Raw genomic sequence first — 144,179 nt, forward strand, 5'->3', positions numbered from 1 at the left:
TTTCTCTTTTGAGTTCCCAACTAGCCAATGTAACTTCCTGCAACTTTTCACTATCTAGCTCTCTTTTAGCCTCTAAAGCTTCAAGCCTCCTTTTCATGTCCATAAGCTCATTTACGTACATCTCTGATGGCCAAAGAAAAGGGGAGGAAGAGGGGTTGTACAACTCTTGTAGGAACCCCCCTCACTTTTCTCTTTGTCCACCACTTTCTCTGTCATGTCAATTTCGGTTTCTTCTTGATCTAACTAGTCATTTGTTGCCTCTATTGTAAGATTCCTTAAGGCACCTAAAGACAAATTTTTACCTGCCCTAGGAAGAACCATGATAAGTTTTTTCCTCTGCAATTGTTTCTTCTTTGAGGCTTGTCTTCATTCTAGGATCACCAAAAATTGCTTGTTGGCCACAACAATAAACTTAGTGTTTATGTTACATGTTTTCCATTGTTGAGATTCTTGTAGGATGGATTGCCATTCTGCACTAAACCAAAGTTGTGTTTCTGCCTGATGAAGGTTACACAATGACCTCTATGTCATCCCTAGGCTGTTCATGTGAGGGTTTTGAACCAAACTACAGTCATTACTATACCCTTGAGCCCTTGCTATGCAATGGCTTAGCCCCAACTTTAGAATGTTCTACATGGTTTCTAGATGAGTTAGATACCCAAGAAGCTCAAACCCTACACTTCAACTTGTGTCCCAGAATAACCCCAATCTAGCTATTTGAAATGTCTTGATAAAATCCCCAGTTTGCAATTTCCTATTTGGGTTTGAGATATACAGTTATTGATTTAAAGAAATTTAACAATTTTCAAAGATTACAAGAGACAAAGGAAGGGAATAAGATGGTAGTGAACTGTTCTAAGACCCTATTATAGCTCATTCTTTGAAATCCCTATTCCCTACGACAATGCTCAAATAAAAAAATTCCTTAGAATGTGTACAAAAAGACCACTACAACATCTATTAAATCACACACCTAAAAAAACCCTCAAAATGTGTTCAAAAAGACTACTACAACATCTATTAAAATCACACGCCTAAAAACCCTCAGAATGTGTTCAAAAAGACCACTACAACATCTATTGAAATCACACACCTAAAAAAGCTAACAAAATGTACAAGCTTCCAAAAAGCTTTCTCCCATCAAAAGCCTATGAATTAATTTTTTAAAAAGTATATCTCTCATATGTATATAGATACACCCTCCTTAATTATTATAATAATTATTAATATTATTATCTTATGAGCTAGCCCTGATATTTATGTAAGTATACATATATACAAAAAAAAAATAGAATTTATATGAAAGAGATTTACACTACTTATTAGTTCTTGCCTGTGGTAGGAATACTTACACAACCATTCAGTGCAATTAAAAACCAATAGCTTTTTTGAGTAGCCAATTCAATTAACATATTTTTGTCATGTTTCAAATATTTTATAAAGTTCTAACTTTTTTTTATATTATTCAAAATATAAAATTACTATTTATCTAGGAGTTCATTAGTTAATGTGGAAAATAGTAGGGAGAAAAATAATTATTCCCAAACAAAAATTATAGAAATTTTCAAACCACGCCATGACTAACATTATAATAATAATAATAATAATAATTAGGGAGCCTATAAAATGTTTTACACTAAAAATATTGAAGAAGGAAGAGCAGATGAAGCAGAGATGAACCTAACCTTAGCTCTTCTTAAACAATGTGTAGCATTTGTTAGTGGCCAATGCTGCTAGAGGTCCCTGTTGCCAATTGATTATTCTGTAGCCATGGTCTTCTTGTCGACATAGTGCTAGTAAATTGAAGTCTTTTTTCCTCAATAGGTAGCATCAAGTGCAAGTGAAATGAAGCCCTCTATTGCATAGCACGTACATTAACCATTGAATCGACAAAAACTTATGTATATCTTGGTTTTGTGCAGTTAATTTAAAATTTGAAAATACAAATAGGACTCAAAACCCACTCAGTTGTGGATGAACAACTACTTCCATCAGTATTCTCAACTTAAGGTGGAGATACTTTGTTAGGCAACTACTTTCAGTGGTTGTGGATGTAAACATGGGTTCTATGACTATGCAGAAAATTTACAGGCCAAATTGGAAACAACCCTTCAAATGAGCGGTCTGCATAAAGCACCCAATTTAGAACAAGCATAGGCTAAAAAATAGTCATTAATCCTTGCCAACACCAAAAAGCTCTCTCATATTTGGTATGTATTTAATAGTTCAAACATTAAACTAGACCAAGATTTCTCTGCTGGCTCAATGCACCATTTAAAAGCTTATAAAACCATCTGGACTTGAAAGAAAGTCTGTGCAAAAATAGTGTGTACCCCTTGAAACCACAAAAATTCTATCCAAAAACACCATCAATTACACCCTACTTGAACATTGTAACCCTTATTGCATTTGAGTAGCACAATTTGTGGCACCAATTTGTTTGGTAGGACTTCCTATTAGCACTAAGTTGTAGCACAAAAGTAACCCCATAGCCCATCTGTGTTGCACACCCATTCCATGGCATTCATATATTTATTTAGTATATCATCTGACCCTAATCCACATGCCATGTAAACATGTATATACTAATGTATAAATACCAAATAGCCCTCTGCCCATATCTTCACTCCCTTCATGTAGTGCCTGCCCCTAGTTCACATTCTATTATCATTGTCAAATTCTTTTAAGCTAATTTTATGCATTGATTAGTTTTAGAGATACTAGATTTACATTATTATGATATTATTTCATGACTTTGATTACAAATGCATCGGTTATTATTGCTTAGTTGATTTCATTCATGTGTTGTTAATGGTATTTGATGATCCTAGTTAGTAAATGTGGTTTCTTTCATAAAAATGTTAACATGATGTCTTTAATGATGATTATGTTGTATTGATAGAGATGCATTATTATATGTACATATTTGATCTTAGATTTGTGATTATTATACTTACCCCATACTTGCATGTGTATGGTGTGTGTGTTTATTTTATCTTTCTGTCTAACGTGTTTGATGTGGTTAAGGGAGGGAGTCGTAGTCACCTGCTAGTCGGGATCTACACGATGAACCACTCTCCGCCATTGTCTATTTAGTTTAGATATATTATATACATGTACATGCTCGTCTTTTATGCAGGATGTAGGTACCGGGCATCGACTTCCCTGAATTGCCAGGATGAGCGCGCCCTATTACAAATACTCAAATGGTGAGAATGGGAAGATAATGATCAGGTCCAATCCTAGCCTTAATCCTATAATACTTGTCCTGCAAGGAGGACTCGTAACAGACTGTCTACCCTTTTTAAAACCCGTGAGTATTTTTGTGTGTATGTTGTTTTGTGAGTGTTTGATGTATTTTCTATTAATTAAGTCTAATTAATAGATTAAATTAATAATTTAATTTAATGAAAAATTATTATGATATTATGAATATTTAATTATATTTAATTAATTGAGAAATTAATTAAATATAAAGAATTGAATTGGAAGATAAAAGTTTTAAGATTAAATTTAGAACGTAATAATATTTATTAATTTAATAATAATATATTTAGAGTTCATTTTTAAATAAATGCTAAATATTATTGTTATTTAAGTTAATAAATATTTATCAAATTAAAACGTTCAAAAATATATTAAAAAGAAAAAAAGATATTAATTTATGGAAAAGATTTAAGTTCGCATGAATGAGTTTTAAATATAAGAGATTAATTTAAAAGATAAAAACATGTGAACTTGAATAAAAGTATTTTAATAAAGTACGCATGAGATTAAAATTATAAATTAACTTTAAAAGCAAAGTCAAAGTGGAAAGTTAAATAAAGTAATTTAACAATTCACTTAAAGTGCATGAAGGATTAATAAAAGAATATCTTAATTAAAAAGGGAAATTAATTGTGCATGAATGAATTAATTAAATAAAGTAATTATTATTTTAGAGTTGTGGGGACAGAAGCCCTAAAAGGTAATTAGATTCTATATTAGAGGGTTTTTGGGTCATTATTGCACACACAGGTTTTTAGGGAACACACTTTTGGAAAGGGGAGCAAAGAAATCTTTGGAAGCTTGGAAGGGTTCGGATTAGCAAGGGTTTCACCAGATTGTTAGCATCAGATCAAGGTAGGGTTTGTGAACCATTCTAGAAACACTTTCGGATCTTTGTCTTCTTCGTGCTTGTTGGAAATTGCTTTCTCAAATTTTATTGAATGAATCTTGCTACCTTTCTTCTGAATCTTTTGCGATTTGATTTCTTCTAGGAATCGGGATTGAAAAACTATTTAGAAAACCTTGTTTTACTTCTGAAAGAAATTTAGTATTAAATTGAAATTTGGGTTTTGAATTAAAATGGAATTAAGAAATTTAAATTTGGAAGGGGTTTGTTTTTGGAAATGAAAATCTTAGGATTGAAGATTCGAAGGGTTCAATTTATTTTTTTCCTATCAGTTTAATATCGTAAATGTTATTAAAATATGTATATATTAAAATAATATTGTTATGAAGTTCGTTGAGAAAAATATTATAAAATAAAGAATATAGAATTATAATACAATTCTTAAAATTTTCATATATAATAATTTATCTAAATTTATTAGAAGGGTTGTTCTTCTAATAAACAAAATTATTGAAATTTGACTTAGTTAAAAAATATATATATATATATATATATATATATATAATAATAATAATAATAATAATAATAATAATTTTAAAAAAAAATTAAAAAATAAAAATAAAATAATAATAATAATAATAATAATAATAATAAAATAAAAAAAAAATTTAAAAAAAAAAAAAAAAATTAATTTAAAAAAAAATTTAATTAAAAAAAAAAAAAAAAAAAAAATTAATTTAAAAAAAAACAAAAATTGAAACCTTACATTAATTCAACAATATATTATCAATCAAATCCAATTGTGAGACTATGATGTTTTCTATGTACTGTCTATATTTCTTTTTGGATTTTGGTGTTGTTTAGATGTTGACTAGTCTAGGATGTACACCCGAGGTTTTGTAAGATTTCTTGGATACTATTATGTGGCTAGATGTTATGATGATTCTTGTGATTCAAATTGGAGTTTATACTTATGAGATTTGTTTTGTGAGCATTTATGTATATTTGGATTTAGTTTGATCCATCTTGGAACCAAGTTTGATCTTTATGGGTGTTGTGGTATGGGACACAACTGTGTTTTTATGTGCTTAGGAGAGGTTGTCTAGGTATGTGACTTGGGAGTGGCTTGCAATAGGGGTCCGGGACCCAAAGTGGTCAGTACCAGGGTAACCTAATGCAAGTTATGTAATAAGTGATAATCTGGTAAGTAAAATTTATGGGGGGGGAAAACACACTAAAAAGATAAGTTAGAGATATTTGATCTACCCATGCCTTGAGTGCTTGTATAGACTAAGGATGGGAATGAGATGAGTGCCTCGTCTTCTTGAGAGGGCTTTCTAGTTTCCATATGTGTGATGTTGAGGGTCTGGGGTTCATAGTAACCAGTCCAGGGTAACTCAACGCTTGAGGGTCCGGGGTCTATTAAGAGATCAGTCCAGGGTAACTCAAGCAGCCATGTGATGACACTCCCTAGTATGTAGCCTGAGTCTCCTCTGTAGATTTGTGTACCTCTGGTGGTGTACTATTGTTGGATATGTTTATTGTGGTTACTTACTTTCATTGATGATGATTGGTGATTCATGATGATGTACTTTTGACATGTGGCTTTTGACTTGAGATGATTATCTTTCGTTGACTTTATCTTATGACCTTGGTATTTGGTTTATACTTGGTTCATATATGATGTTTGGTTATGTGGTGTCGATATTGGATTGAGTGTTCTTACTTTTGGATTATTTTATCTTCTTGAGTAGTATGTGTTTCCTATGAGGTAGTTTTGGCTATTAGGGGTACCTTTCCTAGGAATGTTTTAGGTTTGATAGCCGTATGTGGATCGTTCATTATCTTCCCTGCACGGTGGGAGTGGAAGCCTGACTAGGTAACCACGCGGTCGGGAGGTAGTGCCTTCTTACCATTTGGGTTCCCCTTCACATTGCCAGCTGTTGGATGTTCGGTGTAGAAGATGTACCTTTATCATTCTTATTTCTTATCTCAGAGACTTCTTTTTCGATGATGTATATATGTTATCATATATCCTGGTGTATTGTATCTATTTTCACATACCCTGCGACATGTGCAGTGGATGTTATTGATTGGATGTACCTTCATTGTATTGTTTATACTTATGCATTTGCTTGTGCGACTATGTATCTGTTATTCCTTTATGATCTTGAGACATTGTACTTGAAACTTAAACTAATTAATTTAAGATTATTAAATGTGACTCAACGTAAAGGAACCTTTGAGGAATTGAAACTATAACTGTAATTGCAAATGTGTATTTGTTGTGTATGTTCATATTGCTTCTGCATTAATGTTATCTTGATGTTGTTTAAACTTCAAAAAAAAAAAATAGTTCAGTAAACATTGTAACATTTTAGGTTTATTTCTCTTGGGTTCCCGAGCGGGGCGTTACACTTCAATTCCAACTATTGTTTGTGATCCAGTCTCTCAGCATCTTATACAACATTTCATGAAACAAGTAGAATATTCTCATTTTGATGGACAAGTCAATGGATTTGGCTGCATAGGATTATAATTGTCTCCTAAAATCATTGTTCATCCACTTTCACAAGCAAGTATTCCCACCTCCATAGTGTCCAAATCCAAAATTTATGTCTGAATCTCAATACTATACTCATGCAACACGCCAAGGATTTGAGAACTATTTCTACATAAATTCACCCACTAAAAAATAAAAAATCCATATCCTCTTCTGTAAAATAGTTTTCTTGGGTCAATAGCCTCGTGCACTCCTTCATTATATTCATTATTTTGATCTTCAAATGCCTCCCCTAGATTTTTTTCAATCACTATTTCCAGCACCACATTTCATCTGTAGGTGTCAATCAGTATGTCCATCGTAACAAATCCATATACACTTGTATGAAATCAGACATTCCAAATTTAAAAAATCATGCATTGGTAAAATCTTCTTTAATAGAGCATATGGACACTTCATTACCAAATGAATATTGTTAAAAAAAATCAATTTTTTAAAATTTTCATACTATACATGGTTTAATATTTTAAATTTTCTATAATATATAAAATAATATTATTGTTTAACTTTTATTTAAAGACTATATTGAAGATAAATAATAGTAACATGTAAACAAAAGCGTGTTTAAAAAATATATTTATTAAACTATAATTAAATATTTTTTAGTATTTATTAATCTAATGTATTTTTAGAAAAGATTAGAAAAGAAGAATGAAATGTTTATCATATATTATAATTTTATAGAAAATTACAATTACATTTATAAAAAGAAATAGAAAGTCACTATTTGAAATATTTTAAGTATAACATTAAATTATTTAGAATTTTTAAACTCATATGAAATGTATTAATGAGAAATAGGTATTACTTTTTATAATGCATTTATATTTTATTTAAAAAAATTAAGAATCTATGGAGCTTTTTAATAAACATTTTGTGAGGCATTGTGAGAGTTTTTTTTTGCTACAATCTTCATTTATTTCTAAACAAAAAATTTAAAAGATTTTTCTTATCTTTTATTACATCTATTGCATCTTTGAATTTTTACATTTTTTTATGCTGTACAATAACATATATATTAAAAATGGTTGAAAAGTAGAGTTCTTGCATAATGACATATATATTAAAAATTAATTGAATAGATATTGTAAAAAAAATTAATAAAAAATATCATTTATTTGTCTTCTTAAAATAGTATGAGAAAACAATCATTGTTTCATTCATAGACCCAACAAACATCAACAATGCCTACTCTAAACTATCATTTTCAAGATATACTAACAATAATAAAGATAAAATCAATTTCATACATCAAACTATCCATGCAACATTGTTCTATATTTATTGCACTTGCCATCGGCAAATACTATTGCATTCACTTCACAAATTAGTCAATTAGTTCTCACCAATTAGATGACATTATTTTTGTTGGCTTTTGTAGAAAATAATAGTTTTTGTAATGTTCAAATTTTTATGTTTTATCTGTTTTAATAAAAACACTATTTATTTAAAATCTCATTGATCTAAAATATTTTGTGTTATAGGACTCCTTTTTTCGGGCTTCCTCCATATTCCATTTTCTTTGCCTATTGTTATGGATATGCAAATATTGACATCTTTCAAAATTTTAGTTTCAACTATGAAAAACAATATAAAATTGATTTTGTAAAAATCATATGTTTTAATCACAAAATAATTTAATTGAGAAGGCTAGTGTAATATAGTGCTGCTCTTAACTAATCATAAATAAATAAAACTAAAACACAATAAGAATGACCTTTTATCATTTATCATATTTTTATATCTAAATGAAGTATATTTGAAATATGTTGATTATTAATTTGTGTAGTATATAATACAATGTTATGAACTATATTATTTTAACAAGTTATTAAATATTAGTAAACTAATGTAGGTTTATTCCTTGCCAATATTAAAAACTTCTTTCAACATTTTAAAGGTGTAATTTCTTATGACTATACTACGATTTTAAGCCAAGTAAGAAAAGTTTTACATTTATCTTTCAATAGTAACTACTACGAATATGAACTTACAATTACTTTTATTCATGATTCTATATGGATGCATAGGGTAATCTTTGTTAGTCATTGCCTTATATAAGGTAGGGAACTAATGCTTTCATCAGCCCCCTCTATTAATTTGCAAAGTAAAAATAATATGATGATACTAAAGTTTGGAAAACTTTATTTTTAAATTTAATTTCTGTACAATAATTTATTTTTTAAATTCTAGAACTTTCTATTTTCTATTTCTATCTCCTTTAGAAGAATGAAAGTCCATAACTTTCCTACTATTTCATTGATTATGCTCCTATGCAGACTATTGTTCCTAGAAGAAATCCTAATCCTACTGTCTTAGGAAATCATCCATGCTTATCCCATGTAATCTATGCAAGGAAATATGTGCTTAGTTCCTGGAACTCACTCTATAGAAAAACACCATATAGCTCTCACATTATAGAAAATAGTGGCAGAGAATGAAACTGTAGTAATAATAGAACAGTTGTGAACATCATTATTAACTGTATTGGAGGCACTAGGCTAAACCAAAGCACCATAGATTTGTATCTAAAATTGGTTTTTTGCCAGCGGTAGCAGTTGTCCCGCCCACAAGACACGTGTAGTTTGATCTTCTTTGCGAGTACAAGTATAGGGCAGTTATTTGTCTCTTGTCGGGCTATCGACACTGCTTTTATGTAGGATGTGTAGATGCGTGGCTCAAGATGAATCCATCTTGTCCCATCTATAGAGCCTCTTCTCTATTACCATCTTCTTCAATTAGTTCTCTCCTCGTGCCACTCTCTAATCTTATTCATCTTGCAAGATATTCTAACAATGGACATTGACGGAGGTGAGTGTGATTCTTGCTTTTCATTTTCTGTTTTGTTGGCCCAGACTATTACAGTCCTCCTGTGACTGCTATTATGTAGAAGTTTGCTGAAGCAGCAATGAATAATAATATCACCCTCTTTTCATCCCTCTCCTACGTGTTTCAATAGTCTGTCTAAAATAATTTGGGCATGTCAGTATTGAAATAAATGGCCAACTAAATTTCTTAAATCTTTATGCAGCAGCAAGCATTTAATCACTCTAATATACAATTCAAATCTAATTGCTCAAAATGTCCAATATCCCAATTGTTTTGCAAATACAAGCATCAAAACTGACCTCTCTAGGCATATAGCTCTCTGACTTCTCCAGTCTAACATTTGCTACAATCATTCTCCATTTTCAAAGCTCTAATATACTACTACTCAAACTATGTAATTTCCTCAAATTTTGGTATATAGAAGAAAGATGAAGTATATAGGGATAGGGATAGGCATTTAAAAGCATTTCTATTACTGATTGCAGCTATATTCTTTCTTTATTATCTATCAAAAAATTATCATCACTAGGACAGATCGAATTCAGAAGGATTGGAGACAGGGTTCCATTTAATAGCAGGGATATGAATAAATAGAGATTAGAGTAAATGTTTTAGAATTTGATATGACGTGAGTTAAAACATTCTTCTAGTGCATTCTAATCAACATAAGTCCTTATCTCCATCTGTCGAGGAAACTTTTTTTTAAGAAAATAAAGTTTGCCACATTGATGTCAATGAAGGAGTTCATACAAACTAAATAAAAGATTTGGCAATTTGATAATGAATTAGGATATTAAACATTTACCTAGTTGGATGGTTACATAGAAGATTTAGTCGTTCCAAACTTCTGATAATAGTTGGCAAACACATGCCATTCAAATTAAGACTTCAAATCAAACTAAGCAGGAATAATATGTTTTGATGAGTCAGCCATTATATTAATTAATAAATAGCAGCATTGTTCAAGATCACAAATTTATATGAATAATTAGTTAAAATATTAGTTATATGAGTAATGAAAACATTTTTAAGTTGTACTACTTCATGTTCCTGTTATTTTAAAAAAATTAATTCAAATTTTATAAAGTAACTCATATTGATTTCTTCAATTATTAAATTAGAGACGTAATATGTATTTTTTATTTTTTAAATTATTTTATGTTATAAATGTTTATGACATTTTGTACGAAAACATTTCTATTTTTATTATTTTTCATATTAACTTTGTATAGTTCATATAAACTATTTTTTCAATTACATTAGTATAATTTTTCTTCATGACTGTGATCTATATGTAAATTTTGAAAAATTGTAAATAATGGAATCAAAAAGTAATTATCTATAGATCTATGTATACACGCGCACACACACACACACACACACACACACAAATTATATATAAATGTTCTTATATTTTCTTTTATATTCTAAATTGTTTCCATGTATCCAAGCTATTTTTAAAAATATTTTTATATTTATTATTTTAAAAGTAATCGTATATATAAACTTTTAATTTCCATATTTATATGTTTATCTAAATTTATTTTTTATAATAAATCTCATATCTAAAAAACAATTATCTTCTATGCAATCTTTAGATATTTTTTAAAGTCACATTGTTATCATTGCAATATTTATCTTTCATTTGACTAACATTGATTTGGAACGAGCTTATTGATGGGCACATGGGCACATAAGTTGCTAAGTATCTTATCTTTTGATGCATTTTACGTGCAAGGCTTATGATACGAAGAGCTTCTTTCTAGGCTTTCATTCACAATCATATAAACAAATGATGATTGGTAAATGCCTCATATTCATCTTTTAAACATTCCTCCATACACATGCATAGTGTGTTCAAATATGCAAGAATACATTTGTTTTTTTAAGAATATGTATAGACTCAATATAAAAAATAAATATTTGGCAATTATTGATATAGATTTCAAAAACCTGTATTTGAATTTTATTTTTTGAGTTGTTGATTCAAGTTTTTATCAATCCTTGTTTATAAATGTTTTGGTGAAAACTTTAGTAACCTTTCTTATCTTTTCTATGTAGTCCCTCTACTTTAATCATAGGTTATTCCTATTCTCAATTTTTAACAAAAGGTAGGGACTCTAGCTCCACCAGAGCTCTTGTTAAATTATGTTTTTGTCATAATAATAAAATGAGATTTTTCTCTCAAAGATAAAACATTCTTTATTGAATTATTTTTTAATTGTCTAATTATTTATTATTTATTATTGAATTATCTTGTATTTTTTGGACAACTATTGTTTAAATTATATTTATTACAATACACTATAAAGGAAAGTACATGCCACTAGGTGGCAATTGTTAGTCCCTGCCATAAGGCAGGATACTAAAGTTTTCACCTCCACTTTTTACATTAGTTCGTTTTTCAAAAATCTAATATGTTTTGCAAAACCTATAGTTTGGAGCAATTTCTCTATTAAAATGAAATTTTAGTTTTTAATTTATTTTTTTACTATTGGTTCTTTCTAATTTTCCTAGTAGTCTTTTAAATTTATAATGTGAAATATTGTGAAAAAATTATAGCTACCATCCGGCCTCTTGCATGCTTGTCCATGTGTCTTTACATATTCATTCATGGAGCAAATGTGGACACTAAGCATAAAACATGTAGTCCGTGTTGATATGAAGAAGGCAATTGACATGAAGCAAGAAGCATGTAGCTACTATTGACATTAAGAGTGTGCTTGTAGACTTGGTTACACATTTTTTTCTTTTTGAACGCTTGGAGATCCTCCATATCTTTTCAAATGCTCGAATGTCAATACACTTGCATCTCCCATTCTAAGAAGAAAAAAAAAGGAGACTATTTATTTGTATTCAACATTACATTGTGAAGGGTATTGAGTGAATTCAAGTTTTCAATTGAGTTTAAGGACAAAGATTCATAACAAAGAGTCACATTTTACTTTCATTTTCATTATATTATTTTAGTTAATTGTTTAAAATTTTGGTTAAGTTAGGGTTTTGAATTATTGCTCAAGTTATATAGTTAATGTTGTTAGGGTTTTAATTTTATTCTAAGCATGATAGATTTCATTCATTGTTTTAGGAATGAGGTTTAGAGTTATATATTTTACTATCTAATTTTCAATGTAAGGTTTCATGACATTTCTGTACAATTTAACAAAATCTCTATACATATTATAGCAATCATTCATAGCATATAGTAGTATTACAAATATCATTTGAATGGAAAGTATTTTGAAATTCTTGATATGTAGTTATCCACTTTCTTACTCCTTTTTCTACTCTACTGTACTTTTACTAGTCATAATTTCGACTAACAAGACACTAGATTATTACTGGATTATTAAACATCCATTTTACCTGTAGCTTTCTAGGTTCTACATCTAGAAATGCCAAAACCAACAACAATTTTGGTAGCAATTTATGTGGGGACGGATAAAAGTTGAAGGTCAAATTGATTTTTTTAAAAGTAACTATAGGATATTAGTGAAAATGAGTTGAAAGGAACATGAACTAGAACATAGGTTTCAAAATATTGTGTTTCTATTTCTTCCAAATAAAATGTGAGCATAATTAAAGTGATAAACTATGAACATATTATTGATCAGTGCCAACATTTGAGTTAATTCACTCCATGCTAAGTTGTATCAGAAGGTGTTATGAGATGTATGAGCCAGTGGAATTGTTCGAAGGCATTTCAACTAATCACCATTTAGCCTTTATGGGCATCTAAAGCCTCTTTCAGGTTTCCTAGGGGTACTAGGTAACTAGCACAATGACATATAGAATTCAAACCCTACTATAATTCTGTTGGTGGAATATCGGTGGGTATTTGTCACATATGAAATTGGAGGTGTTGAGTTAACATTGAGATATTCTTTAACTGATGGTTATTTTTCACATATAAATGTGGCTATCTGAATGAAAATTGTATCGTTCTCTGAATCAGAGTAGGCTGCTATGATGCCTACCATGATAGTGCAGAGGACCCATTCATTGGTACTCTCATAAAGGAGGCAAGATTGCAATGTTTAGTAACAATGATGGGAGAACAATGAATGCGCTATAGGTGGAGGGAATGACCTACCCATGTATTACAAGACATGAGTTCATGTACACGCATTTGGCCCTCTTAGATCGCATTTTGGGAATGCATGAATAGACTAAATCATTGTATTTTGTGCAATAATATCTACCATATTCCTCCATGTCTTAGAGTTTTTGTTTTAGCTTTAAATTTTAAATTTTTTTATGGTGGAATTATTAGATAACATATGTAAATAAGATTTTTTCATGAGATTTAATTTTCCAAATCGAAGTATATTAAACAATATTTAATTTTAATTGCTTTGTAATTTTCTTAAACTTTCATTAAACTTAAATGAGATTTTTTGATATTATATAATTTTTATTTTAAGTATTTTAAATAATATTTAATTTTTATTAGTTAGTTTTATATTTTAAGTTTTTAATTTTTTTTTTGTTAGATTTGAGTTTTTTTGTGTGTGTTTTTCAATCTTAAAAATTTATTAAAAAAAGTTAAGTTCAAATTTATAGTAATATTTATTTTATAAAATATGTAAATTAAAATATATATTTTTTGTGAATAATTTTATTAAAATGTTTGTACACGGGTGAAATTTGACTATTTTCATAATTTTGTTAAAGTTTTTAAATACAAATTTAATTTATTAATTTATCTGATTTTTGAAATCTTTGACAAATCAACATTTTATATTATTTTTATTTGTTTTTCACAATTATTATCAGGAATATCAAGTGAAAATTCTAGTATATATATTGAATTATAATTGATTCTAAATAATTTTTACTTATTATTGCAAGTAAATTAATTTCATTTCAAACTCATCTTGAAGTTTCTAATTTAGTATTGCTTCCACTTACACTCTTCCATTGTTCTAGCCAATACCTCCCTCAACACATATCTTAAACTTGTCTAAATTTGTATATATTTTTTTGAATTTTGATGAAGGAATATGAACAAAATTATAAAGTTATTATAATTAATTATAATTTATTGCATGAAAAGGAAGTATAAGAATTTTGAGGATATAAAATACACCAGTCCATTGTTCTAGCCCATATCTCCATCCACACCTATCTGTAAGGCCCACACTACTATCCTATTATAAACTGTAAGGAATGAATATGATTAGGAGTTAATTAGGTCATGATCGACATTTTTGTTATTAACACTGATTTATGAGATTCTATTAGAGACTAATGTAGATTTTGATTATTATAAGGTTGATACCCTATCTAATAACATTAGGTCGATAAGATAAGATCACATGAAAATGAGACTCAATATGTTCAAGCTAAGAACCTGGTCATGAGATTCAAGGTATGATCTACAAGGCAATTAGGAAAGATAAATTAACATTCACTCTGGTGAGAACAACAATGAATGTAGGTTATAATGACAACACGACATATGGTTACATTCGAAAATTGGTTTTAAATTATTATGACATAATTATGGAAACATTCTAACAGTCTGAGGAATTAACCCTAGAAACTCACACACAAACCCCTCGTAATGTGATAAAGGGATATTGCTAGGAATGTCACTATGTTTAACTTGATTGTAAGGATACTAGTTAACAAGTCTGCATTTTAGTGATTTTCACTTAGGACATATATACAGAGATCCATTTTATATGTTTTAATGATTTAGTAGATACGACTTCAGTGTTTCATGATTATAAGTATGGTCAGTGTTTAGAACGGTAATTTTGTTATGATAAGAAAGATACATGTTGATATTGCATTGTTTTGAATATTTTGTGGAAATGATTAGAAAGGGGAATCAATTGTGTGTGTTAATGTGATAATGGATTATTCTGCACGTATTTCTATATTATTCCATCGGACTACTGACATTTAAGTTGAGTGTGCAGGAAACTTGAACCATGGAAATTATTTGGGGAAACAAGGTTCAAACCTATGTGAACACAGTAAAACCAAGGTGAATCTCTGGAAGATTCAAAACCTCATTATATTGTGTTTATTTCGTAATGTGATTGCACATGGGTGTTATAAGTTTAAAGATCATGATTAATTAGTGACATGTCATCGTGATGTGTAAAGTTTTTTTTTTGTGTGTGTGTGTGTCATTTGACACTTGTGTTGTCTATGTGTAAATGACATGTCGTATAGGATTTTTGGGCATGAAGTCACTTAACCTAAACTTAATCCCATTATGAAATTAAGTTAACCCACCTTGGAGAGTGTTAGGATGAGTCACCTTCATGATGGAATTCAAATTTAATTTGATAGGAACAGGAACTTTAGAGAGCCTAAAAGAGGTTCCCAAGTGTTATTTTGGTGAAAATAAGTCACTCGCATGGTAGTAGTATAGGTTGGGGGTCTAAATATAACCATAAGTTGGCCTAGGGGACTTAGGAGACCCTCTAAACTAGTCATTTTCAAGCCAATTTGAAAATCAGTGTCACATGACTTCTGTCCTCATCCCTCCACTTGGGTAAGTTCCTATTGGTAGAAAGGTACAAGGGTGTAAGAGGGGTAGGTGAGGATGGAAGTGGAGGTCTTTTTAGGGAGCTTGTGCCAAACTTAGTGGTTGTTCACCCACTCTCTAATTGTAGAGACAGATAGGGTTTTGGAAGAAGAAGTTTGGAAGCCAAGGAAGGAATGATCTTCATCACCATTTCATAACCATAGCTTGGAATGAGGTTAGTGCTTCATGCCATGTTTTCTCTCATAACATGAAAGGTTGAAAGATGGAAATTGTAAGTGTTCTTGTAAGATTTACGTATTGTATATGGCGTAGGTTGTAAATGTTTGGGTATGTGAGTGTGCATGTTGAATCCATTTGCATTTGGTTTGTTTTCTTGAATTTTTGATTTGGATTGAATGTTGTAATGGGTGTGAAGACTTCACTAACCCTTGGGAGGGAAGAGAAACCTTGGGGTGAAGGGGTTAGTTGGGCTTTACATTGAAGTTGAGAAATCCTTCTCTTGGTAAGAGGATAGTTTCATGGAGTATGGGCTCCATTGAAAGCCATATGTTTTTCTATTGTTATATGGGAGGTATGAGTGAGGATATTATGGATAGCCTTGTTGAGGTATCTAATTATTGATAGTCTTGAATGACATGTGTTTCTTGGAAGCCTTGTTGGGTATATTGCAATTGTAAGATTGTTAAGGCATAAGGATATGGCATTCTCCTCTATGGAGAGCCCACCTTCACCCAATGTTTTTGATTCCACTTGTGAATCATTGTGTAAACCTTGGTTGGGGCTGTAAATGTGTTGTAAAAATGTTGTATTCATGTTTGTTCTTGTCTTGTGATGTTGTTTGGATGTATCCTATTTGAGCCTTGTTTCCCCTAGCTCGGTGGGTGGCTTCATAGAAGCCTAGGATGGGAGGTGAGCCTCCATGGTTCCTAGTTGTGTGTCATGTGCAGGTTTTGTGGAGAGGCATACCATGAAGGCATTAGGGTTTTACCCTTGATAAAGTGGAAAAGATTTAAGAGTGTAAAAAGGGATTAATGTATTTGTCATCTTAAATGTGTGGTGATTCTAAAGTCTCCATTGTTATTTTAATATGATGTAGAATGAAAATTTCAAGTTATATTATATATTGATGATAGAGTAAGGATATTATTGAGAAGTTGTATATATATATTTTTTGCGAGATATTATTCACTGTAAAATTTGATGTATTAGAAAGGAATCATGTATTAGAACTTTCTCCTCATGACATTTGTAACTTATTTGGTAGATAGATTTCATAAATGATAACTGTAAAAAAAAAACATTATGAGTAGAGTCGGACAATTCTGAATATATATGTTTCATTGCAAATTTATATGCCATGCATTTCATAACTTGGAAGAAGATCACCATGTTTGATAGTTAGTTGTATATACATAATTATTTACTCATTGGTTCTAAAAGTTCATACAAACTTTCTAGGAAGACAATACATCCTATCAACAAATATATTCACTTAAATTTTAGGATAGGATAAACAAACACAAAAAAAGAATTAGTTTGAGAAAAGTATACACTTAGACCAAATTTTGATAGTCTTGTTGTAAGTGTGCATTTCACCTCTCTAGAAATTGTACGGGGAAGGAAATTAATTCCTTCCCCAAGATTACAAACCATTAAAATAATAAGAGGAATATTCTTAGAACCTTGTGACACTATCCTAGAAAACATACTATATATATAGACTCACTAACTAGGACTATATTTTTCAAGGACTCCAGCCATCTATCTTGTTATACTAGAAGTACTCTATGAATACCCCCACAAAGTAATAATAGGATCCCAATTTTTTTTTAAAATAATAATATTAAAATCAAATTTGAATTGACTTCTCATAATTCGCATGATACTTACCTTGTATCACATGTGTACTTAACTAACAAAAAATAATAATAAAAGACTAGGGAGACTTCCCAAGGCCGACCACCTTGGGAGCCTCCCCATCACACCCTCCATCCAATCATGTGGGAAACTAGGCATCAAGGGCTGCCTTGTGGTTTGTTTTAGACAAGAGGTGCTTGCTTTTAAAAAGAACCAAGTTTTACCCTTTAACCCAATCATTATTCAACCCCAAGTACAAACAAATTTGCAACAAGGTGTCATTTAAGCCCATGTCACGTGGACCTAGGAAGGAGGTGGGATGTTAGTGGGGAGCTTGAAAAATGAGATTTAGGCACTAGATCTAGGGAGGGGAGAGAAAGAAATAGTATGGTGTTAGGTAGATTTAAGGGAAAAATATTTGTTTTAAGAAAATTAATTAGGGATGTCAACTTTGTCTTAGATTTAGAGCTTTTAGATTAGTTGGTGCATGAGTTAGAAATATATTAATGTAAGTTAGTCTAATTACAAGTTAGCTTGTGAATAAGTTAGAGACAAACTTCAAGGTTAGTAAGTGGTAAGTTTATAAATGTAGTATGCATTTATGTTCTTCTTAGAAATAATAATGAACTAAAGAATAAATATATTGGTTTAGAGAAAAAAAAGGGTTAAGATAGTATGAAGCCATTGTCAAGTAAGGTGGAAATATATTTTACTAATTAGGATTACTAAGATTTATTTAATAAATTATAAAGTAATACAATTATAGTGTTTAGACAATTGATTTATAAGATAAAATTTAGTGATTTGACCTAACTTATATATAGACACTAGTAAAGGGACATGTACATGTAAACTTAATAATAAAAAAAAACAAAACAAAACAAAATAACAAATCTAATGGATAATTAATATTTGGAGCCCAGTTGAAGTGTCTATTTAGTAAATTTCTAAAATGGTCAAGCGGAAAAAGAAAAAAAGATAATACATAAGAAGTTCATTAAGAGGATACCAATATACAATTTAACGAATATGAAAGATAAATTGAAGGGGGCGAAATGTATGTAGAAGAGCAATATGTTTGAATGCATCATCTCCACACTCGTAGACCCTAGAACCTTTGCTACTACATTAATACAAAAAATAAAATAAAAATTGATCATGTTTTTATCTTGTAAATTTAGGGCATGACAAAAATGGGTTTTTTAATAAGTTGGAGTAAAAGAAGTATGTCAGGGTATAGAAGTTTAAGTAATGAGATATGATGGGATTAGAGGGTTCATTGAATAGTCAGGAGGTTGGAATAGTAGATGGTTATGATGATACTTATATATGTAAATTTCGCATTGTAATCAGATTGTACATAGATATATTCGAGTAGAGTCCTAGTTCCTATATGTTGGACATTATATGTATACTCATAATTTGAGTAAGCTAGGTATATCTTCTTCTTAAGTCATCGAGTTTAAGTCATTTACTTTGTTCCACAATTTAGGACTATAATGTATGATCATAATAGGATAAGGATACAAACTTCATCTGATGAACAATGTAAAACAAAGGAACAACCAACCTATTACCAAGTTATAGATATGGTGAAATTAGTAAGTAGTGACATTATTGACAAATGAATGAACTTATCCTCATTAGGACAAATTCAAAAAGTACCATACGAGAATTACCCTGCCATCATAGTCATATCTAAGGAAAGCATTCGATTCTCCGGTGATGTAATTGGTAGGGATCCTTACCACCCAGTTTGATATAAGGAATAATTGTGGTTCTTAGAAGATGGTTGATCAATGACCGACGAGTCTTCAAAAAAACTTGATACTTGCACACTTAGTCGTAACAATCATACCTTTAAGATAACCTTAACCTAATGCCAGTAAGAACTTCTTAGCTGATTATCATTGTCATTGAAAATCTCTGATGTATAATTTAATTGTTCTCAACTTTTTTTTTTTTTTTGTAGTTGTGTTTATGTCGTGTAAGTTTGGGCATGACACTATCTTAACCTTGTCTCAATTTGTTTATATTTCTATGAATTTTGATGAAGGAATATGTACAAAATTATAAGGTTATTCTAATTAATTAGAAGTGCTTGCACCAAAAGGAAGTGCAAGAATTATGAGAATAGTAAAATATAATTTGAATAACATGAAATTCTAAATATAAATGAAAGTAAATTATTCAAAATCATATAAAATATATAAATAAATTTTACAATACATTTTTTTGTAGGACATAAGCTTCATACTTTTGGCACCAAGAAACACATAGCATTCACGTTAAACCACACATTTTAGAATTTTGTATTGAGTATTACGCCCTTTCTTCTCTAAATTTTGATTAAGCAACTCTTAATTTTGTTATGTTTGAATAATATAAAATATTGGCTTTTTAAAGAGATTTTTGTTGGACGTGCCTCTAACAAAATTGTTAACATGTTTCATAAGTTGTTTAAATTTTGACTTAACATTTTCTTTTTTGTAATTTGTAGGTCTAAATAGTTGTTTTGAAAAAGTGGCAAAATCAAATCCCACATGTACTTATTATTATTATTGTTATTTTTATTATTATTAAATATCGAGAGTTCAAAAGATCTTATACAAAGTCTATAGGGGGAGCATAGTCCTTATTTCAAATTTAAAGTTCATCTTTAATAGTTTTTTTCATGTTCTAATATTATATTTTATTAGTTTTTTTCCCTATAAAATTTAAATTTAAATTTTGAAATGTTGTCTCAATCACGCACTGTAAATGAGCTCAAAATGTTTGCCCTTCATTTTTCTACTCTAAATTTGTTTTAAGAAAAATATATTTAAACTTCCTCAAGTCTCAAAATGCAAATATATATTTTAACTTTAACAATAATATTATTTCTTAATTATTTTAACCTTTTTAAAAAGATACTAAAAAATCATCTCTAATCTAATCAAGATCTATTTAAATAGCTTTAAAAAACTAAAAGCAATTCAAAATTTGAAAACCAAATGCACTATCTTCTAGTGACAATAATTCTCCTTCTTTTCTCTTTTTAAAGAACATTCTAATCATTTTTCTCCCTATCCTTTTCATAATAGGCAGGGACTTGCGTTTGAATAAAGCAAGTTTAAAATCAAAAGCACTGTTCCATATGATATTATGCTAAGTGAAATGGGGGCTGCTCCTATTGAGGCACTTGCTATGGTTCGCCTTTTAAGCTATCTAAAACGAATCGAAAAAATGGAAGAGGCTAGATGGCCAAAAGTTGTCTTTAGTGATACACTATGTAAGTGAAAAAGGACATGGATGCAACAAAACATCAAATGGATTAGTAAATGGAATATTCAATTCAATATGTGCCTCACAAATAATAAAGAAATAAAGGTCTTTGTTATGGAAAAATTCTACAAGAGAAATTAGGGAAGTGAGATCGGGAGGAAGAAAATATATTATATAAATGAGTTCAACCCCACTTGTGATCAACTCTAAAAAGCATACATAGGAGCCAACATTTCTTGGAGGGCTAAAATTCTTATCACTCAGCTGAGAACCAACTCTCACCGACTTCATTGTGAGACCGGGTGTTGGAAGAGGCCAAAGGAGGCTTGGGAAAAGAGAATTTGCAGATTCTACAATTCTGAGAAAGTGGAAACTGAACAACACTTTATTTTAGAATGTGAGGCCTACAAGGACAATAGAGATAAATTTGCAGATACTATATGTGACATGTGACAGTTCTTAGCATAACCTATTCAATGAAGAGTACATTGAGCAATTGGGTGGGCTCATAATCATCCTACACAAGAAAGGAACGGAGCTACTTAAGTTTGCTTAAGTTGTTTTGCTGTCCCATAGACTATTTTTAGCCTCGTGGACGTTAAAATTTTATCTATCTATCTATCTTTTAAATGTTTTAAACTTTACATGTACAATTTGACTCATCTATTGTGATAACTTATAATTAAGATATTCAAAAGACCACGGATATTTATGTTAGTGGGATCTGTATGTATCAGACACAAGAAATCCACAGGCGCGTATTGGGTTGGCAATGACAGCTGAGATGTAGTGCACACATGTCGTTAAGGTAGTCTGCAATCTGGATTTAGAATAAATACTGTGCAAAGTGGGACCTGGAAGATTTAGTATGAGTTTGTCGGTGCAAGGAGGTGTGGGAATGTTTCAGCGAACATTTTACAGTTTCTAGAATGGAGGGACAGCAAGGGAAAATAGGCAATTCAATTCCGAAGAAAATAGAGAATTCAATTCCAAAGAAAATAGAGTACCCTAATCCACCCGACCCATATATTCCGGATGCTGCGACTCTGAGAGAGCAGTGGAAGTTTGCGGTGAGGCAGTACAGCAAGTGGTATTCTCATGCGTGGGGCACTGCCATTTTCGCTGGCGGTTCCTTGTTCGCACTCGGCTGGTACATCAAGGGTGGCAATCCCCTTGATAGGTCCACTACCGACGACAAATCCCCCGACAAACAACCTCGCTCTTCCACCTCCTGAGCTCTTCTCACTTCACGGTCAGTTGTTTTTAATCCTTTTCGTTTTAAACACTTTGTGGGCGCCTTCAATTATGATCCCCCTTGTACAATCTTGAAATTGGGATTTCTGTGATCGTTTTTTCTGTTCCTTGTATTGGTTACGGGCGTCATTTGTGTTGCGAGCAAAGATTAGATGACAAACAAGTGCCAAAGAAAAACATATCAAGATTCATCCTTGACCATTTTAACCTTACAGAACTAAAACATGATAGAAAGAGGATTCATAATTGAGCACCCTAGTTTTGTTCTTACTCCACAAAAGTTTTAAATCATTCTCAATATTTATAGTCTTCTACTTATAACTCTTAAGGTTTCAGGTTATATCATCAAATATGATGCGAGGTGTTTAAAACGGCCAAAGAAATGAGCACACTGTCATAATGTTTTTTAGTGTACTGACATGTCTTCACATAATTCGTTGTTTTTTAATTAATGAATAAATTACATTCAGTTAGGGTAGTCATTATCAGCAATTACGGGTAACAGCTTTACAGTAACAGCTATTTGTACATTATTGTCAAAATGTTGGGCATTAAATCAACAAGGGTGGGATATTAAATTAACAAGCTTGGACATTTAAAAAACTACTGGAAATGGATGCTTTCGCCCAATGAATAGCAATTGAGAGTACAAAGATGTTTTAGACATTTGTGATAGCATGGAAAACGGACTTAAAGAACTGCCATAACAAACATACAACCAAGTTGGGGAGAGAATTAAAATTACAAAAGTATTTTGAACTCCTCATTATATACATTATATATGGTGGACAATCACCAGAAAAGCCTACCAAAAGTAAAACAAATATTAATATATTTTCATAAAACATGTAAGCTAGCATTCTAGCAACAGTCGCCGGCATTGACAAGGGTTTCACCTGATACAGTGCCTTTTATGAATGCCATGGTCACAAGCAGTGCAATGAACTTTCAAAGCTCTGGCAATCTCTATTTTTAAATTTGTCCTATGCTATCTTTCATTATTGTGCCCCACCAGCTATCATAGAGAGGTGGGTGGTCCTATTTTCTATAGGGGGACATGTTATGAATATAATCTGGCCTCTACAATCTATAGGGGATTGACACTAGAGCTATCATAGACGGGTGGGGTTTGAGGTACCTACCCTCCTTGCAATGGTGGGGCATTGTGCCACAGGTGACCGCCATCTCTTCTTTCGAGTGGGATATGCTGAATGGTTGGTATCCACTGTTTTGTATAATTTTATGTTTGCATGGGAGGATCAATCAAAATCAAAATTTGTGCAGAGAACCCCAACAGATAGGAGGGGGTCCCTCTGGAGAGAAGGAGAGTCACACTCAGGGATGGATCGTTTCCAACATTCCTGTTTTCTTCCCCATGGAGTGGCAAGTGGTCCATTCATTTTTGGATGTTATCACTATCAAAGATGAATCGGGCTTGTTTAGAACTGCTTCATCTGATAGCATTTATCCCAGTTTTGTCTCTTCATTCTCTTTTAAGATGCCATTCAAAAATATTGATTGTGTAGGATACCAATAGACCATTTCTCTAGCAATCAAACCTGATACAATGTCTTAAATGTACAAGAGGTGAAAGGAGCTACTGCTAAATGTAGATCAATAATCTTTAATTTCTAAACAAGTCACTAGCATAATTGAAATAATATGATCTGAGGGTGAAATGACGTGTGATGGATCAATGCCAAAATCTTTGTCAGATTTTTAGTGAATAATAACTGGACAACTTTGCTAATTCATAGTAGTGCAGCTAATGGGTGAAGACGATTTGTGGGCCTTCCTATATCTCAAGATGCAATACATGGATGAATGGGGATGATATTGACATTGTGATCCAACTTGCATATTTTTGGAAAGTTTGATATGACATTTGTTGTTGGTGAGGCCTCAGCTGGCCAAAATGCACAAATAACAAATTTTTGAGCGAAGTTTATCTACTAAAAAGAATGTCTACATTGGAAGTTGAAAGAGACTTAGAGAAGCTGTGATTGGAATATAATTGCAACAATGGAATGAGGAGAAGAGATTGCCACAAATGTACATGTTATGCACTTGCTTGTATTTGCATACAAACTATGTTGAGGAAACTTCTAAGGGATGTTAGTTTCTTAGAGGAAAGATGTGTATGATATTTAATAATATACAAGGGCCCAGTGACCGTTTAAAATTTATCTGAAAACTGGGCATTTTTGTTTTTTTCATTCTGTCCTGAGGGAAATGAGTGTGAGTTTCTGCTGTTGATGTATGAAGTGCTACTGAGATGCTGACTGGAACACCCACTTAGCTTGAGTAGACATGAACCCTTGATGGAGTGACACTTATTAGTTCTCATGCAGACATAAAGAAGAGAACCTTAGGCCAAAGGAAGCTGAAAATCTGAAATGTTGTCTTTAGAATGAGAGACAATAATCACGTTCTTGAAATGCACTGGCTTATAAAGTTTAAGTGACTTAGATCATATCATATATACCAAGCCAAGAAGGAAAATGCGACCTGAAATTTTATAAGGTTGATGCCAAATGTGCTGGGGCTTATTGTTCCTGATGTGAATTATATCTTTGTTTAATCCCAGAAGAGCCAAAATCAGTCACTAATCTTGAAATGTGGAGGAACTGTGTTCATCATATTGTTCGAGTCTTTAACAGTGCATCATGATCTTGGGCACAGAACGTATCCAAATGTAGCAAATGAAGAAATTTGATATTTCTCATTTTGTTGATGAGACCAAGGAGCAGCAGAGGGAGGTTTACCTGGATTTTGTAAGAAGCAAGATATTAATACTTATGCCAGACCTCAAATAGAAAGATGGATAGCTCTACACAAAGTATTCTGCTACAAATGTAGAGAAGTAGTTCACTTATTCTATTTTTAATAGATATGGAAACAATGAACCGAGTACTGGTCTACTACTTGAGCAACAACTCAAAAGCTTCTGCGATGCTTTCCAAAATTGCTGAAGAATAAAATGAGTCACAGAAAAGAACAAAAGTGAGTAGTAAGCCAAAACCAATTTGTACTTATGTAGAGCAATTGAGCAATTCATGAATCTGGCTATTTTGTAAAGAACACAAAGAAAAAACAAATATGTGGCAGCACTCTGCATTCTAGTTGGCGTTCTCCTAATAAGTTCCACGGATAGGTTTCAAGTCAGGGAGAAAACAGAAAGTGGCAAGTACAAACCAAGAACAAGAACTTTCAAGTTTTTCCTTTAGAAGGGCAATGATATTGTAAATGCTGCAAGATTGTAACATAACCTTCTAATAATAAAATTTAATACTAATCTATAATAAAATTGAAATTAAAAATAAATTAGTGATTAATATTATTAGCAAAATAACAAGAATAGTAAATATTTGAATAAAATATCTGTCATGAGCTATATTTGACAATATCTATATAAATTACTCCAATCCAATCAATCCATCATACTACTATCAATAAATATATAATTAACTAATTAATTCTAATTATTGACCAATACATATATTACTAGTACTAAATGATATTAATTGTAATCCATCTTAAAAATACGAATACATATTTTATTTGTCGAAATAATATAACTAGCAATATCTATTATCTATTATCTATTATCGGAACAATATAATCTATATTCAACATACTTTAAATGGTAAAGGTAATATTTGATTAACACTCTGATAGTAATCGCCCAAAACTATAGGGTTGTGTCCCATAACCATGACCCCTGATACATCATATATAAATATCCGTACTTGCAATATTGGATAGGGACACGGAAGGTAGGAAGACTCCAAAAAATGGAGTTGTAAAAATATATGTTACCATCGGACGAAGAAAACACAAACCATGAGATTGTCCATGTAGGCAATGGAAAACATAAGCCAGTCAGATGACATATCAGAAATATGGTTTTATGTTGTAGGAGATTGGTCAAAACACCACATGTCATCACTCAGGAAACACATATACATGACCCATCGAGTGCATATATAAATGTTATGGAGGAAACCTACAAATCAGGACATGACATATAACACTTGGAATATATTTTATAGGATTATTGACATTGCTATCTGATGTCATCAAGGGAGAATAAGGAAAGAGATCAATTAATAACAAGGGTGGCATGGAATATTTTGAGAGATATAAAGGAGTTTAAAAATGACAAAGTCATCCTTTCCATTGGCTCGAACCATTATTGGAAGGGGAGGTACAATCGATGAGGACTATCTATAAAGCACAGTTAAGAATGCGTACTCATGCTGCTACGTCAATCATAGACTAGTCATCCACTGAAGGAAGTCAGACGATGGAGGACAATGTAGACCACATAAACAAGTGGTAAGGAAAAGTGAAGGCCAATTCGCAAGTCACGTGAAAGGTCACCCTTGGCGCGATGATCATAGTGGAAGGATGACAAAGGGGGTAGGTTCCACAATCTAGGTATGAAATGTTGTTCAATATTTTTATGTAGTTATTAGTATAAGGTTGTAGTGAACAATTATATTTGGTTATTATTATCATTTGAACATATATTATGTTTATGTACTTATTATTATTAGTATAAGGTTATTATAAATAATAAATTTAAAATGATATTTTATTATTGAATAAAGATAGAAATGATTCTTATTTGAATAATATGAATATATTTTTCTTAATAATCTTGATACTTTGGATATTTGTGTTAGCCTATGGGGTTAACACCATGAAGATTGATGAGACTCCAAGCATGGAGGCATGTGAGATATTAAGATCTCCATTGTCCGCCATGGCCGAGAATCAATGTGCCAGAATATTCTGATGATGTCAACATATGCATATGTGATTGGCCTTGGATAGAGGATGTCTTGTCCAAGAAGAATCTTAAGGGGTGCGCTCCCGGGAAGACAGCGAGGTAGCTATGAGCTAGGAAGCCCAATTTGGAGACTTCCTTAAGATTGGGGTTAGGATAGATGGTAGAATAATATGTATTTAATCTTGTTATTGTTTACTTTTAACAATTATTTTGCAGGTATTACTTGTCCCTAACTAACCCTAGTAGTGGGGACTTTACAAAGATCTTGAATCTGCTGAAGTGACCACCGTATGATGTGCGGCTCCTGTTACTGTTAAGCGTCCGGTGATTGGGCCTCATCCTCTCTCCAGCCTTTAATATACTTGTAGTATATCAAGTACATTTTTGCATTTATTTCTTGATTTCCATGTCTTATTGCCATTGTTGTCACTGCAGAATGTTATTTTTCTGCTGTATATATTTTGCTTTAGAGAGTGATTCTGCTGCTGATGTTACTGTTTGGTAACTTTGTCTTCTAAATTTGAGTGTGCCTTCTAGCAGCTTTGATATTTTGTTAGCGGATGGATACATAAGCAGATTTTTGTTCTTCCATTGATATTTTCTACTATGTCTCAGAGGTCTGCTCCAATTTCTGCAGTTAAATTTTTGTTACCAGTTTTCCACTTTTCAAATTTCTGCTGTCATTGTGGGTTTAATATCTATTGTTAAAGCTCTATTGGCAATTTCCTAAACTCTGCTGTGAAATTGCTGATTCCATTCTAAATTTCAATTTTTTTCTTTCCTTCCTTTCATTTATCTAATGAATTGTAGCCCAAGGTCCACAATTGTGAAACAGTTTCTCATCGAAGAGCTTCACTACCAATGAGAAAAACAAATTATTTGTCAATTCCAATGAATGAAAGAGATGTTTCTGCCAATTAATGGCACAATGATGTACTCATAGTTACCAAGTTTGAAAAATTCAATTTGTTCGGAAGGTAAAATTATTAGAAAACAGGAGTTTTTGATATCAATTTAGTAGAATCTAAATAGGGACTAAATAGTCCAGATTGAATCAGAAAATACTGGTTGGCTATCTCACCCGTAGTTTTTATTAGCTAGGAAGGGGAATAGGAAGATGTAAACTGTTTTGATGTTGTATTCACTTATAGTTTTACAAAGACAAATTGCTATTTTAATTTTGCCTCGGACTACCAAACTACCATCCATCAACATTCCACATGGGTATGCCATTTTGTACCCAATTTGCATTTAAATATACCTAAACTCAGCTTGTTTATTTTGTTTACTCCTTTACTAACTCATTAGATGCATCTCCTCATGAATTTTGCAAAAAAGACAAAATGCATTTCTAATTAAATTGAAGCAATATTTTAAGTTGCCAAGTTTTTGTCGGGTTTTTTTATTGCCTTGGTGAGTTTTTGCTTTTGGTGAGTTTTTCAACTATTATAATCAACTGGGAAAACTATGTACTTGGATTCATGATTTTGTACTCAAGAGATGGTCTAATTTCACTGAGTCACAAATGATCATAATTATTATGGTCGATATGAACAGTAGAGCCATCACCTGGTTGCAATATCACATTTAGCTTTCAGAAGCTAAAGATAAAAAGTCTAATCTGACTGAGTCAAAATGATTATAATCAGCACGGTCCATATGAGCAGAAAAACCATCACGTGGCGGTGATCTTGCATTCAGTTTTCAGAAGCTAAAGATAAAGCAGAAATTAAGACATAGCAAGAGTTTAAAGCATTTCTAGGTACTATTTTATCCTCTTAGATACAAAGAGCAACTACTGGCAGTTTAAAGGCACTTTCACAAAAACCTAGGTTGTTTTGTCCACCACAATATTGAGAAATTCAATCAGCTCTCTATTAAGTTGGAAGCACCCAGACCCAATTCACTACTCTCATCAAATGTGGTTTAGATCTTTTCCTAAGTTGCTGATTCGGATGCAGATGCAGATGCGAGAATCGGGTGCACGGATGCAGGAATTTTTGTTTTTAGGAGTGTGTGCGCACTTCTTTGCACACACACACACACATATATATATGTATGTATGTATGTATATGCAAAGAAGTGCAAGAAATATACAAAATTAAATCATTTGATAGAATGATACTTCACCATTGATCAAGATATTTGATAGTTCACAAATATTCAAATTGAAATAACTAATAAGCCGTATTATATACGTCTATGTTCACAGTTCCAATGCAAATCATAAAATCATTACAATTACAAAATCAAAATTTAGTTCATCATTCGATGTTCATCAATCAAATTCAAAATTCAGTAATCAAATTTAGAATCATTATAATCTCCGTGTCTTCAAAATGCCAAAATGGAGACCAAATGAGAAGAGAGGCTAGCTGCAAACAAAATGAGATGAAAAATGGTTGAATGGCCTCTTTTAGGGCTGTTTTAGGGTTTAGAAGCTAAAAAAGCATAAAATAATATGTGCTTTACATGTTTATATGTTTATATCCTTGGCACGTGGATTCTCCCAGATGCATCGAGGTGCCTGCCTGAAGCTCACCTTGGGTACCCAGATGCGTGTGGATGTGTCTGTCGGTGCCTGCCCATATCAACATCTGCAGGCACCCGCACCCACATTCGTTGCTCCAGGAGAAGCATCGGTAACTAAGGCCTTTTCCATTGGTTCTGAGAAAACGATACAACACTTTAGCATCAATTCCATAGAGCGGCAAAAGAAGACTACTTATTAGGCCACATCTTAGAAGTATAGTATTTCCACCCTAGCAAGCATCTCAAACATTACCAACTCATGAGAAATGAAACTCTTCCTATGATGACTCCACCAAGTGTTCCACCAATGAGAATTCAATTTCTGTTTATTAAAATCATGGTGGACATTGTAGAGTGTCATGTTTTGAAATTAAAGAAGGTCAATGTCCATCTAGATAAAGTAGAAATCACTACCTGAAAATTCAAAGTATTTAATATTCAATAGTTGTGATTTTTAGTTTTTTTTTTATCAATAAACAGCCAAGACCTAGATTAATTATTATTATGTGTTGAAATTAATTATTATTAAGTGTTAAGCTTGGGTAGACTTGAACCCAAGACCTCCCACATGAGAGGCTCACAAATTACCGTTGTGTTGTAGGTTCTTGCCTAGTTGTAATTTTAGTTAATTCTAATGGGAAATAATCATTTTTCCAACAATCACAAATTAGTGTAGTTGATCTTTGATAATGGCTATTAAAGAACTTGATTTTACATATGTTAGTGGATGAACTTTTTCCCTAGTTTCAACTTTCAACATGTCCATGTCCATAATAGTTCAAATGGGACAAGACAAAGGGGTGAACATATGTCTAATTTCAACGTGTTCATGTCCATTCTAGTGTCAGGACAAAGGGGCAACTAACATTTGCCACATTGAAATACACGTACACGATAATTGTAAGGTTCCAAATTTCATGGGTTAGATAGAGATATCAGTTTGCAATATGCTCACAAAAAGTGGCAAGGGTTATGGAGGTTTGGCAGTTTTAATAAGGGAATCTTGGGAAAGAAACATACAACTAGAAAAGGAAGATCCAAACAACCAATATAGTGGGTCAAAAGTTTATTAGAGAATTCACAATCAATCTAGTAGGTACTTTGCTCCCCATGGCTCAAAATCTTATAAGAAGAGGAAACTAAACAAAGTGAACCCATATTCAACTTTGATAAAGAACATATTGACATATAGCACCACGGGGAAAATTATTTTAATAAGATACTTTAATGCAAGAATAGAAACGCAACATCCCCTTTATTTGGATATCAGAAATTAATTAAAATCTTAAATTTAAGTTGTCAAAATATAATAAATTTAATGACAACTCAATTTAATTATTTAACAAAGTATTAAAATGACTTTAGTGGTGAAGTTAGAAAATTAATTAAGTCATTTTATTATTATTTCCTAAAGTTCAAAGCAAGTCAAAAGGGAATATAGTGTTAAAGATTGTAGCTGCAATAGAGATCTTTATCTTTGAAAATATAGACGTTATTACCCTTATTGTCACCTTCAGCTGAAAAAGGACACTTATGTTTAAATTGTAATATTAAATGTAATGACATGTGTCATTTGACATGCATTAAGGCATGAAAATGCAAAGAGTTACTATTGTAATTGTAAGAGAGTCTCATTTTGGGAATTTGGAGAGACCTTCGATTGGAATGTGAAGTCTCTCTCCTTAAGTTATTTATATTGCATCAAGCGATAGGCATTATACACTTAAATCCTATTATCAATAAAATGATATTTTTTGTTGTGTGGTTGGGTTTTTCCCTTCATTCTAAAAGGGTTTTCCTAGGATATTTCTGGTGTTCTTTGTTTCAGTTTTGTCTCTTTCTTATTGCTGGTTATCTTCATTGATTTGTGGGCTCTAGTTTTAACATGGTATCAGAGCCAGGTTAAATAACGACATTTATAGGAGCTCCTCTTGTTCATGCTTTTGGTTGGCTCTGGTTGTTTATGATCCTTGAATCTTGTTGGGTTTTCAGTTGATATTAGATTTATTTTTGTTATGTTTTAGATTAAGGTAAAAGCAGGTTTTGAAGGGACCCGAAACCCTTAATAACAGAAAAAAGATATTCAACTAAGCCCACCAGGAGAACACACTCCTGAAAATAAAAAAAACAAACACAAAATCAGGTTTTACAGGGACTTGAAGCCACTGAATGTAGCCAGAAAATACGACCAGGTTTTACAAGGACCTGGAACCTACAAGTTACATAGTTTGAAAAGAAAGCAAAAAACAAGGAGACAAAGAAACTACTGCAATTCCTTAATAATCTTTGCAACCTCCTTACCCACATCAACTGTACTATGAATAGTATTAGCAGGGGTAAGACCAGTTCCAACAGAATCCTCAACAACTTTTTCCTCCGCAGCCTTCTTCCTCGAGTGTAATCTGGTCCTTTTGTTGGGACCTCCTGGAGACACGATGTCAATTATCTTCTTCCCCAAACTTGCCGCAGCCGCACACAGACTTGAAGTCACTTGCTCCATTTTGTTTCCGCTTTCTTTTATCAGGTGCCGGATGTCTTGTTCGTATTCCCTCAGTTTTCCAGGTATATTTCCCACCTGGGCTTCCAGTAGCACAAGTTTGTCTCGGTCATTCTCATGATCCTTCTGCACTTTACCCAGATTTTTCTTTAGTTTCATAATCTCATTGTAAATTTAGGAATCGCCACCAAGAGAGGAATCAACTTTCATTTTAGCAGTATCAAGGAAAGTGAGCATAGCCCCCATAGTCGGGTCATGCATCTTCTTGTCCATAGGGTACTCCATACCCTTAGCTTCTTCTTCTCCCAGTTCTTTCTCTTTACCCGCCTCCTTCACATTTTCCTCTCCATCTACACCCTGAATAGTAACCTCATTACTAATATTGCCCGACCCTTCATTTTTATCGAGACTTTCCTCCTCATCATTCTTCTCAGTCTCATTTTTATTGGCAGGATAACCCCCCAAATTGGAACTAATATCCCCCGTCTCCGTGTCTTCTTCAGTCTCCACATTTTTATCCTCATTATTATTAGAGGAATCAATAGTTTCCTCTTCATTTTTTTGGGGTGTATCCTTGATCATTAATTCCTTTTTCACACTCTGTCCTACATCCCTTTTACCCTTTTTAGACTAAGAATCAGTCATTGTCCCCCTTTTCCTCTTCGAAATTGGAGAAGCAATCGATCTATTCTTGCAGTAATTCTCAATTAAGAGAATAAGGCCTTCATGAAGGAGGGGACGGGTTTCTTTCTTCTTATGGGCATATAGGCTTTGTAATAACGAAAACTTCAAATAGAAAGGAAAGGAAATGCTATCTTTATGACAGAAGTGATTTTTGTTATGTTTAAATCATTGTGTTTTCTCAAATGTGTGTTTTGTATATCATGTCCTCATATCTCTTGATATTTTAATATATTTTTTGGATTCCTTCTGCATAAAGTTCTCAGCTTGTGCATTGTATTTTGCGACATCTTTTGTTTTCTAGTTGTCTACAATTTGATTGTAGGCTATGAGTTTGTGTATACCTCTTAATCTTTTTTCCTCTTTGAAAATTTCCTTATCATTGCCAAAGTCTGGAGTTGGTGGGCTGATGGCTTCGATCTCTCATGATATGCGCAAATTGGATCGCATCATTTTCTTCTCATATTTTTTGAAGCACAATCTTTCAAATCTCGTTGCTTTATTGTTCGGTAGCTGATATGTCGTTATGAGTGGAAGTATATTTTCTTTTGGCAGTGATCCTTTATTTTTTATGGTACATCTTTGTGTTTTTCATTTGCAAGGTTATAAGATGTCAAAGCGGAACTCATCGGATTGCAATGATTTTTTTATTAGATAAGTATTAGTCATTTTGTAAATTGATCGTTTTTTTTTGGTTCTTCCGTATTTAGGCATATCTCTTGCTTTTCAACGAAGGATGTTTCTTGATTTGTTTTTGTATTTCCTTTCTGAGTATCAGAAAACGTGTTTAGTAATTGTGATTATTTTTATTAGACAAGTCTATTAGTGTGATCAAGCGAGCAATGAACATGCATCGACATCCAAAAGGAAAAATAGTCAACTTTGTGTCATTATTCATAATGATTGCTTCATGGAACGACGACCACAATATTTGATGCATGCAGAGTCATGGGTGGGAGGTGGCTAAGTCAAGTAGGAGATATGGAAGGCCAAGGCGAAAGAATGACATTTGAAAAAGCGCATTATCATGACTCAATGGGAAGTGCATGTATTTGTAAAGCATGTAGATTATTCTTCAAATAGCCTGGAATCAAAGTATGTTGGGTCTCAATCTGGTGTATACTAATTTTGACTTCTAAAAGGGCTTTGGTTTATGCGCTAAGAAGAGAATTGATGAAAGCACAGTAGAAATGTTGGATCCGATGGGGCTTCGTGACTTGGTGCATGCTTGGATGGAATTCTTGATCGAATGTTGAGGCAACTTCAATGTCAATGCCAAGTCAATGGGCTTGATGTTGGTCAAAGTCAGAATCTACAACAGTTTGATTGGATGATAATTGCTAAGTTTAGAAGAATGAGAAATTCTTCAAATAAAGCGATTAAAGATTTCTTGCAAGACTAAACGGATTAAAGATTTCTTTCCAGACTAAACAGATTAAAGATTTTTTTCTTATTGATGATCGTGGCAATGCATATATGCTAGCATTGTGCGTCGGTTTGTATCCGCGTGTATCTCATTACTTTTGTTGACGGTAATTTTTTTTTGACATGTGGTATTTGTATTAATTTCCCATTATGAATGATGGTTGAAAATAATCTTGGCTATCGTTTGTTTTCTTTCTTGTCATGCTTATCCTTGGGTGTTGAGTATGTTTGATGCCATGATTGTGTAGGTCAGGATTTTGATAGAGGATCTTTGGAGATTTCTTGTGTCAGTGGTCATTAAGAGGACTATAGACTTGACTTATTCATGATGACTTTGTGAGTTTAATTAAAAGAAGATAATTTTTAAGAAGTTGTAGAGGATGGAATGACACCAAAATATAAAGCTGGAAATAGTGTTTTCCTTTCACTATTCATCTCCTTATTTAATAGATTGGTTTACTAATTTTTTTGTTGTAGGATGCAACAAGAAAAACAAATATTAAGAGGGAGATGTTTTTAGCTTCAGAGGGATTGCTTATGAAATCTCCATCATTCCCATATATGCTTGTAATACTTGTGGTATTTGTAAAATTGAAACTTAAATGGAACTAAGTCTTATTTTGTTACACCTATTTCTATTCTTGTGTGAATAATTGAGATTGTAAGATCAGCTATGATAACTCTTTCACTATGCGACAGTAAACATTATGTTGAGAGAGTTCGTGATTAAAAGATTAGCTATGAGTCTTACAAATCTGTCATGTTGAGTGATTCCATGATTATTAACAATGAGTAATTGTTACAGTTTTTCGTGTTGAGTGATTCCATGATTATGAGTAATTATTACAGGTTTTCATGTTGAATGATTCCATGGATTTTATAGGACCTATGTAATGAGATTTTATTATTGAGATTTTGGTTGCAGTCTTTTGTGATTGTTCAGCTAAAGATCTCTCTTTGGCTAAGAGGGAGTGTTAAAGATTGTAGCTTCGACAGAGATCTTTATCTTTGAAAATATAGACGTTATTACCCTTATTGTATTTGACATGCATTAAGGCATGGAAATTCAAAGAGTTGTTATTGTAATTGTAATAAAGAGTCTGATTTTGGGAATTTGGAGAGACCTTCAGTTGGAATGTGAAGAGTCTCTCCTTAAGTTATTCATATTGCATCAAGCGATAGACATTGTACACTTGAATCCTATTATCAATAAAATGATACTTTTTGTTGTGGCTGGGTTTTTCCCTTCATTCTAAAAGGGTTTTCCTAGGATATTTCTGGTGTTCTTTGTTTCAGTTTTGTCTCTTTCTTATTGTTGGTTATCTTCATTGATTTATGGGCTCCAGTTTTAACATATAGAAAGACCCAAAGAAAGAGAAATGAAGAGACAGAAAGAGGGAACAAAGAGTCACTATAAGGGGCTTTAAAAGAAGGAAGGAAGGATCACTTTGGATATGGTGGGTTTATGTTTGGTTATTGTTTTCTTGGAGAATTTGGAAGCCTTAGACTTTCATTTCAGAATTGCTGCCACAGAAATCCTCAGCAATTTAATCTATTGGATGGAAATCCAATTCAACTTTTGAGGTGGGTTCATGATGGAGTTCATTGCTGTGCAAAATTGTGAATAATGGTATGTAACATCCGGCTCTTCCGGGTCTAAATTAACATCTAACATAAGCATAGAATACAGTTATAAGTTCGATTTCATAAGAAGGCAGTTACATCATTCATGTTCATGTGAAGAAGATTACCATTAAAAATCAGTTAAACAAAATTTCTTAACTAAATACTTGAAAAACCTTTTAATGAAATTACTTCAAAAATTGAAATCACTTACCTCGGAAAACTGAGACTGAAAAATCATCTAAGTATGCTTCTGCAACCATTCAGGTTAGTCCACAAATAAACTTCAAAAATTTCTCAAATCAACTGCTATCTCAAAATTCATTTGATGATTACAACTATAATTTAAATTAGGCCATCACATATCATCTTACCAATTAGGGCATCAATTACCATTGGTTTATTTAGGGCTTCTGATACCGCTTTACCACTTAGGGCTTCTGCGACCACGGAATTCAATTAGGGCATTTGCGATGACAGATTTCTATCTAGGGTTTCCGCGATGACGGATTCAATTTAGGGCTTCCGCGACCACAGATTCAACTAGGGCTTTCGATACCACGGATTCAGTTAGGGCATCCAATACCACTGTATCAATTAAGATTCCAGCTGTCACACAATCAATTAGGGCCTTGGATTTCTTTTCCTTCGATTGCTTATCTGTGACAGTTTCTCAAGATTAGATAAATACTTATATTCAATATTCATTTATATGAAAGTAAAATGATGATAACAATGAAATACTTCAATTAAATCTTACCTTCTCATAAACAAAAATGATAATACCTGTTTCTGATAAACAATTGAATGCACGGCTTATCTCTCTCTGACGCATATCCGACATCTTGAGAGAGGTGAAACATTGTCAGGGGCTTTAACCACCTAACCTTAGACCACAACAAATCCCCCCACAATCTCCAATGAGAAAGACCCTCCCTACCCGAAATTGACAAGAAACATCTTACCATCCACCGGGCTTTTTGGTAAATAACTCATCGTACAACTTGATAGTAGAAGATCACAATAATAGGAATATGCATGAGCTATTAATTGATTCATATTAACTGATAAATTTTGAAATGTCATAGCTATTACGGATTCAATTATCATAGATTCCTCTTTTCCACCTTAGCACCCTTTTAGTTGGCTACACAGCCAAGTGAGTTAGGAATTCTCAGATTAACCAGTTCTGTCAATTATACGTTTATCCAAACATCTTACAAATTGTGTTCATACAAAATGAAATAACATATATGAAATCGAGCACATTTCTAGGATATGCCAATACCATCAAATGGTTTTGATAAAAAATTCCAAGGCATTTAAATTTATGTTTCCAAATCGGAAATAATGAAAACAGGCACTCATATAATAATATTTACATAACCTAGTTCCACAAAAAAAAGTCTAAATAGATCCAAGAAGTTAGAAGACAATTAGCACAAACTTTGTTGATTGACAGGTATGGCCCTGATTAATAAAAGCATTAAGTGTTGAATTTATATTGCTACCTGTCTACTCACTTCACACGGACACTATAATTTATATCATAAAAGATAGGAATTACTGACTAAAAGATAAGGATGTGCCTCTGTAATTTGTAGATATTCATTAAGTAACAAGCTTATCAAATGAAGATAGAATGTTTGCCAGTGATTCACTGGGTTTATAAGACATCAAAATATACCAGTCTTCTCCATAGGTTCGGCAGCAATACACCTAATCGAGTTTTTTCTATTGACGAAGCATGATGACTTCTCTACACGATAAGGGAACTGTGAAATTACCTTGCAAAACTTGTTGATGTTTGTATTAAATAAATGTAAAGGCAGAGAAAGAGAATAAAGATTCAAGGCAGCCATGACTGAGCTACAGTGTTCTTACAGGTTGCCAGATCGAATGCAAAACGTGACCTAAATTGAGAACGACATGCTCTAGTTTAAATCCGCCAACCCTGGTGACTCGGCCCAAATTCTTATTAGAAGATAACCTTGACATTTGTATGAATCCACCTATTGGCTCAGAGATCTGCAGCTTTGTAGATTCTAATCGATGGCATAATATGAATTCGGGTTCGCTTAGAAATTTATGAAAATACAAGGGTTTGATTGCCAAGAGAATTGAATTTTTTTGAAAGAGGAAGAAGAATGGATGCCGACAACCCAAGAAATCCATAATATAGAGTAAGCTTGTCTCTATGGCTACCTACAGTAATAAAGAAAACCATTCAACTACCCAAGATGACCATTCAGATACCAACTATTAATTTGACTATAAAGAAAGAAAAGAATAGAAGAAAAATAAATAAATAAAAAGTTGGAAAGAATTGGAAGATTATAACAATAATTCAATTATAATTTGAACATTATTATAATGTATAATTTAGCATCACTCATACAAATTATTAAATGATAATAGTGCCAAATCATTTTATATTTATATGTACGTTTATAAATATTTATTAAAATGATGTGAATGAAAGATAAATTAAAATCCTTGAAATACGTTTTATATTTTAACTCAAATATTTTAATTAAATTATTTATTTAAATAACTTATGCAGTTCCACAGATGTAATTTGTTTCAAATCACTAGGTCATTTACTCGTCTGCCCAGTGATGGTGACGCTCCGCCCAGTTCTTTTCTAACAATGCTTCCACCCCCTTCGGCATGCTCCCTGCAAGAATTTTCTCCGTAATTAAATTATAAATTATATAATCATAAATAACAATAATAGTTAGCTTTTCATCCTAATTTCATGAATTTGCGATTAACGATCAACTAACATGTCATTTGCATTTGAAATCATAACAACCAACTAACTTACCATTTCGCCAGATTATATCAAATTAAACTGCCAACTGACTTCATGCAAACTTCAACAGCTATATTTCAAACTAGGTCAAAAATTGGGATGTAACATGGTAACTCATATTTGTATGAGAAACAAAGTTGTAATGATTTATTTTCATATTGAATTTCAGATTTCTATCTCAGTCCTGTATTATATGATTTTTAGAATAATAGTTTGCATGAAGAATGTTTGTGTGACTGTGTGAAATATTTGGTAAACATTTAAATTTGGAGAAAAGACCTTGGGGGATATTGCAATTGTATCAGAGCTGGTTCTCTTGCTAGACTGTGAGGTTTCATAAGTTACAGAAGTGGTTGCCTAGATAGACTTATTTGAAGTTGATGGAGATTTATTATGAATTTTCTAATCTGTGAAGTTATATATGTTTCTTTGAAATATTGTGTTTAGAGGACTATATATATATATATATGTATATTATAGTTTGATTTATGTTGGTGTGTGGAACCGCTGGCCAACACCTCAAAAGAAAGATTGTGTTAATTGCCATGATTTTTTTGGGCAATATTTTGAATGACAGTTCCAAGAATGATAAATCTTATGTTGTGTTAAAATGAATTTCCAAGTCTTATCATTGGGCTTTTGTGTACATACGACAATGAATTAATGAGGCTGGTTAACTTTATAGTTCTTAAGTTAAGACAATTGATCATATCAAGAGATTACAAATGTAATGTTTTTGGAAGGAATCAAGTTATTTACAAGGCATATGATTTAGCCATAATATTACTTCAAGTGTTTTGAGCATATGCAAGCAATGGTCGTTTTCTTCTCTAATTTTTTCATTCCTATGAATTATCAGGAAAATATTTAATCACAGAAAACAAAAGGTATTAAAATATGATAGCGTCAGTTAGTATGAAAGGATAACTTTGGTAACTATGTATGCACACACACACACAATTATATATATGATCAAAGTAACTATCCTTTTCATTAGCGATCTGACTGTGCATATTTTGCCAAGTATGGAATTTGTGATTGTCTCTTGGAATTGTGCATTACCTTGCCAAATCGATCAAGCATTGATCGAGTATATAATCATTGCTTTATACAAATCGATTATGATTTGTTATCCAAACAACACTAATGAAACCAATGTTATGATTAGTTAGTTGCTAACACATGATTAGGATCAGGGCTTTTAGAAGCAATTCAAATTGAACTGTCGTGTCTATTTTTACCGATTAGACATGATTGCCCTTTAGATAAATAATACAAGCAAAATCCTTGCACTCGAGACACAGTTGAATCACATACGTATGAACAAAGGAGAATTTGTGAATGCCTTCTTCATGAGAATAATAGAGTTAAGGGATCAACTATCAAACTTTGGGTATGAGATAGAAAGCAAATAATTATCCCTTATAGCTCTAAGTAGACTATCTAACTCATGGGAATCATTTAAACAAGGCATAAGTGCAAGGTCAAAACTCCCAAAGTTAGACCGCCAAAGATTCGACTACCAACAAGAAGTTAGGTAGTTACCAAAAGGAATCAAACAATAATCCACAAATGAAGGCATTGATGTTTTGAATACCAACCATCATAAGAAAGGGAAGAAGAACTTCAAAAGGAAGAAAAATCATAATGGAAAAAGGCTTATTCAAACAAAGAAAATATGTCTCCCAAATGCAGTGTTTCGGATGTGATCAATATGGGCACTATGTTGGAAGTTGTTCCGACAGAACTAAGAAACAAGCATCCTATGCTAAAGTTGGAAAAACAAATAAAGAAGAGGATTCTGAGAAGTTTCTATTCTGTTCAGCATGATCAAATCACGTATCAAACAAATTCAACACTTGGGCGATTGATAGTGGGTTGTCAAGACATATAGCCAGATTTTGAGAACATTTAGATACTATGGTGGAAGAAATTGAGGAAGAAGTAACCATTGGAGATTACTCCACACATCCTGTAAAAGGAGTGGGGACCTGTAACATTTAATTAGATTTGGGCATTACTATTCAACTACAAGATGTACTATTTGTACTAGGAATTAAAAGAAATCTAGTATCTATATCTGCCCTAGAAGATAATCAATACAGAGTCACTTTCATGGACGAAAAAGTCTTGGCATGGTCAAAGAATGCTATTTTTAAGAAGGCTAAAACCATAGGTATAAGACATGGATACCTATACAAACTCTGCACTAAGTCAAAACAAGCACTCATTCATGAAACCTATGACTCCAATGAAATCTGGCATAGAAGATTAAGGCATATACACTTTTGATCCCTAACATCTATGGAAAAGCTAGTGACAAGACTTCCCAAACTAAATCCAATCCATAATGGGACATGTACGGGGTGTGCTTTAGGGAAGAACACTAAAGGACCCTTCTAAAATAGTTTAAGCAAAACTAAAAATGTATTGGAATTAGTTCACTCATATTTATGTGGACATAGGGAGGGTCTTTTATATTATGTAATTTTGGTGGATGATTTCTCCAGAAAGACTTGGATCTACTTCTTGAAATGTAAAGAGTCAGAAGAGATTCTTAAGAAAATTCAAAGAATTCAAGGCCCTAACAGAGAACTCATCTAGAAAGAAAGTTAAAATCTCGAGAACTGACAATGGGAAAGAAGTCGCTTTAGAAATCTTTAAAGAGTTTTATATTAATGCCGAGATTAAGAGGGAGTTCACTGTACCCTATCATCCTCAACAAAATGGGGTGGCTGAGAGGAAAAACAGAAACATTGTGGAGGCTGTGAAGTTAATGATGTATGAGCAAAATCTTGATATTTCATTTTGGACAAAAGCTTCAAGAACGTCTGTCTACATACAAAATAGATGTCCTCACTCATATCTTGATAATAAAACACAAGAAGAGGCCTTTACCGGGATAAAACTTGATATAAGCCATCTTAGGATATTTGGGTGTCCTATATACATACATGTACCTAAAGAGAAAAGGACAAAATTAGACCCTTTTGGGAGTAAGGAATTTTTGTAGGTTACAATGAAACTTCTAAAGGCTATAGGATATACCTACCTAAACTAGGCCAAGTAGAGCTAAGTAGAGATGTCACTTTCGAGGAAGACATTGCCTTCAAAAGGTCAAAGAGCTCAGATGTTTTAGAAATCTAGGACTCACCCGAGAACATGGAGGAAGAACCCACTTATGAGCCTTAGAGGGAGTAACCAGAAGGAATCTCTAATGAAAACCAAACCGATCCTGAAATTTAGAAAGAGCATCAAGAAGGAAATCAAAATATTAACAGAAGGAAGCAACCACTTTGGGCTAGAATAGTTGTTGAGGAAGCATACAACTTTGTTGCACCAAAAGGCACTTTAGAGAGAGTAAGAGGCTTAACATATTATCAAACTATGTGGCTCTAATGAACAAGATTATAAACTCAGAGCCTACTAGGGTAACTGAATCTCTTAAACACCAATTATTGAAAGATGACATGACACATTAGAGTATCAATCCATTCTAAAGAATGATGTGTGAGATATAGTACCTAGACCCAAAGGGAAATCCATCGTCTCCTCTAAATGGCTCTTCAAAATTAAAAATGTTGTAGATCATAGTATAGAGAGATATAAGGCATGTTTTGTTGCAAGAGGTTTCTCACAAAAGGAAGGAATTGATTACGAGGAGACATTTGCAGTTGTTGCGAAATATACATCCGTTAGAGTAGTTATAGCCATTGCTACAACTATGGGTTGGAAGATACACTAGATGTAACATACTAAAATATCAGAAATTAACTAATTCCTAAATAAAGATAACAAATCTAATTCTTAATTGAATGAAAAGAGATTAGTTAAATAAGTTATTCAACAACTTCACATGAAAATGATAAATACAACTAACTACTTTTATGATTTGCATATAAATAGGAAATAACAAACATTTATCTACTAGCTCATACGACATTTAGTTAACAACTACTTTTCCATCATAAAATATTCTAATGTAATCGGCATAATATAACAAGGAAGTGCAAATGAACTTAAAAGGATTACCAGAGTAAAAGCAATAGATGAACATAGTTGTGCAAGTCTTGACATTTGGAAGAGAGGAGAAGCACTGCCATGGGCTTAACCTCCCAATTGCGGACCCTTAGTATCCCCTCTCAATCTCCAACAAGAAAGACCCTCCCTACCTTGGGAGTTGGCTTGGGACACCCTTATCTAGCCACTAACGATCCTGGTGGTAGAGTGTTGACTAGGCAATTGTCGAGATTGTGGACACATTCCAATCAACCTATCTCACAATTACTAGCACTCTAACCTCTGGTCATCATGGTGGAAAATGCCAATAACTGGACAAGGATTTTTGGTTGGGCATCTTATGTGCCCGATCACCCAACACTCGACAACAAGAAAATACAAGAAGATTATTGTGAGCTATTTCTATATTTGTTTTTCCAAGTGTTTATACTGATTTTATTTCCTTCTTATATTGCAGGCTTTTCCCACTTCTTCCTCCCTTAGCTCTACCATGATGGTCCTTGAAACTTGTAGGAAATTTATTATCAATCACAAGATTTCATGATCTCTTATTCCTTTGCCATACATCATGCCTATATCGGCCTATGGCATCATAAGACAAGAAGTTTTAAGTTATGTTTTTCTCACATATGAGAGAGTCTTCCATCTCAAGGACATATTGACTATGCCCCTATATGGTCCTCTTTGATTCAGAACAAAATATATAAAAGGAATGCAATCCAATATCACACAAGCAAGTAAACTATATAATGAAATGGGATCACCATGGATCCGAATGTGTTCGACTCTGTACTTGCAGACAGGAAATAAACTAAATAGTAGAGTTAATACAATTGACACAAATAGAAAGATAAGACACTATAATTGCAAGGGATGGGCAAAGCATGACCTGGTTTTTGAAAATTATCTAGGAATATGGAAATCACAATGGAATCCTGACACCAAAAGCTCAAAATAAGCCATTGAATAACCTCTGCTCGACCCACGAGCTTCGGCTTCAGTAGTAAATATTGGGTAATCCCTCTTAAGTGAACTCACGCTGAACACTACACTATGGAGTAACAAAGTTATCAAACACTTAGAAGGTAATTGCAAAGAGGTAGGAGAGAGAGAGTCCGAGTGTGACATACACAACATGATTTAAAGCATAAAACAAACAAGTATCAGCCAAGATGGAATATGACCTCCTGCAACATGCTTCGGTTAACTAGGATTGAGGTGGCACGAACGTTGCAAGGATATTTAAAATTTCAAAAAGAAATATGAACATTGAAATATGAAAGCTCGACGTCACAAGGTGGTGGATGAAATAAGGTTGATCGGGCTAAATAATAGCTGACCATGCCCCAACAAGGGGTAAAAAGAAATATAATTATCACTTATCTTGGTATAAGAATATCACTTCCCATATATTCATGCTTTCTCGAGTCTCTCTCTCTCTCTCTCTATATATATATATATATATATATATATATATATATATATATATATATATATATATGCACTAGTAATAATTATGTGTGCACACACATGAAAATATATATATGTGTGTGTGTGTGTGTGTGTGTATACGTACATATTTCATACCCACACAAGTATGACAAGATGTTATTATTCCAAGGTAAGATGGTTTGCACAAAGCAAAGAAATCAATACATGATAAAGGTACTATTCCTACCTAAGATATTTTTTAATGCTTCTCTTTAATTGTTTATTTGAATAGCTTATGGCGGTCGATGTATTTTCTTGATTGCCTAGCTGTTCTAATCCTTGGTCTAGGTGGTTAAGTTCATACCTATTATCTTGACGGTGGATTTGGGTGTCCCCTTCCTAACTCTCATTTTGGTACTTCTTCCCCTTTGTCGTCATGCTCTTGCAAAATAGAAATGGTTCCCGGTAATAACATATTCAAAGAATTTTTAAAAATATAATACATCACATAATCATTCTAAATTTCTCTGATATTCATTCCTCCAGTTTCATCTTAATGGCTAACTAGCACCCACATGATACATTACTAATAACCGCTATTCCATTTCACATGAATCAGAATTTCTCAACAATTTTATCATTCCAACCAATTTCCCAAGAACTATTATTTCCAACGTAAGTACTGAACAACTGATTTCATATGAAAATTTTCAATGACTAGAATATTATTTAATGTAGCAAAAATTTGGGATATAACAATAGATGTATGTAAAGACGACATTCTTGAACGAGACTATTGAAGATAAAGTCTATCTAGAATGACCTAACAATTTTGTGATTCATGATGCAACATCCCATGTATGAAAATTAAAGAAAGCCCTGTATGGACTCAAATAGGCTAGCAAAGCTTGCTATGAGAGAATTCACAAATACCTTACAGGACTAGGTTTCTCTAAGAATGATGTAGATCCAGATCTCTACTTTAAAATTATTAACGTGACATGTTAATATTAATTCTATATGTTGATGATCTCCTAATTATAGGAGAAGATCGCCTCATTGCTTAGAGCAAGAAGGATTTGGCTCTAGAATTTGATGTGATGGATTTGGGTATTCTATACTACTTTCTAGGATTGGAAGTCTGGGAGAAACCTGATGCTATTCTTCTGAATTAAGGAAAATATACTGTTGATATTCTGAAAAGATTTGGAATGCTAAACTGTAGACCTATGTCCACACCCATGGAAACAAACTTATATAAGTTGAAAGAGGTAGTAGCTGAATCCAGATTTGCAGATCCTACCCTCTATAGACAAATTTTTGAATCTCTGATGTACTTGGTTAACACATGACCTAACATTTTCTATGCAATGAATGGCTTGAGTCAATTTATGTGTGAACCACGGGAGAGACACCTTGTTGTTGCTAAACGTATATTGAGGTACCTACAGGGGATATGGGCTCAAGTATAAGAATGCTGATTTAGATTTACATGGATACTCAAATTCAAATTAGGCCGGAAGTGTGATTGATCGAAAGAGCATCTTTGGGTGTTGTTTTAGTTTGGGATGAGTCATGATCTCTTGAATGAGCAAGAGACAGTCTTCCATAGCACAAAGTTTTAGTGAAGTAGAATATATTGTAGCCGCAATGAGAGCTAGAGAAGCAATATGGCTTCAGAAGTTGATTGTGGGATTATTTGGAGAACCATTGAAACCTACTACTATCCATTGTGACAATCAAAGTTGCATCAAGCTCTCAGTGAATACCATTTTCCATGATTGATCCAAGCATATAGAGACCCCTTATCATTGCATGAGGGATATGGTTGAAAGGAAAGCAATCTAGTTGGAATATATTGGTACAAATCATCAAACAATAGACATTTTTACCAAGCCTCTCTCCAGAGTTGAATTGGAGTATTTCAGAAAGAAACTTGGTATGGTTAAAATGTAATTTATGGAGACTAAATCTCAAAACTTGTTCTATTTGTACTAATATATATTTTAAAAGATATTTAAAGTGTAAACTCTGTCATATGTGTGACTCAATTACCTTATGGGCCCTTGTGTACATTACTGAAAGACGATCTTTTTGATGATATACACCTATATACCAAATTATAAGGTGACAACTTTACAATGTTCACTATCATGATGAATATCATGCTGACTTGATATTCATGGAAATGCTTTGATAGTTAATATCTCTTGGACTTATTGACAAATATCATGCTGAGTTGATATTAGTTGTGTATCAATATGCTCTTCATGAGATAATCATGGTGGATATTATATAACATAATATCCACAGACATACCATGATATGTTATGGTAGACATCATGTGATGTGATGTCAATGCACATACCATAACAAGGATATATGAATATCATGTAGACTTGATTTTCTATATACTCCTTGATATCATGAGTTGGTGATGTCTAAATCAGTTCATACTTAGTTATCTTCCCTAGCGAAGAGGGAGTGTTAAAATATGATAGTGTCAATAAATATGAAAGGATAAATTTGGTAACTATGTATGCATGCATGTATACCAGTCCACCATGCGAACTGATATACATGCACACACACAATTATATATATGATCAAAGTAACTATCCTTTTCATCAGCGATCTGACTCTGCATATTTTGCCAAGTATGAAATCTGCGATTATCTCTTGGAATCGTGCATTACCTTGCCAAATCGATCAAGCATTGATGGAATATATAATCATTGCTTTATATAGATCAATTATGATTTGTTATCCAAACAACACTAATGAGATCCATGTTATGATTAGTTAATTGCTAACACTCAATTAGAATCGGGGCTTTTGGAAGCAACTCAAACTGAACTGTCATGTCTCTTTATACCGATTAGACATGACCACCCTTTGGTAGGGCTATACATATGGATAGAATCGCAAAAGATAGGCACCATTGAATATCATAAATAATACTATCTCTACCTTCGAACTTCAGAAGAAAGCAAAATATAATCTTCAGAATTCATATTTCAAATCTGAACATCAATTTGGTGCATACAAAACTGTGATTGATGATACTTGCACAATAAGACAGTCAATATCAGTATTCGGGAAGTTGATTAAATTGCAGTCTCCTGCAAAGTTTACTAGTTCATTTACAAAAGGTGGAGACTGGTATATTAGAAGTTGAAATTGTTATGGTAAATCGATGTTGTTGTAGTTGTATTAAACAAAGGAGATGAAAGCTCCTAATATAGATTTACAGAATTGATGTTTCTAAAAAAAACAATTGTGAACTAAAGATGGAAATAGGAAGTACCTAATAAACTAAAGACTAACTAAGATGACCGATCATTAAAGAAACTTTATAATATTCTAATACCGTCCCCTTAATGGGCATTGTCTCATTGATGTCTTTTGGTCACAAATTCTTCAGATCTGCAAAATGTAAATGATCAAGAAGAAAAAATCTGCACAAAAACGAACATAAACGAACATATAAAGGTGTTCCCTTCTTCAGAATGCTTTGCAACGAAAGACGAGCCTGCTACCGACTCTGCCACTGAGATGAGTCTGCCACTAACCCTTCCAAACTCAAAAAAAACATCTGACCTCAAATCATCACAAAAACATCCAACTTGATGGTGGATAACAAAACTGTTCTTCTCTAGAGACACATACAAACACTGCGAACAACTGGCACGATTTTGATGAAAAATCGTCAAACCCTCCAAACTTTGTAGGTGAGCATGATGTTCCAAAATAGACTGCAAAAAGCCATGATTTTTTAGGAGAAAAATCAATGAAAACCCAATACAATTTTTGAGGTGAAAATTTAATTAGAACAATATGATTTTTGAGGTGAAAAATCAATCAAAACCAAATAGAATCCAAGACATGGATAATAGAATACAAAACTTTGTTTTTGAGGAAAAATGGTAAAATCAACAAATAATTTTTGAGTAAAAATTATAAACCCACTAGATAATTTTTGAGGAGAAAATTATAAACTCACAAAGGAATCCCATGCAACTTTGCACATTACAGGATCAGATATTTTTTTTTAGGGAAGAAATTATGAAAATCCATCAAAAAACCTTCATGTGGCTAAACATGGGACTTTGCATGGTAAAACAACACATGCAAGGGCATGCAAGAACATGCAAGTAACATGCAAGCTTCGAAAATCAAAGACTTTGGACCAACCAAGATATTGCACAATGAAAACTCTCAACCAAGCTTGCGATTTTCAGCAAAATCTTCGAAGACAAACCACAAAATTTTCATAAATTAATGATTTTTATTTCAAAAAATTGAAAAAACAATTTTTTGGAAAAAATTCCAGATCAAAAGAGGCTCGAATTTTTCTTAAAAAATTCTCCACATTTTATGAAATTGATGTTGTTGTAGTTGTATTAAACAAAGGAAATGACAGCTCCTTAGATAGATTTACAAAGAAAATGGTTCTAAAAGAAATGATCGTGAACTAAAGATGGAAATAGAAACTACCTAATAAACTAAAGACTAAGATGACCGTTAAAGAAACATTATAATATTCTAATAGAAACGGCTTCTTCTCTGCAAACAAGCTTTTGGTTGGCATTGGGAATATTTTAATAATCAATACAAACCCATGTATTTGGCATATTTTCTCCCTTGATAATTCATGTTTAAGGTGGAGCTGGCAAGTTTTGGACACACAGGATCATTTAATATTTGTAGCCAAGGACACAGTTGATTTATAAGAGTCACACATCTATTTTATGGGTCCCGAGTCTTCGAAAAAATATTTACAACATTGTATATTCCCTTGCAGTCATGAATTGATTTGTATGGATGGGGAAATCATTAAAAGTCAAACATTGCCATTAATATCTTCTCTGAAGTATATCATGCAGTGAACATATATCTATTTGTGGTTGCCGTGGACAAACATTGGAGGTGTGAAAAATTTGGATGGGTACTTTAATGTTGGTGATTGTATTAAGCAGGGGAACATATTATTTCATTATATCAGAAGGCATTTCAAATTGAATCATTTCCATTAGAAGATCACAGTGGAACAAGATTCCATTCAGGTATGAAGAGTTGCATCACCTTGAAGTTAGCGTGAGAGAATTTCCCCAGTTGAGAAGGCTTATATTTGTGCTGGGAGTCTTACTAAGGAACTATAGTTTGTTGTGATTCTCTGCTTAGGTATGGGTGTACAGTATGAATAGCATCATCTGGTTTTTCGTTGCGAAGGATTAATAATGAGAGTTGTTGTAAAGATACAATGACTCAGTAAACATCTCTGTGACTTGTAGGAGTGAAGTAAGGGAAAAATTGTTTGCAAATCTTTTGGCCCAACGTCTGCAGGTCCGAGCAATTACTGAGATTGGGAATAGATAACTAACTGATAATTTCATGCACATAAGTCATATCGGGTGCTGTTTGGTGTTTTGCACGAGAATAATAGAAGTGTTCATCGGTTTTCAGAAGATAAATATGAGGTACAAGCCAAGATTCAAGTTTGGAAAGAACACGGCAGACGGTCATTTCTAAGCCTTTATTGGTCATAAAGGAGCCTTTACTGCTGACAGGAATTCCAAAATTAATTTGACTGCAACTTTATCATTGCTATTGAGTGCCAATCAAGATGGTCAATGCTAAGGCTTAGAGACATTTGAGTTGAGGATTTGAAGGATTACGAGACTTGAACATCAAATCTTGATGATACATCACATGTTGTAAGAAACTCAGTATTGCAGGAGCAAAATATGTTTGTCTGTTGCTGAAGTAGATTCCAGATTGCTAAAAGTTTGGTAAAAGGATTGTTTGATATTATAACTTTCAAAGGAAAGCACTTTCCTTTATTTGATTTTACAAATCGAACAAAGAAAAATTAGAGAAGAACTTGGGAGTGCCTCTATAGTGGGGAGATTGCAGATCAGTAGTTCAAGGGCTCTTGGGTGGTTGTCTTTTTCAGACCCATTCTTCAATTCTTGCTGTGTAAAAGTTGGAGTATGTCTTGTTGGAGAACTAATATACTCTGCCTGGGTTGCATGGACTCTTGGGTTTCTTAGTGTAGGTTCTGGGAATTTTTGCAAATGGAAATGTGAGGTGGATGTTAAAAGGAAGTCATGTCCCTAAATCTGGTTTTAGCAGAGACACCATGTATTCTAGTTACTGAGGAAGTGCATTTTCATTACTGAATAACACATTATAGGATACTTCAGAACAGGGAGTTTCCTGTGTTACCAGACTGCCATAGCATGTTTAACAGGTCAGTTGTTTCTCTACTATTCAATACATGAGTTCTATCTTTACATGGAAAATACAAGTTGTTCTTATCTGCTACTTATTAATAAATTTTCACTAGCATAATCTTCTGATCATTGAAATGAGAATCAACATACTAAACTTTCATGCATGAAAGCCTTTAGAAGCTTTCACCATAGCAGCTTAAAACCTAAACTTAAAAACATATCAAGTATACATGGCTTGCAAATCATTTGGCAAAAAACTAGTGAAACATGGGGACGTGTCCCCCGCCAAAACCAGGCCGCACCCGAGATAGGGACGCACTCAAGACAGGGGGACGCCGTCTCGGCGTCTCGGGCAAAGCCACTTGGAGCGCCTGTTGGAAGCATGAATGCTGATGATATTCTTATGGAGGAGTATTGTAGATATGTTACATTCATGATTGAGTTTGTTATTAATGTCAACATAGCAGTCTTCTGTGGTATCTGACAGAAGAAAAGTAGAAAGATCAAGTTGGTACGGACGGCTAGTTCAGTATTCTCATTATTTGAGGTTATGGTAGATACTTTGAGTATCTAGTATATGCAGTTAACGTCGGAAGTAGAAATGGTAAGTCTGGAAGAAGTTATGTAAGTTTTGGTGATGTCTGTTTTGAGATAGAGTTTACAGAGGCATGTTTTGGTAAACTTGTTATATCTCTTAGCAGAGTTGTTATTTTGAGAATCGAGGTTGAGGATATGAAGAAGACATGTTGGTGATGATGTGGCTAAGTTCACTCGTCGTAATATAACGTGTACGGAAAGATATTCAAGTTGCAAGGTAAAAGATTAATGTTATCGTTAAGTATAACATGTTCTTAATGTGGTCCTATAATGATTAATTGAGAAGGTCTAATAGCTGACTCAGGGAATTGTTTTATGGACTCAGTATAAAGGAAGGACATTTTCCTTTATCATAAAGAAGACAGACATGACATGGAGAAGTGATTATAAGCAATAGTAAGAGCTGAATGTGAAGTTGAGTAGAGCAGAGTGCAAGTGAAGGAAACTTCATTGGCGAGGTTTTGTTGAGTGATCCGAGGTTTGATATTTGGATCTGAGGTTCGTGACTTGGTCTACAAGGTTTGACAGTGATTGGTTCGGTTGATAGAACAAAGGAAAGAAGAACATAACAGTAAATTGCATGTTTGAGCAGTGAACTCTTCTTGTAGTTGAAATTGCATGTTTGGGCAGTGGGCTCATCTTGCATACGTTGTACTACAACTCCTAATAGGGTTGGCACAACTCCTAACAAGGTTGGAATCTCCTAACAGGGACTCATATGTATTGAATGTAGTAATAGACTCCTAATGGGGTCCATCCTCTAACAAAGAATATTTATATTAGTACATCATCTTGTGGGCATCATTCCCACCTGGGTTTTCCCTCTGATCAAGGGTTTCCCTAGTTAACATATCTGGTTTAATTGTCTATGTGCATCTTATTATGGTTGTTGTTTTCTTTGGTTGAATGGTTAAGTTTTGTTTAAAGAAGAGAAATGTTTAAATTGTTGGATAACTGATTCAGCCCCCCAACCACCACCACCCCTCTCAATTATCTTGGTGGACTATTGTTTCTAACAATGCCACCTTCGTCAGAGATGACGAGACATCCTTGCATCCCCTGTGAGTGTGGGGGGACTTGACCATGTTCCTTTTGCGTGCGGGGGGACACTTGGACGTCTCCTGTGGCAACAAGATGTGGCAAATTAAAAAATATAAAAAAGGCATTATTTTAATATTTTTTTGTTTCTTTTTTTGTTATGATGGGATGTGGACCCCATTCCTTTCTCCTTTGTTCAAAAGCCTTCTGTTCTTCATATTTTTTTCACATTTACATTTCTCATTGTTTGCAACAATAAGAAGAAGAGTTTATACTCACATGATCATTGATTAGATAGTAGATACTCTTACTATTTGATCTGATATATATTATAAATTTAAAATTATATAATTCTACACTCTTTCATTTGCTGATGTTCAATGTTCAATGTTCATTGTTTGATCATGGATCATGATGTTCAATTCAAACTTCAATGCAATGTTTAATGTTTAAGCTTTTAACATCTTTATATCTTATATTGTTGTACATTTTTCATAACTAGCATTTTAAGTACCATATGTATAGTATATACACACCTACTCCCCGCACCACCCCCCGTCCCCCGCCACCGTCCCCTTGTTGTTCCCAAATCAAGGCCCCTTTGTCCCCCCGTCTCTAAAACTTGTTCCCCCGTCTTGCAGGGCAGTGTATCTATGCAAAAAAACCACATAATTGTACTGGTGGAAGTGGTCTGAAAATTTGGTGTGGTACTGGTGGAAGGTTGGGAAACATTAATTTGAGGCACTTCACACTAATAAACATGCCTTATCCCTGTCAAACCTACCCCAAATAATCAAATGGCAGCCTCCAAATAGCTGCCACTTCTTGTAGAAGAAAGGTGGCTTAAATGCCAAACACAGGCTTTACTAATGGCTGCAATCTTCAAACAATGCCATCTTCAACCCTTGCAATTATAACTGGTATCAATTGGGCTTGTTCACTGTTGAATCCAACGAACAATGAAACCCTTATTAGCGTTTGAATGAAGCCATAGTTCTAGCGTAATTCGTTGGTCACCAATTCACTATGTTGAAAAACTTGGAATATAATTCACATTTCTTCAAGCTCAAATCTGAAACTCTTGCTCCATATTCTCCTTTCACAAATTCAATAAAAAGCAAGTGCACAATGAGATGGTTCAATTTTCTTATTTGAAACAGCTATAATTCTTCATAGAAAATCAACCTGGAAGCTTCAAGCTTGCACTCCAAATAACTTAAAAGCAAGACCTTGCTTTTGAATACATTTTCTTTTGTTGTTTGAAATGTAACAATCAATTATATTTCCCTCCAAGAGTTGGGCACCATAATACACTTTATTAAATAAACATTCAATGAACTTGGCACTTTATAATAAGCTCATTTAATTATTAATTAAGTATAATTTAATTAATATATCATCAATAAACTAAATAAGATATTAATTCTTCAAGAAGAATAACTTGCAATCCAGATACACTTTGCCTGAGCCTAGCGCTTAAGTGCCTCGCCATAAATAGCAATTGACCATAATTGACTTACTATAAATAGTAAGTCTTAGAATGAAAACTCTGTTGATGTCACCAAAAACTCCATGCTGGTACCATCTTCTCAAGTGCTTTGCTAAGGATATTGACACAAACTTTCCTGACATAATCACTATAAATATAAAGTATGCCAATCTGACTCAAACGCAAAGCATCTTGAACATCCCTAACCTTTGGGATGGAGAATTAGCCTCTGGCTCAACCAACAAAGACCCTCTATCCAATTGATTAGCCTATGAGGATCACTGATAGGCTTATCCTCATTACAACCCAAGGTGAGCTAAAGTGGGGACATTACAGTCTGCCCTCCATGAAATTGCTTGTCTCTAAGCGATTTTGCATCCGATATCTCACCAAACTCCATCTAAAAGGAAGTTACACCTCCATTGTTATCCCATGGATAAGATTGTGTAATGGCCCTGTCATCACTAGCTAACTTTTGTAATGCTAACATCTACCAAACTGAACACAATGCCATAATTGGTGATGCTGAAGTTGGAACATTACATAAACACATGTCTATAGGAAGACAAGATTTGCCCCCTTTCCTACGCCAAATAAGCCATCATACCAATCATGAAGCGCATGGGTTGTCGTATTGTGCACTCAAAAGATATCTTGTACATGAGGATTAAAAGAAAAATGACGAGCACTCCTCACTGTGTAGTTATGGCAGAAAGTTCCAATCTTTGTCAATAACTCATCACTGACAACTTTGGAATCAGAAGATGGATCCGACCTCTGATCTCGAATAATTGATTGGACAAGGGCTCTGGTAATCCTCTCTACAGACCCAAACAACAATTCTATATGAGAAACCATTGTAGTTAGAGTATCTACAATCGCTTCCACCAAATGTTGAATGCTGCGAGAACCTTAGATGAGAGTATTCTCAATGACTCCAAACAGTCCAGAGTCTCAAATAGACACTCAATAAATGAATATGTGCAATAAAAACTATATTTGGAAGAATCAACCTGCTGTTCTGCAATCCTCAGTTGATCACTCTGACTTTGCAGCATAACAAGTTCTCTATCACCCTCAACTACATGATATGAAGCAATGGATTTTCTTCTAGGAGAGGGAAACAAATCAACATGAGAGCCATACTCCTAACAAGATGACACTTTGTGAAGATGGAGTAGTCTTGTGTACCACCACACAACTATCAATATAATCCACCATTGCCTCACAAGAGCTATCAACAATCTGACTTGCATCATTTGTCATAGAACTGACCTCAGGAGAACTTGATACAATTGGTGGCTTTCTAGAACTCTCATCCAATGTACTCATCCTGACTGAGACTACTGCACTAGAATCTATGATGGATGTAGCCAAGACTGTACTGTGTTGGTAGCTGGTGAAGACTATACCAACCTCAACTCCATAGTGAATTCCTCAATTCATGAATGAGATTCCCAAAGGGCCAACTCTTTGCTCTGCAAGGAGATCATAGTCACCTCAAGCTTAAGAGTGAGCACGTCTACCTCGTCTTCCTAACCCTTCAGCCCATCATAACAAGTACAATCCCACTTGAGAAGGAAGTTCCTATCAACAAATAGTTGCAAATAATTATGTTTAATTATCGAATGGCTTCTTGTAGTGCATGCAACTTTGTAAGGGAAAGGCCACTATCACCATGCTCATCTGACATAGGAGTACCCCAACCAAACATAGCCAACATTTGACAAGAAACATCAAAGTGTTCTATGACTATGGCAATCATGCTATCATTTAACCTTAAGTTGCCCAACCAAATGATGTCTGAAATTCTTGACTCCCATGTAAGCTTTATGAATCAATGTCTGTATTGTTATATGCAGTTGTATCTGCAATGCTCACCTCATGATCAACACCATCATGTGTGCTATCATCAGTGCACACATCATAAGCCAAGATATTGTGGCTATGTACCTCAAAAGATGGCTCAACTAGTAAAGTGGAAGCCGCTATTTTGATAGTCTCTTCGCACACTTCCGCCTCCAATGTAACTGCATGTCCCTTAAAATTACAATCGCGGGACCTATTGCCAATGACTGAATTTTCAAAATCTGATTTTCAAAATCAGACTCATCATGGCATGAATCTACATCACCGGTCTCATTTTCAAAAGCCAAATGCAAAGTACCTTCATGTGGCAACAAACTAGAAGCACGTTCCTTAATTGAAATGACTGCTACCTTAGGATAAAGCAAAGGACTCTGACTGCTGCTACAATTTAGAGCCTATAGCCCTTGCACATTCCTCATGTTTGACGTTTCCAACTTGTGTGCTTGCATTTATAGATTCTTCCACAACATTTTCTTTATTGTACTATTGTGTTAGATCTTTACCTGTAGGTGTGCAAGAGTGTTTGGATTTCCTCAAAAGATAATCTTCACAACGTTGCACATCATAGCCTAACCTTTGCAGAGCTTGAGCATGGTCCTTAACAAAATTTTCCAAGCTATGTCACTTTTCCATATCCAAATCAAACAAGAGTCTTGATCGCTCAATTTTCACACATGTGAACTCAATGCTTTCTAACCTAAGTTGCCGGTTCAGATTCTGGCTCGGATGCGGGGTCAACATTCGGGTTTGAAATTCGTTCAAATTTTTTTTGGGCTGGTTCGGGTTCGTTTTGTGTTTGTCTGTACAAGTTTGTATATATATATGCTGCAGAAGTTCATATACCACTATGGTAATATTAAACAATTTAGCAAAATATCATTTCGTAGCGATAATATCAAGCAAATCTGGTAATTCAGTAAGATAATGGCCAGAAATGCCAGTAAAAGCTAAATAGAGAATAAGGTATAGTATATTGGTTGGGTGAACGTAAAAATTGTAAATCAAATAGTGCCTTTTAATTTGGAATTTCTTACTGCTATACTCTGTTGTCAGATTTTGCTTTATGGATAAACTTGAAATGTCTCTGAAACTTTGTAATTGGCCCTAGAATGTTTAGGAGCCTTAGCTTTTCAAGCAGTGCTTTATGGAATTAAAACTTAGGTCATTCTAGGTTTAGGAAGAGACACATTGTAGGCTGCTGGAGATCATACCCATTTTAGGTTTACCTGATTTGCTTGATATTACCTGTTTTAGGTATTTTGCTGCATTAAAGACCAAAACGGGGTCATTTTAGGTTTGTCGCTGCTCAAAAAGTGCTTTACTCCAATGTTGTAGTCAACAAAATAATGTCGTTTGCCAACTTCACTGTTGGAATGAATTTTTTTTGCATAGTTTTATGTGTTTTTTTGGAGATTATTTCAGAATTTATGCTTTTTTCTTGGATTTTTGACAGTAAATGGAATAATGAAATAACAATGCTTGGAATTTCAAAAGCTAAGCAGCTAAGCACCAAACAACCTCTATCCTTAATTCATAAAATGAAATTATTAAAAATAACAAATATATTGCAAAAGAAATCTACATGAAATTATTGAAAGGAACCTATATGCTGATCACATGTATTAATAAACTCCTCAGATTTTGATACTGCTCTCTATAGATGATTTCAAATTGACACCGAGCTGGGAAACATTAATTTGAGGCACTTTATTCTCAAAATGTACCTTATCCCTGTCAAATGCTTCTCCTAATAATTAATAGCAGCCTCCAAATAGATGCTGCTGTTCGTAGAGGAAATGCAGCTTCTTAAACACCAAATCCAGGGTTTACTAATGGCTGCCATCTGCAAATGATGTTGTCTTCAACCTTTGCAATTATAACTGGTATCAATGGGGCCTGCTTATTGTTGACTCCAATAAACTATGAAACCCTTCTTGGCTTCTAGATGAAGTCAAAGCTCTGGCATAATTTGTTGGGTGTTTCACCAATTCAGTATGCTGAAAAAGTTGGAAGAATTCACAATTCTTCAAGCTCAAATCTAAAATCCTTAATTAATAATCATCTATAACTTAAATATCTTATTGATTCGTCTGGATGAATGACTCGTAATCTAGATACTGACTACCTGAGCCTGACGCCTAAGTGCCTTGCCATAAATAGCATTTGTTCACAATTGACTTAGTATAGATAGTTTCAGAATGAAAGCTCTAATGATGCCACCACAACTTCATGCTACTACCAACTAGTTATGTGCTCTAGTAAGGATAGTAACCTTGAATTTCCTGAAATAGCACTTACTATAAATAGTATGTGTGCCAATCTAACTCAAACGCAGAGCAATCTTGAACATCTTGACCTTTGGAGTGGAGATTTAGCCTCTGGCTTGACCAATAGAGACCCTCTGTCGAACTGATTAGCCTACAAGGATCATTGATAGGTTAAATCTCACTAGAACCCAAGGTGAGCTAAAATGGGGATATTACAGAACTCTAGGAACTTTATCTTGGGCTTGTCATTTATGCTCATTTATGGGCATGTTGATGAACCGTGTTTGCTTTCATTAAATCATGGATTATTTCAAACATCACTTTTTCTCCCATTGATCATGTAGCTTTATGAACTGGAGGCATTCAACTCTCATAACCTTGTCATTGTTCACAATATGTACTCCAAATTCTTCCTAGCTTAGATTTGATTTCCATATACATAAAAATGATAATTCGATCTCCTATATTGAATCTATTAAACAGTTGCCTTTCTTGTGTTTGAAAATATCTCTAGATTTCATATTAGGATAATAGAATGTATAGGAAGCTTTGGATAAAAGGATGTATGCACTTTCTTCATATTTTTCATATTAAGATGTTTCTCATTTGAACATTTATGTTTATAGGCAGATGTAATGTTATATGAGTCAACAGCTAAAAGTTGACTTCTTGACCTTTGGTGCTACCTGGAAGAACATGAGAATGCAAATAGAAGAAGCTGCCATTATGTTCTTCCTTAAGAAATTATTTCCCAAACAGGATATTGTACCAGCCATAGTTCAAAATATTGATATCAGCAACTTATTGCCTAGGGCAACCAAAACAATATTGGCAAAATAATGGGAACTTAAACAATTACTTAAATTTAATTACAAACGCATTTTTTTGTAAAATACAATTAGGAGATGTGTCTAATGAGTTAGGAAATGAGTAATCAAAGAAAACAAGATGGGTCTAGATATATTTAAATGTAAATAGGGTACAAAATGACATCCTCATGTGTAATACTGATGGCTGGTAGCCATAGCCCGATAGTCTGAACTCGGAAGCAAACTTAATTAACAATTTATCTTTGAAAAACTAAAGTAAATCCAGCATCAAAAAATTCTACATCTTCATATTCAAAATAGGTCTCTATTGCAGATTCATTTAGTAGTTGGAAATTGAAGAGGTCTCTATTGCAGATATTTTTGATGGTGGTGTAACTAGGAACATGGGTGATAGAAGAGAAAATGGTGAGGGAAATACTCTTCATTGAGAATTTATCAAATGCATTAGAGAGGAGGTTGATTGTACTTTTCATAGAGAATGTTAGGTCCTCTCCTACTTGGGTTAGGGCCTTTTCATCCTTCCACTCATTAGGATGCTGTTAAGAGAGGTAGGAACATGGAGTTTTGAACTCCAAAGACAATTTCAATCCAAATTTTCTTTATCAAAGAAACATAAAAGATCTTTCTAGGTGGAATAGCCTAAAAGGCCAAGCATATTAAATGAGCCCAAAAATGATTTGAGGAAGAAATTATGTTCTATAGTAAGGGACCATGACAATCAAGATAAAGGTGCCTAGGAAGAGGGAAATTGTGCCACATCGAGTGTTTTTCTGTTAGGGATTAACAAGAATTTAGTACATGAATGTAGAAGTGAATTATTAAACACAGATATATCGAGAACTCAGGAATGCTTCATATTCATAAATCATCAAGTACTAGATTACATCCACTGATTCATACTCATAACATAACTCAATATGACATGACATAACATGCCTTTACTTGTGACAGAGACTAGTACATATAGTAGCTGAGGGGGAGTGAGGCAAACCGTTGTCTGTAACTTCCCTCGGTTACACAAAATTGTCGATTACTTGACAACATCATCTCCCTAAAAAAGAAAATCATCTCCGAATGACAGTATGCAAAATGTCTCGAACTAAACACAACAAAACTAGGATGATATACTACATAACTCTAAGGAGAAGGAGGAGGCTTAGAAGGTGTCCTTGTAGAGTCCAATATCTTTTTTAGTTGGTAGACTTGCTCAGTGTGTAGTTGCAAATTTGCTTGTGCTTGTGAATTTATCTCTACAACTTCAACATAATTGCAACTTCCATAGCCTCAGCTTCCTTCTTTGCATATGTTATTCGACTCACAGTCACCTTAGCTCAGGCCTCCTTTAATTGTTTACTAGCCATGCTTTTGTCTTGTAGGAGCGTTGCTCGCTCTACTGCCCACTCTGCCTATTGTGTAGCCGACTGGATGACTCACTTCTCTCTAGACTTCTCTACTATCTCTCTAGACCTTTCAACCGCATAGTAGGTGCCTTTATATGCCTCTACTACCTTACAACTTAGCCTCTCCATAGTGCTGCTGTCTAGTCCCAACTCTGGTTTCGTGGTCCAGTTTTCCATCATTTTCGGCATCTCAATTGCCGGCCATCCTCTTGCCTCAAAGCAAGATCGAAAGTGTAAAGGGCATCTCTTCCGTATGAAGGCTAAAAAAAGCTGCAACTCCTTTTTGGTCATTGCATCATGACCAATCACATGGCCCATAGCCAACACATCGTCGAGGGTCTCAAGGTATGTGGTCACTCTCATTATCCAAACATTAGTCTTTCTCTTCCTCTTCTTCTCCCTCTATCTGTAGTACGACCTCTACCTCCATTCCTTGGGAACCTCTTCCTCCTGTTGTAGCTAATTCCACATCCGTTGTGACCTCCTCGTCATTTGGCAGATCCTTGGACTGTAGTGTCATGATATCTCTTGGTGTTGCAATCTTTGATACCCTAGTCAAGATATCTTCCCTTGTTGGGGACTGAATGGAGAATCCCCTTACCATAGGGGTAAGCCAAAATTGCTGTCTCAAGAACTCACTAGCATGGGCCATCAATGGTGCAGGCTGCAATGTCGCTAGCAGTGTCTTCTCTGTACAACCAACTCCTCTTGGCTCAGCGAGTAGTGCTGTGTCTATAATCACTGTCACCTCTAATCCGATCAGCTCGAGGCAGACTTTACGCTCTTGCAACTCTTGTGATGGACTGTCTTTGATCTCCACAATCTACATCGCTCCAGTATCCTGGGCTACATCTATAGATGGCTGCGACGCAATATCCCTTCTTTTGTAGGGATGACTTCACTCTCATGAGGTATAGTGCTCTCTATCCTAGGAACAGTATTTGTCACCTATGCCTCAATCTCCATTTGTTGAACTGCTACTATGGCATCCTCTCTTTAGTCGCTATCTCGGCCACCTTTGTAGGAACACCCTCCGTTGGCACAATTGTCATTGTGTCACGTATCATGGGCACTACCTCGGGCGTCGAAAGCACTACAACTACTTCCTTTGTGGAGACTCTCTCCATGGTAACAATTGGCGAAGTCATCACAAAAGGTGTCCTAACTTTCTTGAAGGCAAGGATATGAGTGGCGTTAGTACTCGATGTCAAGTGCACTATTGTCGACAACATCGGTGGTTCAAATAATGTCGAGGCTTGGAAGCAACTTTCCCTTCATCTTCCTTAGCTTGAGTACTCTCATCAACTGCTGAGACACTTGTGTTCTCTAATGTCTCTTGCTATCCACTATCCGTGTCTCCGTGGTCTAAGCCTGCATCATGCCTTATGCATTTCAGATTTGTCGTTGTTTCTTCGATATCCAGATATCATCAGTAGAATATTGGAGGCTCCGCTGGTGCTAACTTTCAATCAGGAGGTAGCTCTAACACGTTTGTAGGAATTTGATGTATAGTGTGGCTTCCAGAAAGAAGCCAATAGCATGGTGGGGCATATAGAAGGTACCATGCTATAATGTCATGAATTCGTACATCTTGTCGGTAACACAATGTCTAAAGTGTGACTTGCTCTCGTAAGCCTACATTTCAACACATCCAGTATACAATGCCATGGCTCCTCTAATAAAGTCCTGTCGGATTCCTTTGCTCCTTGTATTTTGATGGAGCCCAAAAATTTAGGTCTTCATTTGTGAAATAATGTTGAAAGCTTAATAGTATTGTCATACTTTATCAAGCTGATTCATTTCCCATAAAATCAGATGCATATCATAATAAAAGAAAGAATGTGCAAAGTGCAACATCCACTAGAACTCACAGATGATATTCTTATGCACACCGTAATCAAGGTGGATATGACCTATTGGGAAGAACAAAAGATCAGATAAGGACAACTCCACAAGTTAATATTGCATTAGTTGCATGTCAAGATTTAAAGTTGGATGGACTTGTTATTGGAGGTATTAAATCAAACACTGTTACTGCTCAGTTAGCTGAAACATTTGTAGAATCTGGATGTTAAACAAAGGTAATTGGAATTCCTGTAACATTAGAGGAGGACCTGGAGAACCAGTTTGTAAAAACTGATGTTGGTTTTGACACAATATGTAAGGTGAGTGCACAGCTAATCAGCAATGTCTGCACTGATGCATTCTCTACGGAGAGGTGTTACTATTTCATTCGGCTAATGGGCAGAAAAACTTCTCATGTTGCTTTGGAGTGTGCTCTGCAGTCACATCCTAACATGGTCATCCTCGGGGAGGAAGTGGCCACATCAGAGACGACACTTTTTGATCTGAATACACAAGTTTGTGATGCTGTCCAGGCTAGGGCTGAGAAAGATATGTATCATGGAGTGATCCTTTTACCTGAGGATCTTATAGAGAATATTCCTGAAATTGATGCCCTATTACAAGAAATCCATAGTTTGCTCGTGGCGTTCCTATTTAGAAAATTCCATTGTGTCTTTCACCATGGGCATCTTCTTTGTTTTGAGTTTCTACCAGTTTTCATCACAAAGCAGTTTCTCCTTCATCCTGAATCTGATGACACAGCACAGTTATCACAGATTGAGACTGAGAAGCTTATGGCTGAGTTGGTGGAGACAATAATTTGCAGATTTAGAAGATCATGGAGTTCTGGAAGCACATACAGTGCCAAGGGGAAATATATGAAAAGATAAAATGGAAATGTTGTGATGCCTTAGGCAAACCGTGGAGATTGAAGGCAATCTATTAAAGAAACAATCCTTCAATCATGTCAACACAGAGATATTGTTGGGAGCAGCTTGGATAGCGAATGAGGAAATTTTGAATAATTAATATTAGAGGCCCTGAGCATGGATTTTGTATCAGTACTGGCTATTATTTTTAATATCTAATGTTCTTGCATTTTTGTTGCAGGACTATTTGTGCTCTTGGATGAAATAGATATGGCGTCCAAAATTGAACAAGCTCCTCCCGATAGCAAGTGGTGTTATAAAGTTGTGATTATTGAGTTGCAATTGAAAGTGCAGACATGGGATTTTCAATACAGGTATGAAGGATGCCGTCTGTGCGGATAAGGGCATGAATGTGTGAATGGAGAGGAGTCCTGGAGCGGTTTCCGTAAGCATAAAGTCTATGATATGATGCTAGGAAGATACACCATCAGCCGAAGGATACAATTTCAAAAGCCAACAATGGGTTCGCAGCATGAAGGTTTGCGGAAGAATCAGGAGATCGAAGTAGGAAGATGCATCAGCAATACCTCCGGTGAAATGAATGAAGTTACAGCGATGCAATGATATATTTGCTGAAGTTGTGCCATCCATGTTTTTCTCCCATTTGCGAGTTGAAAAATATATACCTTTCAAAGGATATTAACACCCAGTGAGGCTACAAGAGATTGTGCGATGGAAACTATAGTCACCGCCGGTTGAGTTTTGGAAAATTTAAATTATGTTAAGTATTTTGCTTAAGTTATGCTACCATTTAACATTTATCGGTTATATGTTATTATTTACTTGAAATTTTTTGGAGTTAGTTTATTATTAATAAGTTGTGTCCTTTATAAATGTTTTTTATTATTTTTTATAAATATTTTAATATTCAGATAAGTGGACTGGGTCATTATTGCATTTTAAATTAGATAAACATAAATATTGTGAAATATTTAATTATTTTTGTATTTATGTCCAATTTGTCAATGCAAGAGTTAAAGTGCATTTTAGACTAGTTTAAATTGCATTTATATAATTGATCCGTCACATCAAAATTATTAAAATTATTTATAGTTTAAATATATTAAACTTTATAAAGTTGTACGTCTCAACTTATAATATTGACTTTGATTGCCCATTTAATTAAGCACTGGTCTTTTACTCTTAATTTATAATCCATATGCTAGCAACTGTTTCATTTCTTTCCATTGAAGAAATAATATATTCATTTGTTGCATTAATCTATACTTATTATTTATTAAAAACATTATCACATTTATACAATCATTTATTCACAAATTGCAAAGTTTGAAGTTTTCAATAATTCTTGCTATTTTGAAAGCTTTCGCATTTTAACCAATCTGCTTTAAGCATCTTGGACTTAAGGTTGTTGTCCAGGATTAGGTACACCCGCCTTGGTTTTGTAGAGCCGGAAGCACAGGGGATTTGGATCACATTGATCAATCTCGTCAAGTTGGCCTTAACCGGTTGGATATCCCAACATCAAGCAGGCAAGGCTTGTAGGATTCCAATCTGTGGTTTTGGGAACCAACATAACCTTTACTATGGAATCGAACTTTAAAGGGGTGAGTTTATGAGCAATCATCTTGGTCCAGAACTCTTTCCGTTCCTGTGCTAGCTTTCGGTTCTTCATTTCTAGTTTGCATCTAGTCCTTCTCGAAATACCAAACACCCTTGTGAAGTTTGCAGCTTTGAAGGAAATAAAGTAATAGGAGGTTTCCGATATTTGAATGTACTTTTCCTAGTGTGCTCATCGAATGCTTGAATCATCAGCTGTAAAATATTCTCAAAAGTTCGAATAGGAAATAAGGGCATTTGAATAGCCCAATGCACTCCTGTCCGTCGCAATAACTACTTTACCTCATCTGTTTTAGGTGTTTCTTGCCACCACTACCGGATCTCAAGTCCATTGAGTCCTTCGAATTGTACTATGAGATGCACGACTTCTTCATTTTGAGAAGTTTGTTGAATCTTGGACCAGACCTTTTTCCTACTATTGGAAGTCGGTTCATCTGTTTGACCTTCAATACAGACTCTAGAAGGTAGAATTTTGCTTTCTTGTCCATGCTTGAATTTGCTAATTCTAAGTGAGCTTTCTAGCACCTCTTTCCCGTTGAATGCATGATGTAACGGTTTCTTGTTTTGTCTTTCATGTGAAAAATAGTTAGGCTTGTACGGTTCATTCCAAATTTCCTTGTTGTACGGTCGATGCTTTTTCCCTTCGATAGTTGCTCATGAATGGAGTACCTCTTCTATGTGTTCCTCCAATGGATGCAATCTTCCCCACAACCTACAAATTTGTATTCCTTATCGATCATGTAGAGGTTGCCCACAGATGATCACACAAAGGTCCTCTATCAATGGCCTTCGTTGGTTCTATGGTTGCCCACAGATGATGACTTCGTTGGTTCCTCCATTCTTACTAATATATTTCTTAATATATGTGCTTTAGGCCGACAAGGCTCGTTGACGTATATCTGTTGGGGCCTTGATTATTCCTCTACCCCGCAAAACCTTACACTTTATTTCTTCACAAGTTATTGCTTCTAATACCTTTCGTGGATGCTTGTGGGCTTGTCTTGTCCTCCGCGGCCTTTCTTATTTCCATGGAGGTCTTTTCCAATGTCCACGGTTCCTCCTTATTGTATTCTGTGGGCGGGCTCTTAGCTTTCTGTGGGAACTTTCTTCCAACTAACCGTGAGAAACTTAGCTCTCCTCGGGGATTCTCTTCTACTTGCAGAACTCCCTTGCTTCTTCGTGAACTTGGATTGCTCTAGCTTCCACTGACTCTAGTTTCATTGTGCTTGCATGTCCACGGCTCGGGCTTTGTTGTGCTTTTTCCATGGGGAGTTTGTCTTTCCGTCGTGCTTTTGTGTTCGCAGGGCTCCTTGTGCACTTGCTCGCAGGCTCTTTCTTTTCCATGGGTCTTAGTGTTTCCATGGGTTTCTTATGCCATCCAGAGAACATTAATTGTGCCTTTTCCGCATTTCCCTCTTGTTATATTTGCGGGGTCTCCCTTTCCCCGTGGAACACTTTCCTCCTAGTAGCTTATAGACTTGCTACCATTGTCCTTCTGCGGGCTTATAGACTTGCCACTTTTATAAATTGTCTTCTATCCATTCTCTAAGTTATCGAATGCTTACGAAAGTTCTATACTTTTTCCTTTATGAATATACCCATTTGTTCTCCATTTTATTTATTTTACTCTATATTTTTTTCAAAAAATTTCCTTCTCTTTTTTTCCATTTTTCATTTCCATTTTATTTTTTAAGTCCTCCCTAAGTCTAAGTTATCCAGCCTTGGTGGGTCCTTGCACCTCTGATGATAGATCTTTAGCCAACATCGGAGACTTCTTGGCCGTCGAATGTCCACAACTTGATTAATCTGTTGGCTCCACCCTCTCAAAAATTATACGGTCCGAGCCACTTCACTTTGAATTTCCCGGCTTGATCTTGTTCTGTCCATTAAACTTCAAGACTAACTGGCCCCGTTGGAACCTCATGTGCCAAAGATGCTTATCATGCCAAAAGTTCTTTTGCTGTTGTTCCACATCGGTCCCCCATTGCACCAATGCCCTCTTCTCGTCTAATTTGTTGAAGGCATAAAGTCTCTTCCTTAAGCTCTCCATGTTGCCAAGCGTATTGTCAATAGCTATCCACAAATTCGGTACTTTTAGCATATTTTCACCTACACCCTCAAGCAAGTAGAGTTTCTGAATATATAGATGCAGTAAGGGTATTGTTGCCATGGGGATAAGGCTGAGCTAAGTGGAGTTCTACTTTTCTAAGTGGAGTTTTACTTTCATGAGTGAACTTCTACTTTTCTAAGTGGAGTTTTGCTTTGTTGAGTGGAGTTGTGCCTTTATGATTTGTTTTAAGGGAATGAGACAAATATGCATTCTTTGGCCAAGATAAGAGGACAGTCCTAAGTGGAGTTATTGTAGAGTACATTATGAGGTAAGACAAACCTTTGTGCTTTGTAAGGTCATTCGAGATGGTTGCAGTTGAGTGGAGTTCATTTTTCAAAGGCTTATTATGATAAAGCTGATGGGGTATGACTTCTCCAGCACTATTGCACCTTTTTTAAGTGCTTTGAGGGGACCAAAAAGTGGCCTGATTGACCAAATCCGACCAAGAAGTTGTTATCTCCGAGATGGAGTTGGTTGGAGCTATAAATATGAGCTTAAGGCTCATTTCCAAATCAGTTCTGGTTTATGCAGATTCAGGAGACTTTGTGACTATTTTTCAGTCCTTTTCTTCATTTTCTAGCATACTCTTGTAACTCATTCTTATGATATATACAAAAGTGATCGTAGAAATAATTTTTGATAGTATTTATTACCTTATTGTAATTTGCAGAATTGTGTATAAGTGTGATTAGATCAAATTTCTAGTGAAAAGTCTAATTTTCCTTCAATTTTGTCTCACTGATTCATAACTTTTCAGTGATAACTATGTATAAGTTATAGATTGTGTCTAGATTATCAGACATTTCTATAAAATATTGATGTACATGCATGACCAGTTGTGCAAGTTTAGTACTGTTATTATTGATGTTCAGAGTGTTTTAGTATTACTTAATATCATAGGATGCATTTTGGTGCATCACTATAGTTTTAGATTTCATTTCTATTATTCTCCTATCCCTTTTCCTAAAAAGTTTAAGTTTAGAAGCTTAAGGTGAAAGCATCTCATAGGAGCCGGCCTAGAATCCGAAGATTTATTCCAATTTTGGGCAACCCATAGACCCAAGAGTATTTCCATGTTTATCAAAGTGACTTAAGTTTTAGAACTCAGTCAATGGTGCAACTTTTAGAGATAACAAGTACCATGAACTCTGTCATCACCATAGTTCTTGCCCGTACATCAGTCGGAATGGTTTGTGCCCTATGGTCACCTCGTATGAGGTACGGTAGGCCCACAACACATAGGGTAATTTTTCCTCCTAGTCTTTGCCCTCGACTCTGCATGACTTAAAAATAACTCCGACCAAAATCTTGTTAGTTGACTTTGCTTGCCCATTCGCCTGAGAGTAGTACGAACTTGATAGCATATGGAAAATCTTGAATTCGGTAGTGGGCAACTTGATAACATGATTCATAAAGTGCCCACCCCTGTCACTTGTCAGTTGGATTGGGATTCCATACCGAGTTATGATCTATTTGTAAATGAACTTAGCCGTGCTTAATGTAGAGTTGTCAGGCAATGCTCGTGCTTCTACACATTTTGTTAAGTATTCTGTGGCTGCCACAATATACCAATACCTTTTGGCCCGACTAATCCGTAGGGGTCCGACAAAGTCTAACCTCCACCTTTCAAATAGTTTGTGAGTGTTTGACGGGTTGAGCGTCTTGAAGTCTTGTTTGAGAGGCTTCCCCGATCGTTGACAAGCGTCACACTTGACAACCCATTCTCATGCATCGTCGTGCAATGTCAGCTACCACAAGCCCGCTAAGAGCACTTTCCTCGCTATGGTGTCAGGACCCATGTGTTCGCTTGCTGGTCCTTCATGGGCTTCTTAGAGCACTGCTGGTATTTCTTCTTCCACCATTCATCGTCTTAATACTTGGTTTGCTCCCATTTGTAGAGTAATCCGTTAATTAATTGAAAGGTTTTTCTCTTTAGAACCAACTTCCTTCGTTCTCTTGGAGGCAAATCTTGGGGGAATTGGGCCGTGGATAGTTGCTCCTTGATACTGGTGTACCATGAGAGAAGTATGACACTATGAAACAAATGTGCGTCGAGGAAATCATCGTTTACTCCCACAGGTAGCTCGCTCGACTTGATCCGTGACAATTGATCCACAATCACGTGGCTATGCCTTGGCCATACCATGATGTTGAACGTAAATTCTTTAAGTAGCAGAAGCCAACAATTGACTCTCCCCTGGATGATGGGCTTATTGTCCAAGTACATGAGGGCTTGGTGATCTACATAGAAAGTGAATGAGTTGGTCAACAGGTAGTACTAGAACTTCTGTACCGAATACACCATTCTGAGGATTTGCCTTTCGGTAGTGCTATAATTCTTCTCCGCGTTGGATAACAACCAACTTGCAAAGTATATTGGATGATCCAATCCGTGCACCTCTTCTTGAGCCAAAGTAGCCCTGATGGCGTAGTTTGACACATCTATGTTTACATGAAACTCCTTATCCCAATTTGGGAATGCGAGAGAGGGAGCACCTATCAATCTTGTGTTTAATTCTTCAAAAGTTTCTGCTTGTTACTTTTCCCACACTCCCCTTTCCTTGTGAGTTTGTCCAATGGGTGGGATATCCGTGCGAAGTTCCAATATGAGCAAGGAATTATTTGACTCCACTCATAGCTGTAGTGGCCTTCATTTTAACATTCAACCTTACTTTGTCCAAGTCATTCTTTAGTCCAACTTTACAAACAACATGCCCAAATAACTTTCCCTACAACACTTCTTCGGGTTAAGGGCAAGGTGAGCTCACCGACACCACTCCATGCACTCCCCCAGAGCTGCAATATGCGTGTCTTGCTCACTGAATACTGACCAGTCATCCAAGAATGTTGTAAAGTTTCCTGCTAACATCTTATCAAAGATGTGTAGGATGATCCACTGAAAAGTCATGGGTGCATTGTAGAGGCCGAAGGGCATACAGTTGTATCTATACACACCATCTTCCACTAAGAAATTTGTTTTCAATTTGTCCTCTGCAATGGAAATTTGGTTGTACCCAGATAACCCATCATAAATGAGTATATTTCATGACTTGCCATTTCTTCTAGAATGTTGTTAGTGAACAGAACAGGAAACGGGTCTTTGACGGTAACCACATTGAGGCATCAAAAATCCACTCAAATGCACGTTTGGTTCGCTTGCTTCTTCAAAGAGATGACAATGGGAGAACTCATTGGCTTGTCTCAACTCAGAAGATGATGCCTGCCTCCAACATTCGTTCAATCTCCATGTTCACTCTTGCAACATAGTTTTTTTTCATCTTGTACGACCTCTTGTGCATAGGTTGGGCTCCGGGCACGAGGGGAATTTGGTGTATGCATAACTCTGGAGGTACACCCTTCAAATCTTTTATATGTCCAAGCGAATACATCCTTGTACTCCATAAATATTTTAAATGCGACAATCTTTAGTACAGGGTCCTAGTCATCCCCTATCACAATAGTCTTCGAATTGTGCTTATCTCCCAGATTTGCTTCCTACAACTTGGCCTCTTGATATTTTAATAGTTTCTCCCTTAAGAAATTGGTGGGCAGGGCTGTCTCCAACTTTTGCCTCACCTTGTATTCCGTGTACTCTTGAGGGGATTTGTTCTCCTTCGCGATCTCCAACACATTGCATGATGGTGTAAATATTTCATAATCGCCCATGTACCAATGAAATAGCCCATCCATAGAATCTGCATCGTCTCAAGAGAACTCCCTCAATTCTAATACCCCTTCGCCATTGAGTTCAATGCCTTTCCTCCCTTTGTCTACTCCTTCATTGGATTCAGAGTTTGAGGAGGATGCCATCTCTTTGCCAACCATTTGGGTTCTCAAGCCAATCACGTACTTGCTTCCTCCCTTCTCAAACGGCAGTGTTCTTTTTCCAGTTATGATTCACTTTAGCCATCACCAATCATCCTCTTCCTAAGTTGGCGTCGTATCCCTTCCGTTGGAGGGGAATCACTATGAAGTCTAAGGTGAATGGTTGCGTACCAATTGTTAAATTTTGTGCCATTAGAGTCTCGAGGGGCTTGATACCGTGTTGGTTAGTCCCTAAAGATTGAAAGTCGGTGGCCATAAAGTTGGCTTCTAGAGACTCTTTAAAGTCTCTTCCGACAGGACATTCACTCCTAACCCACCATCAACGATCATATCTTTGAGGATGGTGCCTAAGATGCCCATCTCCACCACGATAGGATGTCTCCTACTATTCACTGTATCGTTGGATCTACTGCCAAACTGCTGAAAGCCTCTATCCGTTCGAGAGTACTTGTTCTGGACATTAGATTGTTTAGGATGGGTTGTACGGAGGTGGGGCATTGATTCCAGTAGGTCCTTGACCTTCACTAGAACTTTTGGCTGCATCACTTGCCTTAGAATGTTTTGTTTTGCCGTTGCTCGAATAGAGTTTCCAACAGTATCTTTTGACTCTTTGCGGGCTTGTGATAGTTTCTCAATCTCCTCTTTATCTTCCAGGGCCCTTTGCTTTTCCATACGAGGATTTGAATACATAGCCTTCTTTGCTTTTACACGTGTAATCGCCAAAACTTCTCTCTCCTGGCTCCTCCCTTCAACATGGAGAAGGTTTTTAAATGCTTGGATTCGGGCAATTTGTGTCTTCTTGATCTCCAAACTCACACCATTTGCACAATATTTGTGGGGTATCTTCTTTCTGGCAATCAAGGGGAAAATGTTTGCATTGGTTGCAATTACTGCACTATATCATGGGCCTCCCTGTTGCATCATATTGGATACGATGGAGGGTATTGTTATTGTTGTTGTTCCCTTGGCCTTCCTGCCAATTGTTTCTATATTCGCTAGAAGTGGCATTATTGTTATTCTGTTAGTTGCTTGATCCAAACGTAGAGGGTTCTTCTTGTGTGAATAGTACTTGCTGGTTTCTGGTCCTCATGTTATAGGTACATTCTATAGTAGAATGTCCCATAACCTGGCAGATGTCGCAGAAGGATTTCTTAAGACACGAACCCTTTGTGTGTCTAGCCTCTTTGCAGTCTGTACACCATACTTTGTCCTCTTCATTTTTGCTCGACCTTCCTTTGGTTGCCTTTAGTTCCTTCATTTGCTAAAGGTTTTTGTAGGGTGTGTACTTTCTTACTTGCTTCCTCGTTGCTGCTTCTGTTGAAGGAGTCACGATGACTTACTAGCCTTCTTAGAGTTTGTATTCACTTTCTAAGTCCATGGCCTGGTTATAGATGTTGTCATACGAAGTCGGAGGTACGATCTTCGTATTCCTCGGGAGGGATGTCTTTAGGCCCTCAATGAACCATTGCTTTTTGAGTTCATCCGCTAGTGCACACTCCATCTTGCCAAGGAACTCACTTTGCCCTTGCTTGGTACACTAAATTTTTGTGAGTATCTCATTCTCATCTTGCAATAGTTTGAATTCTTCTGAAATTCCTTTTTCAATTCAGCCCAAGTTATCAGATTGGTTTTATCTATGCCTGAGTACCAATCAGTGGCTGCTTCCCTTAACGTAGCAGGGAACTATCAAACCCATTTGTTTTGGTCGGTGACCCTGTTGGGAGTTCAGATGGTTTCACATGTTTGGCAGTGGCATACCAAATCCTCTTTTGCTTGGCCCATGAATTTGGGCAACTTTTGTTTGTCCACAGCCATGATTGCTGATTGTGCCACCGGTTGTGCTATCGGCTATCTCAGTTGTGTCTTGTACGGGGTATATGTCTGCTCCTGCGCACCTGCAATGCTTGTGCTGAACTGTGGTGTGGTAGAGTTCAAGATAGAGTTCCAAGCAACCGGTTGTATTCGCTCGTTTGGCATGCAAAGAATGGATAGAGTGTCTTGGTTACCCCGTGCTCGTTCTTCTTCGTCACTTTCGATTGCGCTAGTTAGCTCTTCACTCCCGCTTCGGTTCTCCACCTAGGGCATACGAGAGAAACTTATGAGCTCTTCCCTCGTCTCCTCAATTCAATTCAACCTTTATCGTGTTTCCTCAATTAACTTCTCGTTGCTTCTCACCCACGGACAGGTAGGTGACCTGTGTCCCCCATAGGTCATTGCACCTCTCGTGGCACCATGGTCACCCTCCGTGACACCACTGTAGTCCCCTTCAGTGAGTTGCCGGAGCCTTTGCCTCCATTTGACTTGTTGCACGACGATTAAAGCCTGATGTGTGGCGTGTACAACATCATTTTGTTCTTGTTTATTTCTATCCTTATTTAATTGGTTTGGCATCATTTCCAAGAAAACATCATAAATAACAAAGAACTTTTTTCATTTATTTATAATCTCTGTACATCATGGGTCGTCTATGCAATTGTTTCAGAGTTACAAGTGCTCTTTTCCTTCAACACTCCCAAGGCCTAAGGCTCATGGGTTGGACCTCCGTTGGGTCTCATCTTGTTTCTCTTCTCGATGGTTACGTTCGACACAATTTCTCAAGGTTTGTTGTCGGTGTTGCTCCCTCTCAGTTTCCTCCCTTTGCCTTGCTTGTGCAAAGAATTCTTGCGCGAACAATCGGGGAAATTGGTGCAAGAGTCTGTTTGTGGGGAGACTCATGTTCAAGGTGTCCCAAATGGTGTCCTCATGAACTTTTGTGCGTACGACTTCTCTTCATACGAATGTTTCAATCATTGCTCAAAAATGTATTTGGAAGTTTTCCGTGAGAACGTGCTCACCTTTGAACAACTTGGTTACTCTGTCTTCATTAATTCTGATATTCTCCAATACAAGTATTCCCATTTATTCTGCATATACCATTCGCTGCATTGCTTTTCCCAAATTCAGTTGGCAACGGTGCCAAATGTTTTCCCCTCAGGAGTTAATAGGGCTTTAGTACATAAATGCAGAAGTAAAGTTTTAAACACAAAAATATAGAGAACTCAGGAATGCTTAATATTCATAAATCATCAAGTACTAGATTACATCCAATGATTTTTACTCATAACATAACTCAATATAACATGACATAACATGTCTTTACTTGTGATGGAGACTAGTACACATAGTAGTTGAGGGGGCGCAAGGCAAACCGCTGCATCTGTAACTTCCCTCAGTTACACAAAATTGTTTTAACTACCCAATTACCTGACAACATCGAGGTGGTTTTAGATAGGGAGAAGAGTATGTGGAAAAGGGAGTAAGCAGTGAGTAGATTGACTTAGAAGAACAGGTTGATACATAGGAGAACCGTTTAGGGGGTGTTAAAGGAAGATATTGTCGCTACATTTTTAGCTACTCTAAAATATATTTCTTCTTTAGGTGAGGAGTCTTACAGGGGTAGCAAGTTTCCATTTTGGTAGGCAGTGAGACAATCCATAGTTTCATTGTTGAGGCCTTGATGGCCAAGGGCAGCATTTAGGTGGACTTTGAGGGGTTTGCTGTGATGGTTGCAGATAGGTTTACCATTATATGCCTTGGACAATTATACAATTAAAAATGATTTCTATGTGATTGATATCAATGATATTAATGCTATTTTGGGGATTCAATGGTCACACTCATTGGGAAAGTATTCATAGAATTCTCGATGCATGGAAGTTGAAATTTAGAGAAGCTGGTTAAAAGGTTAGTCTCCATGGTGCACCTAGGATTGTTAAAGCCAAGAGGATGGACAAGATTTTTATGATAGGGTGATGTTGCTTGGGCAGTAGAATGCTTCATTTCTCTTAAGGATCCTTCGGATAGAAAAAAGACATTATGTGGTTTTTCAGCCTATTCTTGGCTAGTGTATTGTGGTTTTAGGGACATTCCTCTAGATAGGCCACTAGATAGAGGATTTAAGCATGTGATTGAGCTCAAAGAGGGAGCTAAATCTATGATTACTACTGCCTATTTTTACCCTAAGAGGCACAAAGAGGAAATACAAAAGACCATTCAAAAATTGCTTGATATGGGGCATATTAGGCCTAGTTCAAGCATAGTGCTGGTCCAGAAGAATGATGGCATCATGAGAACGTGTATGGATTACCGGACACGATAAGAAAATATTTAAGAACCAGTGTTTACTGCCCATGATCGATCAACTTATTAATGAATTTCATGGGAAATTTTGCTCGTCCAAGATTGACTTTCAATTTGGACATCATCAAATCAGAATGAGGGAAGATGATATAAATACAAAAACCTTCAAATGTCACTATGGATACTATGAATTTCTAGTCATGCTCTTCGTAATCAACAAATGAACCTGTGTTCAAAAGGCAAATTTGCTAGTTTGTGCTTGTGTTCTTTGATGATATATTGACAACAAAAGTTAGGAGGACTACCTTTTGCACATTGATGAGGTCTTGGGTATAATGGAAGATCAGTCATTATGAGCTAAAGCATCTAATTGTGAGTTTTGGGTTCCAAAGGTGATCTGGGACATTCTTGATTGGCTCCTACCAAAGGATGTGTCACACTGGAGAGGCTTTCTTGGATTGTGCAATTATCACAGGAGATTCATGAAGGGTTTTTCTCAACTCATTAAACAAGTATCTTTTTGTTTATTAGATAAATTGAAACACATGAATACACAACCAATCATTCAATAGATTATCCAAACATTATTATTTTAGTCATTGAATGTTTAATAAATAGTTATTGTTTATCAATTGAAGACTTTGAAATAAAAAAATGGCTTCTATGCTAATTCCTAACTAAACTGCTTTAGGGAAAATTGAAGGGATTTGGGCTATGATATAGGCTCCCCCCCCCCCCAGGAAAAGAACTAGGAAGGATGAGGTTTTTTTAAGAAGTTTCTCTAATTGGAGCTTGATTTCGCTGAGCTCATGAATAGTCATCTTATAATGTGTTTGAAATCAGTTATGTTCTTGGTCAATATGAAAATAATCTTTTGAAGGAGACAATATTGGCAGCTTACTTTGGAACACATCTGTAAATTCCTAAATAATCAGATGATTGCCCAACGAGGTTCTTGTATCACTATCTGTTTGTTGCTGGTAATAAATGTAACCATTGACATCTCTTTTGCGAGCTCCACCATAGATGCATGGTGGTGATCACACAATGCGAAATAGGTCTTTGAATTCGTATAATTGACTCAATTCTAAGATTGTTGCAAAATGACATGCTAACTTGGCTTGATGGTCTAAGTCTTCTCATCTATATTCATCTACGAGTCTTGTTGACAGTGGAGTCATTACCATGGAGGCCTGGGTGGAAGGTGTGCAAAGTCTGTTCTCTTTTGCGTTGGAATTTTGTATCCTTGATTCTTGAACCTAGAATGATGTTAAGTATAGATCCTACCACACTGCTTCTCTAAAGCCTCTTAGGTTACTAATTCTTTGCCATGTAGGCCTTCTACACTATGACCTACAAGGTTTTGGGGGAGAGTTTGCACTGTCCTAGCTAAATAAACGTTATGCAAAGTGGCAGCTAAGGCTTCCCTATTTGGTGTATATATTGTGGTTCTTGCATGGAATGTGTTTAAAAAGTTTAGATGAGCACATGAAAATAACTAGTGGGGATGGTTATTACCCATTCTTTGTATAACCAGAGTATCATTACTGTAATGTGTAGTATGATGCTGTTTTGACACAAACTTGGCCTATAAGATATAGCCATAAGCGCTGTTTAAGTATGTTTGAGAATTGAGATTATACTTGATTGAGCTGCAGATAATAATTTGAAGCACCAGCAGGTAGCATCACGGAACTGCAAAGCAAAATGTCATATGGCTGGCTGTTTGGTTGATTCCCAAAGGTCCAATGTTGACAGATCAACTCCAAATGCTCTTTGATTTTTAATCTGAATCAAGTGGACATTCGAACAAAGGGATACCCGGTTTGAACAGCGTAAAATTTAATTGTGCAGTGGAGGAAGACAGTTAGACTTTGTATTTCTTAAAAATATATCAACCTTGATTATTTAAAGTGTCAAATTGTCAATTATATCGTCTAGACTTTGAACATTATGCAAATTGAATTTTCAGAGCAGAAAACATCCAAATATAGAGCCTTCGACAAGTGCAAAATGGTGGCATGGTGGTTTCAAGAGTTGTGCGCTTTATTAAGGTCCTGTCATGTATACATTAGTATCATATTATTTAACTTAAAGTCATGCTATCGCGACTGCCCATCTCTTGTTTCTGGGTTTGTAGGATTCCACTGACCAAATCAAAATGGTTCTATAAGATGTGAGCTAGTTCTGGTTAAAATTTATTTGTCACAAACTATTTTAGAAATCTTTATCATTTTCCCTCTCCAAAATAGTGAACTTGACTCGTCCTACTTTATTCGAACAAGGTCTAATTCATTGTTCTGTGATCATGTATTAGATGCATTGAAGAGATTCCATCTTAAACTTAATCAGCACTAAATGATGTTTTAAATATCACACTTGAACTTTTGCTTAAGGAAGCTGCAATATGATGGTAATGTTATGCAGGCATTGGCGGTATGTGGATGTTATGCTTCATGTATGCTACTCTTTCTTAAATGGTTTTTCTTGGATATAATGGGTAAATGTGGGTTTTTGAAAGTGCCCACAAGTCAGCAGCAAAAAACCAACCAAACAACAGCACAGACATAACTTTTAAGCCAAGGTGTTCCTCTATCAACCTTGATAACATCTTATTTATTCTATGAAAGTTTGAAATGATTCTTTTTGCATGGGTCCTCTCCTTGCATCAGGGGTTCTCCCAAACATGCTTTCAGGCAACATTGCAATGCTGGCTGCTGAGCTTTTATGGTTGTCTTATTGAGCCAAACAATATGCATTAGTGAAGACAACATCTCATCCTTTTTCTTGTTCACATGCTCCATTCTCTCTTTGAGGCCAGTGAAATCACCAAACATCAGGCTAGAGATTTTTCTGTTCTCCAATTTCTTTACTGAGAGCCTAATACATATATCAACTTCGGACTCTTCAGCTTAGATTTGTTTGAGTATGGAAATTCTCCCCTTTAATCTATCATTTTCATTTTTAAATTATTTTAAAATGCTAGTATAAACCAAATTATCTTCCAAGGTCCTAGTTATGGATTTTGTACCTATATAATTAGTGCAGCTTTTCTCGTCATTTCTATCATTTTCTCTATTTCCCTGATCAGTTTCCTCCTTTGCTATGTCCTTGGATGTTACCCCAATGGTCTCTTCAGTGTGTTCTTAGAGATTGGTTCCTTGGCACATTGAGTGATGTCGTCGACAAATTTAGTATTCATAGGGCCAGAGCTGGGGTTAGGTACTAACTAGAATTTACAATCCTTCTAGGTTCAGAATCTAGAGAAATAGCAAATTGAATCTTGATCTTACCTCTTATATGAAAGGATTAGATTCATTATTATGGCTTGACTGACCCATATTGGTGTAGACATTATCAATGACCCAAACCCCATTCATGGTCTAGGTAAAACAATTTTGCTTTCTCGAACAGATATAGCTGGAAATTGAGGTCTTAATGAACGGGGAGACCAGCTATGCTTAGCAAGATGTCAAAAATATAACGTCTGATGGATATTTGAAGGTAAAAAGGAAAAATGACAAAATTCTCATTCCGTAGATGTTTTAGTAGTGGAAAGTGGTATGAGAAGACACATTTATAATGGCCTTCAAGACAAAAACATTTTATCAGGAAAATACACCTCTTCTTGTGGCAGAGGGCGATACTCCTGTAGATAACCAGACTGGTACCTCTTGAATTTCTCACTGTCTTGGATAAAGGCAACAGTCTGTTCTCTTTTAATTTTATTTTACTTGCTTTATGGATTTTCAAACCCTACACAGAGACTGGTGGCCACTGTAATATACCTTCTTCAGAGACTTGAAGCTAAACTATTTCATAGAGACAATCTTAGCTTTTCAAAGTCTGGCAAATTCATTTGATAAAGTGGACATGACACAACCATTTATTCACTCGCGGAAAGAAGCTAATACTCCACTGTGCAGAATATTCCAAATGGTTGTTTTCTTCTTACCCTCCTTAAAGAAGGTTTGATATGAAGCCATTGTCCTCTCATTGTGTTTATCCCGCTGACACTGCCTGTTCCTTGCTGAATGTGGAGGACGAACCTAAAAGCGGATTCCAGGCAGTACTGGATTCTCTAGAAGTCTTTTTAAAAGATGCAGACTCTCTTTAATCATGAAGGGGAGGATGGGAAGGTTTAAGATGAATGCTCAACCATAGAAGAAAGGATGGGCCAAATTCCTGCCAATCAAAACAAGGTAATTCATCATAATAAATCGCTCCAAGTAATGTTACAACCCTTTCCTCACAAGTCTCGTAGTTACATTTCTCCAATGTGCAGTAATGAAATCACAAGGACGCCTGACTGATCCTTACCTGATTTACGGAATCCATGAATGATATAAATATATATATTTTTAGATCCCTTGAAGCAAGGATCATTTTGTAACTTTTGTCATGTCCTCCCATGTATGCGCTCTCTTTGATTTGCTTTCATGATGATTTTTTTTAAAACAGAGCCTACACAGTGACAAAGTTTTTGCCTTCATCTCTTCTTTGAAGGGTCTACAGTATAAAATATTAAATAGTCTTAAGTTTGTCAGCAGTTTTCAACAGGTCTTTAGAAGAATTATTTAGTAATCATCAAGTAGCGGTTTTCTGACACGCACAAAGGCCAGCACACTTTGAAATAGATTCAGTTTTCTCGTTTATTGAATATTTCAACGAAGTCTTCATTTATATTTTATATTTATATGCTCATCACACGGGCATTTGACACGAAATAAAATATGCTCTCGTGGCCTCAAGAATAGAAAATGATATTATAGAAATGAAACCAATAAATATAGATTCTTCTGTGGTTTCTTTTATTTTTTGCATTCAGTTTGATTTTCAAAATCTATTTAGTATTTACAATCTTAATAGATGTTTTTTGGATGCAGTAGCAGATGAATCCTGGAGCATGTTAAAAGATTGTTCAAAACTGTCGTGTGGTCCTCTTATATTCTTATTTCTGTGTTTGAATGCTCATTTTTTTCTTTTCATGATGATAAAATTGTTAACGTAGCCTACACTTTCAAGTGACACGGTTGCTGTCTTCGTTTCTCCTTTGGAGGATCTACAGCAGAAATAGTCTGAGCTTGTCAGCAGTTTTTAACAGGTTTCTTAAAACAATTGTTTACTTATCATCAAGTTTTGTATAGGTGTTGAGACGATTAAAAGCGTGTCCAAAATACCTTAAAATAGAGTCAGATAGCTTGTATATTGAATATCTGAACTAAGTTTTCATTTATATCATGTAATCCTTTTCTCAACAGAGGCATTTGGTACAAAACAAAGTATGTTCTTGTAGTCTCAAGAAATAGCAAAATGATATTGTAGAATTCAAAAGATAAATAGAGCAACTAGTGGAGATTTTTTGAAATTTTATACACTGAATTTGTTGGTGCAGAATGTCATATTTATTCCTTTTTTTTAAAGAGACCACACAAATCATCACTCCTTTACAAGCAGTACGGCTAAATAATGTTGTACTTGGAACAATTCAATGCACCAGAAATGATCACAGGTGCTCGTCATTTTCTCTGCCTCAATAGATTGTGTTTGATGTTTTGCACTATAGGATAAGGAATGTGATTTAACAACAGATATTTATCTACAGATGAACTCTTTATATATTCCAAAAGTAAATGAGATGGCTAACAGCCGTGATATTTCAGTCTTTTAAGTTTTAACAAGTGTGCTTGTGTACTTTAAATATCAATAAGGTTAAGGGCTTCATATAGTGCATGTATTCAGCAATGTTTGTGAGCATCTGAAATGTTAGTGATGTTAATGGACTTGACATAATATATGTAATCATGTGGGTTTATGAGGTGTGATTATCTGAAATATCAATGAAGATGAGGTAATACAATGCATGATGAGATATCTTGAACCCTTTTTGTTAAGATCCTCACATATAGCATTAAGTAAAGTCTTTGTAAGTCAAGTTGTGATTCAGAGGACAGCAGACTAGATGCACAAGTTGTGTAGAAGTGATTTATGAATGAGGAGGAGAGAATTCATAAAGGGGTAACTTGAATAGGGTGGGAGAGAGGTGGAGAGGGAGGGAGAGAACAAGATGGCATGAATAGATAGGTGTGATAGATAGGTGAGAGAGCTAGAGGGGGTAAGCAAGCGGAGAGACCTAGATGGTGAGAGGGATTACATAGAGTGAGGGGGAGAGAGGTGGGTAATGGGACATGTATGCATAGATAGATGGAGGGATGGAGAAACCTAGAGAGGGGAGAGAAAGGGTGGGAGGGGTGGTGATGATCTAGACAATGGAGAGAGAATAAGAGAATAGCAAAGTGAGTGAGATGGGGATAATGAGGGAGGGGAGATAGAAAGAGACCTAGAGGGGTAGGAGAGTTGTGAGAGAGATAAGAGGAGGGGGAGAGAGATTTAGGGATGTATCACATTGCCCTCAACTCTTTATACCCTCAACCCAATACCATTAATCATCTACCTTGAACCCTATATCTTACATGCAATTCCTTACACCCTATACGAGGGGGGGGGAGGCAATAGACAAAGGAGGAGAGGGAAAGATAAAACGAGAGAGAAGAACATACAAAAAGAGAAGGCTAAGGTGGGAGGGAGGGAGAGGTAGGTAGGGAGTGACTCATAGACCTAGAGAGGGGAGAGGTAGAATGACAAAGGCGAGAGAGACATCCCCAAAGAGAGAAATAGGGTTAAAGAGGTAGCTTAAGTGGTGGAGATGGAGGAAAAGATCTAGAAAGGGGATAGATATATAGGTGAATGCTCTAGAGCTTAGGAAGAGAGGGATAAGAGACCTAGGGGAAGAGATAAAGGTCAGATAGAGAGTAAAGAAAGATGAGTAATAAAGGAGGGAGATAGAGATAGTCAACTAAAAAGGTTAGAGAGGGAGAGATGTATAGTTGAGGATATAAGGTAGGAGGGATAGGTAGTGATGGAGAGAATGGAGAAAGATAGAAGGTACGACAAATAGGTAGTGATGGAGAAAATGGAGAAATAAAGGAGTGAAACAATAAAAAAGAGACTATAGAGGGAGTGAGGTAGGGGAAGAGATGGTGGTAAGGAATAAATGTGAGGTAGCAAGGGAGAGAATAATAGAGACCTAGAGATGGGAGAGAGAAGCGAGAGAAGAGAGGGAGAGAGATAGGTCTAGAGTTTGGGGAGATAGAATGAGAGAGAATACTGATAGGGGCATGCCAATTACTAAAATTTGACTAAGTTTGAAATTTTATTTGATCTTCTAAAACCTATTATCTACATTCTTACTCTTAGAGATCTGAACACTTTTGAAACATTTTGACATTTTGACAATGTAAACATGAGATAAAAGTAAGGGAAAAAATACATTTCAAATTTTTTAGAAATATGACCAAAGATAAATATAAGCTACAAAAGTTAAACTTAAACATAAAGTATACAATGCTTCTTGCTTTAATATTAAATATGTCACATGTTATATGATTCTCATATCCCATTTTTTAAAGAAAATTCACATAAACAAATTTCCTAAACATACTCAATACAAACACAATATAAGCTACAAAAGTTAAACGTAAACTATACAATGCTTCTTGCTTTAATATTAAATACGTCACATGTTATATGATTCTCATATCCCATTTTTTAAAGGAAATTCACATAAACAAATTTCTTAAACATACTCAATACAAACACATTTGTACCACTAATGCAATAGCCTATTTAACAAACCTACTTGTCCATGCATAATAACTTTATGCATCCCATAATACAATATTATTGCCAACACCCTTACCTCCCCTATTACATCATTCTCCAAATGGGATAGTGAACCAATAATATTGGATGACCTAAGTTCAATAGTCCATTATAAGGTACGAGTAGGGACATACTCATCTAGTTGCAATGAGCAATAGTGGAACTTGCCTTACTAGGCGACATACTCATCTAGTTGTAATGAGTAATAGTGGAACCAACCTCATTGTGCTCACTATACTTATATCCAAGGTTAGGGACAAATGCATCTACCCATGAAAACAAAGATAGGGATAGGTACATCTACCCAAGGTCTTACATCAAGTTTGGATGGGGGCAAACACATCTATCCAATATCAAGGTTATGAAAAGGACACATACATCTATTCTAGTATAGTGTAGGATGTATCCCCACTAAAAAGAAAAAAAAAAAAAACCCCAACATTTTTGAGATGAGGTTGCACTAGGAACGAGGAGATATCATTCTAGATTCTCTAGGGGCATCACCAATCTATCGTCATTTTAGCTAAGACGAGGGGACAACCTAGCATCCCCTTTAGGTAGACGAGAACACATCCCTCAAACCATCCAAAAGACGATAAGGTGTCTTGCATTCCAACAAAAAAAAGTTTGTTTTAAAAAAATCAAAACATTTTCCTATGTCTTATTGGTCATTTTTTAACCCTAGGCCATGTGGGGCCCATGACTTGTGTTATATTTCTTGCATTCATTATGTCGCTTTATTTGCATTCATTTCCAATTTTTTATTGTTTGCAACAAAAACAAGAAGAGTGAAGAGTTGAGAAAATGGTGCTTGTAAGAGTAAAAAGAGTGATTACAAGTCAAAGAGGAGTGACAAGGAGCAAGAAGAAGACGAGGAAGAAGATTCCTTACCTTGTTGGAAAGATTTTTCAAGCAAATGGCAACATTTCTCACTATTTTTTTTAATTGTATCTTCTAATTTTCAAATGAATGTATATTGTTTTATATTTCTTGTTATTTTATTTTGTTATAGTTTTTTGACTTTCATTTCTTGATTGAAGTCAATTCTTGTCGTTTCATTTAAAATTCCCGTTGCTTTATTTTTAAAGAAGGGGATAGACTGCAACTATGTATATATATATATATTTTCATTTTTTCAAAATGAGCTCCCATAGTCATAAAACAAGTCACAATGATGATGAGATCGGATTGAAAACTCATTCTCATAGTAGCAAAAAATATGAACCTGAGCATGATGATGAGCCTAATGAGGGGGATGAGAAAATTGATTCCCAATCCACAGATAATTGCCCACTTGGTCCAACATCTATTGATTACCCTTCCACACTTTTAACAAAGTGGTCTATGGGCAAATATGATCCTAAATTGCCTCTTAGACATTTTGTAACAATGATAGATACCTAAACACAAATAGGTGGTGGCACAAGGAAGTGTATATTCAACAAATGTGGTACATAATGGTTTGGTAGCATTATAATGTGAATGTACACTTCCTCTTTTAGATAAGGAAAAGGTGTGGGAACATGTTAGTTTTTGAAGCCCATTAAAAAATTTGCAGTATAGATTAAAATTCAAAAAGCTTTGGGGTATTCTAGATAAATTGGGAATTGAAATGCCTACTACCTTATCTGGTAGGTAACAGATTCAATGTTTTCAGCAATCACATAAACACCAATTACAAGGGCAACCACACTTTCATACTTCTAGATCACAACACATTGTTGATAGGGGCAACTTCAAGGCTTTTCACTTTTTAGTGTTATGGCTGAAGTAGATGCAAGCAAGAGGAAACATAAGGTGACAACTAAAAGTAACCCCATAGCTGATTTATTTAATGCACATTCGAAAGAGGAGACAGAGGAATCAATTGCAGATTCCTTTTTTCTAATGGCATACTACTCCATGTCGCTCAATCTCCTTATCATAAAAACATGATGCAAATGGTTGCAAGGGGGGAGGACCATCATTTGAGCCACTAGGTGAGCACAAATTGAGGACCACAATCTTGGACAATGCGTATGACAAGACAATAAAATAATCAAGACCATGAGGGAAGTTTGGGAGAAGCCTTGATGCAACATTGTTGTGGATGGGTGGACGAAACATTGAATAATCCACTCATCAATATCATAGTTACATGCTCAAATAGCCTATTCTTTCTTTAGTCGGTTGATTATTTAGGACATCAATAATATGTTGATTTTTAATTTGACATTCTTTAGATAGTTATAGAGGAGATTGGGTCATAGAATGTTGGGCCAAGTGGTGATTGATGCCACACTTGTGTGTAAATCTGTAGAGAGGCTTATCAAGACAACATATGGACATATTTAATAGCTTCATGTTGTGTGTATGTTATGAACAATGCACTCAAGAACATGTGGCATATTGGCTAGATTAAATGAGCGGGCACCAATGTTAGAGATTTGCACATGTATAGCTACAACCACCACACTTCACATGCACTTTTCAGGAGCTTCACAAAGGAGTTCCCAAAACCATTTTAGACCATATATGCATCCTACTTCATTCTTTTAGAGAATGATTGAGCTCTAGGAACCACTACAATTGATGTTTATGACGAATGAGTGGAATAGGTGGGATGGGTCCATGACAGAGCAGAGGAGGGTGAGGAAGATGGTGAGGAGTGATGTATTTTGGAGAGATGTAAAATCTTCAGTCTCTATCATCACTCCAATTTTCTAGGTAAACAAATATGGGAATGGGGATGCACCTAGACTTGGGGAGGTGTATGAGTGTATTGATTCTATGCTTGGTCAGATGAGGGCAGTTGTGTGAGAGAAGGACCCCAGTTTAGCATTTTACAAATAGCAGAATTAAACCTATCATTTATTGTGGATGAGATAGCTTAAACACTCCCCTATGCATGGTTTCTTAAGCATTGAATCCAAAGTGGTACATACCAAGGTCTAGTAAAGCTACACTGATTCATGATTAAGAGGTGATTCATATGCTATTTATTTTAATCATCCTTGTGTCTTATACATCTTGAATCTTGAATATTTTCATAATGAGCATCTTCTATTTGCCAATAATTTGATTTTTAAAATTTTCAAGAGAAGGAAGGGTTCTTCAAGTGCATTGATATGATGTTTAACTATGAAACTACTGGGAAGATTCACACTAAGTGGACCAAATTCTCTACTCTTAGGGGTTATAGGGTTGCAACAAAGGCAGACCTAAAAACTATGGCACAAGAGGATATGATTTTGTGGTGGTCTTTTCATGGATTGAAATCAACGACTACCAAACTAGTCATTGGTTTGTTGTCTCAGATATCCAATTCCTCAACTTTAGAACTTGTTTATTATGTATTAAAAAATTGAGCTGTAGGAATCACTGCAATTGATGTTTATGACAAATGAGTGGAATAGGTGGGATGGGTCTAAGATAGAGCAGGGAAGGAGGGTGAAGAAGATAGTGAAGAGTGATGTATTTTGGAGTGATGCAAAATATCTAGTCGCTATCATCACTCTAATTTTCTAGGTAATGAGATACGGGGATGGGATGCACCTAGACTTGGAGAGGTGTATGAGTGCATTGATTCTATGATTGGTCAAATGAGGGTAGTTGTGCAAGAGAGGGACCATTGTTTGGCATTTTACAATGAGTAGATTCGACCTATCATTCATTGCGGATGGGATAGCCCAAACACTTCCCTGCACATGGTTTCTTAAGCATTGAATCCAAAGTGGTAGATACCAAGGTTTAGTAGAGTTGCATCGATTCAGGATGATAGGTGATTCATATCATGCTATTTATTTTAATCATCTTTATGTCTTATACATCTTGAATATTTTCATAACTAACATGTTCTATTTGCCAATAATTTGATTTTTCAAAATTTCAAGTCAAGGAAGGGTTCTTCAAGTGCATTGATAGGATGTTTAACTATGAGACTACTAGGAAGATTCACACTAAGTGGACCAAATTTGCTACTGTTAGGGGTTATAGGGTTTCGGAAAAGGTAGACCTAAAAATTATTGCACAAGAGGATCTGATCTTGTGGTGGACTTGTCATGGATCAAAATCAATGACTACCACACTAATTGTTTTGTTGTCTTAGGTATCCAATTCCTCAACTTCAGAACCTATTTAATATGTATTCAAGACATGTTTTAACTTTTAAAGTATTAAGTTTCTAACTTTAGAGAACTTAAGAGTTTTCAACTTTTTTCACACTAGTCATTTGATCACTATTTAAGGTATTTAGTTCTTCAACTTATGAGAGGAAGTGGTGATGACGGATACTCCCCTTAAAATCACAAGCATATAACAAAAATAGAAAAACAACAACAATTTGCAAGAACAAAAAATGAGTTTCGTATCATCTCTAAAAGTAGGGAAATAAAAAATTTAAGAAATACAACATGCGAAGTCACATTGTCATTTTTCTTACAATATTCTTTAAGCTAGAGCCACCAATAACCACCCTAAACTTCCTTAGACAACCCTATGAGCCTTCTTCATATAGACAATTTTCCATTGCCTAAGAAGGTTCTAGAAATTTAGCATTAACACTTGAGCTCGACCAACCCTATGTATTATTATTTTCATATTTTATTACATTAGAGTTACCCCAGATAATTTCATTTTAATATTTTTAGGTAGCCCAATTTCTAGAGACCTTAAATTTTTTAATTGTAGCTCTGATTGACTATTATAACCACTTTTCATAAATAACACCTCCTAAACTACAACACCCTTATTGTGTAAGCATCACCAGTTGAAGTTTGACCTCATTTTAGAGCCTCTAAGACATTCAAAATTGAATTCAAAGATTTTGTATAAAAAATTCTCAATAACGTCACCAATATAGATGGTATTGCAATGAAGCTCAACTGACAAATTGATATATCTAAGATGAACCTCCACATATAAAATCAAAACATTTTGAGCTCGTATGACCAACTTACTAAAAATAGTAAGTTTCCACAAATAACAACTCTGCATTGAAACACCCTCGAAAACAATAGAATATTTTGGGGTGATGCAAGATTGCCCTTACACTCAGGATGTTCCTGCATCGAACACTTAGGGTAATTTGTGAAGTGACCCCGTCACATCTCAAGTCTTCAGAGGGAAACCAAGATGGTTAACCACTTCCATGTTAGTCGCGATGAATCATCTAGAGGTCATCATTTTCGTTTAACTAGATATTCTTCATATGTCTTGTTTCTTCTGCTTCTACCAACATGATTGTCCAATATATCTTCAATTTTTTTTGTAACTGAAGTAGTTGTTATAATGCTCCATTGTGCTTCTGTGACCTCCTTCAACACCTCCTTCATGACACTATCAGATCTAAAATGCTAAATATTGGTGAAATATTTAGTTCATTGAATAACTCTACTTCATAGGCATTTCTTGAATCATGCTTCTTCAATATCTTGCATGGTCAAAACTTCATATTTTTGAGTTTTTATATGTTCCCAATGGAAATCTCTCTTTCCTCAAATGAACCATGACTTCATCTCCAATCTAAAATTCCTTGTCTCCTTTTCTCATCTACCTTAGCCTTGTAGTGTGTATTCATCTTGGTAATGTGATTCCTCACCTCATCATGGATGTTCTTCAAGTGCTTTGCAAAATCTTCAGCTTGAGCATTACTTATCTCCCATTTATCTGACTTCTTCAATTTAGAAGTATTTATGGGACTACTTCCATACACTATCTGGAATGGTGGTTTACCAGTACTCCTACTGACAAAATTATTATATGCAAATTCTACATGTGATAAAATCACACATCCTTTTGGCTTATCTCCAACCAAACATCTCAAAAAAATTTCCCAAACTCCTATACACTACTTTTGTATGTCCATTAGTATGTGGATGATGTGATGAAGTGAACTTCAAATCTATTTTTAACTTCTTCCACAACATGCGCCAAAAGTACCAAACAAATTTGGTGCCTTGATTTGAAACTATGCTCTTTGGTAAATAATGTAGTCTTAAAAAATAATTCTACCACATGAACAACATCATTAGTCTTCTTCCAAGGAATGAAATGTGTCAATCTCCTACCACCAAATCTTCACATGACCCTTCAATCCAGCCTTCACAAACTTAAACTTTCAAGATTTTCGATATCTTCATACTCAAAATATTCTGTGGATTCATCGATCCAATCAATTAATTATTCCCAGTTAAGATTTCTCATGAATGTGGGGATTTCAATCTTGGGTCGTTCCCCAATCTTAGAAATGGCTTTGAAAAGCCTTTCTTGCTCAAAGTTCCTAGTTTCTTCTACTCCTTCTAGTTGAACTTTACTTATTCTTCAAATTTAGCCTCGCTTTCATCTCTTACCACAATATTCATTCCTCTGCTAATTCCTTCTTGCAACTGTTGCACTTGTCTCTAGAGGGCTCTAAAACCCTTAGGTTTCATACCTCTAGCTCTTCTAAACTCCCTTACAGTTGGTGATTTGTTTACACTCATAAACTGCTCTGATACCACTTGCTGAAGGGTACCCCCTTAATACAACAAACACAAAACAAAAATATAAAAATAACAACAATTTGCATGAACAAAAAATGAGCTTCTTATTATCTTCAAAAGTATGGAAATTACAAATTTTTGAAATACAACATGCAAAGTTACATGGGCATTTTCCTTACAATATTCTGTAAGCTAGAGCCACCAGTAACCACACTGAATTATCCTAGATTCCTGGACTGGCCTAGACAACCCTATAGGCCTTCTTTGTATAGACAATTTTCCATTGCTCAAGAAGGTTAAATAAATTTAATGAGAACCCTTAATGTCGACCAACCCTATGTATTATTATTTATTGCATTTTATTACATTAGAGTTGGGGCCAAAAAATTCTATTTTTTATTTTAGGTAGGCCAATTTTCAGAGACCGTATATTTTTAACTCTAGCCTCGATTGACTATTATAACCACATTTTGAAAATTACACTTCTTGAACTACATCATCTTGATCATGTAAGCACCATCTATCAGGGTTCAACCTCGTTATAGAGCCTCTAAGGCCTTCAAATTTGAGTCCAAATATTGTGCACCAAAAATTCTCAATAACTTCACCAATATAGATGGTGTTGCAATGAAACTTAATTGACAAGCTGATATATGTAAGATGAACTTCCACTCGTGAAATCAGAACATTCTGTATGACCAACTTACTAAAGTTAGTAAGTTTTCACAGATAGAAACTCTGCAATGAAACAAACTTATTAAAAAATACAAAACATAATTTTTTTGGGTGATGCAAAATTGCTCTTAGACCTAGGTTCCTCCTACATCAGGTGGTCTACTTATAACTTCATCCTCTCTCTTAAGAGAGCAAAGAAGCTAGTGATTATACATAGTGCCTTGTGTACCACCAATAGTAGGACACATGTACAAGGAGAGCCTCACACCATGATAAGATGTAAAGCCAAAGGAGCCATCACATATTGATGACAATGAGGTTACTTCATATGCATGAATTGTTGTTGTTCCTTTTGCGACTCTTGACCTTGAAGATTTTGATAGTTTTGATGATGATGAGTTTGTTGACTCCCAAGGGATGATTAGAGGCCTCCTTCACCACGTTTTGAGCCTTGGCACTTTGATTTTGTAGTTTGTACTCGTTTTGATTTATGAACAATAAATATCATATCATGCTTCTCAATGTAATCATCTTTATGATGAGATATACTTTTGATATCTATGACTATTAATATTTTAATATTTAATACACACACATATAATAGTATTGGAACTCTTCCATTTGTTGATTCGAGTATTTAAAATTTTGATATTCAGTTTTCAATGTTTAATGTTCTACTTTCATGTTCAATGTTCAATGCAATGTTTAACATAACTAGTATTTTACGTCTTTGTGTCTTCTATTGTAATGCATCTTTTTATAACTAGCATTTTAAGTACTACATGCATAATATAAACACCACCTTGATTGTTGTCCCTTGACCATTGTCAAATCGAGGCCCCTCTACCCCGTTGCCTAGAAACCTTCACCCTTCTCGACTCTCCCGTCCCACAAGGTGGTGCAACTATGATGTATTCACAAGTAGTATGATTTGGGACAAACACATACAATTATAATCACCAGCTATTGTGATTAGGGACAAACATACCAAATCATTTACACCATCTTGTGAACGGGGACAAACACAACCATTTACAAACAACCGAGAAATGCGATAGGACATACATGTCTAACCATGATATAAAAAAAATTGAACACCAAGTCCTTGTTGTCACATACACAACTACCATAATAGCTAATTGCTACTTAGATCATAGATGATATGAGATGGTTGTTGCTTCTACGTAGAAACCAATCTTGACTTCTGTCATTTTGGCACAAATATTTTTGTCACCAATGCAACTGCATGACTCTATCACTACTGACTAACAAGAGGTTGTTGAATTTCCTCTAGCTTTTGATGCTCCATTACTTGATAGAACTTCTACTTAATTAGCGAATTGTTATGTTGAAGTTTTGAGGCTTATTTCATAGTTGCAAGGAAATAATATATCATTTCCCCCTTAACGTGACCTTCCAAATAGTGTTGGATACCACCAATTGTGCATTTCGATAATTTATATTTTTAATATTTTTTTGATGCTTATAAATTTTGACAAACTTTGATTACATAGATTATAACACAATATATCTAAAATATTAGACTCTCACTAGACAATAACAACCCATCACCCAAAATATGGTCAAATTTTATCAAATGCACCTACTTCCTTCATTGATGCAATGATAGTCTAATTGGGAACCACTCATCCACTTGAGGGTGCCTTACATAATTTTGATGGCCTCTCATCCAAACCCATTGGCATCAAATTTCCCTTTGAGAAAATCGATGAATGAAGATATAGCCACAATGTGACAAGAGTTGTAGCAAGAGAGTATTATAGCACTAGCCACAATATTTAGGCACAAGAAATCTAAAATGTGCAATTCACAATTTGGTGCTCTCTCTCTCTCTCTCTCTCTCTCTCTCTCTCTCTCTCTCTCTCTCTCTCTCTCTCTCCCAACATGTGAGATAATCTGACATATGAGAGAGGAGTGGGTACTTGAGCACCCTAATTTTGTGTTTATCAAAATCTTGCATGGAAATTAAAAAAGAATCCTAATTTTTTACAACTTACTTGCCAAGTCTTCTTCTTATAGCTAAGGTTTCAAGTCCACATCATCAATTATGATGCCACATAAACATGCTTTTTGTCAAGTTGTCCAAAACAACCCAAATTAAATAAGTGAGACCAACGGTCATGCAAAAAGGGTTCCCATACTTGCATAGATGATATGGCATCACATCATTGGTTTTTTATTTATTACTAAGGGTACATTTCATTCAATTACGGGTAGTCATTATTGTACTAACAACTTTAAAGTCAAAATTATTGATGCAATATTGTAAAAAAGAATGGACATTATGATAATAAGTATGGATATTAAATTAGTAAATGGGTATCAAATGAACAACTCCTATCACAACCATTGAAATGCTTCAAGTACCATATCCTTTCTCCTACCTACAATATTAAAAATAAAATTGAAAAAAGTCTCAAAATATTCATTAACTCCTTAGATCTATCTCAATAGACTTTCTATTTGATATAAGACGTTAAAGCCTTGGATTTGAATTACACCTATGTGTTACAACATCTTAACACACTGAAATGTTTGTCATATTCCTCCTAGACTCTTGCACATGCATGCAAACTCAAACAAAATCTACAATCACGAGGTCATTTTTTGATTCACAAAGAAAAGACTCTTCCCACGGTTCTTTCCAAAACAAAAGATTTAGAGAAGGTCCCCATGCTGTTGCTTATCTTATTTTTGGTAGTAGCAACTGCTCATTTTTGTATGGCACAATTTGTGGAGCTAATAGCTATATGCATCGTAATATTTGCTGCTTAATTTTAAGTAGTATTTTAAATATTATTTTAAAATCAATTTTTAATTATTTCTCTTGCAAATAATTTTGAAAACTAAAATGTAGGCAAATAAAAAGGGGATGAAAAAGTGGCAAAGGCGTGTCTCTTTTTTCAATAGGCACCTATTGCTTATTTCTAGCCCACTTGCTACAAAATAGCCGCTCCACAAAAGTAGGAAAATATTCTTAATTTTCCTTTTCCTATAGTTTTTATTTTGCATGGAAACACTCTACTACTTAAATTTAAGTTGAAAAGTGATTTAAGAGGCAACATGGGGACATGTTATTACCAAACTCAATCCCCTATGAGAATCAAATTATCATTTGAATCCACGAAAGCCACAATTGTGGAAAATTTATTTTTTTAGAGGTCATCTCTCAAATATAGTCACCTCAAACTCAATGAAGACCATTCCAACTTGCAATAATTAGAAATATGAGATATGAAGAATATGATCAAAGATCAATCATATCATGTCTTTTGACAACTACATTTTTTTTTTTCGCTTATACGATTTATGATCTTCCTTGATTAAAATTTTAATGGATTTTATCTTCTTCAATCTATATGATCTTTTAGGTATAAAATAAAACAAATTGAATCTATATGTGCTTGGGCTTTTGTGACCTAAAGAAAGCTACTATAAGATTGTCACTCATATCATGTTAGAAATATGGGTAGAGATAAATAGAAGCTACAACAATTGAATACAAACTATTCAATGCTTTTTACTTGGATATCAAATATATATATATATATATATAGAATTTTTATATTCTATTTCTAGGAAACTCGTAAAAATAACTTTTCTAAATACATAGAGTTGATTTAACAAATAGATACAAACAAATTTTTATTATTAATATATTAAATAAAAATGTCAAAAAATCTAATTATTTATGCATCTCATGATGTTATTCCTAAAAAAAATGTGAACTTTGGAGTGCATCAAATAGTTTGCATTGAAAGATACAAATCCTTTGGCTTAGATTTGTATTGAGCATCTAATCCAAAGGCTTAAACAATTCAGACCTCAAATGTGTTTTTTCTAAAAATATAAAAAATATTCTCACATTTTTGTTGCACTCTTTGTTAGGTTTGCATGTGTTTCAATGCAAACAAAAAATCACAACAATCCTAATAAGCTATATGTTAGCTATCTAACCATATTTTCTTTTCAGGTTTTGATTATTTTAAGATTTTCATCTCTAATTTTTGATGTTGTGTGTTTGTTTTTTTGGTCAAAAACCAACATGTCATGTTTTGCACATATATTTTTGTTCATTCATCAAACCTTGAATCAAAATTACAACTTTATAAACTAAATTCCATTCTACAAATTTATTAAAAAATAGAAAATAAATTTTGATTTTGAGTTCGTTTAAAAAAATTGAAGGGGGCACACAAAAAATTCTACTTTTCAATATGTGTCCACCTCAAAAATTAATTAAAAAAATTCATCCAAAAATCAATGATAAAGTACATGGTCTTAGCTAGTTTTTCATTGGAGTAATTTTTAAAATTCTAGGAAAACAATTGATATTTACGAGTAAAACACCAAACACTATGTAATGTTTTTTTAATAAGAACATGACCACTTTGTGTGCTCCACTTTTTGAAATCCTTAGTCTTCACAATTTTGAAAATAAATTAGTACTTTAGAAAGTAGATTTGGAACATTTCAATTATTATTCATGTTGCATCTTCAAAATTTGAGTGTAACTATCTTTATTTTCCTATCGAAGTTTAGAGTTTGTTGATTTTATGTAAAAGTGGCACCTTAAGATGCATTTTTGGTCTTCCATCTTGGTTTACATGCCTTAGGAGAGAAGGTAAAGAAAATTGGAGATAAAACTGTCTACTTTTATGAAGATGGTGATGAAAATATTCATATTATGATTATATTAACGAAAGAGACTATATTTTGGTCAATGAGGGAAAAGAATAAAATGGTGTAGAAAGGATAATATAGGTCTAATTATGCAAAGTAGAGATCAAACACTTATTCCACTTTTATATCATTAGAGAGGTTCAACATTTGATTCAATTGCAAGCCATTGAAGAGAAGAGTTGAATGCAAAGTGGTTCAAAAAGAATGTCCCCTTATTGAAATTTGGATTTGATTCCTGATTATGATTAGAACTATGGGAATTACCAATGATCAACATAAACAGAAAGATATGGATCTAACATTGCAATATAGATCATATTTATGAAAAAGAGAAATACAAAAGAATTTTTCACTAAAATTTAGGCTCAAAGTGGTAGGTATAATTTGCTTAGCACCATCGCCCTAGTAGTCCAAAAAGTAATATCATTTGTAGATTTGAAACCAAAGCATTACTCTAATGTATCCTTTGAAAAATCTCCAAAAATGTCAAACTAAATCTATAATCTCAAACTATGTGCAAAAGACATAAGCATCTTGATCTCAGTATCAAATTTTGAATCTTCTAGTCTTAGTCTACCTTCTTTAGATCTACAATAATCCACCTCTAGATCTTTAAACATGCAAAAAAAAGAGGGGCTTGCCTCAATCAATCCTTGGGAATATTCAACCACATAAGAAACGATGATGATAACAAAATCTAAATTACAATGTTCAATATCACAAGATTATACCTTAGACTCAATGATGTTGATAAATTCTAATGCCTTTTGGATTAGATCTTCAAGTGTTTATTCTATAACATGAAATTTCATATAATAAGATCATTTATAAAATCTCCTTGATATGAAGAATCTTGCAAATTTTTGCTCTTAATGCTTAGATATAAAGTACTTTGCTGATTATTCTTACTATAGAAGACGTGTGTGACTGAGATATGAAATGAACAAGGAGAGGATATTATTATATATGGTTCTCAAGGCATTTCAAAATTAAGGGAAACTTTCCAATGATCATATACAATTATTGAGATCAAATAATACATGGTGAGAATTGACATGCTACCATATTCACAAACCATCATATTCAAATTCGGGCCTATTTTGGATGGAATAAGGCATTTAGCATCATATTCCACCTAAAGCCCTAATCCATTAGGGCAATGGTGACTTATGATGAAGTCTACCTAAAACAATAACTCATGGACATGCCAAAGGTGCAAGACACACAATCTAGTGTGACAATGAAAGAGATAGAAACATGATTGGAAAAAGTAATAAGAAGACATACTAAGGCAAGACACAAAAGGAGTGTGAGAACAATTTATGACACAAAAAATAGTATCAAGATACATGAGAACACCCAGCCATCACCAAAAAAAGGTTTTTGGAAGATAAATGAATGGATGGAAAAGGAGACCCATGTTATGGGGAAAATATGTTTTATGACATAATTTAGGAAGATGGAAAAAAAGAACCAAAACTAAATATCTAGGTAGAAAAATGATAGAGGGATGTTAAAATGAGTAATGAATCCAAGTGTGACAATTAACATTTACAATAAGAGATGAAAACATAGCTAAGAAAAGAATCCTTAACTAGATAAAACTATAGACTATTGGGTTAACCAAGTATTATGAAGATTATTGAAATTTTGTTACAGTATAAATATATATTTACTCAAACATTCACCTTTCCTAAGAACATTTATGAGGAATTAGGGATGTTATGGATCCAACTTAAGGAATGAGCCAAAATCTAGAAGAGAATACCTTGTATGTTTGGCCCAAATATGAAGAAAATGGTAGCATAGGTTTGGACAAGATGCTTTTAGAAGGAAGGATCAAACTAGTTGAAGATATATAAAGGACCATTTTAATGGTAGATACAAAATAAGAAAAACAGAGAAAGTTTGTGTGGACTTGTGGATGCTTAAGCTTGTGTCCACGATCCATTCGTGATCCCATTCATTGAAGAGATATTGGAGTTGATGGTAGGGAGAGATATGTGGTCATTCTTTGATGGATTTTTTTAGCAACAATCAAGTAAAAATAAATGAAGAATTATCCCAAGACTAGCTTCACCATTGAATGAGGATTCTTTATTATACTGCCACGCCCTTTGGTCTAAAGAATACTTTGACAATTTTAGCCAATTTTAAACATTTCATACATGAATTCCTATAAATAGATATTTGGACATGTATGGATTGGTAAAAAATGTGTAAACTCTTTGAGCCATGTTAGAGGGATGCAAGAGTTTACAAACAACATTAGACAAGGATATTCATCTTTGTGATACCTTTTGGTATACTTCTAGGGTATATCATTTGTAAAGAAGTCTTAATGGTAGAACCACAAGAGCTAGCCATTACCATGACTTTACTAGTACCAAAATAGCATCAAAGTGAGAAAATTCTTGGTATACACATGTTATCATCATAAACTTGAAACATTTGTTGTCAAACTAAAAAAAAATGCATGACCAATATAAGAAGATCAAAATATATCTCAAACAATCAAGGAAAACAAATTCTTTTGGTGTGTAAGTCTATTTCTTTTAGATTGAGTACAAAGAAAGATGTGGTAAATTATTCACAACAATTTTTTTTTTCACTTCTCATGGTGTGATATGTTAGTTTCGGGGCTTTTGGTCCAACCTTCCATGGTTGTATGTCTAGATCTCCAAAAATTGGGAGCCCTCACATGTATTGTCACATCTTCCCTATGGCTAAGGGTTATTTTATTGCTAAATTCAATCATGGCAAGGATAGATCAAGGGTCTTGTATGATCACTTATTTTAGTTGGGATAACAAATTTATGTTGATGGTTAAGACATGATATCTATATTCTAACCCCTCTTTTGAGGTGTAAAATAAGATGCCTATTTGGGTTAGACTCCCCAACCTACCCCTTCATCTTTGGACCAACTCCTTGCTAAAGGAAGTTAGTAAGGCTTTGGAGGATATTTTTGATGTTAGATGATGATTCTTCATATATTTTTCACTCCACTTATGCCTATATTATGATTGATTTGGATGTTTCTAAAGTGCTCCTAGTTAAGATCAAACCTAAAACTCCAAGGGTTCTTAGATCCAACTGCTTCACTATGAAAGTATCCCCTGAAGATGTCAAAGATTCTTCAAAAATGGGCAGTTATTGACTCAATGAGGTTTAGAGAAAAAGAAAAGGTCAACTTTTTGGTGATAAGGCGTCTCTTCTAAGTATTATATTATTAGGAAGGAAAAAAGCTTCTACTGGGTGGTTGTGTAGGAATCTTCATGTCCTGTATTTATGTATGACGAGGTTTGTGTTGAGGCCAACCTTCATCGAGTTTCTTGTATAGTTTTTTATTGCTACTCTCAAGATGCTGATGGTGCTTTTGGGAAGAATGACACATCTCTGATTTCTTCAACTTGTGATAGATATTTGGTCAATGATAGTGTTATTGGCCATGCTCCTCATGTTTCTATTGGCCATATCTTAGGCCCTACTATTGGTCTTCTCTCTTTGGTTGCGAGCACTTCTATGTTAGACTTGATTTCTTGGCAAGATGTTGCTACGGTGGAAGAGGGTTGGATTATTATCAAAGGGAAAAAATCTAAATCATCTCAACCCTCTTTTGATATATCCATTCCTACAAGGGTTAGAAAAAACGTAAATCTTAATAATTTTTGGTTGGGTTGGCTTGGATTTCCTTTTAGCTTTTTCTTGAGTTTAGGGTTGCATGTTGGCTTTTCATGTGCAAGTTTTCCTTTGTCGTGCAACATTTTTTTTTTGTGGTGGGAGCCTATTTGCTTTTTACCCCTATTCCCAACTTTGTCCTATCTTGGTCTTGTCTTGGTTCATCTAGTGGATGATCTTGAATATCTTTTGTTTTGGGTTTCGAGTCTCTCCAAAAACTATTTTGGATAGGGTTTCAAGTCAACCTATTTTTCACTTAATAATTATTATTTGGGTTCACCTGTGTTATAGGCCTCATTTTAGGTACATAGAAATTGGCTCAATAAATTAGATTCTAAACCCATATCAATGCAAAAAGTCATCTTCTCTAGTAAGCCAATGTTCAATGGGGTAGTAATTTTTCCACCCCAAAGAAATTTTCTACCTTTGTATTATTCTTTCTGATAACATCAAATTTTTTTGTTAGTAATTTATTTTTATGTAGTTCATTGTTGTGTTTTTCATTTTCTTTATGTTTCACATGCTTTATCTTTTTCTTGTAACAAATAATTCTATTGGGGTCCTTGCTCTCTCTCTCTCTCTCTCTCTCTCTCTCTCTCTCTCTCTCTCTCTCTCTCTCTCTCTCTCTCTCTCTCTTTCTCTCTCTCTCTCTCCACACACACACACACACACACCCACACACCCACACACACGCACACGCGCACTTGCACAGGCACACACACACGCACACATGCACGTGCTCACACACACACACACCGTATCACTTTCAAGAGTTCCAAAGCTTACCTATATATTAGTAAAGAACATTCAATCCACGAGACTACCTCATTGAACTTGCTATCAACCCTCTTCTTGAATATCCTTTATTAATTTTGTGACAATAATATTATATGTTTCTAGAAATTTTATCCTTGTTTGGAATTTATTTTATTGCATTCAACAATATAACAACATTGTTTATAGTGAAAAATACCTTAATTTTATGAAAAAAAATTGTACTTTTTGCAACAATCCCAAGTCATCTAATTTCAACAAAAAAATCATGATTTGATTGAAAAGTTTAGCCCATTTTATGCCATGTTACTGGTGATTTTTTTAAAAGTAACATTCAAGTTCGAAAGATTAACAAAGATAGGTTTGAAGTTATGATGATATTATTATCCAAACCAAAGTTCGCATGTCATTTCACAACAAATTCAAGGTCTTTCTACGTTACCATGTATTTACTATCAAACATCAACTAAAACACACAAAAAATTAAAATAATTATATGAACATTATTTAATGTTATTTCGTGTATTGATTTGAGTCATTTAAGTTATCAACTTATCAAAACTTATAAACCTACAAAGAAAATTATCATTCAATAAAATTTAATAATTTCCAACCAAATTTATGAAAGTAGAAAAACATCACCAAACATTCCCATCTTTGACAAGACAAACTACCTAGTCTATTGCAAAGATCTAGAAAAGTCTGGTAATAAGTCTCTTGTCAAGTTTCTAAAAGACTTGCATTGGCTCATGCCAAAGAAAAACATTGTGTATTTTTTGCACATACTAATGTAGGCAAACATTTATTGAGCTTATCAAACTTTTGATGACTATAGGTTTAGGAACACATCAATTAAATCAAAATCATAAATACAACCTTCACATTGCCTAATTCAAACACCATCACTTTTCCAATACATCTACTTATAAATGATTATTGAACTATAATTTAAATATTATGACCAAAATAATAAATAACAATTTATCAATCATGAAAATTACCTAACTCCTTTCTCTTAATTTTTGAACTTCTAAATCATATTCCATAATTTATCACAATTTTTAAATAAACATATCAAATCTTACTAAAAAATAAAATTATTTCTATTCTTCTATCTTTTATTTTACTACATGGACCATGTTTACATTATACCAACATAATAATTCAAATATAATTATTTGTTCCTTTCATTAGTACAAGCTACACCTTATATAAAAAATCTTTCAAAAATTAAAAATTTAATCAACTAAATATCTTAAATAAAGATTACCATTTAAAAAAAATATATATACATTTTCATAGATAAATGATCAAATCAAAAGAAATTTTACTTTCTTAATATATTTATATAAATCAAAATGTACTCACATATCTTTTGTATTTGTGCTTTCATAATCTCTCTCCCCTCTATCAAATCAAAACAATGTTTACTTATACATTTATACAAATTGAAATATGCTCACATATTCCCTCATGCAATTGATTTAATTACAGAAGCTGTCCACCTTGAAAAGTTGAAAGGCAAGCAGGTGACAAAACATCCAATATTTACTTGTGTTTATAAGTTAGGTTAGTATTCAATAATGGGCTCCCCAGTAGTTAGGTTCCTTGCTATATTGCAAGGCATATCAAACAATTTCGCTGTTACAACCTTGAAAATCTTGTGTACATTAATATTATGGGTTATGCTGGAGAAGAACAAAATGGCTCCCATTGCATGAGCATATACTCTTGCCTGTACAATTCAAATTAATCAATCATTCTTCCCTGCACAATTCAAATTAATAAATCATTCTCCTTTTCAAAGGATGACAAGATTAAAGAAAAAGAAAATGATGTTTACCTGGGTTACAATCGTAAGTTGAATGTCCAGAGGTAAGTGAATGAAATGATCAAATTTTGTGCCAATTAAAACAAGAATAGCATGCTGCACAAATATATATTAATGTTAAAAGGCAACATATTGAAGACTTACAAATTTAAAAAATTAAAATTGAGGTTAGGAAATTAGATTTAAAGAGGCATAAAATTATATAAGGGAGGAGTGTCACGTGTTCTAATACTTATATATTACATTTTACAAAATTAAGAGTCTATTAGAAAACTATTTAGAGTCAATGGTTGTCTTTTTTGAATAAAAATTTAGCAATCAGATCAATTATGCAATTTCATTAGTACTAATAATAATAGTGCACCATTAGCTGGGCATTTGTGCAATAATTGTAGAATTATTAAATTGATTGTGCAACTTTTTTTTATTGTCTAAGCAAAGTGGCAATGATGTAAAAATGGCTAAGTATTAGACTAAAAAAAAAACATTCTTACTATTGAAAAAATAAAACATATTTGTGAAATAGTTAATGTTGCATAGAGTGATAGTGAAATTTGATAAATTATTTAGACTAGATATGTAAAATTAGCCCTACTTTTAGTACACTTCTTCTATAATAGTTTCTAATATAAACAATTTTAAAGTGAGTCAATTGTTTTTTAGTGTTACAAGCTATGTAAAAGAAACACTTTGCCTTAGGGGAAGAGATCCAATAGTAGCCGTGATAACACATGTACTAAGAGCCACACACATTTACTAATAGTTGAACATTGTTTTAACTTTCTTAGTTGTTGAGTGGTCCATTTGTGCCGAAGTACTATTTTTTTTTGGCAAGGGGCTATTGGGGGTGAACATACCTAATGGCTATCAGGCTAATGTTTTGAAATGACAGCCACTTTCCACTCCACGGTATCTACCACAGCGGAAAATGCCTAAACCTTAGTTTTAAGCTCTTCCATGAGCTACAAAGATTCACCCAAAAAAATTGACAAATTTCAACATACAATTTAAGAATTTTAGATTGGCAAAATTAGCCTAAATCTCTTCCCCTAGGCTATATAACATTTCATAACTTTGTAGAAAATAAATTGAATATTTTCCTTGGAATGCTCAATAGTTTTTGTGGCTGCATAGGGACTGCCTTGAGCAGGAAGGATATAATCTGTAATAAAAGAGGTGTACCTGGTTGAATCTTCGTGCTTGTTGGTACCATTCCGTTACACTGTTTGCAAATTGACCGACAGAAGGTGTTACTAAAATACCTAGGAACAACCCATTTTGGCAATGTGAAAGTGCAATAATAATAATTACCTGTTAAGCGTTGATCTGCTAGTGAGATCGAACATGATGAAGATGGCTGCCGCATCCTCACAAGTCCTCGGAACAACGTCTGTGAACTGCAGATGACCTTTCCACAAACATAACAACAAGTTACACAATCTGCCAGACGTAACTAATTGTTTCATGATTCATCACAGTGGAAAACGAGACATATAATTACCCCCAATATCCCAAATGCTAAACGCAATTTTAACTCCTTTCACACCCAAAACTTTACGCATGCAAGAAACTCCCCTTGTTTGAATGTACTCTTCATTTCCTTCTGATCTTACATACTTTGCCTGAATCAACAATACCAAATGCATAATTTAAGGCCAAAATTCAATCATCTCCTTCACCACAATTGAAGATTTTGATATCTTTTCCTCTATCCCCAGTATAGAATAAACAAGTAATAGGAGGTGGGTATTATAAAAAAATAATGGGGAGGCAGAGTAGAGTAGAGTAGTACAGACCATGAGGCTTGTTTTCCCCGTGTGAGTATCGCCAAGCATGCTGATCTTGACAAACAGAGTGTCATCGGCGTGGAGAGAATCAGACTCAGATGGTGGAGAAGGTGGAGATTGAGACTCACTGGGCTTCAAGCGGTGATAGTGAAATTGAGATCGAGAAGGATGGGAGACACAGCATGAGAAGCATGAGGAGGAGCAGAGCATCAGTGACCTCACCCGCTGCCATACTCGCTCCATCACAACTACAACTACATGAAGTCTGTTCACCTTTCAGGTTCATCTTTTGTCAGCTCTCATAGTCATCATACCCATTTGCCATTCGCCTCTCTTCACCCAATTCCAGACAAGCACTCGACTGCAAATTGCCAAATTTGGCAGAAGTAGAATGAAATCCTTTCACTAATTTTCAGAGTCAAAATCAGGCTAATCTTCTTCTGCAATTGGGTGGGTTGAAGTTGTCGTGCGTGAGAGAGACTAAAGAGGGTGCTCTGAATTTTCTTGGAATTGAAGAGGAATTATGAATGGTAAGGAGGCGTGGGAGAAAGGGTAGAAATGGATGGTTAATGAAGCCTTCAAGTCCACGCGTTTTGGAACAATGTCAATGCCGCCCTCGCAAGTTTGGATTTCACTTATGATTTTAATAGTAACACGCAAGGGAAGAATCTTGGACGTAGCTTTTGTCTCCAAAGTATAAAATAAAAAGAGGACGCAAAGAATTTAATACTAACGGAAAATGAGTAGGTATCTTATACATGTCATGAATTGCAGCGACATCCACAACGCACTAATCCAATGAATCATCACCACCGCAGTTTGCGATGCTTATCATCTCTTCTGGATTTTTTTTCCACAAATATATTCCTCTTTAGATAAGCATGTTTGAATTGGAGTATTTATTTATTTATTGGATGATTTACATGGAAGTTGAGGACTACTTTACTTGTATTAATATCATCTAACATGTTAATTGTACAACTGTAGTTGGTCTAGTGGTGGAGAACTTGTACCCTTGAAACAAAGGTCACAAGTTCAAATCCCTTTGGGGGGTAAGGTATGTACACCTTATTTGTAGTGCAATTAGGTACCTCTCGGAAAGGAGTACGAGGTAGTCCCATATCAATGTCAACCCAAAAACTATGGTTGGTGTTGTGGACTATAAAAACTCCTTTCCATTTTTTTTTTTTCGCTCATGAGAGATGGGTTTTTCTGAACTAAGTAATTCATAAAATATGAGTCAATGAGTTTTACCTAAAAGCTACGACGTTCAATCCTGATGGTAATATTACAATTTGACTTGCCATAGAAAATATCTCTTGCTCATCAATTGATGAGCTTAAGGGACTTTCTAATGAATGGTTTGCAAGCAAAGTGGGTTCAACAATGGAGGAAACTTTATAGTTAAGCACACTTGAGCTAGGGTAGCACATAGACGGGCGACCTCTTGGAAAGTTTTAGTGACTCACCTCTATGAGCATCACCTAGATGCAATGAATGTTAGGTATTCCACTCATTCTCACAAGAGATGGGTTCTTGCGAATTACTACTCATGAAACACAAGCCAATGAGTTTGACAAAAAACTACATAATTCAATCCTAGTAGCAATATCACAATTAAACTTGCCACAAAAATATATCCCCTACTTATCAATTGATGAGCTTAAGGGGTTTTCTAATGAATGGTTCAAAGGCACAACACTTGTTGAAGGTTTGTTGCATGCAAAGTGGGCTTAACCATGGACAAAACTTCATAGTTAAATGCACTTGAGCTGGAGTACCGCTAAGATGGGTACCTCTGGGGAAGTCTTGGTGCTTCACCTCTATGAACATCACCTAGCTGCAATGACTGTTAATTGTTCAACTCATTCTCATAAGAGATGAGTTCTTGTGAACTAGTCATGAAACATGGGTCAATGAGTTTGACTACAAAACAACATAGTTGAATACTAACGGCAATATCACAATTCGACTTGCCATGAAAATAATATTTTTCCTATTAATTAATGAACTTAGGGGCTTTCTAATGAATGGTTCATAAGACACAACTCTTGTCAAAGATTTGTTACTAGCACTTGCATCCGGAGGAGCAAGGGGTACGCCGATAGTGACAAAAAGTGGATTCTTATATACGATGGTTTCACATATATTATTTTTGGTATAATATGGACAGATTATTTTTGTTATAATATGAAGGGAAATTTAAAAGAGGAGAACAAAATAAACATAGTTAAATAATAAATAGTGGGTCACATACATATTTTGTTCTTTAATTCATTTGTCATTCTTATCTATACCACTAGTTTGTTGTAGAAAAGGATTTCTCTATCACTTCTTTGTAGAAAATTGTGAACCTTTGATGCAAGAATATGGACGTGGTATGCAACTTATTAATAATTTTATTTATGTGTTATTTTTGACTTTATAAGATAGATGGAATGCCACTTGAAAATAATTATTAAAATTCTGGCCATTTAGTATCCATGACATAAAGGTGAAGAATAGAGTAAGGGATTCTAGTTAGTTCATCATATGTATTTGAAATCTCAACACAATATTTTCTCTAGTACACTCAAGTTCCCCACAAGGAAGATCCAAAATGCATCTTTTCTCTAGCCAATTGAGTTTTGGGAAATTGTTGTATGTGGATGCAAGGTTTTTACTGTGGTTGGGATGTAATCATCTAGATTTTTCTTAACAAACGTATAGAAATCATCAAAGAAACCTTAAAAATTAAAAATAAACATGACACCCCTTCTCACTCACCTTAATTTGACACTTCTCCAATAAATGAATATAATATTGAGGGTCTTCAAGACATGGCTTTTCCTATACTCTTCTCGAATGACACTATATTACACTTGAAACCTTGATGTAAACAAGTTGAGATATATGAATATGTTTTGTACTTGATGAGATTTCATGATAATAGATTGGCAAGTCATTCAAGGTTCAAATATTTTGATTTGAATCTTATTATGGGACATCATAGCTAATGACTTTCTTCTATTTCTGATGAAGAAAAGTATAGAGGTTACATTCCCACACCCCTTGATAATCTTCACCTCTACTAACAACGATTTACCTACACATGATTAGATGAAGATACTATAAGCAATTTATTTTGCAAATTTCATTACTTGAAAAATTTAAACCAATTTGAAAATCTCAGGAATTTCTTAGTGAGCAAGGCAAAATCTGAAGTCCTTGAAGATCTACTTCTATTTAAGTTAAATGTTAGAAGATCAAAACCATTCAAAATGGTGTGGACATGATGAAAGGTAGAGTTGCATTTAATCCTCCATTTGTAGGAGCTCAAAAAAAAGTCATGCCTATTCTATCTCAATCCATAAATCATCTATATAAGTCTTGATCAAATTAATAAACATAAGCCTAAAGCCATAAGGTTGGTTATAGAGAAATAAATCCAAAAACTAATAACTAAACTATATATACTGTCACACAGGGTAAAGCTATAAAAGAGATCTTTGAGGATCCACCAAAGTCTACTAAAGATGAGAAAACAAAACCTAAAATTAGAGAAAGCCAAAAGACTTGGAACACCAAGCCACAAAATGGCCTACGTAGAAACAGGTAATGTTAAATTGTTAATTGTTCTTTTCATCCTCCTTCAACTTTGACAACATCAATAGTGTACAATCATCTAAAAAATTTAAACAACTCCTTGGTGACGTGTTCAATAATGTCCTCATTTTTCTCCTTGACCTATTGCAAAAGGCACAAGGTTGTAGCCGAAGAGTGCATAACTTTATAAATTTAGCACAAAGTTGGCCATCGTGGAGAAGATTTTATCCAAAATATCCAACTCTTTTTTTATTTTCATGATTTCCTCGCCACCAACATCACAACCCCCATAACTACTAGCATTGGCCTTCTTACCACCAACATCAGTGACATGTGTAGAGTTGGTGTTGTTATTTTTGGTATCTTTGTCAAATAGAGACTTGTCGCTACCCTTAGAATTAGTCAATTCCTTATCCTCCACGAGAACTCCCTCTCTCACCATGATCTCCTTCATTTCTTAGTTTACCAAAAATCCTACTAAATTAGTTGTAGAACATGACCTTTAATATTTTGATCAATGTTTTAGTGACTTATCCTGAAGGGGTTGTCTTCTTGAAGGTTATTGACACTATGAATCATAAAAAAGATTTCTGAATATATATTTCAGATATTAGAGAAAGCAATTCTTGAAGTAGGGGTTGCAAATGTAGTTCAAGTGGTTACTGATAGTGTAACAGATTATGTCTGATTTTTATTTTTTATTATTTGCATTGTTCCAATTCAACTTCTTGCTTCAATTTTAAAAGAATATTAAAATCAAAATGAGTAATGGTGAGAGTAGTGGTAGTGAGGATTAATTGCCAGCCAACAATAGGCATAAATTTAAATAATAACATTTTGTTTATAATAATAATTTTTGATGAATTGAAATACCAATGTTAGTTGATAGTAAATAACATTTGATGAATTAAAATAATAGTTTTTAGTTTATATAAATAACATTTTTGTTTGTAATGGACAGTTTCAAATTCATCATTTTGTACTTCTAATCTAATGTCATACATAATTAGTTGTAAAACATGACCTTTAATATTTTGTTTTATACATGTTGGTATTTATTGAGTCTAATCATTTTAAATAATGCATACAAAATTATTAGGAAAGGAGAAGAGGCTTTCTTGCACTTAACTCCATACAAATTTTAACAAAATGTTCTTATAGGGCCCTCCAAGTTCAAGACTCTTAAGAAACCTAAAATTGAGCCCAAAGTCCATAGGGTAGATTTTGCAACTAAGGCTAGTGAAATCCATTACTAATTTAGTAGGATTTTGGCTAAACTCAGAAATGAAGGAGATCATGGTGAGAGAGGGAGTTCTTGTGGAGGATAAAGACTTGACTAATTTTGAGGGTAGCCATACATCTCTATTTGACAAAAAATACCAAACTAACAACACCAACTATGCACATGTCACTGATGTTGGTTGTAAGAAGGCCAATATTGGTAGTTATAGGGGGTGTGATGTCAATGGCAAGGAAATCATGAAAATAAAAAAGGAGTTGGATATTTTGGACAAAAGCTTCTCCACAATGGCCAACTTTGCGCTAAAGTTATAAAGTCATGCACTCTTTGGCTACAACCTTGTGTCTTTTGCAACAGATCAAGGAGAAAAATTAGGGCATTATTGAAGATGTCACCAAGGAGTTGTTTAAAATTTTCAGATGGTTGTATACTATTGATGTTGTCAAAGTTGAAGGAGGACGAAAAGAACAATTAACAATTTAAGGTTACATGATTCTGTGTAGGGCATTTTGTGGCTTGGTATTCCAAGTTTTTTGGCTTTCTCTAGTTTTAGGTTTTGTTTTCTCATCTTTAGTAGACTTTGGTGGATCCTCAAAGATCTCTTTTATAGCTTTACCTTGTGTGCTAGTATATATAGTTTAGTTATTAGTTTTTGGATTGATTTCTCTATGACCAACCTTATGGCTTTAGGTTTATGTTTATTAATTTGATCAAGACTTATGTAGATGATTTATTATGATCGTTTCATATTTTACTATCTGGTTATGGATGTCATAGGATGAGATGAGATTATGCTAATTTTATTTTCCTTTAGCCCCTGGGATGAGCTTTTGATTTTAAAAGGGAATGCGGGAATTGATTGATAGTTTGTCGTCAGTATATTATTTATAAATTGTTATTGTTTCTTATTGTTCATGTTGTATTATTTATCTATGCCTTGTAATTTTGAGACAATCCCCTCATTTTGACAACTTTAATATAAAAACAAACGTCACTTACCAAAATCTCATAACTTTCAAATAAAATTTAAACACAAAACTATCTTATAGACTATTAAAATTATACAATTCTCTATAAGAACACAACATATCAAATTGAATCCTTCAACATGGCTCCATCAAGTTCACTTGCATTAAGAAGCGCAGTGCCTCTACCCAGGCACCTGCCTCAATGTTGGTTGCATACCTTTCAAGGTTCTCAATCTTTTTCCCCCTTTCCCATTCCTTGCTGAGTTGGAAATAATTACCTTAAATAATTTTTTATTTTTTTTAATATTTCATGGATTAAGTTCCCCAGTTTCACCCTTTCATTAATTGTTAGTTCCTGTATAGCAAGAACTATTGCCCAGGCGTTTAATTAACAAATGATTAATGTTTTTTTCTATATCCAATCAAAATGTTTCATTGCCCTCCGTTAATGTTCACTTTTTAATATTTCTATTTTTTAATTGATGAAGATGATTGACATTTATCTGCAGATTATGAAACTCAACACGTTCACAAAATTCAATGCAAGAGAAGAGGTGAAAATTGAAGGATCTTGGAGTTAGATTATTGCAGACATAGCTGGCATTTTTGTCATAACTTCTGATGTCTAGGGCTTGTCATTCTTATGGAAAGACCAAAACCGGTAGTGTGAATGTAGATGAAGCCTCCATGTTGCATCAAAACTACGCATGAAGCCTCCATGTTGCATGAAAACTACGCGTGTCCACAACATGTTAAACTTCTTTATAACTTGGTTAAATAGCCTTATGTGATGTAGCTAGACGCATTGGTTATCATTCTTTATGGTTGATTTTGGTCTTTTAGTTCCATTCCTGCTAAGGTAGAACTATTGGAAAGGGGCTTCACTTAAACCTTGATTAAACTACATTATCACGACCAATTAGAATTCAAACTAATTAGGAATTGTTTTATGTTTCTAAATAATATACAGTAACATGCTCGAAGGTTAATAATTAGAAATTTGGTTGCTCACCATTGGCCTGGATAAACGGCTACAAAATTCTTCTAGAGATATGGAGTTTTTCTAGGCAAAAGAAGGCATAAATATCGAAGCACGTCTTTCCTTCAAATTTTCTCTATTTGCTGAGTATTGTTAAGAAAAGTTGCATATATTCTAGAAAAAGAGGGGTAAAAATTTATTAAGATAGAAAGGAATACAACAAGGAGAGCTCAACAAGGAGCTCGATCCTGAGCAACAAGATCATCAAATTCTCGCACCATCTCAGAGGAAAGTTGCCTCCGATCCATAATATTCCAACCCAGATCATGACTAGAAGCCCATTTGGCTAAACAATCAGCAGCTCTGTTCCATTCATGAGGAATATACATGAACCTAATTAATTGAAAAGAGGTAGAGAAGAGAATAATCTGATTAACAACAGTGGCCAGCTGCCAACTAACATCCTCAAGCTCCTATGAAGAAAGCAAGTTCACCACCACCTGGGAATCAGACTCATAGATAATCTTACTCCATCCCCGCAAGCAACACTGTTCGACAACATATAAAATAGCCTGAGCTTCCATGAGATTTTTAGTAAAATCACCCTTATGAACCAAGAAAAAGAATTTAACATAACCAAAACTACGAGCCACTCCCCCAATACCAGCAGGGCCTGGATTCCCCCGGGAAGAACCATTAGTGTTAATTTTCAGAACTCCATAGGGAGGAGGAGTCCAATGCCCATCTCGATTTACACAACCCTTCCTCTGATGTTGAAGTTGCCTAGACATAGAAGGAAACCTTTGAGTTGCAGGCCCATCCTGAAGATGAAAATTGAGGCGATTTCATATAGCAAGATCAACTGGATCCATACCCCCATCTAGCTCACACTTCACAAGAATAGTTTCCTGAAGAGAATGTAAGATCTTCCACCAAAGATGCAAAACACCAAGCCGAACATCTTGGAATATTCGATGATTCCTCTCCAACCATATATGCCAAAGCAAGAATGATGGGCTAGCAATCCAAGCAGCATGGAGAGGAGAAGACTTGGAGGGAGCACTTCCCAAGTGGGCCCAAAACTCAGGCAAAGAGGAAGCATGCCTACAAGAGCAACCCCAAGCACTCCACCAAAGGTGCCATAGCTGAAGAGAATAGGAGAAATGGAAGAACATATGGGAGACAAACTCCTCCCCATTACCACACAAAACACAAAAAGAGGGGCCCTGAAATCCACGTTTACAAAGATTATCCCATGTAAGATAGCGGTTGTGAGCCAGTAGCCACATGAAAAAATTGCACTTGGACCAAGAGACTTTATTCCAAACTTGCTTCCACCAAGGGACCTCAACATCCCTAAATAATTGTCTAGTTATCTCCTGATACCCAGCAAAGACATAATATTTACTAGACAAGGTACCTCCCCAAGCCAAAACATCTGGATCGAGCAAAGAGGAACACTCTCTAGAGGCCAGAATTTGAGAAAGCTGTTGACGATCCACGTCTATACCTCCAGGAGGCCAATCAGAAGAATGCTTCCATCTATAGTCAACAACAGGTCCCAATTGATAAGGAGTCTTGTAATGAGCCACTTTATGCCATCCAGTGGCATGAAAAGAGTCACAAAGAGACTGAAGATGAGGGTAAATGGATAAAATGGAAGGGAATCCATTCCAAGCATCAGACCAAAACAAAGCCTGAGAACCTCCTTTACATATCCAGAACAAACCCCTCTTGACTAATACTGCACCTGTCTTCAAAGTATGCCAGACCATTGAGCCACAACCTTCAAGAGGAAGTGTAGAAACAGAGCAAGGATCAGCACCATGAAAATATTTATGAGTGATAATACGAGCCCAAAGTTGATGTTGTCCTGAGCACCATTGCCAATAAAGTTTAGTAGCCAATGCTTGACTACTCAAGAGAGCTGATCGAAGACCAAGACCACCCTTCTTTTTAGGCCTACAAACAGTTACCCAACTAATCAAGCTCCATTTAGTACTACGCAAATTACCACTCCAAAGGAATTGCTGAGAGAGAGCATCAAACTCCTTGAGAAAGTAAATGGGAGCAGCTTGAACCATACATCTATAAGTAGGAAGAGCTTGGATAACAACTTGAAGAAGAGTAACCTAGGCAGCAGTAGAAAGCCATCTATGAGTCCAATGATTAACCTTATCATGAAGCTTGGTAATCAAATTTTGCCAGAAGAGATGTGGCTGCCTAGAAACAGCAATAGGAATGCCAAGATAAGTCAAAGGAAGTGACCCAATCTGAAACCGCAGGATACATACAATCCTGTGCTGAATAGAATTAGGAGTGTTAAAAAAGTAAATGGAAGATTTGTGCTCATTGACTTTATGGCCTGAAGCTGCCAAATAAATGTCCAAAGCATGTCGAAAGGCTTCAACTTCCTTGATCCTAGCAAGACCCGCAAGAGCAGAATCATCAACAAATTGAAGATGGGAAAGAGAAGGTAAGCCATAACCCCACTGCCACCCCTGAATAGAATTCTGGGTCACCTGATACTTAATGAATCTACCCAAGCCTTCAGCCATGATGATGGAAAGATATGGGGAGAGGGGTGTAAGGAAACTTGGCAATAAAGAATATAACCGTTTCCACATAACCCATAATAGATTTAAAATAAACACGGAATTAAAATCCACATGCAAGAGAATAGACAACATACCCACAAAATTGTGACACAAGATATACCCTGGGAAACCCTCATTGAGGGAAAAAACCCAGCCTCCAAAAGCATCCATCATCATGTATTATTCAGCAAAAATACCATTGCCATACAACCATGGAAGCCTTCATGGCCATAGCCACAACCGAGCAAACTATGTGAACAAGCATGAATCCACACATCCCATGCCATGCTTTCAACCTTCACAAATGCTCCCTTGGCTAACCTGTCAAGCCTTGTCTCGCTCGACTCTTGCCTTTTGTCTTCTCCTTGTCACTCTTTTTCTCTCTTTCTACACAACAACTACCCTTGTGGCTGCTTATATAGTAGCAAGTCCCACAAAACCACCAAGTGGTATTACATAAACCATGTGCTAAAACTATGTGCTACCTAACCCACTGACCCCACATTTAATATTGGGCATTTAATTCTTTTCCCCCAATATTAAATAATTACATAAAATATTTTCACAATGTTACAATACAACTCATCAAGAATATTCCATGGGAATCTTTACATGTTGCACGTCCATCTAGGTACAACATTACATAATAAAAATAAAATAACAATATTATGCAATGTGTGCAACACCCATTATCTCAACAATCTCCCACTTGTTGTATACATTGCATAGGGTCAATCCATAGCCACATAAATGAACAAGGGAACAATCCCTCCCAGCACATCCACCATCATGGATCAAAATACACCAAGTGCTCCATCCTGGTACCCGCAACAAAATCAAAGTATCCAGCATCTCAACCATGAATGATCTCACCTCCTATTATGCCACTCCCACTGGACATACATAGAAGCCATCCAAAGAGAAAGCCACCCAACCTGTTGCATTAGAAGATCATAAAATCCTGTACCAATTGAAAATTCCAAGCGCAAAAACCTGATCCAAAGGTAATCACATGTATCCGTAGTTGTCAAAATATCCATAGCTGAAATAGCACCCACAACAAGTGCCAAACTCATCCAACTATCCATACCTCAAAGGTATAACAAGTGAATCTCATATCACCAACATATCCAATCTATAACCTGCAATCACAAGCCTCAAGAGCAATACCTGACACATATATACCAAGAAGCTCCCACTGCAAAAGATAATGTCAAATCTATAACCAATCCACTCAACACATCTCAAAGAAGTGAATCCATGTAGTATCAAGGACATCCACAATACATAAACTAATATCTTGCAAGAACAACTCTCATAACAAGTCTCCAATGCTCTCCCAAGTTCACCACAACCAACAGAGGAAAGAGATAAAGGAATAACCATGTCATCTCTCACATGACATACGTGAGCACAAACTAGTGATCACAATCTCTAACCAATCTCAAATCCAATGTAGGCAAAAATTGAACATCCAAGAAGATAACCAAGACCGGAGAAACCATGCAAAACATGTATCATGTCCTTCTACACACACCTCTAGATGTAAACTGTGCAAGTATGATCTCCTCCATAAAACCCCAACAAGAAGCCTCAACAACACCCAAACAATACAATATAACTCATCATGGATGTAAGCCTCTCACAAGAAGATCAAACTCAATAAAACCATTCCTAAACCAAGGAATATGCCCAATATAAAACCATCTCCCAAACTCAACCAGCATAACAAAATATGCACATGGAGATAACCAATGCTAAATCATCTCTCAAATGAACCCTCCAGAACTAACTCATGTACCATAGCTCAAGATCCATATCCATGAAAGACAAGCATAAATATAATGCAACTGAGAGAAAATCATGGGCTATACCTCTCAAGTAGCAAACCGCCGAGTAGACCAAGAGTGGGGAATGAGAATGTTCATCAAGATACCCAAGTCTCCAACCAAGACTCATCTAAGAACAATCTCCTCTCAAGTCCATATCAGGTGACTGCCCCTCGGACTTCCTGCTGAAACCATCAACCATCCCAAAAAATAATTCTCTAATCCAAGAGAAATCAGCGTCATCACCATCTCTAAGTATCCATGAGAACCTGTAACCAATCAATCCATGCCAACTCCAAATGCAACATAGCAATATCATGAAGTATCCAGCTTATGATCAGTGTACTCAATACCAAGAAACTAAACCAAGATCAATGTCAAAGTTCCAACCATGGCCTCAGGAACATAAACATGACAACATGATCTTACCATCTCAACTAAAGAGATAACATGCTCCACATGAACACACCATAACATGTCACAACTCTAAACGCGTATCAAGAGTATACCATGACATAATAATGAAACTATCCTCATACCAAGGATAACATGCCAAATAAAAGCATAAACCACACCTTTGCCAAGAACTCTGTGAGTCCTCAAGATGCAACCTTCTCCATACACCATGAAGAAAACCATCTCCACATACCAGGAAGAACCATCTCCACATACCATGAAGATAACCAAGAACTCCATGAGTACTCAAGATCTAACCATCTTCACACACCATGAAGATAACAAGTGCACCATGCAAATATCAAAGATGCTTCTGCAGCAACAGGATCTAAGACAAACCTCCAACATCTGCAAACACTCAATAAATATATCAATGCCAACAACTCCCACTCAATCGTGGTACCAAGTCACCTATGGCATCATAAAATCCATCCTCTCCAAACCAAGAAGATATAAACCAAACCAGGAACTAATCCTGCACTGTCACCCCATCACTGTCACAAGCTCCCACTAAACCATGTATCCAAGCTATCCATGACATAATGATGAAAAAATCCATCCTCTAACCATGAGAATCAACCAAAGCATCAAACCATCAAAGAACTCAAAGTGCACATCATGAGCTCCTTAAAAGAAACCAAATAACCATGATCCTCAACCAAGAAGATATACCACCATAACTGAATCAAAAAATCCAAGCTAATGAACATCAAGGATGTACCTGTATAACCAATCATGTCATGCCAAAATCCATGGCACCATGATCACATCCATAAACCGAGCATCTGGCTCTCAAAGTGTCCAACTTGTCAGCATAAAATAGTCAACCGCAATCCTCCACCATGACTGTACCTGGTAACAACATCTCATCCCTTCAACATGAAGATAAAATCATGTGACTTAGGGCATAGACAACCCAAATCCAAGCCACCAATCTGAATATGCATCAATAATGAAAGATCAATGGGCAAAGACAACCCATAACCAAGCAATTAATGCAACCTGTAAGTATAGACCGCTTACAACACTGCACAACTTGTAGACCCAACAAGTCATCATACATATCCAAGCTAAACACTGATAACCATATCCTCATGAGACCAAACTTGAGTATACAATGACATCAAAACTTAAATCTCCAATGTCATAAACTCACAATGTTACCATAGTCAAAATATACCTATAAACTGTTCAGATCAATATATCAACAAATAAATCATGCCAAACTTGCATCAAATCTAAACCAATGTGTAGAGCTCTCCAAGAGCATTCCGTTGACTACTCGAAGTCCAAAATCTGACTCCGTATGCCCAAGTTATGCCCTAATCCGTGCTCAAAATAAACAACATCTAACTTTAGGGCTCTTAAAACCTGACAAAATTTTAAAATCACAAAACCAAACCTACACCATCTTGTAGTGCTCTGAATTAGCTTTCCAACGCCTATAAGAACTCTGAAATCCGATATTCTGAGAGAAAGTTATGGCCATTTTACTAAGACAAGCTTTTTACCATTTTCAGTATGATTTTTCATTTTTAATTTTTTCAGTGACGAAAATTCCGACGGGATTAAATTTGACGGCCACCATGGGCTGGAACCAAAAAACTCTTTCATTTTCTCTGAACATGGCCAAACTAGGGCATATTATATATCAAAATTTATGGAAATGTCGACCTGGATCCAATGGTGAGGTCTGCTTTTGCCCATGAGGTCATTTCTGCATGCTACCCCCCAAAACCCTCATTTAAATGAAACATCCGAATTTTTTTTTTTTTTTTCTCCAACAATTTCACATGCTCAAATATTTTAACATCCCATCATAACAGCAAACCCAAAAGCTTCAGATCTGCAATAATTATTCATATATCTTGCCCTTTCTTTTATCCTCTCATGCATTCCCATGGATTCAATCTAGGGTTACAAATAATAAAACCATAGCTCTGATACCACTTGTAAGGAAACTTGGCAATAAAGAATATAATCGTTTCCACATAACCCATAATAGATTTAAAATAAACACGGAATTAAAATCCACATGCAAGAGAATAGACAACATACCCACAAAATTGTGACACAAGATATACCCTGGGAAACCCTCATTGAGAGAAAAAACCCAGCCTCCAAAAGCATCTATCATCATGTATTATTCAGCAAAAATACCATTGCCATACAACCATGGAAGCCTTCATGGCCATAGCCACAACCGAGCAAACTATGTGAACAAGCATGAATCCACACATCCCATGCCATGCTTTCAACCTTCACAAATGCTCCCTTGGCTAACCTGTCAAGCCTTGTCCCGCTCGACTCTTGCCTTTTGTCTTCTCCTTGTCACTCTTTTTCTCTCTTTCTACACAACAACTACCCTTGTGGCTGCTTATATAGTAGCAAGTCCCACAAAACCACCAAGTGGTATTACATAAACATACCCACAAAATAGACAACATACCCACAAAATTGTGACACAAGATATACCCTGGGAAACCCTCATTGAGGGAAAAACCCAGCCTCCAAAAGCATCCATCATCATGTATTATTCAGCAAAAATACCATTGCCATACAACCATGGAAGCCTTCATGGCCATAGCCACAACCGAGCAAACTATGTGAACAAGCATGAATCCACACATCCCATGCCATGCTTTCAACCTTCACAAATGCTCCCTTGGCTAACCTGTCAAGCCTTGTCCTGCTCGACTCTTGCCTTTTGTCTTCTCCTTGTCACTCTTTTTCTCTCTTTCTACACAACAACTACCCTTGTGGCTGCTTATATAGTAGCAAGTCCCACAAAACCACCAAGTGGTATTACATAAACCATGTGCTAAAACTATGTGCTACCTAACCCACTGACCCCACATTTAATATTGGGCATTTAATTCTTTTCCCCCAATATTAAATAATTACATAAAATATTTTCACAATGTTACAATACAACTCATCAAGAATATTCCATGGGAATCTTTACATGTTGCACGTCCATCTAGGTACAACATTACATAATAAAAATAAAATAACAATATTATGCAATGTGTGCAACACCCATTATCTCAACAAGGGGGTCACCCTGGAAGAGGCCTCTAGAGGCACCAAATAGTTGAGAAGGTTGCCCATTAATAAGAACAGAAAAAGAGGCAGAAGTAACACAACTTATAGTCCAACTAACCCAGTTAGAGCTAAAACCAAAAGAAAGAAGAATACTCCTTAGGAAACTCCATTTAACTCTATCATAAGCCTTAGCCATATCCAGCTTAACAAACATTGCTCTCTCCCTTGAAGTAGCCATAGAGTGAATAGCCTCAGTAGCAATAACCACCCCATCCGAAATTTGTCTTCTAGCAACAAAACCACCTTGTTCTTCTGAGATAATAATGGGAAGCCACTTTTTAATTCTCTCAACAATCAACTTAGTAATAACTTTGTAAACCACATTACATAAGGCAATTGGTCTAAAAAACTCCAATTGATTAGCACCCTCTCTCTTAGGAATAAGAGTCAAGAATGTAGAATTCAAAGCCCGAAGCATCTGCTTGCTAGAATAGGATTCCTTAACCACCTCCAACAAATCATGATTAATGATGTCCCAAAATTCCTGAAAGAAATCAACTGGAAAGCCATCAGGACCAGGAGCCTTCCCCTTAGGCATGCCAAAGACCACCTCCTCCAGCTCTTCCAAAGATATTGGACACATGAGAGAATCATTCATTTCCTGAGTGATAAGGGAAGGAATACAAGACAAAATAATATTTTCTTCATTATCAGAAGGAGGAGAGTCCTCAGAAAAGAGGGTAGAAAAGTACCGAGTAGCCTCCTGAAACAAAGCTGGCAAGGAATTTAGTTGGATACCTTCAAAATTAACCAAAGAAGAGATATTGCTCCGATTCTGACGAGATTGCACTGTTTTATGGAAGAAGGCAGTGTTCCGATCACCTTCCTAGATCCAATCAACTCTAGCCTTTTGCTTCCAAAAAATTTCCTCTCAAAGTTTCCATTCTTCTAGAGCTCTAGAAGCAAGGGATTCAGCCCTGCCAAGATCCTCAGAGAAACCACGATCTTTAATCTCCCTTGTGATGACATCAAGATCTTCTTGAGCAAGCCTCTTCATAGAGTGAAGGTTCCCAAAGCATTGCCTATTCCATATCCTGAGCTACCTTTTAACATATTGAAGCCTTTTAGAAAATGAGTACATTGCAGTACCATATGTAGGAGCACCATCTTTCCACCAACATAAAACAAAATCATGAAGAGAGGAGTCACGAAGCCACATCAACTGGAACTTAAAAGGAGGATGCTTTGGAACACAAGCCCCGATAGCAAAAAATTTGATTGGCCAATGATCAGAACCCCTCCAATCAAGGATTTCTGAAGAGAGAGTAAGAGTGCCACTAACCCAGAAGCAAGAAACAAGAAATCTTTCCAAACGTTCTGAGATAGCATCAGCTCCAGTCCTTCAATTATTCCAAGTATATAGGCCATTAGAAGGCTTAACATCAGAGAGATGCAAAAGAGATATGTGGTGCCGAAGAAGAGTAGAAGAAGGCCCCAGTCTAGACAAACCACCATGCTTCTCCTCTAAACTTAAAATTGAATTGAAGTCCCTTGCTAACACCCAAGGATGATAAGGGTGAAAATTTCTAACATATTGAATATGGTTCCAAAGTTCCTCCTTTCCCACAAGATCAACAGGTGCATACACATTAGTAACCATGATTACCTCTCCTGAGTCTAGAGCAGAAGCTACCATAGAGAGAGCTGAGTGAGAAGACACCCAACCAAGGGGAGAAATTTTCTATGGATCCCAAAATATAGCTAAACCACCAACACTGCCTGTTGCCCCAATACACTGGCATTAGTCACGAGACCAAATACTGGAGGCATGTTGGACCATAGACTCGATAGAGAGCTTAGTCTCTTGGATACAAAAAACATCAGGACTATGATCAACCACCAAGTTATGAATAGCCTTTTGTCTAGGGATGCTATTCAACCCCCTAACATTCCATGAGAGAATAATCATCATTGGGTAGAACTGGGAAAATGAGCATCCAAAGGTTTCACTGAACTAGACTCAATCAATATATCTCCTGTGAGTTTAATCTTCTCTTGGTCTGTTTTGCACCCACTTCTTAGAGGAGGAGTAAAAGAAACCTGCTTAAAGGGTCTAGGCATCAACCCCAAGGGGAGAGGAGATCCCTTGCCTTTACCTGATGGTAGCACATCCTTAACCAGGTCAACCAGAACAACATCATTATCCTCCAACACCGCAGGAGTCACCAGAGCCTCTATCACAGGAGCTACAGGGACCTCACAGTTCTGGTATACTACAACTTGGGATGCTCCACAAGTGTCATTAGGAACAAATCCCTCATCTGGGAAAACTGGATCAGAAGAGATAGGAGGAAGAATACCCTCCTCTAGAACCATACTATCCAGCACCTCAAAGCGATTAAAACTTGAATCAGATAATCTCTCTTTCAAAGGCCTCTTCTGAGCACGCCCCTTAGCTCGTGGGCGAGCAGGGATAAATCCATCCTTATCCTGCATTTGAGGCTTACCCTTACCTATAACATCTTGTGGATTCATCCCCTTGGTAGTATTAGCCATCTGGGATTGTCCTTTCCCTATAAAATCTGCCAAACCACCATTTCCAGTAGTAGAACCATCCATTCCTTTGGAAGTCAAGTTACGGGGGCACTGATGCTGTAGATGACCATACTCATGACAATCCGACAACAAAAAGGGAGGGATTCATAATCTAACTGTTGCACGCAAGAAGAAGCCCCAAGAAAAATTTTCAAAGAATCCGGTAATGGGTTATTCAAATTAATTTCAACACAAATTCTAGCATAAGAAATAACCTTTTTATCGAGGGAGTGATGTGTGATCGCAGTCGGCTTCCCCAACAAAGCTGCAATTTTCCGAAGGATGTCTTCACGCCAAAATTCCAAGGGAAGGCGAGGCAAGCAAACCCAAACTGACACTGTTGAAGGGAGATCCTCAGCAAAATTAAATCCTAAATGCCAGGGTTTGACAAATAACCCCACATGGCTATAGAAATAAGGGCCTCCTTCAAAAACATGATCACGATTAGACATGCAAGAGAATACAACAAAAAAGTAACTATTCCCTGCCAACATAATCTTCATATCGCCTTCCACCTACCATGAGTGGTAGATCCATGCCTCAAGAGAAGATAGGGAAATTCAGATTCCAAGAAATTTGCAAATCAAAGCATGCTTGGTCCAATATTCAATGTCCTCCATAACAGCCGCTGGAGGAATAACTAGAATAGGGCGATCATGGCTACGCAGAAAACAACCATTAACTTTTTTCAACTTGGAGTTCTCCCCTAAATAAAATGATTCAGATCTCATTGCATGCATAGTTGGAGAAGAACCATCTGTTCTCACGAACGCAGAAGAAATCCCAGGCCCTGCCATGCAAACAATAAAAAACCCCAATCCAAAATTGACTACAGAAGATTACCATAAACACCCACACAAACTATGACCAACAACCGGCAATCCAAACAGAACAGGAAAAAATAGTAGAGATCAAACAACAATAATAGGCTAGGGAAATAGCCCTAGCCCAGCCGGCAGCCAACACTTCTCCTTGCATGTCAGAGTTGCATATGTTCTAAACAAAATATTAATTTAAAATATTCTTACGCAATGTTATTGAGCAATATATAGGTTGTTGCATATCCATAAAACTTTAGAGCTTCCCCATGAAAAGAATGCACATCTCTCAATACATTTCTCTCAACTTTACAGATTGCAGATATCTAAGGCACAGGTGTTTCTAAATTTTCTGACCCGCACAACACATGCCTCATGCTCTATATTACCTATGTACAGATTGACACATGATCTCTCCACTTGATGTGCCTTATCTTATTTGCATCGACATGTATATTAATGATGGCCATATTTGAGCAAGAACTTTCAATGTTCAAGAAGCAAAAACTATTAATGTTTGTTGTTCTAAAATGTCTATTACAATAAAAGCATGGACGATGCTAGTAAAGGTTGTAGACTTTGGCTTTACACGAGCCAATTGGGTTTTCTTAAAAAAATAGTACATTCAGCATTTTTTTAACCATTGCATTCCTTATTCTTATAGATATTGTTGCTAACGATCATTATTGGTTTTATTTTTTCATATTTTATTTGCAAAAGAATTTGCTAAAAGTCTATTTATGACTTGTTTCTTGAGATATCTGGGCATTTTACTTGAAAGTCTAATTGTCTTGTAGTAATTAATGAACTAATTGAAGAATTTATTTTTGTGGGATCTATCACAGTGGAAAGAAAGTAATGGCAAGAATTATAGTTGTAGCTTGCAGCTCCACTTCCTCAAATAATTTCAATTTGCAATATTGTGTAGGATTTAATAGCTACTGACTCCAATTCAAAATGAAGGCTATGACTGGTTTGACAGAAGGAATTGAAGAGATTTTTGAAAAGAATAAAGTCACTTATGTTAAAGGTGCTGGGAAGATTGTATCTGGAAGTGAAGTGTTTGTGGATCTTGTAGATGGTGGAAATAATACTGTGAAAGGGAAGCATATAATCATAGCAACCAGTTCAGAAGTGAAACCCCTTCCTGGAATTAATATTAATGAAAATAAAATAGTTTCATCCACTGGAGTGCTATCACTTAAAGAGGTACCAAAGAAACTCGTTGTGATTGGTGTAGGATACATTGACTTAAAAATGAGTTCAGTATGGGGAAGGTTGGGCTCTGAAGTTACCGTCGTAGAATTTGGTTCTGACATAGTTCCATCTATGGATGGGAAAATTCAAAAGTCTTTTTAGAAGATATTAGAGAAATAGAAAATGAAATTTATTCTGAAAATGACTGGTGTTGATGCTTTAGGACTATGTGTCAAAATTAACACTAGAGCTAGATTTGGGATGTGAGCAGACAACATTTGAGGCAGATGTAGCTACCACTATCAATGGAGATCCCTTTGCAGCATCCATGAATGTCTCGGATGATCTATTCAGTGGTGCAGTACCCAATTCATCAAATGCAGGTGATCCCTTTTCAGATTTATCATTTGGGGCAACCGCTGGGAGAAATGGTGATCCACAATTTGTGGATCCACTTACTTTGTTTGCTTCCTTGATCAAAGAACCTGCTAAAGCTGTCAATCCATTTGAAGCATTAAACAAAAGTTTTACTTCTCAGAAACAGGTCACACAAGGGAACAGTAAAGATCCCCTGAATTCTTTATTCACGTCTTCTGCTACTGGTAGCCAGAGAGGTTTTACAAGTCAACCACTTTCTGAGACTAATGATTGGGGCTTGTACGGTGATTTTGGAGGTGCTGGCACAGGTCCAAAAATGGAGTTGGAAGGGCTTCCTCCTCCTATAGGAGTCAATATTTCAATAGCGAAAGATAAAGGTATGGAGAGTTATAAGCAGGGTCAATTTGCAGTGGCCATACGGTCGCTCTCATGGGCGAAGGTTCTTTTAGAAAAAGGCGGCAAAGACTATGGTGTTTCTACAGAGGTATTAACTTGTAGGGCAATCATGCTAAAACACCTAGGTACTTCTCTCTTCGGCTCTGATCTAAGATGAGGTCTTTATAGAATGAGAAGATCGCTAGATATTATATCGATTTGCAAATCTAATTTGATTATGAGAATTTGTAAATCTTGTGTCATCATAAGCACATGATTGAAAACTGCGATCAACCTTCAAAAACAACTAGCTGTTTCAAGGTGTTGGACAGTTTTATATGAAATGCCCACCTATAATAGTCTATCGGCTAACAAGAAAAGTGAGCTTAACCATGGAAGACACTATATAGTTAAGTGTGCTTGAGCTAGAAGAGTACTAGGGTGGTCGAACTCCTAGGAAGTCTCGATGCTTCACCTCTATGAGCATCACCTAGATATAATGAGTGTTAAATGTTCAATTAATTGTCATAAGAGATTGGTTCTTTTGAATTACTACTCATGAAATATGGGTCAATGAGTCAACTTAAAAACTACACAATTGAATCTTGATAACAATATGGCGTAAGCCTTCCTGGTGGGTGGGTGTCTCTGATAAGCATTACACGATTACAAAATCATATGACTGGGAGCAAGCTGATATGGGGTCTCTTGCTTCTGATGGTGTTGGGGACACTACTCCTGATGCTTTGGTTCAACATTTTTTGGAGGAGGCCCTTGCTTCTTAGACTGTTGGGCCTAATGTCTTGATTGCTAAACCTTTTTTGGTTGCTATTTTTGGACCTGCTATTGTCTCTGGACCTGTTGCTTAGAATGTTTTGGATCTAGGTTCACCCGTTTTGGCCTCTCCTAGGGAGAGTGTTTTGTTGGATGATTCTTCTTCTCCTGTCTACCATGTGGTTTCCTCCGTTTCTTTTGGGGATTGGCAGAATGATGTAGCTAAGCTTGAGAATGGATGGACAATGGTAAAAGGAAAGAAATCTAAGCTCCCCATCCATCCCCTAGATAAGAATTTGCGGTCTCACAAGGGAGGTTCTAAATCTAAACCTAAATCTTAAGTTCCCTTGTTGTGGTGGAAGTTAGTCAGTTGCTCCCTATCTTTGTTTGGTGACTCACACTATTGTCTTTGGGCTTTATATTTTTATATCTTTAGATTTGTTGTACAAGGTTTCGAGACTTTTCAAAACCTATTTTTACTTAATCAAAACAATATCGCAAAGAAAGATGTGGATTTTAGAAAATTGATAACACTAACATAAATTTTGACATCATCAATTTGCCATATTACATGCACATTTACTTAAATTTTAATTTAGTTGTGATGTCTTTTTCTAATACATCATCATTATTTTTAGATTCAATTGTGTAATATTTTCCTTATTATATATTCTATGTTTAGAATTTTTATTCTCTAAAAGTCAATCAAAGCAATTCTTATGAATAATAAGAGACATAAAAAATAAATTCATTTAATAAGATTATTTTTTAGATAAAGAAATTTAAACAAAAAGTTAAAAAAATAATATATGAAGAAAACATGATTAAAAACCATTAATAAGTAAATCTTGTATTTTTTTAGATATATATATTCTTATAGTTAATTTGTTTAAAAATAAAAATTTATCTTTTAAATAGGCATAAATATATCTTCTAAAAGATGAAGATTAATGTTCATCAAGTTTTAAAATAAAAAATATAATAATAAAATTTCATGGTAATGTACAAGGATTTTGAGATTTCTAATTCTTCTTAGTTGCACATTGAAATCACATTTAATTGTTAAGTGCCTAAAATTATGCCACATAGCCTCTTGGAAAAAGGTTACAAAAATATTTGGTATATAAGAGTCTAACAAGTTTATCCAATCAGATGATAAATAATTTGTTTAAAGAAATTACAAACTTAAAAATATTACATTTAACTATATAAAATATTAACTTAGTAACAAAATTAACAAGTTTGTATTTTTTTTTGTCTACATACTTCAATTTAATCACTACTTAACATAGTAATTCCAAAAATTAATGCAATAGTACTTAGCCTATCGGAAAGTACTTAAAATGAAATTGTCATAAACTATGACAAATTATGACAAAAGAGAAAAAGAAATTTGTCAAACTATATCAATTTATGACAAAAGAAAAAAAAGAAATTTGTCAATGATAAAAGAAAAAAGGAAAGTGGAGGCTAAAAAAGAGGAAATGGTGGCTAGAAAAGAGGAAGTGAAGCACACACTAAGGAATAAAATCCCATCTAGAAAAAGGAGGGAATTTTTGAATTTGAAAATTCTTTTATTCCTACAAAATGGAAAATTACAATTTAGGAACTATAAAAATTCCATAAATCAATAATTAGCCAATTAATTAATGTTAAATTAATTAATTGTCAAAGTGTAACAAAAGGGATAAATAAATAATATTTATTTATCAAAACTTAGGACTTAGGAATATGAGATAAATTAATGGTTATTTACCCCTAAAAGGACGAGTTGATTGATATCAATGATGAAAAATGACATGATTGGACAATAATGAAAATGTCAAATTGATTAGAAAAAATAATGTAAATTAGGGACAAAAATTACACAATATTGTAATATAGAAGACATGTTAAAAATGGGGGCATAGGAATGAACCATTTTTTAGTGTCTACAAGCACTACATCTCAAATAATGTTGTAATATAGAATTTAATATTTCCGTACATAATTTCTTTTCTTGGGGTAATCTTCTAAATGGGGGGGGGGGGGGGGTGGTTTGGAATCACCCTTCCATTATGCTGTGATGGATGTCTATACTCTGTTAGCAAGTCCATTTTGTGAATACCCCACAACTATGGCATTCTATGAACTAACAGTTCTTAGAGGCATTTTCTCAAACAACTCACTGACATTGTTTGTGTTTGACACTGTGCATATACATGTGGCAGGGTAGTTGCGATATCATTTGACAAAATTTAATACCCTATTCCAATGCTCTCATTTATATTGGCGTTCTTTATGAAAACCTATGTTTTCCACTAAACTAGACCATATTATAATGATAACAATATCTATACATTGTAGTTATGCATATTTAATGATATAATAATACCATAAAAAAACTAGTTAAAGTAATAAAAAACATAATCATTCAACATCAAACATCATAGTGTTTGGCAATTAACAAAAATCTGGCATTCATACCAAGTAAAGTTAGACATATTAAAGAAATGGCTAGCAATATGAAGATAATTGGTTTATCTTGTGTCCTCAAACGTAGTTGTATTTAGATCTTAGTCTACAACTCAAGTTTAGGTTTTTAACTACCATGTTCAATGGTGTTACCTATTTTGATTATTATGTAATGAGGGTAATAAATTGAACTCCCCTTGTTTGCACCTTTGTGCACATCAAATTTTTTTCTATATATTCTACATTCATTTCCCATGGTTTTTTCCCTTTCTCAATTCACTTTAGGGATTGGGACGTTCTAAGAAATATGCTCAATCTTTGAAGGGCTAGTTGGGCATCTGAGTTGTATTTGAGGGTTGCATATATATATTTTAAGAAAATTGGGTATTGAGTATTGAACCTTTTTGCCATATTGTGCATCAAAAATTAAAGGAAGAGCCTAAAAGTTTTATTATTATGATCTACATGTTATAGAAACCATTTGAAAGTACAGAGTTTAGTAGTGTTGCAAATAACATAATTATTGATTCATGGTTTGCATAAATTGTGTCTAAGTTTGAGATGTCCAAATACAAATAACAGGAACTCCAATTTTCTCATGAAAGCCATAGTGATTTAAGAAAGAAAATACAGTGAATATTGTAACCAACATAGTTGCAAAGGTAAAGAGTAAGAAAAGGAATACCCTTGTGAATATGCAGAGAACATATGTAGTAACAAAGATGGAAAATATACAAACACAGTTTCTAGGTTTCAATAGTGTTCGATCTTAGGCCAAATATGAAAGCACAAGTGCCCATTATTTGTCGGTAAGGACTTGATGCTCAAAAGAATACAACACTCAGATTTATCAACTAAGGACCATGAAGTTCAAAATGCCTAGTTGAGAGCCAAATCCAAAAAGTTATCATAAAAAATCATAAACTCTCATGGACCATTTTTAAGGAAGAGTGCTTTGTTCAAGAATAACAAAATCCCACATCTTCATTTCCATAATAAAACACATTCTAAATATTTTTATGATTTTAAGAAAATAAATATTGTGAAAACCCTCGTCAAACATCACACCATGTAGTTACAAGCGATTTTCCCTAGTGGTAGAAATCTATCAAGCATGATTTGTAGAAAAAAGTAACAGAAAACCTCCTATGCGATCATCAAACATTAGACACAATAAAGTCATGAAGTTTGTAGACATGGATAGCTCATATTTGCACATAAGTGAAAAACATTGTCTATAGTTTTCCAGATCCAAAAACTTTCAGCCACAATTTGTTTGTGCCCAAGTGTATTAATCCCTGCAACGTGGATGACAAGAACTCAAAAATTGATGAAATGAAACACTAATTTGGGAAGCTACTCATTTGAAATATTGAACCCATAATCTCGTTATATGGAGAATCTTTTGCATTTATTTATCATAGGCATTTGAGAGGTCAAGAATGTTAGATAGAAGCCTCATAATTTCTTTGATTCTTCATAAGGTTATATAAATTAATATTAATTAATAATATTATAAATGTTCTAGAATGTATTTTATTGTTATATGTAAAATTTTTCAAGAGTTCTATAGTTGGTGATCAATTTTTATTAAAGAATATGCACAAGATATTTGTAAACATTGCCATGTACATTTTTCATTTAATTTTATCTCATCTTTTTTGTGAGAATGAAATGTATAAGTTTTCCAACACAAATTATTTAGTTTTGCGAATAAAAAACCAAATGTCTACCAGACTAACATAGCGAAAAACATCTGATAAAATTCCATGTAATTTTTTCTTATAAACTATTAAAAGTAAAATATATATTAAAACTTTATAGCTGCAAAAAGTAGTTGAAAAATAAAGTAATATGATTGGACTATGAAATTAGAATGCTTAACTAATTATACATATGATCTCTTTTATATTATACATAATTACTTTAATTATCTAAATATTCATTTGAATTGTTAAATAAAAGACCTATATGTTAGAATATTTAGAATAACTAGTGGGTGGGGGGGGGGAGGGGAGGAATGGTGGAGGGGTGGGGTGAATCACTTATCCACAGTCTAGATGTACCAATTGAACAAACAATCATTGTCAAATAAAAGACCTATATGTTAGAATATTTAGAATAACTAGTAGGGGGAGATGGTGGAGGGGTGGGGTGAGGTAAATTAGTTATCCAAAGTCTAGATGTACCAATTGAACAAGCAATCATTGTCAAATAAAAGACCTATATGTTAGAATATTTAGAATAACTAGTGGGGGGAGGGCGGGGGTGGGGTGGGTGCAGGATGGTGGAGGGGTGGGGTGAGTCAGTTATCCAAAGTCTAGATGTACCAACTGAACAAACAATCACATAAACAATTTCATATCTTATCATTCCATTACTCGACCTCTATTGTAAACTACTAGCAACATTAATTGGCTATCAATTGTTCTTTAAATAACATACTTGTAGAGTGTAAACTTAAATCAATAAAACATCACAATAAAATTCACACAAGTTTGACACAATGATTTTATGTGGAAACCCAATTTGGGAGAAACCGCCAACAACATGTTACTAATTTTCACTCTTATGAAGTAAGCCCTATTAGGAGCCAACCCAATTAAAGATTACAATACACACTGTTAAATGTGGCCTTTTTAAAGGATTTAATCACCTTGTTAGGAGTAGCCTTGTTAGAGGACTTTAGAACATTCCCTTAGAATGTCACCATTAAAGGATTTACACAGACTTTTAGGTCCTTATAACTATTAGGTCAACCTTGATTAAAGGTGATTAAAGGATTTCAAAACTATTTACAATGGTTAGAAAGTAGCAATAGGTTTGATCTGCTTAGTACAACTCACTTTGTATGTTTAGATCTATGTTCAACTCTCAATAACAATTCACTATTGGCCTCCATTGTCATTTCAATCTCAGATTCACTTGGTAACTCTTCAAGCAATCTCTCTGCACTTCTTCTTAATAAAGCCTTTTTCTCATATTCACTAGTCAACAACATTAGTAAAAAATCCAACTGTTTGGAACTCCTTCACATGCATATACATCACAACATGCTTCACTCTCTCAACGCTATTGCAAGTTCACCTATGTACCTCTTTAAATAGGCAGTTATGATCTTTTGCCACATAATCAACACCGTAGATCTTAGGGTCCACAATTTGATCCATCAGATAGAATGTATCTAATCACCATTTTGTTTCTTTCTTCTTTTCTAGAAGCTTCTCCTTGAATTGATCTCTTAGGTTGTTTATCTATTCCTCTCCTAGAATTAAATGATCCAACTCGTCGATCTTATCTTCAACAAATTTTTCATATCCCAAGAAATTAACTTAGTCAGTTGGAAATTACGATTTCTCACAAACAATTAAAATGTTGTTCCTCGACCAACACTAAGTTTTGACACTCAATCATCACTGAATTGCTCTGCCACTATAGAACTTCTTGCTTGACATCAACACTATCACTCGGTCGATATTGATGCTCGATCAACAAAAAAAAATTTTGGCACATACTTTGGCTCGGTTGACACTAGCATCACTTGGCATATATATCAAAAAATTTTGGTCTTTACTCTGTTACTTGGTCAAGCTTACATAAGTGATCTATCTCTACTTATAACCACGAGACTTGAATATTATTGTCTTCTCCTCTATCAACATGATTTAAACAATCACTTTGCCTTGTCAAAGTCTAACTAATCAAATGTCCCTTTGTAGTTTCTTCTTCATAAGTCAACCTTTTCTCTAGATTCTTTTGTTATAAAAAACTTCTCAAATCCTCTTCATCAATCAAATAGATATGACATTTAGATCAGATAACAATCTGTCTCATCAATAGATTTGACATCAATGACAACACAAAAATTGTTCCAATTGTAGTTTCTAACACTATCAACATATCCCTTAGGCGCAAGTGCTCGTACACTTTTAATGTTTACCCAATTAATTTCTTGGATGAAAATATCTTGACCTCCCTTCTTTACTATATTGTTATTCCATTATGCTAGATGAAGATAAGACAAGGGTCCTATAGGAGAGGCTTCGGATTTATTTTCCTTCCCATTTCCTATAACAAGGGTTTTGATTTCCCCATTCTTTCCTCAAAGGATGATGCAATTTAGCACCTTTTAATTTGTGTGGAATCATTGATTTAGTTTGATTCACCTTTTTCTTCCTTTCAACATATCCGTCGTTTGTAAGACTTGCGTAGCTTTTATGTTTCAAATCCATCCTTGCATTTATGGCTTCAACATCTTCATCTCATCTCCCTAGATTTAAACCTCCCAATAAAAGGAGAAAAGTATAAGAGTCTTCCAGGTTGTTTGATGTGTTTATCAACCACAAAGGCCTAGATGTTAAACTCACCCTGGCTACTTAGCTTTACAATTCACTCAAGGATCTAAATATTAAAGCATTTCTTGATTCAAAAGAGAAGGAGCTTGGCTACTTGTTTCCTTCAACCATTGAGTTTGCAATTAGATCTACTTTAGTTCATATCGCTATTTTCTCAAAAGCCTATGCTCAATCAACTTTGTGTTTGGCCGAGCTAGTTCTTATGTTACAAAGTAAGGCCAAGATAATTCCCTTGTTTTACCAAGTGGAGCCATGAGAACTCCACTACATAGAAAATGATGTCTATGTTGAAGCATTTCTTAGATATGTAGAGAAGGACAGGTATGTGGAAAAGATTGAGTGAAAGAAAATGTATACAAAGATTTAGAGTAAGCTCTGAGACTATTTTCAAATCATTTGGCAATTTAATTTCTTATATTAGATTTTTGTAATATGTTATTTTTATTTTAGATATTGAATTTTTATAACATTTAAAATTTAATTGTAGAAATTTTTAGTATTAATATATTGTATTCTGATAAATATAAGAAAAATATATATTTTTGCTTCTCTCCCCTATTTAAAAATATTCTATATTTAAAAATATTTTACATCTAATACTAATCATTTTCCTCCTCCTTATGATCTTTAAAACTATCATCCAATTGAATCCTGCAGTAACTACTGTTGCCAAAACAATCCCTTCAGATAAAGAGAAAATGGTTCCAATTTTTAAAAATTAAAATTTTAAATTTCACTTTATTAAATATTCAATTGTCCATTGATTTGGGCAACCTAGAACATAACCTGAGCCTATCCTATATATATATACATGTATATATATGTATATATATATATATGTATGTATATACATATATATGTATGTATATATATACATATATATACATATATATATATATATATATGTATATATATACATATATATACATATATATATATATATGTATATATATATATATGTATATATATACATATATATACATATATATATATATATACATATATATATATGTATATATATGTATATGTATATATATATATGTATATATATGTATATGTATATATATGTATATGTATATATATATATGTATATATATGTATATGTATATATATATATATGTATATATATGTATATGTATATATATATATATGTATATATATATATATGTATATATATGTATATGTATATATATATATATATATATGTATATATATATATATATATATATATATATATATATATATATATATATATATATATATATGATGTAACAAGTTAGTATTAATTTGCCCCTTTCTCCTGTCCATCTCCATCCTGAAGAGCAGAAAGAGGAGAAAGCTAGGTATGTGGAAGGGGAAGTGCAAACCAATGATAGGAGGAAAGCGTGGATCAACTTCAATGTCAAGACTTCCAAGATGGGCATCTTCAGGGAGGCCATGAATCTCCAAATCCTCATGGATAATCAAGAAGAGCAGCGGCTAGAAGAACTAATTGATCCGGTGATTGTGGCTATTTCGGACAGAGCCAGGAAAACAAGGATGAACCTCTTAAATAATGCTCACAACAATATGATTGATAATTTTAGATCAATCAAATGGCTTTTCCACGAGCTTGAGGAGGTTAAAGATTAGGTGAAACATATTGAGGCAACAAGGAAAGGGATGGATGCCAACAGGAGGATAGATTCGGCCGACAAGCTCAGTCTGGCAGAAAAAAGGATACACAACCTGGAAAACTACAATCAAAACCTTGCGAATTAGATGATCTCCTTGTTAAGCTCCATTAACAACAACATCATCTCTCTCATGGGCTGGATCAAAGATAGAGAAATGCATGAAGATGAGGATGGAAAAGACAGGGATGAGGCTAGAATGGAGGATGACTCTACAAAGGACAACTCCATTCCTGATCAGGACCAGGGGAATCAAAGGACGCAACAGATGGAAACAAAGGAGAATCAATTGGCCTTTGAGGCTGCTCAGGTTATGCATGATCTAGAGCGAAAGAATGAGGAATAAATGTCGCCTGTTCTTTTGTTTATCATTGTCTTTTGGCTTTTTATTCTGGCTTTAGGCTGTGGCTTTGCTTGTTTTTTTTCCTGGTCTTTTCTCAGAACTCTTTCCTTTGGTTGGGTTTAATGCTTATTATCAAGCTATGAACTTAAACTTTTTTGGCTGGGCTTTCACGCTTATTATCAACCTTCTTTTGTTTTAACTATTGGGTTTCAAGTTCCTTGTAAAACCTGTTTATCTAATAAAAAACAATTTAGTATTAATATATCAATACATTGTTTTATGTTTATTTCATTTTTAATGGTAATATATATGCTAATTTAAAGTTAGTTGTATTATTTAAATTTAAATTTTAAATTAACAATTTTTGATATATTAATTTGATATTTGTCGAGTGTTAAGATGAATTCTTTTATTTTTAATTATTTATTTTGAATAATTTAAAAAATATATATTTATAAACCCATTATAAATACAATCTCATGATTTAAAAATATTAAATTATTTAAATATATATATTAAAATTTTAATAATTAAATCTCTCTCTCTCTCTCTCTCTCTCTCTCTCTCTCTCTCTCTCTCTCTCTCTCTCTCTCTCTCTCTCTCTCTCTCTCTCTCTCTACACACACACACACACACACACACACACACACACACACACACACCTACACCTTTTAAATGCCATTTCATTTCTAGTTTTCATTTCTGACATCATGATCAGAAACAACATGTAAATTAAAGATAAAATTTGCTTCTAGCAAAATTGGTTTAGTGCATGATTGAGATATTATTCTCATCCAATTTTCATTAACCTTGCAGCTTCAATGACTGCAAAAACACAATGTATGCCGTTGAAAAGGAAGTAAAAAGGACACAACTTTTACATGTTGCCAAACATCCTGTTGGACTTGATAAGCTTGTTAAAAGATTTTGAAAGGAAGTGGCTTCAATAAGCTTGTTCAAGATTTTGAAAGTTAATGTGGAATGAAGAAAGCTAACATCATTTGCATTTTCTATTATAGGTGGGGTTGGGAAGACAACTATCTCTAAAGTGTTGTTCAACCAAAAGAGATCAAAATACACAAGAACTAGTTTTTTGTTTGATGTGAGAGAAGGTTGTGCCAGTGGTAAATTACCATAATTACAAAGTAAACTCCTTAGAGTTATCTTCTGTGAAGATTGTAGTTTTCAAGGTAGCGAGGAAGGGACAAGCTATCTAAGGGATAGTTGGGAAAGGGGAAGCTCTCTTAGTTTCCTAATTATTTTAGACGACATTGATTATGTGGATTAGTTAGATGCCCTATTAGCTATGGATATATTAGTCAATTTTGGTAGCAATCTGATAATTATTACAACCTGAGATGTAGGAATTCTTGTAAGTGCATGAATTGACATTTGTTACCATTTAAAAGGATTTGACAAGGAAGGTGGAAAAGAGCTATTTTGTTTGCACACTTTCAACCAACCCCTTCCATACATTGGATATGAGGAACTAGTTTAGGAATTTGTTGACATATGTGGAGGCTTACCTCTATCAATTATAGTTCTAGGTTGACATATTTTTGGTAGAGACTCGTGGTATGGGAGGGTTGAATTGAAAAAATTCAAAGACACTCTTCTTAGAGATATAAAGAGAAGATAGAAGATAAGAATTGATTCATTATATAGTGTAGAAAAATAAATTTTCATTGATATAGCTTACTTTTTTATTGAAGAATCTATCACCAAGACCATGACCATTTGGAAGGGATTTGGATGGAGAGCTCTTCATGCTCTCCAAATACTAAAACAAAAATGTCTTGTAAAGGAAGTTTAAGAAAGGGATCTAAACATTTTTGAATTTGAGTTTAGAACTTAAGCGTCTATTTTGAGAATGCATGACCATCTTTGACACTTGGGAAGAGAAATAGAAAATGAACTAAGCCATCCTCACTGTGTGTGTCATCTCCAACAACTCAAATCAATGGTATACTTTCCCTTCCAATATTTTTTTCATGTATTATTCATATTCAAATTCAAATTTCTATGACTATACAAATGTAAACTATGTTCTCTAAATGCAGTAACTAAAGGGATTCCAAAATATTCTAACACATACCAAACGTAGGTGTTTCCATTCAATTTTGGACAAGTTCATGGGTTGTAGAGTTACATACCTTTTAGGGGAATCAGAAGATGGTTCTGATTATAGATTAAAATCTTAGGCTTGAAATTAGTTGAGAAATGTATCTCAACTTTGCAATTTTTTTCTAGAAAATTCCAATTATTTGTTGATGGTAGTTTTTCACTTCCTTGGAAAAGAGTATAAAATGCCAAAAGGTTCCCTGTCCATAGCAGAATAGAGGAGGGCCATTTTTAGAGTGTTTATGGGGTTCTATACTAGCAGACAAAATTATGGATGAGATGACTATTTTAACTTGGTTATTTGTCCCATCTTCGAATTATAAATGTCAAGAATGGGTGACATGTGGTATGGTAGTTTTTCTCATGGTTTTGTAAAACCACAAGTGGTTTCCAAGTTATAAAATCATTATATAAGGAGGGCTTGGGGAGGAGTTTAGAACATTGAGTTTTGTTTGCAAGGCTGGGTGCTAGAAGGTGTCTCCCCAAGTTCAAAGTTGTGGTTATGCTCCTACAAGAACTTGCATTGCAAGTGTATTGTAATCTTCTTGATTTATAATACATTATGTGGGTTTTGGACGGTGACATTTTTCTCCCATAAGGGTTTCCCAAGTATAATCACTAAGTTATGTGTTTATTGCAATGTTTCATTTATGCACTTTTATTTTTCCATTGAAATATTTGTAATAGTTAGATAAAATTTTCCTAATTGTCTTCTCAAGATTAGCATGGGAAATATTTTCGCTTACATTTGCTTCCTTACAAGTGGTATCAGAGTCTGGCCAATTTTTCTTCTATTTGTTGGGTACAAGGTTTTTTGAGCTAATCAAGATTTGAGTGAGAGCTTGTGCAAATGATTTCATTTATGTATTGCATGGTTGAAAAGATGGTAAGAATGTTAGGGAGGATTGATGTAGAGAAGTTTTCTGGCACAAACTTTGAGATGTGGAAGCTAAAGATGGAAGATTTGTTGATTGATTAAGATCTATGAGATGCTATCGATGAGAATATGCTAAGACCTATAGATTTGACTTTAACTGCACAATATGATGTGACATATAGAAAAGATAAAGGTCTCATCAGATTGTATCTACTATGAAGAAGCTTTGGAAGAAGTTAAGTGAGATCTATCAAGTGAAATCACTTATGAACAAGATTTTCTTGAGAAAGAAATTATATTCCTTGAGAATGGAAGGTGGACAAATTTGTGAGCATCTAAAAATATTTAATATATTTGTGACTTAGTTGACCTCAATATGGGTGCCAATGGATGAAGAATAAAGGTGTCAAATATTGCTATGTTCATTTCTAGACTCATGGGAAAATCTTGTCATGACAATAGCGAGCACTTCAATTGTCTTGAAGATGGAAGATGTTGTCTGTTCTATACTTTCCAAGGAGATAAGAAGGAATGTCTTTATGAATGCCAAAGTGACTTTGAGTGTTCGAGAAAGACCAAAATAAAGAGGCAAAAATGAAAAGCAACATGGCCATTCTAAGTCCAAGAATAAGGGGAGATAAAAATCCCCTAGTAAGTCCAAGGTAATTTGTTGGAACTATGAAAAACCCAGTCACTTCTGAAAGGACTGCAAAGAGGAAAAGAAGAAGAAGAAGAAGCAAGATTTTGATTCTAAGTCCAAGAAGGAAGATGTAAATTCTTTTATTGCAGCCTTGGCCACTCATGTAGGTGACAATGCATGGTTGATAGACTTAGGTGCATCTTTCCCAATGACTCCTAATAAAAACTGGTTTAGTAAGTATAAAATTTTTGATGGTGGTAAGGTGTATTTGGGTGATAACTTAATTCTTAATTTTTTTGGCCATAGAAGTATTCGTGTGAAATCTTCTTATGGTAGAATTAGAAGATTTGATGGTGTACACTAAGAAAGTGAACTTATCTAAACCCTTCTATCTAAGTTAGTCCATGGATTGGAATGCTTGAATGTTGTCTAAGAGATCCCTAGTCATGGAGTGCAAGGGGCATGAAATAAGCATGAAAGTAGCTCTCAAATGAGCCTCAAAGATGAAGCCCTTTCTAGTAAGCCATGTAATGGGAGATTCTTGAGACAAGAGAAAATATTTAAGTGTCCAAATAACTCTCAAAATGAAATAGAAGGAATAAAGCTAGATTGGGATGAAAATGCAGAATGCAACTATGCTAACAATATGGTAATGTTACCAAGCCATGCTAATTAAACTAGGTGATTTACGCTATTGCAAAAAAGTTAAACTACTTGCAAATGAATCTAAGCTAGTATGAGAGTGGGGATGGGAGAACTTAGACAAGAAATAAGGAGTTCTCCACAAAGCTCTAAGAAATCTGTTGAGAAACCTGTAGCATAACAATACTAAAAAATGGGATCCTTTGAGAAGGAGAGAACTCTCACTTTTAAAGGTAGATACACGGTTGAGATCAAGATCAAGAAGTGGATAATAAAGGGTGGGAGTTGACTTTTGGCATGATCCATGTGTAAGATAAAGTCAACCGGTGAAAATGAGTTGATTTTTCATGTGAGACAAAAACCTTTTCTTTTAATTTGTAAATAGGAAAAAAACTTTATGTGTGCACATTGAGTGGGTTAGGATAATAGGGTCTTTTATTTAATTAAAAGGGGACATGATCTTCTAATAAAATATGGACTTAGGATAGTATAGTCAAATTATAGGTTAAAATCAAATTAATTGATTATTAGCAATTTGGCCTAGGTAAATGATTAATTTAGCCAAAATATTTAGAAGAGGGCTAATAGTCGAGATGACCATTTTTATGTGATTAAATTTAATGTGTGATCGATTGGGAACACATGACACAAAGGAATACATAAGCCAAGTAGGCATCAATAGATAGAGAGATCTAATTTTGAAGAATGAAATGTAGGGTGAGATAGCAAGTCCTGAATGTGCAGTTTGGTAGTGATAGTACTAAACACTATGAGAGAGATGATATCAAAAATAAAGAAGAGTACTAACATCAATAAAATTAGATAGCTTGAGAGCGAATGAAAGAATCAAGCGTATGCTCCTGAGAAATAGATAGCTATAGCAAGCAAGCAATGATACAATACTTATGCCCCCTCATGATAAAAATCAAAATGAGGTAAAGGGAATGTGAAAATGAGCTAGATATGAAAAATTTGAGATATAGAAAAGTCCATGATGATAGATATGTGATTAGAACCAAAGAGTGACCATAAGGAAGTGACAAAATTCCCCAGTTTGACCAAAGTTGACCAAGAATGATAAAGTATGCAAATCAGGTCAAATCCAATAGAAAGATGATTTAGAAGTGAAAGATGTTATTGAAGTTGGTAAAAAGTGTAGAAATGGTGAAGAAATCGAGAAATAAAGATGCCCCAACAAAGATTCAAAGATTAGACCTCAAAAGGTCAGCTGACTACTTAGGAGAAGGTAGAATTTTGAGATGAAATTTTGACTATCAAGATGAACTTGAATTTTAGTTTTGATTCACAAAATGGATCCACGACATCAAAATTAGCTAAGGATGCAATTTTCATAGAATTTTGAAGAGTTTGAAAAATGAGTCAAAATGAAGTCAGAGGACTATACAAGGGGTCAAAGGGTCATTTTCAATTCATTTGTCTTTTGTGGTTTTGGAGAGATTTTGAGTGATTTGGAGAGAGATGATGTTGCTTTCTAGCATTTCAACCCACAAACACTATTTTGAGCGCAACCAATTGCACAACTGACCACCTAAGTACAAGGCCCCAGCAAGTCTTCAAAAATTTATGCTTTTTTGAACATTTAACATGTTTTTAATAGGTTTTTGAAAAAAAATCATGCAATACTCTAAAATTATCGCACAAATGCTTTTGTCACCCAAAATGTATCACACACTTTAGAAAGTTATATTGTATCAGCTCTACCCAAATGTCATATGGCATGGTGCAAACTATCACTTAGAAGGAAAAAATTGCCTAGGTAGTATAAGAAGTATTGCACGATACTAAATCAATAAAAAGTATCACCCATTTTTTATGAAAAGTACCACACGAGCCATTTTTGAGCTTTTTCAAATGTTTAGTGTTAAATCTTGCATGTATGCCTAACCCTTAAATCCTAAATGCTATTTATTGTAATCTTAATTCTAAATTAAAAAATTTTAATTCATACCCCTAACCTTAGTCCTTTGTGTAACAATAATTTTAACTATAAGCACAATCATACTAATGTAAGCCATAACCTTGATAATAATCTATTCTGTAAATTTAATCTCTCTCTTCCCCTTTTTGATATATTCAAGTAGTTAAAGATGTATTAGATGTAAATATATGATTTTAAAGATGTATTTATATACTTAAAAACCATCACTTTATAGTTATGTATGTTTATGATTCAATGTTAAGGGTTAGAATTTACTTAAACCATCACTTTACAGTTATGTATGTAAATATTATTCAATGTTTCTTTAAAAACCTAATATATTAAATCATTAGCATGAATATACTATAATTTTTTTGATGTATTCAAGTAGTTAAAGATGTATTAGATGTAAATATATGATTTTAAAGATGTATTTCTATTGATATTTTAGATTTATTTTAATTATATTGTAATTTTGTGATTTTTTATGTTGTATACATATATATGCAGATTATATTTCATGGACCCACCCCCAACCTGACCTCATCCCTTCCATCTTCAACCCCACCTCCATGACCACGTAGTTCTCTTCCGCCACCTACCCTAGAGGAGTTGCATGAGAGCATGAGGCACAACCTTCAAGACCTCATGTGAGATATATAGATAATTAGGTGCAAGATGCATCTCCCCCTTACCTACTTCACCTTGTAGATAGCATGCAAGGCATTGTACAGACTATAGAGCACTTAGATTGTGACATAGATAACTTAAGAGCATGGAGGAAAAACATGTGTGCCTTCTATTTTGATGGTCTATCTTATAGATAGGTCGATGAGCGGAAAATAAATAAAGGACATTTATAAAGATCTTTTTAGAACTTGAAGATGGGTGATGAGATAAGTGAGAAGAAGCCTTGTATATCTATTAGATGGTGCACACACCCTCACATATCAAACTACTTTTGGGAGTAGTGGTGGATGGTATTTGACCATCCACCACATGCTAACAATGAGGTGCTCATGTACTTTCTTAGGAAATTATGGGAAAAGTTTGAATTGGGTTTGAAACCCAATTAATTTGATATAAAACCATTTCAAGGGGTTGGTGGAGAGATGCCTCAGGATAAGCTTGGGGAAAAGCTTAGTTATAATACGAGGAATTGTTGACATCCTCAACCTCTTGTTCCTCTTCTTGTACCAATTGTTCCAACACCTGTCCATCATTGAGTAGTGTCATATACTCTTAGTTCATTAAGTGTCCTTTCAGACAATTTAGTAGACCAGTGGATATAGACAAGGGATATTCATCCCCTTGGACACATTTGTACCAATTGTGGGGGTATACACAGAGGTCCCTAGAGAAATTCTAATATAGCATAGTATGCCCATAATGTTGAGGGTGGTGATTTGGATGATGAGGCGTTTGTTGCTCATGGTGATGCTAGTGATGATATTGATGTGTTGGCATTTGTTGACCTTCTTTGTGGGGAGGGAGATAGTTAGGGGTTATAGGTAAAAATTTATAAAGTACATTATTATTTACTTTCTACATATATGCATAATTGTACTAACTATATTAATGTATGTTGATTTTCAATTAATAGAGAATGGATGATATTGTTCCTCCTAGTAGATAATATAGTCTTTTTTTGAGATCTTTAGACATTGGCATCCCTCATATGGTATGCACTTTGAACTACACTTTAAATAATGTACATGGGAACTTGAATTTAATAACATTTTCTCATATATGTTTTTTATCTAGATTTTGTAGGGATTGTCATCTGTTACATAGTTAGATGCTTGTATAGGTCTTGATCCATCCACAATTGAGGCACAGCCTCAAATACCTATGGCATGAACTTTTCAAGAAAAATAATTTTTACAATTTTTATGTATACATTGTTATTAACTTATCTTCAACTTTGATTCATGTATAATAATGTATGTTGGTTTTATGAACAGGGGATGGATCATACTTTTCCATGTAGGCCTCAGTACAGTCTATTTTTGACTCCTTCATCGTTTAAACATTTCAGACATGGAGTATGTGATCATCATGGTAGCATATATGTAGACACATCTTTGACATTTACTAGTACTCAAGTATGATATATATGCTTTTATTTCAAAAACATTTACTGTAAATTATGTACTTTTAATTTACATACTTTGTAATTCATGTATTTATAATTTTGACTCGAGGTTTATGTATCCATGATTTTAGGACGATGTCACCATGAGTGTTGGTGGGACTATAGGACTAAGCTAGATGGGTGTACATACATCATCCTTTGAGGTTAGTATTTTTATTTATACACACTTTGTTATGATCTTTATAAAAAAATAAAAATTTATGTATTCTATTACAGGACCTCACCAATGCCACGTTTGGTAGCTATGACAGTGCACCTCCTCCTATTATAGAGGAACACCTATCTCACATGGTATTATTTTAGATAAGTACTACAAATTTATTTTTACTTGCAAGCTAGATTTTGAAACCCATTTTAATTAAGCATGTACATATTGTCTTCTCAAGATGTGACACACAATGCCCCACAAGATGTGACACATGATACCCCACATGATGAAAAGCATCATGTTACACATGATGATCCATTTGAATCCTCTTCACATGGAGTAAAGAGGATTGTAGATCAGATATATGAGGTCTTTTGGCACCTTTACATTGTGTTTTTATGTCACATATTGCTTATTACGATATACTTTGTATTAGGGAAGTTACACACACACACACACACATATGTATATATGTATGTATGTATGTATGTATATATATATATATATATATATATATATATATATATATATGTATATGTATGTATGTGTGTGTATATATATATATATATATATATATATATATATATATATAAAAATATATATATAAATATATACGTGTATATATATATATACTTATAAGTATATATATATATATATATATGCATGCATGTATGTATGTATACACACACTTCATAGATCATGTTATCAAATTTTAGACCATATTATATATTTTTACGACTTATTATCATGCTAGTGTATCCAATATTTATTGTTATGTTATCATGTTGTAGGTATGACTTGTTTTGTTTATTGTGACACATTTTGTTAGTATATGGTACATGAACAATAATTTTAATACTTTAATTAACTAGCAATTGCACCTTGAGGAGCAAGGGGTACGCCGATAGTGTCAAAAATTGCATGCCTATGTAGGATGGTCACCCACATATATTAGTTTTGGTATAAGATGAAAGGAAATGTAAACAAGGGAAATACAATAGATTTCATGTGTATGGAGTCTTCAAACTCCTATTCTATTATTTTAATGTCTTATGGGAATATAATTGTGTTTTCACAATATTTGTACTATTTTTCATGAGTCTGGGTCTCTTGCACTTTGTATTTACTCATGTTATGAGCATCTCTTCAATTTGGGTTAGATTTCTTAATTTATCTAGCTATTTCCATGGGTCTATATTATTACACATAAATCATCAAAAATTTCCTTTTTCATGAGAACATATAGTACAAACTATACCACATTCCATTGAAGTGGTATGCATCGCAAGGTAGAACTCATTGTATACTTTACATGTTTGCATGTTTGACAATGAATGTATCCTTGTGTAGAAGTCTTTAGAATCTATTGTATAGTTTGTATTGGATTAGGGTATGGGATGATTTAAATGAATGGTTAGTATCTAAGTAATGACCTAGCTTAATTTTATTTTCATTTTTCTAATACAAATGAGAATAGGGTCACAATTACCATTTTGGATGCATCTTGCAATCATTGCATTCATGAGACAATATTTTGTGCATGCATCTTTGTGAATATTTTAAAAGCATCATCTATATTCCAATATGTGTTGTACATATCATTTAGAGAAGTTCAAACTATATATCAATCCTATATCCCTAATAAAAGGATAAAGTTTCAAATTTAAAGTGGAGAATGAGTATATGAGAACTATAGAAATGTGGAATACAATAGAGACTAAAGAGATAAATACTATTCAGGTTGTGGGTGAACATTCAATAGTGTTTCTCACTTGTGGGATGTTCAATTCCTATAATTCTTTGAACAATGTTCTACATGACTTTCTTTCTCACAGCCATAGAATATTTCTAAGATATTTTTGAATTCAAGAACTTATGCACTAGATATGTTTATGGTTAAGAGAAAATGTTATCATTAAGTCACTAAGAATCTAGCTTAAATTCCTCTATTTGATATTCATTGGACTACAATCACAACTATGACTGAAAAAAATATGGTAATATTTTCTCGGGCTAATGACAAAGAGATCATTTCTAGTAGTTTCAACATCATGCATAAAAAACCACAGAAAGCTAACGATAGTGGGAATTGAGTAATTTTATAGGGGTAGTAGATGAATACAATAGGGGTTGTTACTGCATAAATGAAGTAGATGTCCACATCAATATATACAATGGAATTCCAGTAAACAAAGACATCACAGTTGACATGAAGGCATGCACGTATCCATAAAATAAAAAATTGCATCTACAAATCTCTATTTGCCACAATGATTAAATCAGCACTATATTAGTAGATATACATCAAATACAAATCCCCTTGTAGATTTTTATAGCATAGTTCTGAAGTTTTCTAGAACACAAGCTTTGCTTTAGCAAGATTTTCTTGACCATAGGTCTACAACGTTGGTCAACTATTGTAAAAAGAACCAAAAGGTGCATACTTGGTAAACATTTCTATTTTACTATATCAAATTTATGTTATATACATCGGTATGGAATTTGTTTATTATACATTAGTCAAATAATTCTAAAATGCACCTTTGATATTAGGAATACAACCAAGGGCACGTAGGTAGTTATAAAACCCAATTAGCATTTTTCCATTTTGCATGAAAAACTAGTGTTGCTTCCTCAATATCATAAAATCAATGACTTCCACATGACATATCAGTGAACATGTTTCCTTTACATGTTGTAGTGTGTTATAGTATCTAAGAGAAATTTAAGTTTTAAAACATGAGAGCTTATTGTTCAAAAAGCCAGTTTAATTGATTCATGGTATTGACTGATTAAGTATCACGACAGGAAATATTCTTCTACTAATTTGAATAACAATTTTTTACTAAGGGAGATTCCAAAACTTACACATAAAGTTTCATAGATAGACATAGTGATGTTGAAGGGTTTCACATGAAAATATATATATTAGGAGCATTATTTTGAAAACCACAGCTTTCTATGTGAATGGAAACCACATCTTTCTATGTGAATATTATATATTTTATTAAGATTTATAAACTAGTCAAAAAAATGGAAATTATAAATAAGCTCATCTTTCCTTTTTTCATTTCTTTCTGTTATAGATTATATAGTTTGTTAGATTCTTTTTATAATGATATTATAGAAGTTTAAGTTATATTTTCTTTCAAATTTGATGTTTGGTATTTCTTATGTGAATGGAAACCATATATTTCTATATAAATATTTTATATTTTATTAATTAGATTTTTATTAAGATTTATAAATAGGTCAAAAAATAGAAATTATAAATAACTTTTTCTTTCCTTTTTATTTAATTTCTTTCTAATATAGATTATACAGTTTGTTAGGTTCTTTTTATAATGTTATTATAGAAGTTCAACTTACTTTCAAGATGATGTTTGGTATTTCTTACTGTCATATTAAGATTTAAAAAAATGTAGATTAGGTAGGTTACATTTTTATTTTGATATTTATTTCACTTATAATAAAAATTTGTGAAAAACAAAATGAGTTCATTGCACCTTTTTTGTTACATTCTTTTTATATTGTGAGTTGTACAAGATTGTTTCACATTTTTATTTCATTTAGTATTTATTGTTTCTTATTGCCCTATTATACCATTAAAATATGCTCAAGCATTGGACTCTTTGGGCAAAGAGGAAACATAGAAGAACGATTTCAATAGGAAAGTGATCAAACATGGAGGTCGGGATGACACCTAATCTACTTTGCAAAAATAGTTGACAACATGGGGTGCTCACCAAGACCAAAATTTACATTGTGCACCCTATAAAGAACCGATATTGGTTACTATGATTTCAAGAAGTTGAATGAGAAATTCCAAGAGAGAGCATGGCAGAGGAATGGAGATCCATTCACAACAACGATAACTAGGAAGGCATGCTCCATCCCCTTCATCCCTTTGGCCTCCAAAAATCCATTCTCATCTATGGCAACCTCATTTAGCACAGCTATGATCCCTTCGCTATGTTACCAGAAATGATAAATGTCAATGACAACATAACAAGAAACAAAAATTT

General features: G+C 34.5%; 3 protein-coding genes and 1 pseudogene across 9 annotated transcripts; 3 read left to right on the forward strand and 1 right to left on the reverse strand.

Annotated features, from left to right (window-relative positions):
- The first annotated feature begins 21,805 nt into the window (after nucleotides 1-21,805).
- LOC149548248 (uncharacterized) lies at nucleotides 21,806-80,002 on the forward strand. Of its 6 annotated transcripts, none has more exons than XM_089792299.1 (2): nucleotides 21,806-22,384; nucleotides 79,230-79,710. In XM_089792299.1, the coding sequence occupies exon 1, from the start codon at nucleotides 22,062-22,064 to the stop codon at nucleotides 22,365-22,367; it is 306 nt and encodes a 101-aa protein (XP_089648425.1). In that variant the 5' UTR covers nucleotides 21,806-22,061; the 3' UTR covers nucleotides 22,368-22,384; nucleotides 79,230-79,710. The 6 variants fall into 6 exon arrangements, with proteins under 6 accessions (XP_089648425.1, XP_089648426.1, XP_089648424.1 ...); XM_089792300.1 differs by having other exon boundaries at nucleotides 21,844-22,384; nucleotides 79,227-79,710; XM_089792298.1 differs by having other exon boundaries at nucleotides 21,847-22,384; nucleotides 79,224-79,710.
- Nucleotides 61,261-63,269, forward strand: LOC149548249 (pyrophosphate--fructose 6-phosphate 1-phosphotransferase subunit alpha-like). Its single transcript, XM_089794240.1, has 4 exons — nucleotides 61,261-61,407; nucleotides 62,013-62,637; nucleotides 62,887-63,019; nucleotides 63,125-63,269. The coding sequence occupies exons 1-4, from the start codon at nucleotides 61,261-61,263 to the stop codon at nucleotides 63,267-63,269; spliced, it is 1,050 nt and encodes a 349-aa protein (XP_089650366.1).
- Nucleotides 80,003-99,665: 19,663 nt separating the features above from the next.
- On the reverse strand, nucleotides 99,666-102,590 carry LOC149548250 (septum-promoting GTP-binding protein 1-like). Of its 2 annotated transcripts, none has more exons than XM_089792305.1 (6): nucleotides 101,981-102,590; nucleotides 101,686-101,806; nucleotides 101,496-101,592; nucleotides 101,367-101,406; nucleotides 100,197-100,280; nucleotides 99,666-100,088 (listed from the first exon to the last, which is right to left on the reverse strand). In XM_089792305.1, exons 1-6 carry the CDS (start codon nucleotides 102,212-102,214, stop codon nucleotides 99,924-99,926), a joined length of 741 nt encoding a protein of 246 aa, XP_089648431.1. In that variant the 5' UTR covers nucleotides 102,215-102,590; the 3' UTR covers nucleotides 99,666-99,923. The 2 variants fall into 2 exon arrangements, with proteins under 2 accessions (XP_089648431.1, XP_089648432.1); XM_089792306.1 differs by having other exon boundaries at nucleotides 99,666-100,120; nucleotides 101,981-102,513.
- An 18,450-nt stretch (nucleotides 102,591-121,040) lies between these two features.
- On the forward strand, nucleotides 121,041-121,442 carry LOC149548251 (dihydrolipoyl dehydrogenase 1, mitochondrial pseudogene; annotated as a pseudogene).
- Nucleotides 121,443-144,179: the final 22,737 nt, after the last annotated feature.

The sequence above is a fragment of the Cupressus sempervirens genome, chromosome 7 (assembly GCF_028749045.1).
Source record: "Cupressus sempervirens isolate cs-2001-9-10 chromosome 7, ASM2874904v1, whole genome shotgun sequence".
In the NCBI taxonomy this organism is placed as follows: Eukaryota; Viridiplantae; Streptophyta; class Pinopsida; order Cupressales; family Cupressaceae; genus Cupressus; species Cupressus sempervirens.

Bases quoted from the DNA above. Each gene is read 5' to 3' on its own strand.
- LOC149548250 (XM_089792305.1), bottom strand. From the start codon at position 102,214: ATGGAGCGAGTATGGCAGCGGGTGAGGTCACTGATGCTCTGCTCCTCC. The intron at 101,807-101,980 runs GTCTGTACTACT...TTGTTGATTCAG, and splicing joins CGGGGAAAACAAGCCTCATG to GCAAAGTATGTAAGATCAGA. The intron at 101,593-101,685 runs GTAATTATATGT...GTTTGTGGAAAG, and splicing joins TAGCATTTGGGATATTGGGG to GTCATCTGCAGTTCACAGAC.
- LOC149548249 (XM_089794240.1), top strand. From the start codon at position 61,261: ATGTCTCTTGCTATCCACTATCCGTGTCTCCGTGGTCTAAGCCTGCAT. The intron at 62,638-62,886 runs GTGCCAAGGGGA...TTTTTGTTGCAG, and splicing joins GAGTTCTGGAAGCACATACA to GACTATTTGTGCTCTTGGAT. The intron at 63,020-63,124 runs GTATGAAGGATG...GATGCTAGGAAG, and splicing joins ACATGGGATTTTCAATACAG to ATACACCATCAGCCGAAGGA.
- LOC149548248 (XM_089792299.1), top strand. From the start codon at position 22,062: ATGGAGGGACAGCAAGGGAAAATAGGCAATTCAATTCCGAAGAAAATA.